General features: G+C 38.3%; 4 long non-coding RNA genes across 5 annotated transcripts; all 4 read left to right on the forward strand.

Moving 5' to 3' along the window:
* The first annotated feature begins 26,696 nt into the window (after positions 1-26,696).
* Positions 26,697-31,855, forward strand: LOC147825909 (uncharacterized). The gene is made up of 2 exons (XR_015440068.1): positions 26,697-28,384; positions 29,150-31,855. It is a non-coding gene; the product is annotated as an uncharacterized LOC147825909 (long non-coding RNA).
* A 13,130-nt stretch (positions 31,856-44,985) lies between these two features.
* LOC110347755 (uncharacterized) lies at positions 44,986-77,834 on the forward strand. 2 transcript variants are annotated; one of them, XR_015440069.1, is made up of 3 exons: positions 44,986-45,113; positions 70,675-70,796; positions 73,633-77,834. It is a non-coding gene; the product is annotated as an uncharacterized LOC110347755 (long non-coding RNA). The 2 variants fall into 2 exon arrangements; XR_002392548.2 differs by lacking the exon at positions 44,986-45,113 and adding an exon at positions 60,795-60,901.
* A 4,836-nt stretch (positions 77,835-82,670) lies between these two features.
* On the forward strand, positions 82,671-86,707 carry LOC147825910 (uncharacterized). The gene is made up of 2 exons (XR_015439958.1): positions 82,671-83,052; positions 86,339-86,707. It is a non-coding gene; the product is annotated as an uncharacterized LOC147825910 (long non-coding RNA).
* An 8,058-nt stretch (positions 86,708-94,765) lies between these two features.
* On the forward strand, positions 94,766-105,279 carry LOC147825911 (uncharacterized). The gene is made up of 3 exons (XR_015440070.1): positions 94,766-95,870; positions 96,042-96,247; positions 96,486-105,279. It is a non-coding gene; the product is annotated as an uncharacterized LOC147825911 (long non-coding RNA).
* The last annotated feature ends 38,900 nt before the right edge of the window (positions 105,280-144,179 follow it).

Consider the following 144,179-nt stretch of genomic DNA (forward strand, 5'->3'; position numbering starts at 1 on the left):
TTACCTAAAAGAGAGCAATACAAAGTAATTGTCAAGTCATTTACTTGCAGCAAGCCAATTGGTTGGTACAAGTATACCTCCTCAAGTACTCAGATGCTGATCAATTTTCACCTAAAAGATGACCAGATGCTGGTTCAGAAGGAAAGGTTATATGCTGTAAAAATACTTCATGGCCAGATATGAGAATAGTGTTGAAATTGGAGCCTATATAAATACTTTGGTGCTGTTCCATTTGGATACATGCCACAAAAAATAACCTAGAGTAGTTCTGAGAAAGTGTCAATAAATCAACTGTTTAGCTTGACACTACAATGTATCAATTTATTTCTTTTATAAGCCTAAGTGCTCTTCAAAGCTGGACAATATTAAAGACCTAGTTTGAAATTTGTCCTCAGATAGGCATAAAGAATGACCAAAAAACTAATTCAGAAGAAAAATTAGGTGAGAAGACTCAACTTCTGCTGGATAAAAATAACTGAAATTTCAGTAGTTTCAATTCAATGTCCCTAGATCTACTAGAATTTTCAACTAAAAGACTGAAGTAATTCTTTCCGATATACTGTTTCTTCCTGAACACACTGGAGTCATTCCACTGTCTTTTACTTCATCTCTTCTTTCTCCCCTTCTTATAAACTTGCCTTTGACCATCCCCTGTTATTCTAGCTGGGTAGTTAGTCGCTTCTTGGTGTATTATTAAACCCTAATATTCCAGTATTTGAGAAGGATCCTAAAATAAAGACGCTAGTAATTCATTTATGGAAGCAAGGAGTGAGAAAATGCAGTGATGTGGAAGAAATCTCAAGTACACTAGCAGAAATAAAGGGTTTTTTTTCATCAAAGCCTTCAATATATTAATCTTTGCTGACATTCCTTAACGTATGGTACACATATAAGATATAATATTAAATGAATGGACTTTTTTTGACTTAGAGCTTCTTTTAGTTTAAAGGAGAATGTTCTGGAATGCCCCACATTCAGAGCTAGGACAAAAGAAACCTGCCATACAGTGTGTCCGGGACAAAATTTGAGTCTGAGGTAGAACTGGCACAGGCTGCTTATTCATCAACTTGTATCAGAAGAACTAAGCTGAGATCACTCGCATTATAGCAGGCATACAAACGGGTTAGAAGGGTGCATGTTGTGGATAAATAAAATGAAACACTGAGACTGGTAAGCCCTTGAGGAGGGTGGGATTTGGGGAGAGCAGACAATTTCTAATTCGTGTTTGAGTGTATTTAGCTCTCTTCTGTTGGCTACATGGGACCGGTGAGCAGTGTGAGGATACTTCGGAACAGGAAGGAGAGTGGGGTTCGGGTACGCTGCTGTCACACTGTCCTGACACCCCTGACAGAAGGCAGCTGCCTGTAAGCAGCTTCTCACAGTGACAGTGGGTCAGAGTATTTAACACTGGGTCAGAGTGAAGCAAAAGATTCCCTGTGCTGGGCATGCCACTTAGTTCCTACGTTATCTTTCCGCGTGGCATTTTCTTTATTAAAGTTTGCCAGACTTTAAGGGTGTAATCCTCCCATTTTATACATGAAGAGAAATTAAATAGCTGTAAAGTTTATGGCAGTTAAATCTCTTGTCTTGAGTCTTCTCTCCAATATAGCAATCTTTTTTTCTTATTGAGTCCTGGTAAATTCAGAAGTGCAAGGATTTGACATTATTAGATCTCCCACAAGTAACAAAAGTGAAAATTCCAAAAAAAGACTTTTTTTTAGACAGAGCCTGGCTATATAGTTGCATCTGTACTTGAACTCACCGTGTAGCCCAGGCTGGCCTGGAACTCAGGATTGTCCTTCTGCCTCAGCCTCCTGAGTGCTGGAATTATGTGCCCCATGCTGGATCTAGAAAAACCAGATGTTGATTATACTAAAATATTGTTGAATCAAGAATTACTTGCAGCAAATGGAATATTAATCTGGTTTTGCCTCTGTCAGTTCCCTTTTAGGGAAAAGGTATGCGTGTTTGTTTTGTTCTAATGATATTTGCTACTATGGAAATTGATCTAAGGTATTGGCCTAAGACTTTGGCAGTTCACAACAAATACTTCAATGATGGATTAAAGTGGAAATTAGATTATGAACACAAAAGATGTATTTTTCTTTACTTTACTTTCAAAGATCTTAATAATTAAAATTAACCAAACATTCCAAACTTTGCGTCTGCCATTCTCTTCCTTAATTCATATCCTCTTCTTCAAAAGGTCATTTACCTCTGCTTTATGGCAATCTGTACCCATTTATATTTAGTTGCTCTTTCTTCCTTTTCTTTGTGTCTATGTAAACTTTTTTCATTATTCAAAATGTAATTAATGCCTTAAAGAAGGCAATACAGAGGAGTGGACCAACTAGAAAACTGAGCCTTTCATAGAGTAGATTTTTTCCAGTTTTATGTGTACATGTAAGAAGAGTGCACAAGTGAATGGTCATCAAAGACCGTCACCCAGCTTTAACATTTATGAAAGTTCTGCAGATTTGGGTCTGTTGTTCTATTGCCACTCTCCCCTTTATTCTGTCACTGGTGTATTAAAATGCAATCTGAAGACATAATATTTTTCCACTTATATTCTTAAAATAAATATTTTGTATTGAAATTCTAATTGGCTGTGTCATTTAGACTGAGGAGACGTTTTAAAATATCTTTCTGGATCCTTATTTCTTCTGCCAAATGGTGGTAATCATGATGATGATAACAAAAAAATAATAATATTAAAAAACAAACACAAGCATTCATTGCTTATAGTTGCTCACTGAGGCAAAAGTGAGACAATATATATGATTACTAGCATATGGTAAGAACTCAATCTAATTTAATTTTCTTACCTTCTTATAGTATTTGCTCAACACATATTATTTAGTGCTTTCCTCATATCCAATTACTCCAACTTTCATAGCCCTACTCCCTTAAATTCTTTAACAATTAAACATTATAAACCATTTCATTCTAAGTAGGAAGGGAGCTTGAGAAATAACCCAAGAAGTATGGGCCAAGGGGAAAATAAGAATTAAAAATATGCTGGAGAGTTTATTGCAGAGAAATGTCCAGTATGCTCTATGAACCAATATATGTTTTAGAGGCTGACTGTAATTTGATATTTAAGTGCACATAAATGCAAGGGCATAGATTCACAAACCGGGTGTCAGTTCAGCATCTGTACCGAGGTTGTACTTGGAGCACAGGAATCTTTCTCTTCACTGTTTCTTTCTCCTGCAGGATGCCCCACACAGAGGTCAGCAGCAGGTTCTCAGTGAGGACAGCTTGTTAGAGACATTGTTGAAAATGATAATGTGTAAGATGTTACAGTTGATAATTTCCCCTGATTTCAACAAAATATATTGCAGTTTATTGAAGTAAAAGCTCGATGGGAATGCTGACTCTTCATTACCTTTGTGGAAAGTAAGGGTCACACTGAAGTATTAACAGTTTAATTTTTTTCTATCCAAATGTTGTCTTTTAATTCTTTTCCTTGCCTTATTCTGGTAGGTAGCGCATGCAGTAAAATGTGTAATAGAAGCCTTTTTCTCAATCTAAAAGGGAGATTGTTCAAAATTTTCTTCTTGTTAGTTATAAATTATACTACCTGTGGGGTTTTGTAGATGACCTTCTCTTATTAAGAAAGTTCTTTTCCCTTCCCACTTTTCTGAGAATTATTATTTTGAATGGCAATTAAATTCTGTCAAATGCTTTTGATCTATTGAATGATCACATAAGTTTTTCCTCTTTAGTTTGTTAATATTGTGCATTATATGATTGATATTTGAATGTTAAATAACCATAAACTCCTGGAATGAACACCACCTGGGCATGTGTCATGGTTTTTTATATATAACTGGGATTGGTGTCAAGGAACGTCGTGTGTCCCTTAGGTCTTTAATATTATCTTTTTGGAGTGTTTTAGTCTTGTTTGACAGCAGAATAACATATTAATAAGATGAGTCAGAAATTGCTCCAAATAATTCCATTTCCCAAAAAGTTTGTGCAGGAGTGGTATTATTTCTTCTTCAAATGGTTGATACAATTCACTGGCAAAGCAATAAGTTTTCTTTGTTGGGTTAAAATATATATTACTAATTACTATATTTCCCTATTTTTCCTCATCCCAGTTTTGGAACTCTAAATGAAAAAAACTAAATTTCATGTAAATTGCCAAATGTATTGGCTTACAGTTATTTTCTTCTATTCATAACTTACTAGTGACAAAGAGTAAGGCAACCCAAGTCTTCTGACACCATGTCCAGTGCTTAATTTGCTATCCTAACATGATACGAGTCATGACTTAAAGAATTTGGCAAATATTTTTTGTTCTCTGGTAATGTACCAGAATTTTTGCTATGCTATGTAAATAAAAATGATTAAGATGATATTGTTGGCTTGAAGAATCCCACTGTCTCATAATGGAGATAAACTTATAGATAATAGGGTTCTTTTTTAATGCATAAATTTACTACCGTGAATTGAATACCACATAAGGAGAAATAATTAAATTCCTCTAGAAATAGAACCATTTTAGAAAGGTTTATAGAGAAGGCAGTGTTTGCCATGGCCTTGAAGGAGCTGTAGGAATTTCCCAGGTAGAAAATAATTCAAAGTAGTGATAATTTAATATGTTAAGGAACCAAGAAAAGGCAAGTTATGCTCAAAGAAGGACAGATCTGTGCTGATGAAGGTATGTTCAGAAATAGAGTTTAAGATGTAGGTGGGGTCTGACTTTGAAAGATTCTAGTTATACACACCTGATAGTATATGGAAAGTTAATGGGGTAACTTAAGTGGAGACATGACATACTTAAGATATACAGATTAGATAGAATTGGCAAGATTTCTCAAAAATGGATTTGGAACCAGATGTATCAGAATCACCTGGTGAAATGTGTTAAAAATGCAGATTCCTGAATCCAAGCCCAGCCCCATTTATTGGCAGCAGGCCAGAAAATATGTGTATTATTATCACTCAGGTGATTCTTGACATATACTCAGATTTTAAAACAATTCAAACTATCCAGTCCAGGTTCTCCTGAACTTGCAAACAAAATATCCTCTTTTTTGTTTTCATTTTGTACACCCACAAAAAATTTTAGTTTAACAAGTAGTTTCTACAGTTAGAAATAGTTTTAAAACCACAGGACTAGAAGTTGGAGAAATTAGTGTTGTATAAACCATTTGAGAGTTAAAGCAGTGATTTCTAAGTGTCTTAGGAAGTGCTAGGAGGGGTGAGGGAAGGTAGGGCTGGAATCAAGCATCATTTCTAGAGTAAAATCAACAGAATGTACAGAAGGGCTTTAGAGAACGGAGAAGCAGAGGAAATCTAGGCTTACTCCAGGTAAGATCATCCAATTTGGGCCCCATGATCTATATTTCTGTATCCTTCCCACTCTTTGATTCCTGTCAATGCAACAGTGGTAGGAGAACATCACCAAGTATAAACCATAAGGTTCTTATGGATCTGAATTGGTGGTTGACTCACCATAAACCACTTGCTGAGAAGGGTAATCCTTAAATTGATTATTTACCATGCAGTGTTACCACCTCTCAATAACAGGAATTTAAATTACTTTAAAAATAAGTGACTCTCTAGGCATGAGCTGGAAGGTTATGCTTTTACAATGATTCAGTTTCAGAAATTCTCCTCTTTTCTGGGATAGCAAGCTAAATTTGCTACTCTGTTCTTGAGCAGAAAGAATTCAAAAACCAAAATAAAATAACAACAAGCCCTTAGTGTTAAAAATACATAAATTTTAAAAGCATGGAGAGACTATTTTCATCTCTTAAAATTTTTTTGTTTTGTTTCCCTTTTATTTTAAAAAAATTATACTTAGCTTAAATTTGAACCCCTGACCAAAGTAAAGCAAATCAGACCATTGGTATTTTGGTTTACTTGCTGCTGAGTGGTTTTCTAACAGCACCAGTTAGATAAAAAGATCACTGGAACTTGCCTAGAATGAATAAGTAACTCCTTCAGAAAACTGGTAAGCTAAAAATCTGCTAGCCTGTTTGAACTGGTGGAGAAACACTGTAGTGGATTGACTAATGGTCAACTGGTAACGCCCAGCTGAACTGAATCAGCGTCCTCTGGGCACGGAGGATCCACCTGAGGATTGTTACCAATAGCCATGAAAAGAGATCCGGAGGAGAAGATCTTGCCCTGATGATTTTCTAGGAGACGCTTGCTGCGGATGGTTTTCCTGATGTGAACTTGGCTGTACTCATCGAACGAGCTCAGGGCCTCCCTGTTCCTGGAAATGGTTGCTGTTTACCATCAGGGGAGCTCTGATCTTCACCGTGAGCATCGCTTCCTGGCTCCGATGTGGATCCCTCAGCTTGGTGGTGCAAATCCTTCATCTCACCGGGATGGGTTTTCTTGATTCCACCACTGGCCCGGGTGCAGATCCTCAATACAGATAAGTATGAGACATTGCGTCGGCTCTAGGCCACCGGCTGGACTAGTGGAGGACACTGCCTTGGACTCTAGGCCTTTAGCTGGGCTTGTGAGGGTCATTGCTGGGATCCAGGCTCTCAGCTGAATCCTTTGGGCTTCTGGTGTGTGGTTAATCTCTTGCACTCCTTTGCATTTGACTTTTTTGGTAATTATCATAAAATAATCGTGGAAAAAAATGTGTTCTGCATTTAATGTATTCCCTTGCCAAATCCTGCTGACTACAACAAACACAAAACACACTGAGTTTTGCTAATCCTGAATCAAGTGCATGGGTTTCTTTCTTGGGCTCCACTGCAATCAGCTCTCAGGAAGAGGGGCAAACATTTCCTGATCTTAGAAAAAGCTCTTGATCACCCTCATCTTTAGTTTTCCAATCTGTAAAATGAAGCTACCATGCTCTTAAGATAAGATCAAAGATATTAAATATCATATGATATAATATATAGTCATTACATCTCTCGACAACATTTTGTGTGTTTTTTTCTTCTTTCTTTCCTTTTTTTTGTTTTTTGAGACAGTGTCTCACTATGTAGTTCAGGCTGGCCTTGAACTCACTATGTAACCTAGGCTGGCCTCAAACTTGGAGAGATCCTCTTCCCTCAGCCTCCTGAGTGCAGGATTATAGGCATGCCCACTGTGCATGGCTCCACGAGTTTATTAATGTTTGTTATTATCTGGATGGCCAAACTGGTGAGACAGCAGTGGAACAAATGCAAAGGTTTTGTTTATGATTTCACTCTGAAAACAGACTCAGTTCTCTTTTATGAAATTATATTTGCCTGATTTGCAGTTTTTGTGGCTTCTTGGTTATTTTTTCTGTAAAATTCATGAAAAGCTGAGTTAGAATAATAATTGCCAACTGTCTTGACAGCTTTACAGTCCTCTTAAGCACTTTCTTAGACTATATCCCTGTAACTTCACACAACACTTTAAAGGAGAATTATATTTCCAGTTTATGATGTGGACATTGAATAATTCATATTAGACCACATAACAGTGAGTCTGAAGATTCATATTTTCTGCTGAAATATAAGGTTTGTTTTCCTATGTTTATGTTTCAATGTAAGTTCCAGGTAAGCATGGGATTTATGGCCCAAATTAGAACATGTTGGGAGTGATGGTACTAATAATCATGCCAGGACCACAGAGGTAAACTCTGCCTCCCTTGGGTGAACAGAAACGTCTTGTTAAAATCCAAGTTTCATGAGACTGAGTGGTCAATGTGAAGTTTCCCAACCAGTGTTGTTTTTAGACTATCCCCAACAGATAAAAATAATACTTTTACACTGAACCTCAGAGAAAGGGTTTCTAGGTGGAGAATGTAATTAGAAAGATAATTGGCTTTTTGACATAAGAGGGTGAATTTTTTAAATTTTCAAATTACAGTCTCCCTCCTTGTATGGATGTTTTGTCATTTATCCCCCCTCAGTCAGATTCCCTGCAATATAATTTGGATAAATTCTGAAAATGCCCACAAAAGAGCCATTGTATGTGACAAGGTGACTAAAATCATTTTGAAAGATTTTATAAAAATTAACTGGACAGTATTTTCAAGGCAGGCTGAGGTAATTTAATGAATGCGCAAGGTTCTAGAGAACCTAAATTATCTTTAAAAAGAAAGATTAACTACATCTTTTGTCATCTATTTCCTGTCTGTTCTCATTGACCACTAGCTGCACAAATGTGCATCCTTGTCTCTTTCTATTCCTCCCTACTTTCCTTACTTATTTCTTTTCTTTTTTACTTCCTTCTTTTCTCTCTCCCCCCTTTTCTCTTCCTGTTTGTTGATGTTTCTCTTTCTTTTCTAAAACTCAACACAGTACAAAGGATGATCAAAATTCACAGAGAATAAAGACACATTGCCATTAATCCTCAAGATACTTCTCCCTCTTGCTTCAAACACGCTTATCCCATGATTCTTGCCACTTTCTGAAGCAGTTCTGGAAGTTCTTCTGTGTGTGTCTTCATGAGATGTGATTAAAATATAAATAAAGGATAGAATAAAAGATAGATAATAAGAATTAAGGAGATAGATCTTTTGTGAATGAGAAGGGAACCAAGAGATATAGGGTGAGAGGAGAGAAGGGTATTCAAAAAAGAATTCAGATGTGTTATGCACTTGTATCAACTCCTCCCATGAGGAATGTGATCATTATGTACTGAAAACATGAACTAATAAAAAATAAAAATTGAAAAAAATACAGTGAATGCTGCTGCCCAGTGCTATCCAACAGAAATGCAGGCTGCTAAAAATATTACGCTGAGTCCCTGTGTACTTTATTCACTGATACTGTGCAACTTCTAGATCTTCCCTAAAGTCAGAGGGAAAAGTTTTAAATCAATTCAGGACATTGAGACAGACATGAGAGCACAACTAAATTTCTAGAATTCTCACAATACTCGCTTATTGCTTGATTCTTTGGTTCTGAAAACAAGTTGAAGATTTTCTCATCCTCCCTAGCAAGATGAGCAACACAATGGCATTCAGCACTTCTGTTTTCATACCAATGTTATGAAGAACCATTAAAAGTTTTCTGACAACTACTTCGCACCTCATCAAGGGAAATCCTAGGCAAATATGATCATTATTTCTTGGCTATTGGACAATTTCTAGTTGTCACAAAAACAAAACTTAAATCACCTCAATAAAAGTTATATAAGACATACTACTAGGGAAGAGGGAAAATCTGTCTCTAAATTTTAAAAAAAGAAGCAAAGAAAAATGGGAACTGAATAACTGAGATAGCTTCATTTTATACATCATATATTTTCTTCCTCCTTTCATGAGTCGGTTTATGAGGGAATTAAAGGGATCAAACAGAACATACTCCTAACATTCCATTCCCTTCACACTTGGTTTTGAATCCTAGTGCCACTGCTGACTACATGTGCAACCTTGGAAGATTACTCAAGCCATTTGCAAAATCAGAATAAATAGAGTCCTCCACTCAAGGTGTTGTTACTGGAGTTAAAGAAATGTTAATGCAAGTCACTGGGCATGTTAGTGGATGCCACTCACACCAGCACTGTGAGAGGCTGAGCCAGGAGAATTGCAAGTTCAAGCTCAGCCTGAGAAACTTAATGACTTGGTGAGAACTTGTCTCCAAAAAAGTTTATATGGATGTATATATGGACATGGACATGGACATAGATATAGATATAGTTGGGGATGTAGCTCTGTGTAAAATACCTAGCTGCAATTCCCAGTACTACAAAAAATTAAAATAAATGTAATACAAGTAAGTTTCCTGGAACAGGGCCCAATACTCAACATGTAGTGGATACTTGAAAGTTGTTATTATTCACTTTATCTTGAGATATTTTCCCAAGATGGTGTTCGTGTTGTGCTTGACAATCTTGTCTGACACTCGGAAGACTGTGCTGCTACTTGCCTATTGTTCTTTTCAAGGTTCTGCCAAGAAAGCCTACCCCTAAAACGCTTCTCATGCTCAGTAACACCCCGCAGGCCTTTAATAGGAAACAAAAATTCCCACTTCTCCAGTCCCTGAGAGGAAACCCTTCTGAATCTGGTATTAGTCCACCAAAGGATTTTTTTTTTTTAAAAGCAACTTTTTTTGGACACTGGAAGGGGCAGAGGGTTTAAGTGTTTCCAGGAATGAAAGCAGAAACAGGAAGAACGGGGAGAGGAAGGAGGCATTGAGAACCACAGCCTGCTGCATAGAAACAGTCTGCACCTCCTCAGGATTTTGCCAGCATCCCTGTACCACAAACATCTTGTTCATCCAAAACTTTGGTAAAGAGAAGGGAAGTAATGGTGGCCAAAATGATATTTTTCGAGACAAAGAAGATTTCCAGAGATGCACCTCTCCTAAGTGACACCTGGAAATATGTTGGTACATATGAGTGAATATCTCGTTGTTTGAGGATTCCTTCCTATGTGTCTTGCTTTAAGAATGAAGGGTGATGTCAATTATGGAAAAAAATTAAAACAAAACAAAAGCCACCCAGTGAATCCTAGGACTTACTGCTCCAATTAAGTAAGAAGACACGTTACAGCATGAAAGATTGGGTAATAATTCATACCTGTTATGTTTCAGTGTTAACAGTGAGCCTAAGTGTACACTACCCTCATTTAAGCATGAACTCTCTCTGCACAATAGCTTAAGGCTTTGACTGTTCAATTGCATTTTTTTTGTTGAAGAAAATTACAAGGAAACATTGAAAAAAAATCTCCCTGGTTAAAAAAAGAGAAGGGACCTCATAAAATATAAATCTGGGTAAATTGAGTAATAAACGATCCATTCCACTAAAAACAGAAGCTTTGAAGTTCTTCTCCTGTTCAAAAACAAAAACTCAGCTTCCCAGAGGACACATTTCTAGTGCAATCAGTTCTTGGGTACCACAGTAGCCTGGTGTCTCCCTGGGGTTCCAGGTCATGCTGGGGGAGCCTGACTCATGGCCACTCTCCCTCCCATAGTCTTGCAACTTCTGGTGAAGGGAGCATGGAGAGAGTTCAGAATTGGTTTCTTTTTTGAAGAAATTCTCTGGGTTCTTTAGCTCAGAGCAGCTGGATGGCTTGTGTATGAGCTGGGCCTGGGTTCTTTCTCAGAAAAAATTCCTGGACTAAGGATCTAGAAGGCCTTACTCTGGGTAACCAGGAAGTAGGGTTATAAAAAGACCATGAATATGGAATTTGGAATCAAATGGCGTAGGTTCAAATCCAGTTCTCTAGCAGCAAGAGTTTGGGCAAATTACTTCCTTCTTTCTTGTTGTTGTTGTTGGTGGTGGTGGTGGTGGGGATGGTGGTACTGTGGATTAAACCCAAGGCCTTCTCACTGAGTGACATCCCCAGCTCATTCTTAATTTTTTTAAATTTTGAGACAGGATCCAGGCAGGCTTTGAACTTGTGATCTTTGTGCCTCAGCCTGCTAGAAAGCTGAGATTACAGTCCTGTGTTACCAGGCCTGGCTACTTCACCCTTTAAGCCTCACCATCCTCAATCAGAGTTTAACACTGCCTTAGAGAGATCAAGTGAAGTTTAAAATGAGAAAATGTCAACAAAGTGCTTAGTAAATTGCAGGGGATAAAAACGCACAGTCAAGGAGAGTAGCTACTATAGTTAATTCAGGATGTGATACACTGGTGGTGGGGTGGTGAGTGTGATTCTTCTGACCAATGGTTTCATTGAACTGCAATCCATTCACTCACTGAAATATAAATAAGCAAAAATTATGAGGGCCTGGAATGGGCAAGGAATAAACCACCACAAAGCATTTGGGGGAACATTGTCTTCACACGGCTTCACTGTTTGAGGATATGGCCCTTGGTAGCAGCAACACCAAGTAGAAGGTGGCATGGCAATAAGACAATGTCGGTGAAATGCTCTTGGAGCTAGGAAGAGGGAGAGATTATAATCTACTTGAGAGGAGCTAGAGAAGACTTTGCAGATGAAGGTCCCAAGTTACACATCTCTAGAATCTTAATATTTTGACAAAAGGACTCATTATAATTATATGGATTTGGAAATTTCAAGTTGGAACAATCCATGTCCTACAGTGTAAAACTTTGAACATGTTTGAGAGAATTCAAGTTCCATGTGTATTCTCAGATTACAAGTAACCTCAGGCCAGAAAATCGGTATCCATTTAAAATGAAAATCAGGTTTGGCTTTTCCTAGAGGACCGCTGGCCATTTGCCCAGTGGACTCTGCAGTAACAAACTTTGCAAATTTGAAAAGAAGTGGAGGGAAGTAGCAGAAGAAAAGAGAGGAAAGCCACTCTCATCTTTGTCTGCAAAAGCTTTGCCTCATGGCCAGGTGTCAAGAAAATTTGCTCATGTTCTCAGAGAAAGTTGGCTTGTTCTTGATAGGAGCACTGGAAATTTCTGTCTTCCCTTTCTTTTCCTTTTCCTTTCTAACTCTTCATCTTCTTTCATGTAATTTGCCATTTTCTTCACTCATTGGTCCATTCATTCACAAAATATTTATTAAGTTTTAGACTTGGAACATATGCAACACCGGAGGTAAAAAAGTTGAATAAAGCAAGTTTCCTTGTTCCAATCACCCTGGCCAGGAGTCCCCTGATATGAGGAGAGCCCTGATATCAGACATTGGCTTTTCTGTAGTTCTTCTATTTCTGCATGTGTTTCTAAATACCATTCGGAGCTGTTGGTCTGTCTCTCTGATTTTATATACTGCCATTTTATGCTTCTACCTCTTTATAAGCAGGTTAGCCTTATAGCTAAAAGCATTATGAAATTTCAATACCAAGAAATGATTCCTCTCCTAGATTGAGTTAGAGCTGTGAAAGACAGTCATTAAAGCCTGTCTTACTAGGAAAGCATGGTCTCTTGATTCATTTCACCTCTTTTTTTTGGAACTTTGCACTGTATCCACTATAAACGGTAATTAGAAAAAGGAACATTTAACTAAAAATAGAAAGCCTGGACATGACGAGGAGTATCTAAATTATTGAGGGATCAGTTTATTTTCTAACCTCTGATTTTGGGGATAACTGCTTCATTTTTCCCTTCACTGTACCTGTAAGAAGACGGCGCTGGACTATAACAAAAAATGTTCTGGTCTTCTCTAAGAAAGAATTGGTCCAGTCCTGCAAGTTGGATTAGCTGACACAAGGCAGGAAGCTAGAATACATTTGCATTTATTGGTCCAGTGGAGTTTCTTGCTGAAGTGTTGTGCTACATTATCTCATCACTGTTTTATACCTGACATCTGCCCAATTGTCTTATATACTTTAGAAGCAACTGTCATTTTATCTTGAAGAACAATTAAATCTTCTGAAGGCTAAATGTTTCCAAGGAAGAAGGAAAAAAAAAGCCAGACAACAGTTTAATTTATTGAAAGTTATTTATAATTTAGTACTTACTGTCCTGAAAATGCTTGTCCCCTTGGAAATATGATTCAGATGCCCTGAAGTGAAGAAACATTTTCCTTTTTCCTGTGTAAAATACGAAACAAAAGACAACCGAAAATCACTTCATTAAAACAGTTCCTTTGTCCTTTTGACAATGAAGATTGAAGAGTAGTGCCAGTTTGGCTAGGTGGGTGGTCCTCTTTCTGCCCTAACCTTAGCATGACCTTACAAAAATCACTGAAAGTTATTCCATGGTTCTAGAGAATTAAAAAATATGTCTTGAAAAGCAATAATCTTGTACACTAGGGGATTTCAGAAATGCCATGGATTAAAAATAAGTTTCTAAGAGCTGAAGGATCTGCCCAAGAACTTCAGCTCAGCCTAAGTCTCTGCTTTCTATGGACCATGCAAGTGCTCTCACCTGGGGAAACCTCTCACTACTCGGGTCACATGCGTGGTCCTTGGGATTGGCTCTGTCAAGATCTTCTGCAGGTCGATTTTACCATCGACTGCATGGGTCTAAGTCAAGGTAGGTATGAAATGTATCAAATGAATTTAAAGTATGTTGCCCATGGGAATATCTCTGACATTTCTGTTTTGGTTCAGTAATTCTAGAATATTCTTCATCTCACAATGTCCTGAACTTCTTCAGAGTACAGCAAACAGGGGAGTTCGATTATCTGATGAAAAATGAAAATAAGATCCTGTGTTCTTGGTTTTTTTTTTTTTCCTCAAGAAATGTCTTCTACTCTTTTTTGAATTAGTTTTTAATTTCCTAGGATTGTCTGAGAAAAGTTGTTCTAGTTACCAGAATAAACTGCTCTTTGATTAATCTGTTTTGCCAGACAGAAAATTCAGTTAGTAGTTTTGAGAAATGAAAAATGAACCATGTATTTTTGCCTTCGGTTGATGTTTTTTCTGTTAAATGAAATTTGATATTTACCTCTAACTCTATTAAAATGATGCTGTCCAAAACTCTATTATGGTAAAAACCATTCTCCTTTGGGGGTATTGTAAAGTAGCTTTATCTAGTTTTGATGTTGAAAAATAAAAAACAATAAGCAAAAAGACTCTGGTTGTAGTGATATATCCCTGCTAAGTAGCAAATAGTAAATCTTCAGGGATATTGTCATAAAGTCTTAGGAAGTGTATCTCATTTCTTTGAAATATCATAAGATCCAAAAATAAAAAATAGCTACTTTGCAACTTTCCTGTAAAATGGAATCACTGCAATATGTATTTTCTTATAACACATTGCACACCTTTTGTTATTCAATTTGCCATGAATCATGCTTACAGAATGTTTGGCAGGATTTTGAACCTATGTTCCCAAAAGGGTATTCAATGTAGATTAATTGAGATTGTTATTTCATGGAATATAAATACAACTGCTTTTTAAAACAAATTTATTGAAGATAAACAATTTTGTAATAGAAACCAGCTACAGAATATAATAATAAAACTAATGAAAAAGGCAATTGATTACAAATGACATAATTACCAAAGGTTAAAAACTATACAATTAATATTACTTGTGATTCCTTGTGTAGGCTTTAATAAGCATTTTGATTATTATTTAACATGCAATAACTCACTTATTATATCCAAAGAAAGAGTTGCTTTCCAACTTGGTACACATGGCTTTAACAGTTCTTAGGGGAGGTGAGCAGCATATAACTTTACCCTTAGGATTGAGGAAAGACATTGACAAAGAATGTTAATAAAGTGTTACTGATTGTATTTTATTTTAGGAAATGGAAAGAAGGAACTAAGGTCTTTAATTAGAACCTTCTGTCAACTCTGACAGACAAGAAGCCCTGAATGTATAGAGGTCCCTCAGTTTCCACTGGGAGGATTTACGACTATCATTTGAATTTTTGTGTCTTGTTTTTTCCTAAGAAATTTTCTAAGAAATAATTTCATTCTCATTATCAATTCTAAGGGGGTTTACAAGGGAGTAGTAGCTTTGTTTTGATTCTCCCATTAAAGTGAATATTTTGCCCCAACTTCTCTGTCATCCCTTACTTTCCATAGTAATGTGATATGCTCAGTGGTACTGAGAAGGGGGAGAGAATTAATAAGAACAATCATTAATTGATGACCTCAGTTTTAGGCTATGGAAATAGGGAGTATATTATGAAGTCAGAATAGCACATATAGAATTAACCCCTCTCTCAAGGGCATGAAGGGGCCCAGAGGTGTGAATTGGAGGAAGGAAGGAGAAGCTATGGTGAAGATGGTTTGAGCTTTTTGGTACATCAGGGCATGCCAGCAGTAAGTACTTTTCAAAGCCTACAACAACCTGTGTCCTGAAGCAGAATGCTTCCTTTGTTCTCTCAAATCTAGTTGAGATCACTAGAAAAATATCCCAGGGTTTCTGGATCATTGTTGAACAGGGGACTCCACTACCTTTCTTAAATATTATTTACTGCAGCAGGAAGGCTTGGCTTCTGATTCTGTGTATCTGATGGCAGCCACAGGATGTCCATAAGATTTAAGAACTAAAGTTATTCATTACAGTACCACTTGTTTAATAACAGCTACATAAAATTGTCAATATCAGACAGTCTCAGTGTATGTGCTTAACATGTATTTGTACAGCTAGATGGACAGAATGATGAAATCTTATAGGAAACAAGCAAAACAACAATTACAAGCATTTATACCATCTATATTTTGTAGAAGGTAACTTTTAACAATTTTACAGTTCTGGCCGGGGATTCAGTGGTTTCACCGCCTGCTGTGCAAGCACAAGGACCTGAGTTTGAGACCCGGTACCCCCCCAAAAAATTTTACAGTTGAACATCTTAATCTAGAATTGGTTTCATTTAAGTGCATAAAAGAGGCATTTCTAGTATTATACATTTAAAATTTTTTTGATGAAATCAGTAAGTTTCATACATTAAAAATGTACATTTGAACACTTTTGTGCTCAAGATTTAATAATACTATCAGCACATCCATCTGTGGTGCTCACAAAATGTCTAACTTTATTAATTATATCATATCTAAAGTATGATATTAATTGGAATCTTTTTAAGATCTGTTGTCTTAGCGTTTCACATGGTAACAATATATAAAAGGTAGAATTTATTTAAACTAAAACTAATCATAGTAAATGTAAAACAGACAATCAGTCAAGAAAATGTTTATTTCATTATAAAAATAAGAGTTTTGTGCCATCTTTGTCACTGCACTAGACAATGGTTTCCATATCATTGACGAGAGGGTCATCAGCTGTGAACAGTGCTGTAGCAAATAGGAGTAGTTTGGATTATGACATAATGTAGACTTTTCATGTTAATTACTCTGATGGAAATTTCTGGAAATAATTCTATTAAATGAGTTTTAATATTAAAAAAATTGTAGACAAAATTTCTTAATATCTTGATGTCTCTGCTATGTACTTGGTTTTATGGCTAACCAAAAACTTCAGGACATTCCATAATGACCTTTCTTATAAACATTATGATGGCTCCAGCTTTCAGCCATTGTGAGGGGCAGCATAGGCATGACTGCGAGGCTAACAAGGAGTGTGTGTGTGGGGGGGCATGCACACACGCATGGGTGTGGGTGGGTGTGATATTCCTGTGTCCATTTTCTCACTTCTCTGTGGCTCTGCTCCACTTTATAGTACTAGTCCATAATTTTTTTTTTTTTGGTACTGGGGATAGAATTCAGGACCTTGTGCTTTTGAGGCAGGTGGCGGAATCACTGAGCTAAATCCCCAGCCCCTAACCTTTATAGTACTAGAGTTCAGATCACCACGATCTTCCTCTGCTCAATTCCTGCTTATGCATGTGTGAAAAAGCATACACACACACACACACACACAGACACACACACACACACATATGCACCATGTAGGCGACCCTTATAAGTCTAGACTTTCTTCCTCCATGTTTAATTCCTAATTTTAAAAAGTCCATTTGAAGTTGAATTCTCTCTGGGTTCTGCTAGAGGCAGAAAATTGCTGTAGTGGAGTAGTTGAGAGCCTTGGTTTTGGGAAAGACTGGTTTGGGATTGAGGTTCTCTTTTAATACTTGTATCTTTACTACCTTGGCAAACCTGTTTAAATTAAATTTTTAAAAGTCACGTCAAATACTCAGTATTGTTCTAAATAATAAATTAGTTGTTTCACACAGAGCATGTACTTAGCACAATGCCATCCATATGGTAAGTGTCCCCTAAATTTTATGACAGCTGTTGGTGCTGTCATTGAAGAAGATTAAGTGACCCCCATATAATCAGATGTAAATATGGTGTGATAAGGGAGATTAATTGCTTCTTGCTTATCAATGCAGCCAGTTTTATAGGAGCCATTATCTTCTCAGAGTTCCATAGGTCCGGCTCTTTCCATTTTTTTGCTTTCTTCATGGCATCTTAGTAGATATAATGGGCTTGGGGAAACGAATAAGAACTTTTCATTGTCTTTAATCTTATATGAGTTTTTTTAAACTTCAAGATTTCCCTTGTTTCATTTGACATGAATTTGACAAATACCTTTCTTTGAAAGTTGTAGAATAGAGAAACAAGACTGGGCAAAATGGTGGAGGTTTTGTACAGGTGCGATCGCTTCCATTTTTGAATTCTCTCTCAATTTTTGGATTCTCATTGATGCACATGGAGAATAATAAGTGTTTCTTGATCTGTGGAATAAGTCAGTGAACAAATATTCCTCCAGCCATGTCAAGTAACTTCCTAACAGGCAGACACCACTGCACTCTGAGCTGGTGTGTAAGGCTTCCACCATAGAAGTTTCACATTCAGGTCCTCATGTGCCTGTGGTGATAGCTGGTGGGAGAGTTGTCCTTATAAAATTATCATTTGGAGGTTAAAGAAGTAAAACTCCCTGACTTAATGTCAGCATAAGAAGGAAAATGGAGACAAATTGTCTTTTCATTTCTCTTAAAGCAAGAGAACTTAACCTCTGAATCCCATGAAAGTACTATCCAAAATTTGCATGTGTGTGCTTTTATTTTGAGAGGGGATGAATCATCATTTTTACCAGATTCTTAAGGAGCCCAACAACATGTGAAGTGCTACCTCTGAATTTACAAATTATTCCTTTGAGGGCATGTGGAAATCGATTCCCCTGATTCCACTGCCATCCAAAAATACCCTGTCAAGGAAAGTGTCACTCAAGGGCTCAGATTTAAATTCCACACTTGGTAAATGAATTATTCTGTCATATATATACATACATACATATATATCCTATGAACAAATATGAAAAGTCTAGAATACTTTAGTGTTTGGTGTAAAGTACATGTAAAATGCAATAGAGTAGCTGGACATAATGTTACATGCCCATAATCCCAGCACTGTGGGAGGCTGAGGCAGGAGGATCACAAGTTTGAGCCCAGCCTTGGCAGCTTAGTGACTTGGTGAGACCCCCTATCTCAAAATTTAAGAAGAAAGTAGCTGAGAATGAAAGGGCAAAGGCCATGGGTTCTATGCCTAGTACTGATAAAAAAAAAAAAAAAAAAAAGAAAGGAAACAAACTTTTAAAAAGACGGGTAGAATGTCATCCAAAGCTTTTAGGGGGAAAAACTAAATTTTGGTGAGAAAGAAATGAGGACATGTTGAAATTAGAAGAAACCAAATGTGTCTTATGGATCAATAAGACAAACAATCACATGTGTAAATACCGAATAGTTTCTCTGGTGTGAGAAACTGAAAGTGTAAATAAGGACTAAATGTATAATAGGTAATGTGAAATAGGAACAAAAGGGGCAAAGGGGAAGGAAGTGGGAGGGCTAGGGGAAAGGATAGAAGGGAATGGGATTAATATGAGAAAATGGAAAAATAAGAAGAAAATCTTTGTAAATAGGGAGGAATGGAGGGGTTGAAGGGAGGGCTGGGCAAGGGTGAAAAATAAGAACCAAGAGAGACTATGTAAAGGTGCAAATTTCCAATGATGAATGTCATTATATTGTATACCTAAAATGTACCAATGATTAGAATGAATAATCGATAATGCAAAATAGGAAGAAAAGGTCCAAAGGGGTAGGTGTAGTGGGAGGGGCTGGGGAAAGGAAAGAAGGGAAAGGAAAAATGATGAGAAATGGAAAAAATGGAAATAAAGTCTTTGTAAATAGGGAAGGGTGGAGAGTGTGAAGGGAGGGCTAGGAATGGGGATAAAATAAGAATCAAGATGCATTATGTAAAGGTACAATTCCCAATGAGAAATGTAATTGTGTTGTATACCTACAATGTACCAATAAAAGAATTTAATACAAAAAAAAAAAGAAAAAATACCTCTAAAGGGTTAAAAAAAAAAAAGACAACCAGTATCAACTTGAGAAGGACATTCGTGGGTTGGTGTCTGTGCAGCCCCTTCTGGCAACCTCACCATGAGAAATATAATAGAAATATAATTCTAGACATTAAAGGCTATTCGAGGTTGGGTGGGGAGACTTATGGCAATAAAACATTTGCAAATGGTGATAGGGATAACATTACATGTTTCAGTTTTCATATTTGGGCTTCTGGTCATCACTCTGAAATTGACAGATTATAGAGGTGAGACTGTATTTCACTCAGACGATTTTCACAGATATGGTATAGGTCTACACCAGGCTTACAAAAAAATAGTACTATGTGTTTTGAGACTGAGATGTGTGAGCACTCATAAAACTTATTTATTTATCCTTGAGTGGAAATTTTGGTTTGAAGATACATAATCTTTTGAATAAAGAAAAGCTGGATTTGAATAACCAACTCCCTGATTGGCTGATGCTGGGAAAAAGAAATTCTCACTGAGCCTCGTTTCTTTCCCCTGTAAGTCGTGGGATATTGATGCATCCTTCTGGGGCTGTTTTAAGGGTTGGAATTTAGTGTCCAATTTCATGAACAGTAGGCAACTAATTAATCAGTAACAATTATTATTGTTAATATGAAAGAAAATATAATTCATTTATGTCGTTAAGCAGTAATGGGCTTTACAAGCTTTCCTACTGAAAATTTTTTTTAACATTTTAAACTACGTAATGGGATGAGGTAAGTATATGACTAAAGGTTTGATCTGCATTTTCATAATAATTAATGATGCAGAGCATCTTTTTACACGCTAATGACCATTTGTACATCTTCTTTGAAGAAATGTGTATTCAGGTCTTTTGTATATTTTTTAACTGTGTTTTTTGCTTTTGTTGTTGCTACATTTTGAGAGTTCTCTATGTAATCTTGATATTGAACTTTCTTGCAGGTTTATGATTTGCAGATATTTTCTCACATTCTGAGGGTTGTCATTTTATATTGATAATGTCTTTTGCTGTATGTTTAGAAAATTTTTATGAAGTCAAATTTATTTGCTTTTTCTTTGGCTGAGTGTCTTTTTAATGTCATATCCAAGAAATCATTACCAAACATGAAGCTTTGTCCTATTTTTTCTTCTAAGAGTTTTACTGTTTTCAATGTTACATTTAGGTCTTTGATAGATTTTGAATTAGTTCTTAAATGTGGTTTAATTAGTTAATGTGGTTAATTAGTTCTTAAATGTGGTTTTAGTATGGGTCTAACTTCTTTCCTGTGCATGTGGATATCCAGTTTGCCCAGGGAGATTTGTTGAAAAGATTATCCTTTCCCCATTGAATGGTCTTAATATTTTTGGCAAATATCATTTGTCCATATTTTCTATTCCATTGGGCTATACATCTATTTTTCTGCCAATAGCACACTGTTTTGATTACTGTAGCTTTGTAATAAGTTTTGAAATCAGAAAGTATAAATTCCACCTTTGCTCTTTTTCAAGGTTGCTTTGGCTATTTGGGGTCCCTATTGACGATATATGCATTTTAGTATAGGTTTTCAGATTTCCACCAAAAAGTCATTGGGATTTTGATAGGGTTTGCACTGAATCTATAGGTCACATTGGGTAATACTGACATCTTAACAATGTTAAATCTTTCAATATAAGAACATAGCTTGTGTTTTATTTCTTTCAACAAATTATTTTTTGCAGTACTGAGAATTGAACCCAGAGACTTGACACTGAGCTACATCTCTAGACTTTCTCAATTTTTAAATTTTGAGGCAGGGTCTCACTAAGCCACCCAGGCTGGGTTTGAACTTGCAGTCCTTTTGCCTCAGCTTCACAGAGTGGTGGTATCAGTTGTGTGCTCCCACACCTGGCATCAATGATATTTTGTAATTTTTACTATACAAATATTTCACCTCTTGGTAAATACATGCCTAAGTATTTTGTTCTTTTTGATGCTATGTAGCATCCATAATCTCCTTTTCATATTGTTCATTATTAGTGCATAGAAATGCAACTTATTTCTTGTGTACTACTACTTTGCTGGAATTATTCATCAATTCTAAGAGATCCCTCTCTCTCTCCCTCTACTTCTCCCTTCTTTTTTCCATCATCCCTTTTTTCCTTCCCTCCTTTACTTTTTTTCCATCTTTCCTTCCATTTCTATTTTCTTTCTTTTATGGAATCATAGGATTTCCTACATATACAATCATATCACTTGGAAGAAGAGATAATTTTACTTCTTCCTTTCCAATTTGGATGATTTTCGTTTATTTTATTTTCTAATTACTCTGTCTGGAACTTCTAGCACTATGTTGAACAGAGTGGGGAAAGGTATATTCTTGCTTTGGTCCTGCTTGTGGAGGAAATGTTTTCAATTTTTCACCCTTGAATATGATATTCTCCCTGAATTTTCTATATATGGCTTTTATTATTTTCAGATAGTTTTCTTTGTATTTAGTTTAATGAGTATTTCTTTTCATTAGAAAAATGTTTTGAGTCTTGTCAAATGCTTTTTATGCATCAATTATCATATTTTTCCCTTCTTTCAGTTAAATGGTATATTAGATGGATTTTCATATGTTGAGCCATCCTCCCATTCTAGAGATAGATGCTACTTTGCAATGGATGCATAATCTTTTTAATAGACTGCTGAATTCAGTTTGGTAGATTTTTTGAGGATGTTGCTTACACAAATATGATCTGGAATTTTGTTTCTTGAAGTGTCTCTGTTTGGCTTTAGTATTAGGGTAATGCTGGTCTTGTATAATGAATTAGGAAGTGCTACTTTCTCTCTGATTTTGGGGGAAAGTTTTGAGGATGGCTAGTGTTAGTTCTTTAAATATTTTGTAGAATTTACAAGAGAAATTTTGGGTTTAGTTAGTTCTTTGCTAGTTCTATAACTTTTAAAGCTAGGTTGCTGATTTGAGATATACCTTGTTTTTAAACCTTTATAGCTATAAATTTTCCCTGTAGACTATTGAATCCCATAAACTTTAGTATTTTGCATTTTTTATTTTGTTTGTCTATAATTTCCTTCCTTGTGATTTCTTTGATCTATTTTTTCAGACTGAGTTGCTGATTTGAAATTTCATCCTGCTGTGCTTGGAGAAAATACTTTGTACAATGTCTATCTTTTTAAACCCACTGAAGCATTAATTATTTGTGGCCTAAAATATGGTCTATACTGGAAAATGTCCCAGAAATGCTTGAGAAAATGTTTATGATGTTGGAGTGTTTTGAATAGGTTTGTTGGATCTAGTTGATTTATTGTGTTGCTGAAATCCTGTGTGCCAGTTAATCTTAATTGTCACCTTGACTGGATTAAGAGGATCCTGGAGAGGTGATTGGATTATGGGGCCAACACTCATTAGCAGATTAATCAGCTAGATGGGTCTCATTTGGAGAAGTTGAATCATTAGGTGTGTGCCTTTGTAGGGTATGTCTCTTAGTGGGGCTCTTTCTCTATGCCATACTCCCTGACTGCCATGAAGTGAGCAATTATGCTCCACCATGCCTTTTGCCATGACATTTCATTCTTAGAGCCAGCCAAGTGTGGGCTGAAACCTCTGAAACCATGAGCCAAATTAAACCTTTTTTCCTTTAATTTGTGGGCACCAAGTAATTTGTCCCAGCAAAAAAGAGGACCAATACAATGTCTTAGCTTCTTTCTAGTGGTTCTATTCACTATCAAGAGTGGGGTACATTATTATTGTAGAACTATCTTTTTCTCTCCAGCTCTGTTCATTTTTGCTGCATTCATTTTGATTGTCTGTTAGATACATAAATATTTATAATTATTATATTTTCTTGCTATATTAATACCATATATATTGCTATATTAATACCATATATATATAATACCATATATATATATTTTTTTCCGTGTTTTCACTTTTATTTGGGGTATGTATTTGGGTCTAAAATGAGTCCTTCAGAGTGAACATATAGTTGAATCATGTGTTGTTATTTATTTGCCAGTCTAAAGCTTTTGATTGTGGAATTTAATCCATTTACATTTGAAATGATTTTTGATCAGGTTAGATTTCTGATATTTTGCTATATTTTTTATATGCCCTATAATTTTCCCCCATTTCTTATTGCTGTCTTCTTTTGTATTTAGTTGATTTTGTTGTAGTGGAATGTTTAAATTTTTTTCTTATTTCCTTTTGCATATATATAGTCATATGTTAGGACTCCATTACTTTGAAACTCACCAAGTTTGGTATTTGATGCATTTTGATATGAATGTTTTGTCTCACTACTCCTTGTCTGTTTGGTATCTGATGTATAAGCTAGAATTTGTTGATGTTGATTGACTTGTGACTCATTACCCTATCCAGCCAAAAAAACTTGTCTGGTACTCACTGTTTTTGATACATGTTGTGCCTTCCAGAACCAATTAACAATCAGTATCAAGGTACCATTGTATTCCACAGGTTCTCCTTGAGGTGGTATTGGAGGGTATATTTTATATCTTAAAGATATAACACTTTAACTTGAATTTATACCAGCTTGACTGCAAATTAGTATATAAGAACTATTACACTTTAACAGCTCTATCCCATTTATTTCAGTGGCTAATGTCACATAATGACATTTTTCTGTGTTAACTGCACCAAAATATAACCTAAGAATTTTTAAAAAAATGTGTCTGATTTATTTCATTTAACTTTATGGTCTCAAGTTGTATCCATTTTCCTACAAATGCCTCAAAATCTTTCTTTATAGCAGAGTAACACTCCATTGTGTGAAAATACCATATTTTCTTCATCTATTCATCTGTTGATGGACATACAGACTGCTTCTAAGATTTATCTATCATGAATTGTGCTGCTATAAACATGGTGTTATGGCTTGTGTTTAGATGTCCCCCCAAAGCCTCATGCTTGTGCAGAGGTGGCTAAATCTAGAGTACATGATTGATTTATGGTTGGGCTAGGCCCAAGAGCACTAGGATTAAGGGCATGAGTGCTACCTACCCTAATAGTCTGAATAAGATAAAAAGGAAAGGAAGATGCTGTTAAGGTCTCTTGTTGCTTTTGCTGTCTTCACTGCCATGAATTGTTGCCCCTCTGCCACCCTTCCTTGAAGCCAGCTGATTATGGACTGAAATCTCTAAGAACTATAAGTCAAATAAACTTTTTCCTCTTTAACTTTGGGTGTTGGGTATTTTGTCTCAGCAACAAGAGAAAAGTAACTAAGATACATGAGTATGCATGTATCACTATAATATGATGTTTTGAACTCTTTTGGGAAGATACTTAGAAGGAGAATAGCTGGGTCAAATGGAATTTTTAGCTTTAGTTTTTCAAAGAATCTCCATAGCCTCTTAAATTATGTAGAAAACAAAATATGGATTAATGAACCAAAGTTTCAATAATACTAGCTCACACTTAATAATTTAATGTTCTTATAGAGTGGGTCTATTGGTCATGTACCTCCCTCAGCTTTTGTTTATATAGAAATGTCTCAATATTTTGTTCACTTTTGAAGGGCAGTTTTGCTGGAAATAGGATCCATGATTGACAATTTTGTTCTTTTAGAATTTTGACTGTATCAGCCCATTGTCTCTGGCCTCCAAAATTTCAGATGAGAAACCCATTAATAATCTTATTGAGGACTCTTTGTATGTAACAAACGTAATAAGTTGTTACTCTATTGTTGATTCCAAGATTCTCTTATTTTGTCTTTTAAAACTTTGGTGTGTCTTTGTGTGAGTCTCTTTGAGTTCATCTTACTTGGAATTTGTCTAGCCTCTTAGGTATTTATATTCCACACTTAATTAATTTTAAAACATTTTCAGCCATTGTTTCTTCAAATATTCTCTGTGCCTTTCTCGCTCATCCTTCTAAAGCTGTCACAATGCCTATGACGGTTCTTTTGATGATGTTTCACAAGTCCCTTAGGCTCTGTTAACAATTTTTCATTCCTTTTTCTTTCTCAAAAAGAAAATTTTCATTCTCTTATCTTCAAGTTCGCTAATTCTTCTGTTCAAATCTACCTTTAAATCTCTCTAAAGTATTTTTCATTTCAGTTACTATGCTTTTTAGCTTCAGAATTTCTTTTTGGTTTCACTTTACATTTTCTCTTTATTAATTTTCTATTTTGTCATCAATACATTATTCTCTTGACTTTCTTCATTTCTTCTTTCTAGGTGGATAAGCATTTGTAATCTAGTAAATTTGCCATTAGATCTTTTCAAGGACAGATTCTTTTTTCTTTTCTTGGATAGGGTATACTTGGTGGTTTGTATGTTTGTACCTTTTGTTATAAACTGTACACATGAATCTAATAATGTAGGAATGCTGCAAATCAGAGTTATACCATGTTCAGTCTTTTTTATTTTTACAAATGCAAATCAGAAAATCAAACTACACCCTGCCTTGACTGCTGACACATTCTATTTTTATTTTGTCATAGCTAATTTTTCTTATTATTCAGCTGGAGTGGTAAACACAAGCCTACTAAATATCCATTTATGTGTAGTAAGTGATGGAAAGTACATAAAACGATGTTTTTTCCACATTGAGAAATATGAAATTCTTAATGGGACTTTAGGGAGTGGCAAGGGAGAACACTGAAGCAAGATATAATCTTTCTGATTCTATCTCCTTCTGATAATGATTCCCTTTACTCTCATAGAAAGAAATGTTTTGTTTTGGGCTCTATCCTGCCATGAAGATATGGAAATGGTATCATAAGTCATAACACTGTACTCTATAGTGAGTGGGGATTACTTGAGCAATGTTGAAAGTAGTTTGGATGACTAGGGTTCTCTAATCCCTGAGAGAAAAGTAAAGGAGGCTCTCAACCTCTCTTTCTTCTTGTCCTGTCAATGCACAAATGTGCACATAAACATACATTCAAGGTCACTGTGTTTAAGAGTCTGATCAAAGATAGCTTTGATTCAGATACAGTTCTGGCATTTACTAGCTGTGTGTCTCTAACCTATTCATTCAACTTTCCTAAGCTTCAGTGTCCTCGTGTGTGAAGTATGGTACCATTTTCGCTTATGTCATAGAGCTATCTTAGGTTTTATAATGAATATAAATTATTTAATACATTTAATTGTATTATTTTATCTATTAAGTCCAAAATGTTTAAAATCTTTTCCAACCTAAACAATTTCAGACTAGTGAAAAGCTGAGGGGTTTGTTTGTTTGGTTTTTTTCTTGTGGTACTGGGGATTGAACTCAGGTCCTTTAAATTGAGTTACATACAGACATGCTCCTTTTTTTTCTTTAATTTTTTTTTTTTTTTTGTGGCAAGGACTCATGAAGTCACTAAGTTGTCCAGGCTAGGTTCAAATTCGCAAACTTCTTGCCTCAGCCTCCCAAAGTGCTGAGGTTACAGGTGAATGCTGTCACACCCAGCTCTGAATAGTTTCTTTTGTTGTTTTTAATGTCCACTGATACAAGTGGAAAAAAAGGAGGTACATAACTACAAGATTTTTTCCCCTGCTTGTTTACTTTTACATTATAATGTCAAGGTTACCATATTTCATGATTTAAGCCATATTTAGCCCAAATCCATCAGAATATAACTGTAATAATTTCTTTCTATTGTTAACTGCAGTTAGTCAGTTAGACACTATTGCATATATAGCTGTCTGGTAATGCAGTGGTTTTGCTAAATTCCATAACATTGGAATAATATTGCAGTGTTTTGATTTTGGCTGGAATAAGAGGAGGGGCCCAGTGGCTTCTTATGGAAGGGATCTTTATTGGATCCCAGATACCAACATTACTTAGGCAGCAAATCGGAAAAAAAAATAATCCTAGAAATTTCTCATTTGTAAGTTCCTGTGTCTGTTGGAAATAATAAAAATGTATTCTGTTTGAGATCAGGTTTCCCCTAAAGCAATATTGTGCACTGTTGCACAAGATTGTAGGCTTTACAATTCATAACAGTATTCTTTTTTCTAGAAATCTGAAGAGCTGTTGACAATATAAAGCTTTTTAGGGTGACTCATTGCTCTCTGTGAATAAAATAGATCCTTAAGTCCTCTGAAGGGTGGAAATCTTAACCAAAACTTCTTTTAGGAAAACTGATCCAAGTTTTTCTTCAGATCCACCTGGAAATTTAGTTTTTAAAGTCATATCTGAGATCCAAATTCACCTAAAATATATTGTCAGCCTTCCACATTTAGAGTCCTTTCCTAGAAGCTTTCAAATCTCTCATGTCACTGAATCATTGCTGATTTTATCCTCTAATCATATGGTTATGGCATTGATGCATTATTTACTTGTGACTTGAGGAATATCACTGTCTCCTTTGGTTGTCACTTTTTGTGTACCTTTGAAAAACCACACCTTATTTTTCGGACTTGGGTGGCATCAGGAGAAGATGGACTCATCAGTGTTGGAACCTACTAGCAAAGCCACTGCAGAACTCGCTGTGCAGGGCTTTCCAGGGTCTGGCTTCCCAGGTTGGTGACTGCAGGAGTAGCAGCATTTGTGTGGCACAGTGAGAGTTAACAATGAAGAAACTTGGCTTATTTACCCCTTTACATAATTTGAAATATCCCTTTAGCTACGTAAAAGTGGAAAAAATGAAAGCAAGCCTGGCTCCAAGCTCTGTTACTATTTCAGTGGAGAGGAAAGTATGGAGAGTTTACCGCTCTACCGGTTTAGCAGAAATACTGGAAGTCTGTCGATCAAGTAGAGGATACTTTCTTGTCCTGGCTTGTTTTGGAGCTGGTAGAGGGCTGATAGTCTTAACCCTGTTTAATTTATGCAGCTCCAGAAAGAAAGGTTGTCAGGACCTATAAAATGAAGAAAAAGAAAAGCAAACGAGACTGGGGACATGTCTAAACCTCCTCCAGTGGCATTGTCCCCCTGCTCATCAGGTAAGAAGAAAAACAGATTAAAGTAAGGTCTTTGTTCTCAAATTCCAGGCTTGCAAAGGATGTATTATAATACTCGTTTCAAAATATGGTTACATCTTGAAAGCATTTTTTGGTAGAAAGGCATATTATCTTTAACAATGAAGCAAGGGAAAAAAGCTTGTTTCTTTACAGTAGACTCTTAAAATACCTTAGTTGATCAGACTTTATATACATCTTTTTGCATTAGAAAATCCTTGTGTTCAAAAATCCTTGGCAGGAACAATAGGAATGGTTCAAAGTTCAACTCATAATCATAAGCAGATTCCCCCACCCTTGCTAGTGTAGTTTGTGTTTGGAGGAGGAGGAACAAAGAGAAAGGGGTCGCATTTGAGGATCTTTCCCTCCTCTCCTCTCCAGGATGAGCTCCAATTTCATAACAGGATAGTTTTATTCCGAGCTAACTACTTTGGTTTTAGTTCAGGATGATAATCGTAGAAAATATAAAGTTACATTTTAAGAGCTCAGACGGTGAGGAAAGGAATCGTGCAGCTTAGTGAAAGCATATGTCGCGAGTGGGACCTCACAACCACATTCGAGTCGTGCTCTCGCCAAATCATGTTATGTTTCTAAAGCTCCTTATTTATATTTCCCAAGTGGGGTTCATATGGTATGTTCTGTGTTTTTGCTCCGTAGAACTGAAGGAGGTCCTTAGAATTCTTTCCCCTTAAGAACCTACTTTTTCTTTTCTAAATGAAGGTTCAAATTAAGCCTTGTTTTCATTTATAGGGTATAGGACTCCACGCCACCACCAACAACAAAGAAACACGTCTGCTCTTGGCCTGCTCTGCAGGATAACGTTCGCGGGGGCTGCAGTCGGCGCTGCCCAGGGGAGGCTGGAGGCGGTCAGCGTTTGGTGCCCTGTAACACCATCCGATCACGTCCACGTCTTAAAGATAGACTTTGTTCAAATCGCCCTGGGCCTGTGTGTTCTTTTCTTTAAAGAATCACAATACAGTTACTGTTTTATAGAACAGGGAGCCCGGAATTTATCCTGAGGTGGAATGTCACTGGTTTATGTATGTGCTTGCTCTCACTTTTCTCTGTACCCTTATATTCTGTTTAGAAAGGCTAGTTCTTTTTTATTTTATTTTATTTTATTTTCTGCTCCTTTTCAAGCTCTGTTTAATCATTGTTTATGATTTTGATAGTTCTCTTCTGGCACCTCTGAGTTCTTTACAACTTAATTATCATGTCTATCACTGTAATGAATAAAATGATTACTTATTTCTCCAAGTCTTTCATACTATTTACTGATCCAAATTGAAAAGCCAACCGTGGTGAATGTAGGCTTGCATTTAGCATTAAGTTTGGAGCTATTATGACTAGAGATCTTGCAGAGAGAGAGAGAGAGAGAGAGAGAGAGAGAGAGAGAGAGAGAGAGAGAGAGAGAGAGAGAGAGAGAGAAATAATCCCTGTCCACACTCTCTAATGGCTGTTCACTTATACTCTCAAATTTTACTGCCAATAGCCATAGGGCTCTGCCAGGTCTAAAGATCTATCTCTGGAAATAATGGAACTGTAACTCAGCTTTTTATTTACAAAAGAATTTATTAAAAGTAACAGAATTCATGTTATGTATGGAACAAAATGTGGTTACTTAAAACATTAACCTACATATGTGTGTAAATTTGATTCTGTGAAGTTCTGATATTTATTTCCAATTCATGACTCCCACATCTGCTTTATGCCTTATCATCCATGAACTGGGATTAAAACAAACAAACAACAACCACCAAAACAAAAAACAAAACAAGCAAAAAAACAGACAACTTTCACATAAGGGAAGAGGATGGCTTTGTTCTTTCTCATCCAGATCTTCTTTGTTTATTTAGGATCTGTTCATCTTCTAAATTCTTTACTTGGTTTTTGTTCTTTGCTCATGTCTACTGAGTTCTGTATTTTGTTTAAGTTTCACTTAAAATAGATAAATATTTTTCTGATAAGAAGTATAATGTGGTTATAAGCATAGACTATTTGCAGTCAAATGCTGGCTCTGTGATTTTGGTAAATTTACTTCACTTTTCCACATTTCAGCTTCTTAATCTATAAAATGGGATAGAAATCATCCCTAACATTCAGGGTTGGTGAAAGGATTAATTGGGCTCTTGTATTTCTAGCACTTAGAATTGCACATGGCCATAGATACCTCTATTTTGATAACAGCTGTTATTATTCAACTATATTACTCTGCAAAATATCTGGTTTCTTCTTCTATCCCCAGAGCCTGAAGTTATTTGTCTCTTTCTTACGCAAGTACGACACTCTGCTTTTTTGTTCTGGCCTAAAGAAAAGCCTGCCCCATTTATAGCAATGAAAGGAGATGTGTACTTATTTCTTTTTGTAGGGAAGATGCAGGTTCAAATTTTGGTTCGAGGTGAACTCCCTCTTCCTAAGGATGAAAGACATTGTGTTTCTTCCTATAAATTACTCATAAATGTTTTCCCAGTTGTTGTAGGCTTGCCCTGTTCCTTTGAGGAAGGTTATGCTAAAATAAAACAATTTGTATTTGTGCAAATATCTTTTTTAAAATATTCAATTCTCTGAGAACTTTCCTTCTTTGTCTTTTAAGACACAAATATGATTCTTGTATCAGATTTAGTGTCACAGAAAATATGAAGAGAATGTTCTTTCACTTAAATTGCTATTTTAGAAAAACAGTTTTAAAAATATCAGGCTGAGAACTCAACTATGCCGAACTTCCACAATAGTAATCACTCCTACCAATCACCTCTCAGAAATAGTATACATTGTGTAATGTGCATAATCTAAGGAAGTGTCATTCGTATACTGGTAGTGTCAAGCATCTCAAGATTGATGTTACCACTGACAAGACATCTAACAACCTTTGATTTCATTGTGCCCACAAAACTTAAAAGAAGAGAAATAGATTTATCAGAAGGAAATCAATTCACCAGAAAATATGAATTAATTTTTTACAAATAATATATATTTTTAATTATGTCCTGTGACCTTTTAGTTGGTTATAATTAAAGGCCATTTCCACCTGTTATATTCTAATAAACATTAACAGGCTCTGGAGTCAGATTGGCTTAGTATGTATCAGGGCTCTTCAATTTATCACCATTGGCTTTTAACCTTCAGTTTTCTTATCTGTAAAATGGGTATGATAACAGAACTTACATCATAGGATTGTTGTAAGGATTAGCTGACACACTGTGTGTACTTGTACTAGCTATTATTAAACATGAACAGGGCCAAGGATGTAGCACAGTGGGACCGCGCCTGCCTTGCAAGTGAAAGGTCCTGAGTTTGATCCCCGGTAAGAAAAAAACAAAAGAAAACAAAAACCATGAACAATGCTGTCCTTCATATCTGTGAATATTTATTTTTCCTTTTAGTCTTGAAACTAGTGACTTTTGGTTTGTGGTTTTTCATGGTATTGAAGATTTGAATGTGGCAAAAAAAAAAGTTCATCTGACTTTCTTCCCTTGTACCTGTTTCTTCTGTTACCAGATATCAGAATGTAAACAAGATTATGGTCTGTGACCTTATCTGAACCAGCAGTTGAAGTTTTCTCTTAAATAGATGATCATCCTTTGGCATTTTTAGGAGACTGGTTCTAGGAGCCTCCTGTGGATATTGAATTGTGAATACTCAAGTGTTTTATATAAATTGGCATAGTATTTGTCCATAACTTATACATCCTTCTGTATATTTTAAATCACCTCTAGATTATTTATAATTAAAATATAATATAAATTCTATACAAATAGTTGTTGTTATATTTTATTGTTTAGGGAACAATAACAAGAAAATAATCATACATGTTTAGTGTGAATACAATTTTTTGAATGTTTTTGATCCATGGTTGGTTGAATCTATGGATGAGGAATGAGCCAATATGGAGGACTAATTGTGCCTTCTAAATAGATCTCTTCTTTGAGACTTACTTGAAGAATTCTGAATTCTTGAGAGTAATATGTGTGCTGAGTCACAACCAGTTAATGTTCAGAAGCAGGCCATATTCAGCTCTCTATTATGGAGAGTTTAAGGTAATATAAGACAGGACAATTTGGTAAGACCATAATTCAAATACAGAACATGGCATATTATGAGGGTGAACAGATAATTGTCATATAAACTGGGATGACAGGCTGAAACCACCAGTATTCATAATTTTGTTGTGACAACAGGTGTACTTAGGCTGTTCTAGGTAAACCTGGGCAAAGGATCACCCTATGAATCCGTATTTCTTGTATCTATCATATCAAATCATCCCAAAATTTAATGCCCCAAAGCAACAATTGTTTTAGTATGGCTAAATTTTGTGGGTCAGTAATTTAGGAGTGTAGACTTGGTCACTGGGCTCTGCTCCATAATGACTGGATCTTGGCTGGGTTGAATGGAACACCTGGAAATGCAGGGCAACCTGACTTGGGCTATGTGTTTGTGGATTTGGTTCTGGTGGTTGGTTGGGTTCCTCACTTATTACCCATGTGCCATGTGCTGTGGCTCGAGTGATACAGATGTAAAGATCAAGCATACAGAGAGCTAAAGAAAATAAAGGAGGCACAGAGATCCTTGCAAAAGGACATCCAGGCCTACACACAGCAGGAAGTAGTGCAATGTCTCCCACACTACATAACACATGTCACTGGTGATTTCAATATGGACTCGACATTGACTAATACTGCAATTGAGTCACATGTTTGAAAAAAACCTTTTATTTTCAATCTTTTTGCTGGTTCATGAGAAAGAGGAAACTTTCATTTACTTCAGTGTTAACAAAGCTCTGACAAGTTCTTCCCTTAACAAAGAGAGCCAATCTCAAGCCCAAAGATAGCATTGGACAACACTATTTAGCAGCAACTGAATGGCACAGTTTTGCTTTCATTGTAATATTTTCCTGCTATTATCTTGTAATTTTGAAAGGTGGTACATTTAAAAAAAATATTATTGTGACATGAAGCCTTCTTTTAAAACATTTGGTAATCATGATTATACAATAGAGTGAATATGCTAAAAACCACTGAAGTATTTAAAAAAAGTCATGTGGTGTTTTGATGAGGACCAGAATCAGGGGGATTCAGAAGAGCTTGAGCTACAGCTGCTTTGTTGTCCACACATAGAGATTCACAACTACGAGTGAATAGAGACAGCCAGTGCCAGGAGAATGTCCACTAAAGGAGGCTTTGAAAGTGGAGTGTGGAAGCAGTCATGGAGCAGATCATGCACCCGCTCTGCTCCTGGGCCAAGGATATGGATGGGTGACAAGAGCAGATGAGCCCACTTTACCTTCTTTCCCCAAGCCCTTGAAGCTACTCTTCAGGGCCATAGTGGGAAAATCAATGGACTTCAGCAGGGGAGAGAAAGATGTTTTATACTGGCTCGCAACTAAGAGCTGAAAATGGAAAATTACAACTTTAATAACTGCAAGTGCCTGAGAAATTTTGAAATCTGCCCAAGTTGTGATTCAGTAATCAGCACAGGGAGATTTGACATAGCACAAGGGGAGTTATTTGAGAAAAATTAAGCTGCTCCATGTTTTTACCCCACCAAGCTGAGACAATTCAAACTCCTCATCTACCCTCTAAGAAACAAATAAAAACAAATGTACAAACTCAACTCTCTCCATGATTGTGGTCTCACACCCAGCTTGATGAGAACCAAATCAAATTTCTGCACACGGTCAACATTGAACCTAATCATTGAACTTGATTCAGTTCTCACCCAACTTGGTTTGTGACCAGAATCATGGAAAAAAATCAGTAAAAGATGAGGGTCAGGGCAAAAAAGAATTAAATAAAAGCGCTTTACCTGTAACAGAATTTGGCAAGATCCTACTGGTAGTATAAGGATAATTAAAGTTTGGAAAATATGTAAAATGCAAATGAGTAAAAAATTTCCAGTGTGGTGTCCAAAATGAGTCCCAGGTGAGTTATTTTTCTTGACTTAAAGCATTTAAGATTCTGTTAAAAGCTAAAGAAATCATCTGAGAGTGAGTCAGAGAAAGTGTTAACCTTTAACTCCTTACTGATTATGATCATTAATACATTCAGTGATCAGATATTTGGAGAATTGGTTGTTGTAGAGTATATTATGAGTTTAAAGATTCTGAAGCTTTATGTTCTGGTTGACAAGAGGTTAATGGTGCCCAAGATGCCACAAAACCCTGAAGAATGGGATGGATTCTCAGAAAACTTTCCCTTAGTATAAAATTTCCTTGGTTTTGGTCCCGGGCTCTTCCCGAGCAGAGTGTGTTGTTACTGTCCTTTCCTTTCCTACTTCATTGCCTCTCAAACCCCAAAATATTGTATTTAATTTTAAAAGCTTGGAGATATAGCCAGCTACGTGTCTAGCTATCATCAGGTATAAAAATGTCTCAAACAAAAAAACAAGTATAAAAATGTCTCGTGACAAAAGAATTCTGTAGACATTCAGAGACTTTCCTCAGGAGAAAAGCTGGTAGCCACAATAAGGACTGAAGAGGAGAATTTCACTTTTAAGGACCACTTCTGCATACATATGTGTGCTGTTCAAAGTGTTTTTCTAAGAAGCATGTTTTAGGAGAAAGAGCCTGGGTTTTCTTTCAGACAGATTTGTTTTCAAGGCCCATTTCTACTACATACTGCAGTTTAACTCAGTCAAGTTATATATGCTCTATGGGCTTCAGTATCCTCGTGTGTCACCTAGGGATAACTATTCTATCTTATTTGATTGTAACAAAGCCAGTGCCTGCCTAATGGTTTATGTTCAAGAGACACTGGCGAGTGTCCCTATTTTCTCTTACCCTGATAAAAGCCATTTTACTCAGGAAAAAATAAACACAGGGCATTGTATGTATGCATGTATTTGTAAACGTATTTATGTCTGTACAGCTATATCTCCAAATGTAAATAATCGGAGATTACCAATGTAAACTGCAAGTAGTTGAAGTAATGAGAAAAAAATTCTGCCTAAATTCATATCGTATTAGAAATTGAAATATAGGAACACGCCGAATCAGCCTGCTGCATACAGGAAGGTCTGTGCACGCCCTACCGAGGTCCTGAGTCATGCAGAAGACACCGAATCACCCTGCTGCAGACAAGCAGCCACCTGGTTCCACACTACAAAGACGCAGAGGACACCAGACCACCAGACCAAGGTACTGAGTCCCGCTGTTCCTGGCCCAGAGGTAGGGGCTTCTGAGCCATCATCCCACTGCTCCTGGTCCAGAGGAAGGGGCTTCCTGGTCACCATCCCTCCCACTGCTCCCAGCCCAGAGGAAAGGGCTTTTGGGCCACCTTCTGTCCCGCTGCTCCTGTCCTAGAGGAAGGGGCTTCCAGGCCACCATCCCTCTCACCGCTCCTGGCCCAGAGGGAGGGTCTTCTGAGCCACCATCCCACTGCTCCTGGCCCAGAGGAAGGGGCTTCCAGGCCAACATCTCTCCCACTGCTCCCAGCCCACAGGAAAGGGCTTTTGGGTCGCCATCCCTACTACTGCTCCCGGGCCCTGTCCCATCTCACACAGCTCAGAGGAGGTAATCAGTGCAGGTGCTAACAGCCCCCCGCCCTAGTCGAAATGAGAAAACACGTAAATAAGTCTCAAAACCAGACTTCCAGATCACCTACAGCAACCTCAAAGGGAAATGAGATGGAACACTCTGATACTCAACCACCTAGACCCACTGAACTGGCAACAAAAGGGGATCTGGAAAAAATGGAATCAGAAATAATTTCTCAGATAACAGGAGAAATTGTGCCCCTAGTGCAAGACATGATTAATAAATCTAGAGAGGAGCTCAGGAACATGATGGAATCCCAACATAAGAAAAAAATGGAATTCATAAAACACATGCAAATAGATTTCCAGGACATGAAAAACTCCACTGAAAGTCTACACAGCAGAATGAGCCAATGTGAGGACAGAATTTCAGATATAGAAGATAAGATTGCAATTAGTGACCAGGAAAAGAAAAATTGCTTCAAAATTAGAAGGGAATATGAGAAATCAATCCAGCAGCTTCTAGGTGATGCAAAGAAGAATAACATAAGACTGATTGGGCTCAATGAAGAAATAGGAGAGAGTGGAGATGACATAAAAAAATCTCTTCACAGAAATAATGGTAGAAAACTTCCCAAACAGGGGAAAAGAGCTTGACATACAGATAAGTGAGGCATATAGGACTCCAAATAGCCTTGATCAAAAAAAATCTACACATAGGCATATAATTGTTAAGATTCCAGAAACACAACAGAAGAACAAAGTTCTACAAGCAGTCTGAGAAAAGAAACAAATCACATACAAAGGAAAGCCCATCAGAATCACAGCAGACTTCTCAACACAAACCATCAAGGCAAGAAGAGCTTGGAGTGACATATTCCAAGCCCTAAAAGAAAACAGCCTCCAACCCAGATTGATGTACCCTGCAAAACTATCTTTCAAAATGGATGGAGAAATAAGATACTTTCATGACAAAGAGCACCTTAGGAACTTTGTGAATACAAAACCAGCACTCCAAAGAATTTTACACAATATCCTAGGAACAGACATTTAGGATCACAACCCCAGGAAGCAAAGCAGAATGAACCCATCTGGCATAACAAGAACTTAAATGTAAAAGGGGAGAACCCAACAAAAAGAAAAAGTCATGGCAATGACAAGTCAGTATGTTTCAGTTATAACCATCAATGTTAATGGTCTCAATTCACCAATCAAAAGAAACGGACTGGCAGAATGGGTCAAGAAGCAAAATCCAACAATATGCTGCATACAAGAAACACACTTAATTCAAAAGGAAACTCACAGACTGAAAGTTAAAGGGTGGAAAACAATACTGCATGCAACAGGAACCCGAAAAAAAGCAGGAGTAGCTATCCTCTTTGCAGATCAAGTAGAATTCAAACCAACACTGATGAAGAGAGACGAAGAAGGACACTACATCCTGGTAAAGGGAAGAATCCAAGAGGAAGAGATGACAATCATAAATATCTATGCACCAAACACTATTGCACCCAACTATATAAAACAAATACTAACGGACATGAAAAGTCATATATGCACTAATACAATTGTAGTTGGGGACCTCAACACCCCACTGTCACTAACAGATAGATCAACTAGACTAAAAATAAGTAATGAAATACTAGAACTCAATCAAACTCTTGAACAAATGAACTTAACAGATGTTCACAGAGTCTTCCACCCCACAAAATCAGAATACACATTCTTCTCAGCTGCACATGGGTCATTCTCAAAAATAGACCACATACTCACTCATAGAACATGTTTAAGTAAGTGCAAAGGAATTGAAGTTATCACCTGTATATTATCAGACCATAGTGCAATAAAACTGGAGATCAATAGCAAAAGAAACTAAAAAAATTTCATAAACACGTGGAAATTGAACAACATACTTCTGAATAACCAATGAGTCACAGAGGAAATTAAAGAAGAAATCAGACAGTTCCTTCAATTAAATGACAATGACAATACAACATATCAGAATCTATGGGACACAATGAAAGCTGTCTTACGAGGGAAATTCATAGCAGTGAATGCGCATATTAGGAAAACAGAAAGAGGCCAATTAAACAACCTGATGCTGAACCTCAAGCTTCTAGAAAAAGAAGAGCAGAACAACCCCAAAGCTCATGCAAGGGAGGAAATTATAAAGATCAGAGGAGAAATCAATGCAATGGAGACTAAGAGAACAATACAAAAAAATCAATGAAGCCAAGAGTTGGTTCTTCAAAAGAATCAACAAAATTGACAAACCTTTAGCCAACCTTGTCAGAAAAAGGAAAGAAAAGGCCCAAATCCATGCAATTAGGAATGAAAAGGGTGAAACTACAACAGACCCAGCAGAAATCCAGAGGATCATCAATACCTACTTCCAGAACCTATACGCCAATAAGGTGGACAACACAGAAGAAATGGACAGATTCCTAGATACATATGAATTACCAAAGTTGAACGAAGAAGACCTAAAAATTCTGAACAACCCAATATCAACCAATGAAATTGAAAATGAAATTAAAAACTTATCAACTAAGAAAAGCCCTGGCCCTGATGGCTTCACTGCTGAATTCTACAAGACATTTAGAGAGGAACTGCTGCCACTACTGTTTAAACTCTTCAATGAAATTGAAAGGGAAGCAATACTCCCAAATTCATTCCTGGAAGCAAGCATCACCTTGATCCCCAAAGCAGAGAAAGACCTGACTGAAAAAGAGAACTATAGGCCAATCTTGCTAATGAACATAGATGCAAAAATCCTTAATAAGATAATGGCAAACAGAATGCAGAAGATCATCAAGAAGATCATACACCCTGATCAAGTGGGATTCATCCCAGGGATGCAGGGATGGTTCAATATATGAAAATCAATCAATGTAATACACTATATCAATAGAGCCAAGAACAAAAACCATATGATTATCTCCATGGACGCAGAAATAGCATTTGACAAAATCCAACATGCATTTATGATAAAAACCCTCCAAAAAATTGGAATAGATGGTCTCTACCTCAAACTGATAGAAGCCATCTGTGAAAAACCAACAGCCAATATCATACTAAATGGTCAAAAACCGAAATCCTTCACACTAAAATCAGGAACAAGACAAGGATGTCCACTATCACCACTCTTGTTCAATATAGTTCTGGAAACATTAGTCATGGCAATTAGACAAGAGAAAGAAATAAAAGGAATAAAGATAGGAAATGAAGAAGTCAAACTGTCATTATTTGCAGATGACATGATACTCTATATAGAAGACCCCAAGAACTCCACCAAAAGTCTTCTAGACTTAACCAAATTCAGTCAAATAGCTGGTTACAAGGTCAACACACAAAAGCCAATAGCTTTCCTCTACACCAATGACAGACTCACTGAGAGAGAAATAGGGCAAACAATTCCTTTCACAATAGCATCCAAAAAACTGAAATACCTAGGAATCATCCTAACAAAAGTAATCAAAGACCTCTTCTCTGAAAACTATGGCATTCTGAAAAGAGAGATTGAAGATGATATCAGAAAATGGACAGACATCCCCTGCTCCTGGGTAGGAAGGATTAATAGAGTGAAAATGGCCATAGTTCCAAAACTTCTATATAGATTTAATGCAATTCCAATTGAGATCCCAGCAGCATACTTCATAGACCTTGAGAAAACAATCCAAAAATTCATTTGGAACAAGAAGAGACCCAGAATAGCAAAAGCAATTCTAGGTAACAGAGACATGGCTGGAGGTATCACAATCCCCAACCTGCAACTATACTACAAAGCTACTGTGAGAAAAACAGCATGATACTGGCAAAGAAACAGACTTGAGGACTTGAGAAACAGACTTGAGGATCAGAAGATGCAGAAACAACGCCAGACACACTCAGCCATCTCATCTTCAACAAAGGAGCCAAACATCCTCACTGGAGGAAAGATAGCCTCTTTAATAAATGGTGCTGGAAAAATTGGGCTTCAACTTGCCAAAGATTAAAACTAGACCTATATCTCTCACCATCCACTAAACTAAAATCGAAATGGATTAAAGATCTAAATATTAAAATAGAAACTCTGAACCAGTTGGAACAGAGGTTAGTAGAACCCTTGAAGACATCGGTGTAGGAAAAGATTTTATGAACAAAACCTCAGTTGCCCGTGAACTAGCACAAACAATCAACAAATGGGATCTCTTCTTATTAAAAGGCTTCTGCACAGCAAGAGAAACCACCAGCAGTGTGAAGAGACAACTCACAATGTGGAAAAATATCTTCACCTGCTCTTCCTCAGACAAAGGTCTACTATCTCGAATCTATAAAGAACTTAAAAAGATCAGACCTCCCAAATTTAAAGACCCAATCCAAAAATGGGCATCTGAAATGAACAGACATTTTTCAGACAAAGAAGTAGAAATAGCAAATAAATACATGAAAAAATGTTCAACATCACTGGTCATTCGAGAGATGCAAATGAAAACAATGGTGAGATTCCACTTCACTCCAGAAAGAATGGCTGCTATCATGAAATCAACCAATAACAAATGCTGGCAGGGCTGTGAGGAAAGAGGAACCCTGCTCCAGTGCTGGTGGGAGTGTAGACTTGTGCAAGCCCTGTGGAAATCAGTATGGAGATACCTCAAAGAACTAGGACTAGAAGTCCCATTTGACCCCGCTATTCTGCTGCTGGCGATCTTCCCCAAAGAATTAAAAGAATTATACCACAGTGATATATGTGTGCCCATGTTCATAGCAGTGCAGTTTGTAATAGCTAAAACTTGGAAACAGCCCAAATGCCCATCAACTGAAGACTGGATAAAGAAAATGTGGGGTTTTTTTTTTTATAAAATGGAGTACTACTCAGCCATAAAAAATGAGAAATTAGAGACATTTATAGCTAAGTGGATGCATATTGAGGCAATACTCTTAAGTGAAACAAATAGGACACACATGTGTAAATACCGAATAGTTTCTCTGGTATGAGAAACTGAAAGTGTAAATAAGGTCTAAATGTATAATAGGTAGTATGAAATAGGAAGAAAAGGGATAAAGGGGAAGGAAGTGGGAGGGCTAGGGGAAAGGATAGAAAGGAATGGGATTAATATGGGAAAATGGAAAAATAGGAACAAAATCTTTGTAAATAGTGAGGACTGGAGGGGTTGAAGGGAGGGCTGGGCAAGGGTGAAAAATAAGAACCAAGAGAAACTATGTAAAGATCCAAATTTCCAATGATGAATGTCAGTATATTGTATACCTAAAATGTACCAATGATTAGAATGAATAATTGAAAATGTAAAATAGGAAGAAAAGGTCCAAAGGGGTAGGTGTAGTGAGAGGGGCAGGGGAAAGGAAAGAAGGGAAAGGAAAAATGCTGAGAAATGGAAAAAATGGAAATAAAGTCTTTGTAAATAGGGAAGGGTGGAGGGCGTGAAGGGAGGGCTAGGAATGGGGAAAAAAGAAGAACCAAGATGCATTATGTAAAGGTACAATTCCCAATGAGGAATGTAATTGTGTTGTATACCTACAATGTACCAATAAAAGAATTTAATACAAAAAAAAAGAAATTGAAATATAGTCAGCTCTGGGAATTCAGAAATAAAACCAATTCAGAACAACAATATATGTAGAAATTTTCTAACAAATGAATCTAAATCATTATCCCCTTGTTGTATATACTTTTATGACTTTTTGTTCCCTTTTAGTGTGTTTAATTCTATTTGCAATTTCAGAGGATTTTTGCCTGACTGAAATTTTGTCAGAAGATCTTAGTCTCTTTCCTTTTAAAGTCTGTCCTGCAAATCTGTTCTTTTCTTCCTCTACTTCCTCCCAAATCCTCCGTGACTCTGACAGCTGCAGTCCCTTCCTCCTACTCCACCATTTGCATGGAGTTTCGTGGCCACTGGAGACCTTCCAGGTCCCAGAAGCTGGCTTCATCCAAGAACTTAGGTGTTGGACTTAAAGTAGCAGAAAGTAGTCAAGAATTAGAAAAACACATTTTTTTCCAGCCAAAATGAGTAGCTAGAATTTAGAATTTCATATCTAAGATATTGGTTTTGCTAATTAATTAACACAAAAATAATGGCCTGTGGGGGAACTTAGCTTTATAAACTTTTGGCTGGAAGTATTACAAATGAACAATATGCATAGGAAAATGTTAACAGTTGAGGAGAAAGGCATTTTAACAGAGTTTTACAGTATGTGGTGTAGGGTCCTCAGGGCAAACATATGCATTACACATCTAACCTCACACTGAGAATATAATCCCTAATGTTAGTTCCTCTGCTAGTCCTATTAAAAATTCTCCAAAATGTTAAGCTTGCCAATTTCAGACTAAGAATAAATGGCTCATGGTTCCTTCTGAAACAGTGTCCAAGATACATGCTCTCAGAACTGCACAGAAAATCTCTGAAGGAGAAGATTCTCTGATTTCTGGGGCACCAGAGAAAACCAATGTGTCGATCCAATCCATTTAATTCAGCGAGGGCACCCAAAGGCCATGTTCTGTTAGAGACAGTTTGAGTGGGAATTTCACATTAGAGGAGGTCAGTCTCCATGTTTGTTTGGTTGTTTTGTTTGATTTGGTTTTTGTATAATACAGTCAGAGGGTGAGACTTGGGAGTCCTAATGGAGAGCCTTTGAAATGCATTCTATGTTCTGTAGCATGTGATCTCTTACAGAGTTGAACACCAATATTAATAAGAGGGGAGGACTCCGCCAATGTGTGACACTAGCCACATTTGCAGATGACTTTACTGCACAGTTGGTGGTGCTGATATTTGGGTTAGTGGATGGATGGTCTCTTCTAGCCTTGAGTACTTAAATTATTAAATAGTTAAATGAATATTATCTTGTGAAAGGTAGTGTGGTGGAGATGAAAGGGAGGAGAGGCATGGAAAAACTTACAATAGTTCTAAACCAAATTTTTCTTCAAAGATTTAAAATAAACTAATTTTTTAGAATCTTAGAGAATCTTAGTTCTCAGTGGTGAGATAGGTCTCTCCTTTACCTCTTCAGCCTCAGTCTTTCTCATCTACAATATGGAACTCCACAGACTACATGGAAGTGAAAGGGTCAATTGCAGGAGTGCTATAAAATGTTATAAAATCTACATTTTTATATCTATTATAGATGCTATAAAATATAACATGATATTAAAATATGAGCATGTGTAAGCTATTTGATTTATTAATTTGGGAGTCTGTGTATGCAGATGCTTAATATTGATTGGATCCCATTTAACCTTGTCGAGGTCCTGAATACTGGCTCTCACTTAAGTGCCCAGGTGATCTCTAGGGCTTGGCTGGTGAAATCCTGTATTGCTAGGAACTCACACTGGCCTCGTGTTGAGCTAAGAAGTGGCCATGTTTGAGTTGAGAATGGTGAAACCAGATGGACAACCAAGTCCGGTGCTCACTTCCTCATAGTTCTTCACCTTTTCTCTCAAGCTTGTGGCCCAAAAGTTCACTTGTTTCTTAGTACTTCTGTGTTTTACAAATTAACCCCATATTATTGGGAATCTTGGTCCTCCAGCTCTCCTGCAGTCTCTGCTCCTCCTGCACGCTCCTGGGAGATTTCTGCATGTGGCCCCCAGGTTATATGACCATGTCCTCCTAAGGCCTCTGTCTCAGGAGTGAAAGCATTTGTCTATGTTCCTAAAGCTTGTTTGCCTTGGAATTTGACCTACAAAGAGAATTGTGTGCTTTGTTTTGGGCTGCTCCCTGGCCTGTGTGTTATGGTATGGTGTGATATCTGAGTACCTTCACAGAGAGGTCTGACTTGATTTTTGGGGAATATGCAACATGCACACATATGCTCTAGTCAATGACTTCAGAATGCTCTTTGAGAGGCCATGACTTTGAAAATCCTACCTAGTATTTTCATTGACTCTGAACTGGTCATTGAAAGTGTCATTTCATGATGATCCTACTCTAATTCAAGCTTCCTACGATATGACAGTTACTTTTTATATTACTAAGCCCATCCTATTTTCCACCTTTGCCGCCTTTTATGTACAGTGAAGGAAAGCGTAATTCGGTTGTGTATCATGCAATGACAACTTTGACTTCATGTCCTTGGAATTTTGCCTGGCAAGTGGATGAAGGGCTGACACTAGGTTACATGTACACTGGACTCTGATTACAAGGAGAAGAGATATAGGACAGATATGCTTTCTTTAAACGTGCATAGTTTTCCTTACTTGTTCTAAGTAACTAAGGATCTGATTCTCAGCACTTAAGTCTGCTGTCACATTTTATTTATAATGAAAATTCATGATCAGACTAAAAACTACATGTCTTAATTTTCCCAACCATTGCAAGGTTGAGGGAATAAAATAAATATTCTGCAGTTGTATCAGTTTTATTTTCCCTTAAAATGTTTTGAGTATGTTTTGCCTTAAGGACTATGACTCCCAGTGACTCTGATAGGAATAAAAGAGGAAGAGCCATTCTTGCCGAGTGTCACATTAGAACTTCATGGAAATAGCTGGAGAGCTGTTCATAAGGTTGGGGAGGTATAACAAGTAGCAAATCTGGTCCGTGTCACATTGAAACTCATTCTGATCTAGCCCACAAAGCACTCAAAGATGTATCACAAGCATACCCTTGATTGTTGCAATATGTGTGGAAGGACAGAGAGGTACAAAGATATGAGTCATGGTGGGATAAAGACAAGAAGACCACTGTGGTTGGAGCACAGGATATGTGTTCTTCATTTGTGTTAGGATACGTCTATAGACGGAAAAGAAAATAATGGTCTCAGATGAGGCTGGGAAAGGAAAAATAAAACATAATCATACTAGATAAAGACCTTTATTCTTAATCTGTGATAAATAGGATGTAAGGCAAAGGAGACTAGTGCAGTTTTAATGGCTGCAACCAATAACACAATGATGCAATAGACCTTTGACATAGCTGCAATCCTTCCCTTCTGTTCCAAATTGCAGACAAGTTAGTCTGGAGGGAATATTACTGTGAGAAACAGATAAAAAAGGTTTAGTCACCATCACCTGAGAAGGGTAAAGGGCACAGCAATAGACTCATGAAGGAGTTTGCCAACTTGGCCTTGTAGTCATCTGGGAAACTTAAAAAAAAATAAGAGAAAGAAAATTGAAAAACAGCATATTTCTGACTCTCACCTTTGGAAGGATTCCTGATTCAATGGATCTGAGAAGAGACCTAAGGATTACTTTAAATTTTCTAACAGAATAGATTAATGAAGAATCTTTAAAAATCATATATGTATAATTAAGGTAAGGTCTCTTAAACTGGGATTCAAGGGACAGAGTGTCTACATCAGAGCCAGTGAATTAGAATCTCTTTAACTTTCCATGGTAATAATAAAGCAGGATTCTCTTTTCTTCCTAGGGCATTTTGTATGGCTCTATGTGATCTTAGGTGTAGAAAACAAAAGATAAAGATATGTGAAAATGTGACTTATTTTAAAATTCTTTTTTGTACCTATACAATTAAAAGACACTGGCTTCAAAATTTTGAAGATGTAACTCCTTCTCTTAAAAGCTCTCAACACAAGAAAAATATAAAAATAAATATGTAGCCTGTCTTTGAGAAAACCAGGGGATATATGGAATCTGGACCAGTATCTTTTCAAAAAAGATATTTTAAGCAAGAAATGGAACTCATGGGAAATAAAAACAGAATAGCTTAAAACATTTTTAAAAGTCAGTAAAAGTATTTGGATAATAACGTTATCCAGAAATAAATAGGTGGACAAAAGAAGAAAAATAATAAAAAATTGGAGTATAAATTTAATAGATATCATGAAAAAAAGCACTGGTAACATGAAAAAAAGAAACAAAAGAGAGCCAAAGGATAAATATCTTTGATTTGCATGAGCCCACAAAACACTCATACCAAGACAGATTAGGAATGAAAATAAGCTTTAAAAATTTCCAAGGAATATAAAATAAAAACAGATTTATGCATAAAATAGAACAGTTATAAGAATGATATAAGAATTACAGTCTACTTCCTGACAGCTTTACCGGAAGAGAGAGAACCATGGTAAGGTTAGAATTTTGAAGTAATCATCAATCTACTATTTTCTGGTTATAAAAATTACAAACCAAATACAATGATAGATTAAAGGCATTTTTCAGATATGTAAATATTTCATTGCTTAAAAAATATTTATATATGCTCATTAGTTTCCTTTATACTTCTAGTTTATCTTAGTTCATTGAAGGAAAGTTCTGTGTTATCTGTTTCCTTTTATAAGAATATTTTTGTTTATGTCTTGTACTCTGAGTACTTTGAAGATAATGATACACAGTGTATTAATTATTGTTATGAAATTTTATTTTATTTTTTCATAAATTAAAAATTTAAGAAAATATTTTCAGCCTCCTATAATCTTTCTCAGGCACTGGAGGATATTTTCCACTAAAACATGAATAAATCAAGAAAGACAAACATATCAGAACTAGGACCCACTATAGATCAGAAGGAAAAGAAATATGCAAAAGGAACTTCCAAGATAAAAAAGAAAGTTGTGTACAGCAATGCATGTAGATTGGAACAGATATATGGAAAACCCAAGTAGTACTATAGATAGTTAAATAAAGGAAGTGATAAATGATCTAATGGACTTGATCATGTTCAAAGCTGATTAATGGTTGTATTTCAAAAATATTGATAAATAAAGGGAATTTTAACTAGAGCTTTGAATAAAAGATAGAATTAAAATGATGGCATTATTAGTTGCAGGAAAAACACAAAGCTATGTAATAAAAAATGTAATGATAATATATTATCTGTCTGACCATTGAATGATATTCATAAAATGTAATAATGAAAATACTCTGTTGTAGGGAAGTGGAAGGGGAGGTAAAAATTAAAAGTGGTTTTCTTTAGAAGGAAGGATATACATAGATAGATAGATAGATAGATAGATATAGATATATGAAAAGAAGTAAAGAGGACTGAGTATTTTTTTTCCTAAACATGTTAGCAAAATTTGATGTTTTAAACATACATATTTCTTTCATAAATTCAATCAGTTTAAAGATCAAATAAATCAATTAGGATTGAAAAAAATTTAAAAAGAAATCAAGGCAATCCGCCAATTTCAGCCTTCCAGCTGCTGCTCAGCACAGGCACAGGTTGGATGTTGACGTGGACATTGTCCCTGCTGCTCCCCTTACCCTTTATCAATGTCTTCCCAGGACTGCAAGCTCCAGGCTCACTCTTGGCTTACATTTATCAAGAGAAATATGTTTGCTAAGCTGCTTTTCTCCACAGTGTAGATCACAAACTTTATATGCTTTGGAATTACCACCTTCTTAAAATGAAGCCCCCTGATACTCAGCTCAGAGATTTGGATTTGAGGGGTGTGGGAAGTGCCAATAAACTTGATTCCAACAAGTATGTGAGAGATGAATTTGATACAGGCAATCAAAGGACCCACTTAATAAAAGCTTCCATAGAGGTATTGAGATTGAAAAGCGTTAGGGAATGAAACCCTAATTTCCCAGAAATATGTGTGCACTCATTCATCTAAAATTTATGTGAGCACATTTTAGATATTATACTTGGAGTTGTTCAGGAGATGATATGTACTTTCATGAAATCCACAATTTAGTTGTTGTAATATGTATAAGAAAATCCTATCTCCTATGACTAAATCATAGCACAAAATCAGAGGTTAGTGTGGGAGAGATATGGGGTCAGAGAGAGCCTTTTACCTCATCATCTATCTGAGCCTAAAGTCAGCTTTGAGGTCTGTCACAGCATTCTTCATCCTAAGTGCAAACTCCCGATCTGCCCCTACAGATGTGTTACACTCTATGTGCATCGGCCTTGGGGACACAGTTAACGGCTGCTCTCCCAAGTTGATATAGCTTGAAGCACATAAAATGTTGATAACAGGGTCAGGTGCACCATAGGTCCTCCACAAAGGCCAATTCCCTTGTGTTTTTTCCACCACATTTTGGACTTGGAGCCAGCAATTCTGTTTGCAGTCTGGCTGGCAGAATGCTGTGGTGGTCAAAAGCACAGGTTTCTATTTAAATCTGCAGTCTCACCTCTTGTTTTGGTTACAATGAGTTTGTTACAGTGGTGGGTTATTTGTTCTTGTTGAGGTACAGATTTTTTATCCTTTAAATGAGTTAATTATGTCATTCTTGACATAGTTGCTGTTATTGACATAATGTATTTAAAAGCGCCCAACGTACTTATATATACTGGAGAAATGTCAGAACTAATTATTATGTATCCTCTTGGAATACTTGTATTCTGAAGAAGTTTGTGTGTGTGTGTGTGTGTGTGTGTGTGTGTGTGCATGGAAACACACAAACTCACGAAATCAAGTCATACACCAATTTATCTCTGAAATTCAGAGTCCTGCAAAAGAAGCCTCAAGTCATAGTGAAAAGTAGAATTCAGTGTTCAGGATTCAAGTTCAAAATAGGTTAAAAAGGGTCACTGACTACTCTGGGCAGCAAGTGGCTGCCCTCTTTTCCTTCCTTTTATAGAGATAGTCTTCCATTTGGTTATCCTGGGCTAGACTCTGAAGCTTTCATCTTTATTATTAGGTTAAATGCTATAAAGAATGTGACTAGTAAAAAATGCTATAAAGAATGTGACTAGCCAGATATGGCAATGCATATAATCTCAGCACCCTGGGAGGCTGAGACAGGGGGATTGCGAGTTCAAGGTCTGCCTGTGCAATTTAGTGACTTAGTGAGAGCCTGACTTAAAACAAACAAACAAAAAACAAAAATCTATAAACCTCTCCTTTAATTTGAGGTTATCAAGTATTGTGTCCCAGCCCAGGAGTGTGGTGGACTGGCCCCACGCCATTTTCTTTAGTCCCACAGGCAAATCCTGTGAGAGGGGACAGTTGGGGAGATATCCTAGGCTGCTGAGCTCCAGAAGAGCTGAGAGGGTGAAGGACCATATCTTGGGTTGATGTGATAACATTGTCACATAGTTGTTCCTCCTTTCTTAGAACATAGACATTCTTGTGGTCTGAATATTTGTGTCCCCCCAAATTAGTATGTTGAAATCCTAACCCCCAAGATGATGCTGTCAGGAAGTGGGGTCTTTCAGGAAGCGATTAGGTCATGAGTTTGGAGCTGTTCTGAATGGGATCAGTGTCCTTATGAAAGAGGCCCATGAGAATTCGTTCATTCTTCCTCTCTGAGAGAACACAGTGAGAAGACATCACATATCAACCAGAAAATGAGCTCACTGGAGACATTAACTTTCCAGGGCCTTGATCTTAAACTTCCCAACTTTCTAGTGTGAGAAATGCATTTTTATTGTTTAAAAGCCACTCATACTTTGCTATAGCAGCCTGAATGGATTAAGATGGAGACACCTGCTCTTCACACAGACTCGGGGTTCTGCTGAGGCTCCCCGATGTTTGGGCAGTGGGTTTGGCTCTGGAAGTCTCCAGACAGGCCAGGCTGGGCCTCAGATGAGAGAAGAAAGGGTCTGGCTGCTTCAGGCTCACTCCAGCCTTAACAAGAAGACAGGTAGAAGAAATATTCTGGTTTCCTTTTTGGTCAATTGAGTCCAATGTTATATATATCATATCACAGGCATCTGGTCAACCTGTCTGCCAAGGAAGGAAAGGAAGGTGTTCCAAGTCAAACCATAATCAGGGAAAAAAAGACTCGATACATTATGATTATATAAAGTAGAGGCACCACTGCCTAATGGAAAAAAAATTGGATTTTATAGTCAGATAACTAGTGGCTCTGCTCCTTGTTAACCTGGAAAAGCCACATACATTACCAGAGTTTCACTAAAGTTCCTGGTTTGAAAACTGGTGGCTAATGATGACCTCTATGTAACTTGATGTGACAAGAACACTCACTTTGAATCAAACTCCAGTGAATGAGCCATGGAAGAAAGGATTAGATGAGATTTTGCATGGTGTTGAAAGTAGAAAGTGATTGGGTTTTTAAAAAAATTTCAGTTATGTTTTGCCAGCATTGCTAAGAATATTAAAAGACCCAGTGAAATGGAATCATGTTAAAGTCAGAGGGGCAGAGAATGGAGGAGGCCGGTAGAGACAGAAGAAGGCACGAAAAATGCAGCATTGGTTAAAAACTTCAGACTTCTTAGCAATCTACCACTGGGCTGACTTCCATTAACCCAGAACTTTGTTGTACTCATTTTTATCTCTTGAATACCAAGCACACAGCTACCCACCCTTAGTAGAGAGTAGATAAAAGTTGGCTCACTTAAAAATGAATCAGTAAACTTTATAAAATTTGTATTTCTTGTTAATATATCATTAGGGGTTTTTTTGCAGAGGCAAAATTAATTATAGTTTAAAGATGGAGGATTTAAAATATGAAACCTTGAGTCATGCAACTTTAAAAATAAAAGATCTGGGGTCGGGGAATTAGCTCAGTGGTGCTGCACCTGCCTGGCAAGCACAAGGTCCTAAGTTCGATCCCCAGTACTGGAGAAAAAAAAAGAATAAAAGATTTGAGACCTGACTGCTCGGTGTAGAGGCACAGTTGTGTGTACAGATATTTCCTTGTACAATGTGTTTGACCACTGTGTACTCAGATCCTAAAGTTGCAACAGGATCATTATAGTATTGACCTCAAAGGAATAAATGAATTAATCTTCTTGAAGTATATAAAATAGTATCTGGACTATAGTTAGTGCTAACTAAATGTTATCTGTTGTTAGTTTAAAGTTTTGAGAATGGCATTTACCTAATATTCACTCATAATATCACAGTTGTGCATTTTCCCCAGATATTATTCTTAATAATGTTAAAGGCTATAAAGCAATAGGTCAAAATAATGAATTTCCTAGTAAAACTTTATATAGATTAATGAGCAAGCATGCATATAAGTTAATGAGGAGACCTAAAGCTGCCACATTTCTAAGTTTGACATACATGTAAAAAGTTTAAAAATGATACCCAGTCCCTGGTTAACAGAGAAAATCCAATTCTAAAATTTAATCATCTTATCCCCCGCATAGAGTATAATAATAGATAAATTCATTTTCTGCATTTTTCATTCAATTTGATTACAGTTTTCTGAGTGATATCTGACTCTCCCCTTGGGTAGACCCCAAGGTCTAGGTTTGGGTCACTGGCGAAGCCAAGTTCTGTAATGCAACATTTGCTGTACTAAGAGATATGTTTTATAGCTCAAAAAAGAAAGTGAATGTGTTTGTAACATAAACAGCATTTGGCCATGCAATGGAAAGAAACGGCATACACAAAGGCTAAGGAATGGAAAGCTGGGAGATATTTAAGGAATTGGTTTCAAATTTGGTGTGACCTGAACAATTGGAAAATAAGGCCAAGTTCTTCCCTGAAAGCACTCTGAGTTTCTTCTGTGACACCAGGAAGACAAAAAGGAAGCAGATAAGTGCTCCGGAAGAGAATCATTTTGGAATAAGTTTGGAATGCAGCCATGCAGAATAGGAAAGTAGGGTGGGGACCACATTGTCCGTAACCTGAGCACATAGCCATGCACTGCATTGACTGCTGAGAGGAAACAGTGGGAGAAGAACAGCTCCCAGCACCCGGGTGGATCAAGGTCTCTCAAATGAGTCCTTGCTACCCTGCTCAAAGGGAGGGATGTTGTCAGTTTCCTAATCAGTATGGAGGACTTAGTCTTTGGTAGGAAAAGATAGATTTTGTTCTCTGTACAAGCACTTGGCCCATAGGTCTTCACCATCTGAGTGCAACTAATGCATTCTAAATGCAGCCCCAGGGTTGGCTACCCTCATACTCAGAGCTCTGCAGAACATTTTTTGCTAATTTTGTAACTATGCTCTGATCTGACCACTAATGTTTGAAAATGCATAATTACAGATGCATCAAGTAATTTCTTTGACTTAGGGATCATTTTAATGGAAAATTTAAAGATAATCCAGCCCTCTGCCTTCCCTTCCCTCTCTCCACCTCAATAAACTCAAGAGGCTTCCTTATCTGGAGCTTTGTCCAGTTCTTGATCTCTTTGAGCCTTGGTCTCTGTATAATACGATGGGAATGCCAATACTCACTTGAGGCTTTTTGGTGAAGATTAGATACTTTTATGTAACACAAGAAGCACCTAGCAGGGTACCCAACACTTAGTAATCATTCAATAAATGTAATCGACCAGAGCCTTGAGACCAGGTGACGCATTTCCTGGTATGTACATTTCACAATCCCCTCACTGATGTTTTGAGAACATTAAACTCCAGGGATCTATAATTTTTCTGTGGACCCAACGGAGAAAATGTTCTGACCTGCTTTCCGGACTGGCGTGGAGCCTGGGCCCGGAATGGTTGCTTTTCCTTAACAACCCTTGGCCTCTGCTCAGCCCGTGAAAGGCAGATATCCTGGGGGTGGCGGGCAGTCTTCTGCTAAATCTGAAGTTGCACAGTGGGGAAGAGAGGAAATATCGTCATGCGTCTCTGGCATCTCCCCCTGCTAGCCACACGCCTTGCTTTCGCCTTCCCTGAAAACCTTTATTTAGAAACTGTGCCCGTTGTCTTCTTGTTCCCATCACGTCTGGTTTTCACCACTTTGCTGCTGACAAGACCATCTGAACAATTATTTGCATGCTAACGATCCTCAGAAACCCTGGTAGATAGTAATTAAATATTATTAACTGCGGGGTTTTGTGACACCCTCAATGCCCAGTGAAAAGACCTGGGAACAATACTGCCCCAGACACTCTCCTACCTCTCTCTGTCTCTAGATTTTTCTGACTTTTCTCTCTCATGGGTTAGAAATTTTAGGTTATCTGCCAAGTTCTTGGAGTTCTTTTAATAAGGATTGGTTTGCTTGGGGAAAAGGTGGGTATGATCAGGAATGTTCTGTTGAGAGGATTCACTGTGGAGCCTGAGTGCTCTTCTCTGTAAAGAAGCAGGGATAGCTGCAGATCGGTCAGAAACCATTTTATCCCTTAAGTCAGTTCCAAAGCTCTCTGCTATTTCCTGGAAAACTCTCCAAAGATATATCATGAGAGTCCACCATCCATGAGATATTTTATATCTCTGGTTTACAACATGCATTCACGCAGCTGTGGAAATAGCATGAGGTTTGTATTCAGACTTTGGTTTAAACTCTGAGTTTTCCCTGAGCAAATTCATTTTATCATATTAACTAATATTTCCAAGACTTTTAAATTTTGTTTTATTTTTCAAATTGGTCTGCTAATTGCAAATTGGACTATTAAATCAACCAATATAGATAAAGTACTCCAAGAGGTATTAAATATCACTTCCTTGTCTTTATTAAAATAATTTTATTCATTCAACCATTGTAAGCATGCACACACACACACACACACACACATACACACACACACGTACATATCCATACAAATCAATGTGAAGCAATGAAATAAAATAGAGAATCAAAAAGAGCTCTTTGTGAAAGTCGTTTGCTTCTTGGGTCTGTAAAGTACTTTCTATTGTAAGAAGGGATGTTAGTTTCCCATCATTTCTCATTTTCACCTTTTTGCAAATAATACCTCTGTGCGGACTATGTATAACTTGTTCCCTGAAGAACATGATGGAAGGATTCAGGTCACCTCTACTGATTACTGTGATTTTTGGCTGTCTTAGGGATGCAATCCCCTTATACTTCAGCCTGGGAAGTGATAGCATGGAACCTTGCTATTTCAGTCTCCAAAAGTCTCACCCATCAGCATTCACAGGCACATGCAAAGTTCTTTACTGCCTGGTCAGAACCCCTTCAGAGAGTATTATAATGTAGGAGAAACAATAACTATAGGGTCAGACAACTCAATTTTCTCTTTGTCTTAAAGAAAGACTTCTTAAACCTTTAGCCTTTACTGGGAGATGGCCTTCTGTGGGGATTTCTTGCATTTCTAGCCAGGTTTTTCTGCGTTAAGACTTATACTCAAACTCCATATGGTCTCTTTTCCAGTCTCTTATTTTGACAATCCTAAAGAATCCCTAGGGAGATTGCCATTTCCTCCACAGTACAAAGTCTTGCTTCTGTCTGAACCTGGTTCTCCTGAGTAGCACCGGTGCTTTAACTGGGAGGCTACGACTGCTTGCTGCCCCTAGAGCAGGGCAGGACAGAGAACAAAGCTGGCTCTCTGTTGCCCAGAGTCACAGGGATGGACACAACTCAAGCTCCCTTCCAATCTTTCCAAAAGTCACATGCTTGTTCCTTTACTGGTTAGGCTTCTAAATAAGCATTTTTTCCACGTAAACATCATTATTTTATTCTGAGTTCTCTTTTCAAAGGTGATTGTATTGTGAACAGAATTGAAAGGCACAGAGTGTCCCTCTTCCAAGTGAAGGACATGTTTCCTTCCGATCCAGTAGAGTAAAGATGATTTTACCCCAGAGCAAAGGGCAACAGGCTAGTGGCCCCTTAAAAAAGATGTGGTTTCTCTAAGTGCAAGGTTCCTCTTCTATCACAGACCTGGCTGGACCCAACTGTGTCACTTCTTCTGTGATATTTGGGAGTAAGGAGAACTATTGTAAATATTTTACCCTTTCTGTTTACAAAGAATAATATTCTTTGCCTCTTACTCAGGGATCCTGTGCCTTCTGCCACATGAAATTTTGTCAAGCTAATTTGTTAGCTTGCAAATATAGTAAAATTTCAGCCCATTCACATTTTTTAATAAATAGTAATGAAGCACTTCTTTTCCAAGGTGAACATTATGTAATTTATCATTTATACAAAGAGCTTTAAGTAGATTATTGGTTTTTTCCCAATATAAAAATGTCATTTCCTATTAGTCTCAGAAATGGAACTAATGCATAAGAAGAATAAAAGTAATGGGTGACTTAGTGGGCAGGATTCCTCCATTTTCCACACAGCCTCTGTGGTTGTTATTTTCCCAGGAAAGCAGTTCAAGTTTGCATTCACTTTTATAGACTAGTGCACTTTGGCAATGTACATCAGAGCATTAGGATTTCAAGTGTGACCTAAATGACTCGAAAGTATTTATAGAACTTCCAAATATACATTTCTTATAAACAAAACATAGATAATACACTGGAAGAATATGGCAAAACATGGGTTATCCCAAGCCCAAGCAAGTCTTCTGCTAATGAGGAGGAAGAAAAACCTATGGCTTGATCTCAAGATCAACACTGAAATATGGGAGCTGGTAATAACATTGCAGAGAAGAAAAAACATTCCTGAGAAAACGAATGGGAGCAGAGGACAGCAATGGAATTATGAGATTTAATTTAAAAGCAATCCCTGGCTTGTGCCTTGCAATGCACATAACTTTTGGCAGTAGTTTTTGTGCCATGCTTGCAGAACAATTAGTCCTGTATTTTTCTGAGCACATAAATATCTTTCCATCATTAGCAGTCATACTACAGTATATTCTATGTATAGAGGCCAGCACTTGTAAATATTCTATCAACAATATTTCCATTTCATTGAATATGTTTTTGGTTTTTTCAGATTGTGTAGACAGTTTGAAGCTTCTAAAACTTCTCAAAGAAATTGCTTAGGTACAAATATAAAAGGCTATACAGTTTTATAAAGAAAAATGAAGATTAGCAAGAAGGTGAATTAATAAAGAGCTTCAAATTGAAGACAATTTCTCTTGAAAATGGAAAGATACTTGTTTGGGGGTTAGTTCAGGTATACTTGGCTTTGCAGTATAGCAGTGCTTTACGATATTGTCAATTAGAATCACTTGGAAGGATTTTTCTCAAGTCAAAATAATCTGAAGCTTCTCTCTGTGTCCTTCAAAGATCTTCACCTCAGAGAAAAGCTTGCCTCAGTTGAAGACAAATAAAGGATCCTAATTAGGACTCTTGGGAGACCGCAAAGCAATTGTCTGTGACTTGCTCAACTCCATGAGGTCATTAATAGACATCTTTCTGTTTGCATAGTTGGAGAAAGTGCAGCAAGTTCATTTTGGCCAAGCAAGTATGGACCTGAGAGAATTCAGATTTTATAACAGTACCTTATTATTTCAGTGAGGAATAATTGAGTTCAAGCAACATACAGACTCTGGGTAACTTTAGGAGAAAGAAAAAAGAAAGAAGTTATGGAAATGTAAGAATAAAGAAATGGCACAAAATGCAGGACAATCCTTAGAAGGAAGAAGAGGCCAAAAAGCTCCTGGAATTTAGTGACAGATTTATAGACACTCTCTTCAAGGTTAGAATGGCAACACCTCAGGAAAAATGTGCTCTAGCCATTTTTTTTTCTTTGACACTTTGTTCAAGATTCAAATTTCACAGAGAGAGAAACCGGTAGGTTTAGTTGTAGACAAACATACAGTTTAATTAAAGTCAAAGTGTCACCAGGTTATGTCCAATGAAAGGTTCATTTTCCCAAAAGAATATCAGGGAGTCATTACCAGTAGTGTGAGAAAGAGATATTGGGTTGGCAACAAGAACAGGTGTTCATTACGTCTAAAGAGGTATTAACAGCTGCATCATCCACTTTGCATCATCTGTTGCATCTGATGCTGTCTTTCCAGGAAATTTTGGGAAAGTGTCAGGGACCATATGACCTAAGCTATAGAGCAATTGCAAGAACTACACTCCAGGATTACAAAATGAGCTACTATTCTGCCCCCCGGACTACAGAATCTTCTATTGTTTTCTGCTTCTCAGACTTCTACATCCTCAAGGAATGAAAGATCAAGATGGTTTTTAGTTGTTTTAACAGCATACTTTCTTGAATGCAGGTCATGAATTCATGGGTTTCACAGTTTCAGACTAACAGATGTAGCATTATAAAAACTCTTTGCAAAATTCCAAAGGAGGTCAGTTCAAAAATGGTAGTTATAGATTTCTTAAATTGGCTCATGTTTATGTATTTTTTATTTATGTATTTTTTTATTTACAATGTGATATTTTGATGTCTGTACACATTGTAGGATAGTTGTATTGAGCTAATATATCTCCTTATATACTGATTTAGTTAGTACCTTTAAAATCTATTATTTTAGCAATTTTTAAGTATGCTGTGTTCTTATTAACTATGGTCACCATACTGTCAGATTGAACTTCCTGTAGAACTGAAATTTCTACAGTTCCCCATTTGCCACCTCAACCCCTAACCTCTGGTAAGGGCAGACTTTAAATCTGACTTCATTGCTTCTGTAGATTCAGAATTTTAACTTTTAGAGATTATATAGAGATTATGTCTTTCTGTGCCTGCCTTAATTAATTTAGCATAATGACCTCCAGGTCATCCGTGTTTCACAAAAGGTTTGCCTTCTTTTTAAGAGCAAATAGTATTATGTTGTAAGTTTAAGCTGCTTCCATTTCTTGGTTATTGTGAACAGCGCTGCAAGGAGCATGGCAGTGTCTATGTGTCTTTGACATAACTCATTTGGGTATCTACCCAGAAATGGGATGGTGGGGTCATAGTGAGTTTTATTTTTACTTTTGTGAGAAACACTATTGTGTTTTTCATAACAACTATACTAATTTACAGTCCTGCCAGCAATCTTGAGCAAGGGTTTTCTTTCCTCCATATCCTCATGAAGACTTCTTATCATTTGCCTTTGTGATAGTAGTGGTCCCAACAAAAGTGATGTAACATCTCCTTGGGGTTCTAATTTGCATTTCCCCAGTGATCAGTAATTGAAACATTTTTTCATATATCTGTTGGCCATTTGTGTATGTATTCTTTTGAGTAATGTTGACTCAGGTTCTTTGCCCATTTTAAAAATGGGTTTTATTTTCTTACTATTAAATTGAGTTTCTTATATATTTTATATAGTACTGCCTCATCAGATATTTGGCTTGCAAATATTTTCATCCAGTCTGTGTGCTGTGACTTCACTCTTTTGACTATCTGAAGCCTTTTAATTCAATGTAGCACTATTGGTCTATGTTTGCTTTTGTCACCTCTGCTTGTAGTGTCACATTTTTAAATCATTGCCCATATCAACATTGTGAAATTTTTCCCCTACCTTTTTGTCCACTGGTTTTATAGTTTCAGATCTTATGTTTAAGTCTTTAACTTATTTTAAGTTGATTTTTATATGTAACGTGAGATGAAGATTTCCAATTTCATTCTTTGTGTATATATTTGAGTTTTCCAACACCACTTATTCAAGAGACTACCCTTATTTCCGTTATGTGTTCTTCACATCTTCACCAAAAATTGGTGGCCTGTGAATGTGAGGGGTTTCTTTTTGAGCCCTTTGTCCTGTTATATTGGTCACTGTATCTGTTTTTATGTGAGTATGCTGTTTGGATTACAATAGTTTCATAATATATTTTAGTCAGACCATGTGATGTTAATATCTTTGTTCTTCTTTTGCTCAAGATTTCTTTGGTTATTTAAAGCTTTTTTGGTTCCATATAAATTTTAGGATTGTTTTTCTATTTCTGTAAAAAATGTCATTGGAATTTTAATAAGAATTAGGCTGAATCTGTAAATCACTTTGGGAGGCATGGACATTTCAATCATAGCGAATCTTCTAATTCATGAACTTGGGTATCTTTCCATTTATTTTTGTCTTCTTCAATTTCTTTCACCAATGTCATTTTCAGGGTACATACCTTTTACCTTTTTGGTTAAATTTACTCCTAAATATTTTATTGTCTTTAATGTTATTGTAAATGGGATTATTTATACAATTTCTTTTTCAGATAGTTTACAGTTAGTATATAGAAATGATTTTTGTATGTTGACTGTGTCCTGCAAGTTTACTACACTCATGTATCAGTTCTTGAGGTTGTTTTGGTACAGTTCTTGAGGTTGTTTTGTTACAGTTCTTGAGGTTCTGTATATACAAGATCATATCCTCATCAGAGATAATTTCAATTCTTCCTTACATATTTTGCTGCCTTTTACTTACTTATTTAGATTAATTGCTCTGCTAGAGGCACTTGTACATTTTGTTTAGCCTGAGTTCATCAATTCCCAAAGCAGTAGTATTTGATTGGTCAAGCTGATCTTCTTTCTTATGTGTTCATGTTTTATGTACAATAAAAACACTGGTATTGGGCCGGGGATTTAGCTCAGTGGTTTCACCGCCTGCCATGCAAGTGCCAGGACCCGAGTTCGATCCCCGGTACCAAAAAACCCAACACTGTTATTATTATTTGTCAATGGAAATAGGAAAAGCCAGGAGGATATAGTGTGAGCTGTGTGGCAAACTGAAATGTATTACAGAAGTGGAGTAGTGTGACCATGACCCCTGAGGTTTAGAGGACCATTTGGGGTAATAAGGCCACCTCAACACTTGGTTTTCAGCCTGGGCCAAGTTTGTCATAGATGCCACTCACATAGCTCTCAAAGCTGAAACTTCAAATTTGAATTAGTTACTATTGAGAAGAAGAAAATATTTCCTTCACTGAGAGTCTTCTGAGAACCAAACGCTGCCTCAAAGTCCACAGTAGCTACAAGCTACATGTGGCTCTCAAGTGCTTAAAAGTGGACAGTGTGATTGAGGAATTGACTTTTAAGTTATAGTTCATGTGAATCTATTTTTAACTGTGCATTTTAACAAATTTAAATATAGGTCAACTATTTCCTGTGAAAATTTCATGTCCTGATTAAAGTGAGTTATATATGTAAAATACTCACTGGCTTTCTACTGAGTAGAAAAAATGAATGTAAAATATTTCATTGATTTAAGCTTTTCTGATTAGGTCTTAAAATGATAGTATTTTAGATATATTAAAATGTGTCTACTGGAAAGTTTAAAATGATAAATGTGGCTTGCATTATAGCTCTGTTGAACACTGAATCTGATAGCTTTTACATATGTCATTTTACTGAATTGTTAAAATAACCCAGTATGGTAGGTACTACTCTTCCCATTTTCCTTACAGAGAAGGCAATGGAATGTGGCCCCCAAAACTCATTTAAATCTCTCAGGTTATAGGATTCAAACTAGGTCTGGTTGGTTCCATCTCAGATTCCTTGCTTTGGCTCTGTCATGTTGTTTTCTTTCAAGGAACCAGGAGAGAGCTTGCAGTCTGTCTGTCTTGCTTCTTCATAATAAATAGTTTTGATAACCCCATTTATGAATAATGTTAGATTGGAGGAAAAACATACTTTGTCTTGAAATGGCAGCAGGGAGAATATTTGAACTCCTGAAAAGTGAATAATAAGGTTCATTTACATAAACAAGTGGAGTTTCAGAAATTAACTCTAAATACTGTGATCTGACTGCAGAATTTTAAACATAGGTTAATGTTTTGGGTTAGATTTTGTTATTGTTATTGTGCTTTTTTAGAGGATTTGAAATTCTAGGATCATGTCGAGACTTTATAACATCTCTGATACATTTTTAAAAATTTTATGTAATGAGTACCGGGTTGATTCAACATTAGAAATTCTCAACATTGCACTGAATAGTATTTAAAGGATCCAATACACGAGCATTGCAAAGGACCCTGAAAGTCAATCCCAGGCAATACTTTTTGATGTGATTAATGAAAAATCAGCTCTTTCCCTTTCTATTTGATCACTTTCTTCAGATAGGAAGAACTAAGGAGGACCAAACCTTCCTATATGACTTACCCAGTTGATGGGACAAACACTGCAGAGCTGATGTGAGAAGGACTAGGCCTTATGAATTGTGTATGAATTGTCCTCTGGGGCTGCACGAGCTCACCCCCACAGTGAGGGGAAAATGTATTCACAGAGAGTGAGGCAACCACTTAACAAATCACTTCTTCCATGGCTGTAGGAGCCAGCTACACACCTTGAAACGCAGGCTCATCTGCTCTGCACCTGTGTGAGTCCTTGCCTCTCAGAGGCGAGTTCATTTGCCTTGATCAGAGCAAAATGAGGCAGGCTTAGAATTTCACTTTGAGGAAATGTCAAAGGGTGGATGACAAAAAATAAAAATGGGTGACTCGAGGGCAGCAAGTCCTGCTTCCCCAGAAGGTTTCCTTGTCAGGCCCTGTAGGCCCCTCTCTTGGCTGTATGCCCGGTGGAATCACACAGGAGATAGGAGGAGGCGTTCCTGCCAGACCACATGGCTGGCATTTTCTGCCCGGTCCTCCCCATTATTCTGCCTCAGCTCCCACACTGGGCAGAGAGCAGACCTGCTGCAGAGCTTTGCTATTTTTACTTTTCTGTGAGGGGATCTCAGGTTACAAATTATATACCGATGAGGTAAGTTACAGGTACGCAGACTCATGTTTCTAATTTAGCTTGGCACTGGTTTCAAATGTTAAATAGTTCTCGCCCAGCTCTCCCTGTTTCCACTCTCCTCCCATCTTTGGCATCTCATTTCATCCTGATTCTGAGGGTCCCCTTCCTTTCCTGCTGGATCCCCCCAACTTTCATGCCGCTTAGAGGGAGCAGTGTGGGAGAGTTACATTTCACATGGGATCAGTTTCTACACATACACCTCGTTACTCAGCTGTGGCGGTACTGCACGTACATTCTCCTAAGAGGTGAATATTTGTCAGAGACTTTAGAGGTTTCAGTTGCTTTCACACATATTGTACAGTTAAGCTTTGCAACAGCCTGGAAAGGTCGGGATTATTCTAATTATCTGTAATTTGCCGATGAGAAAATGAGGACTCAAAAGGGTTAATGATTTGACTAAGAATTCTGCAGCCAAGATGAAGAACAGACCGATAGATGAATACGTAACAAACTTCTGGCTAGAAGGCCTTCCCTCCAAGCCTGCTTCTGGAGAAGCAGAATTCTCCCTCCTTCCTTCTCTTCCTCTTTCCCTCTCTCCCATCTTTTCTTCTTCCCTTCCTTCTATTCCTCTTTTCCTGTGTTTCGGGCCAAGAATTAAGTCTCCAAGAAGCACCTGAATGTCAAACACACTGTTTTCTGGATTTTGCTTTATGAATTTGAAACTTTAGTGTGAATTTAAGTAGAATGGAAGGGTCAAGGAATAGGGAACACCAAAGTTAGGTTAAAATAAACAGAGGCTATTAAGAATCAGGATCTAAGTTCCTGCTTATTTCTCTTTCTTAAGAGATTAAAATGCAGTTTGCTCAATTCACATTCAGACAGTATGCCCATCTTAGCTTTTATGGATGGTTCAAAGTACTTATATGGCACTATACCTATCTTTAGAGTTTATAATAGAAGAATTAATACGTAAAAATGTGAAAATAAGACACTATGACAGATCTGTTCTGTATACTTGGCAACTAGTGTTTCTCCCTAGGGAAGAAATAGCTCTAATTTCAATATATAGTTCTGAATTGTGCATGCTGTGTTGTAAATGGGCCACTACCTGTTGCTTTAGACACATTTGTCACTATACCTGCTCGTTACACAAACAGACACAGAGTCATACACTGCCCCAGTGTGATGCTCAGTTATTCTCCAACCTACTTCCTGGTTGCTGATTTTTGACTGCAAGATTGTGAACTGCTTAATCTTAGGAAGAGTACCTCTTATTTAATTTTATTTACTTACTTACTCCTTTATATATCTTTAGTATTATCTTACTAGTTGCACAGACAACAATGTTAGTTCAAGTTTGGGGTTTTTTTTGTTATTGTTGCTGTCTTTTAAAAAATTCTTAGGGTTGTATTCTTAATAAATTATAAGGATTCTCTGTCTATTTTAGGTACTTTTTGGCCAATATTTCTTGTAAACATTTTCTCCTACTTTGTGTCTTTTTTGCTTTTTTTGCCTTGTTTTTTAGATAGCATACATTTCTTATTCTTAATCATTTTTATTTCTTATACTTTGTGTTCTTTGTGACCTGTTAAGAAATATTTATCTCACTCAACATCATAAAGATTTGTTCCTATTTTTCATTTAGAAACTTTATGGTTTTAGCTCTTATTTTTAGTTCATCATTTTTTTCTATGATTCATTTCATGCTATTATTTGTATATGTTGCTGAAAATAAAGGCTTGCTTTTATATTGTTTCTTAAGAAAAATTTTAGTTGTCCCAGCATCATTTTTGGGAGTTTATCTGTTCCCTGTTGAATTATTTTGATACCTTTGTTAAACATTAATTGACCATGTAAGTCTGAGCCCACTTCTGTGTTCTGTTCCTTTGATCTGTAGATCTATTTTTAGACTTTTGTTGGTAGAACTTTATAAGTCCAGAAATCAAATAGTGTAAGAATTCCAACTTTGTTCCTCTTTTTTAAAAAAATACTCTTCCTATTCTAGAACTTTGAGTTTTCCATGGAGAGTTTAGAACCAGCTTATCAATTTCTTCCCCAAAATTTTTAGGATAATCAGAATAATTCATTGAATTGTAAATATGATTTTTTGATATGCTTAGGTTTATGTCTGCCTTTATTATTTTCTGTTAGTTCTCTTTCTGTTTTGTTCCTATAGTCCTTCCTTCCAGCTTTTTGTAGATTATTTGAATTTTTAAAATTTCATTTATTTTTAACTGGCTTTTCTGAATGTACAAATGTCAATATCCTGATTACGATATATTTAGTTTAGATAGTTAATATGTTACTATTGAGGAAAATAATTATCTCAATGTAAAAAGTTTAACTTTAAAAAGACATCACTAAAACTTTAATGGTAGGTCATAGATTGAATGAAAATATTTATAAAATGTGTAGCTGGGAAATTACTTGTATCCAAAATTTATATTAAAGAACCAAAATTCTTACAACCTTATAATAAAATGACAAATATCCAAATAAATTTCTGGCAAATTATTTGACTTCACAATCTCAAAAGAACTTACAGGTCCAGGGATTTAGCTCAGTGATTCTGCTGCCTGCCTTCAAGGGCCCAAGTTTGATCTCTGGTACCAAAAAAAAACCAAAAAAAAAAACCCAAAAACAAATCAGAAGAAGTTACATGAATGGCTACAAAACATAAGAAAAAATGTTTGATAACATTAGCAAAAAGGAAAGGAAAAATCAATACTACAATGAAAACAACTACGTATCTGCCAGAAAGGCCAAAGTTAAAGAGATACAAAATGAATGTATAAAAATCAATAGTATTCCTGTATACCAATAATGAACTCACCAAGAAAAAAATTAGGAAAACAAAACTGTTCACCACAAAATGGAGAAAAATTAAACATGAATTAACCTAACCAAGAAGTGGGAAAAAGTGGTGATAGAAGAGTATAGTTCATCAGAGAATGAAAGATGACCCTTGTTCCTGGGTAAGCAGAACCAGTATAGTCAAAAGTCTCAAAACTGATTTGCAGATGTAATGAAATCCCAATCAAAATACCAACAGCATTCATCACAGAAATGGAGGACACAATCCTAAAATTTACATGGAACCAGAAGAGACCCAGATAGCAAAAGCAATCCTGGGCAACAAAAGCAAAGCAGGAGGCCTCACAATTGTGGATCTCAAGTTATATTACAAAGTTACAATGATGAAAACAGTGTGGTACAGACACATGGATCAGTGGAACAGAATAAAGGATGAAGAAACAATCCCAGGCAGTCAGTTGTCTGATCTTTAACAGAGGTACCAAAAGCACTTGACAGAGGAAAGATAACATCTTTAGCAAATTAGCTATACACATGCAGAAGATTGAATCTAGACTCAGATCTCTTACTGTGTTCTAAACTGAAATAAAAATGGATCAAAGATCAAAATATTAAAACAGAAACAATGTGATAGAAGATAAAAATAGGTAAAACTCCTGAAGATATAGGCATAGGCAAGGACATCCTATACATAACCCCAATTGCACAAGAAATAATAATATTAAGAATCAACAAATGGGATTATATCAAATCAAAAAGCTTCTGCACTAACAAACTGAGGAGACAGCCCACATAATGGGAAAAGAATTTTGTCAGTTTTTCCTTGCACAGAGGAGTAGAGTCTAGAATTCATAAAGAACTCAAAAATTCAGACCCCCTAAGAAGATCCAATCAAGAAAGTGGGTAATGGAAATGAATACTTCTCAGAAGAAGAAGTACAAATGGCCAATAAATACGTGTAAAAAATGTTCAACATCTCTGGCCATTAGAGATATGCAAGTTAAAAAGCATCGAGATTCCATTTTATTCTACAAAGGGTGGCTGTCATCAGGAAATTAAATAATAACAAATGCTGCCAAGGCTGTGGGGAAGAAAGGATCCCTCCTACATTGATGATGGGAATCTAAGCTAGTACAACCAATATGAAAATCAGTATGGTGATTTCTCATAAAGCTAAAAATAGAAATTCCATTTGACTCAGCTATTCTCTTTCAAGGTATCTTCTTGAAAGAGTTAAAGATATTACAGTACATTACAGTGATACATGCACACCCATGATTATAGCAGCACAATTCACAATAGCTTAAACTTGGAAACAGTGATATGTCCATTAACACATGACTGGATAAAGAAAACATGATATTTATACACAATGAAGTATTACTATGTTATAAAGGATAATCTTGAGTCATTTATAGGGAAAAGTATGGACCTTGAGACCATAATATTAAGTGAAATAATAAGACACACAAGCTTAAATACTGCATGTTTTCTCTTATATGAGAAACCCAAAGTATAAATAAATTAAAGAATAAAATTAAAGATAGGTAATAGGAAGGAGGGACATAGATCCTTTGCAAAAGGGAAGAGGACCAAGAGATTGAGGAGAGTAGCATTAGGGGAGGGGGTGGAGAAAGAGAAGAATTAAGGTGTGTTGTGCGCATGTAGCAACTCCCCATGGTAAATGCAATCATTATGGATTGCAAACGTGTACTAATAAAAAATGAAAAAGAAAACTGAAGGATTGGCAATATTGAAGGTTGACAAGTGTATGGCAATTTTATATATTGTTGGTGGGAATTTAAAATGGTACAACCACTTTAGAAAAAGGAAGGACAATTTACTATTGACACCTAAACTGGGATGTAAAAATTCCACAACTGAGTATTTTCACAAGAAAAGTCAGAGCATCATCATTCATAGAAGTCAAAGTGCACATGGCTGAGGTGTCCATCAATAGCGTGGCTTCACAGACCACAGCATTTCCACACAGTGCATAACTCCTAATCAATAAAAAGGAACAAACTGATACAACCGCATCGGTGACCCTGAAAAGTACTATGCTGTGTTGGAAGACGTGTGACATAAGATTCTATGTATGTGAAGTTCTAGACTAGACAAAACTAATTTATAGTTGAAAAATCAGACTAGTCATTTGGCAAGGAGGTGCGCAGTGCGAGTGAATAGACTTGGCAGGCCAGAGGGAACGTTTTGTGGGGAGCGAGCGTGTTCTCTGTCTGGCAGAGTTTGGAATTATGCAGCTGTCTCTTATTTGTCAAATCTCATCAAATAATATACCTAAGATTTATGTATTCTATGATATGCAAATTTTACCTCTAATAATATAAAGACCCTTAAACAAAAATCATTTGATAATATTAGGAAATTACTATTTATTTCTAATTACTGTCATTTACTGACAATATTAGATTTTTCTGCATTACATGTAACTACAAAATATTAGTAGCTTGTAACAATGGGCGCTTTTTTCTTCCTCATGTGTCTGTATGTTGCCTGTGGTGACTCAGCTTCAGGCTATAGGTTTATGAGTTTGTAGCCTTTGCTCCAAGCTTCAGGTGGGGCCCAGGATTTCTCCACCTGTTTCTTATCCTTGGTGAACCAATGCTTATTGGAGGTGTGCTTTTCTTATGGAAAAGCAGGAGTATGTGAGCACAATGCCAACCATATGAAACTACTCTCCAGCTTTGCTTGAGTCAGGTCTCATGTTTTAAATAGAGCAAGTCACATGGCCAAACCTAAGTTGAAGGAGTAGGCAAATACTGGATGCTAAGCCAGGGTATGGAGAAATAATTCTAACAAGGCAGTGCACATGAAGAATTATGACCATTAAGTCAATCAACTAGGATGTGATTATGGTATTGTGTTAAAGATTTTCAATGTGACTTTATTTTTGGACATACATACTGAATTACTTATAGAGAAAAAGATATCTGAAATTTGTATCAAAATAATCTGAAAAGGCAGAAGTGGGTAGAGGCATAGAGAAGAAAAGATTGGCTAGGCATTTATAATGACTGAAGCTGGGTGTGGATACCAGGAGATGAAGTATGCCATTCTTTCTACTTTCCTATATATTTGAACTTTTCTGTGATAAAATATTAAATATAAGCTGAACGAAATTATTTGTTAAATTTGTCCTTTTTATATACAAGGAAACTGAAGTCCTGAGAAGATGTGTTGTTTGTTCTGTGATGAGACAGCTAGTTACTGGCAGAAGGAAGCCAGGATCCAGGCCAATATTTTCCACTTGATGTGGCTTTCAGTCATTTATTTGGTAATTCATCAAAAATACTTTTTTAAACACTAAGATCTATGTAAAGTGTTATGGACAAAGACAAGTTCTCATTCCCTTAAATCTCACTTAGCATGTCAATGTATGTATCTAAACAGATTGCAGGGCTGAGGGCACACTGACATGTTATGAGGGAGGTACACAAAAATCCATGGGGCACAGGAGAAGGTAGCCCTAAATTTAACTGGGCAAATCTAGAAGGCTGCATGGATGAGGTAGGACATAGCCAGAAAATTACAGTACTTGTTGGATAAGCCCAAGACTGTAAGGCAGGCAGGGGAAGCAGCACATGGAAAGGTCCTAATGTGAAAGAGGATAAGGGATTAGGATACTTTGGGGGAGGTGTGTGTATGTGTGTGTATTTAGGGGTCCTGGGGAAGGAAGGCAGAAGGAGTAAGGCTGAGCTCACATGCTCTGCACACGAGTGAGATTTAGTTACTTGGTCAGTGTTGCCTCACCTAATTATAAGACTCACATGAGGCTCTCATTTCAGGACCTTAAGTCCTGGCTCCAATCGAATGCATCAAAGCCTTTAGAGGTGAGACAAGTGTTTTAAAGAACAAGACCAGGGGAGCTACTGAAGAATTTTAAGCAGAGGAGTGATGCTATCAGATTTGTGTGTTAGCAAGACCACCCTGTCAGCGGCACAGAGGTGCATCTGGTGAAAGCCAGAGTCAGGGAAGAGGAATCAGATGGCTGCTTCAAGAGGCATAATGAGTTTCTGAGCCATGACAGCAGCAACAGTGATGGAGAGGAAAAGATGCTCCAGAGCGGGAACTGAGAGGTTGCAGGGGCTAATTGCCTCTGGAGAGGATGAGGAGAATTCTACTTTCAATGTGGGCTCGATGGGTGGTTGGATAGTGCTACTGTTCACTTATAGGCAGGGAGCTCAAAGTTTCAGCATAAGGAGTACCGCACAGGAGCAAGCTCACTTTGGGTTTTATGTAGCGTGAGGTACTTTTCGTACATACAGAGAAAAGTGTCCAATGGGCAGGTCTGGAGCTTAGGAGGAAAGTCTCAGCTCGAGAGATTTAGAAAGAGCTAAACAAAAGGAAAAGCTAGTCAAAACTCCAGGTTGATTTTGGATTTCTCATGTAGATCATATGGTTTGAAAACAAAGTCAGGTCCCAGGAAAGCAGTAATATCACGTAAGGGAGAGTTAGAAGGGAAGCCCAAGGGAAGGAGAAAGAGAAGGGGAGTAGGACTTCAGAATGAGGGGGAGAAGATGTGCACACAGTTACAAGTGAGGGCAGGAACCTGGTCACTGGATTCGGCAAAAACCACGGGTGGTTGTTGGCCTTGGTCAGGATGGAACAGGTGAAATACTGAAGTCAGAGCTGTGAATTGAGGCATGAGTAGACTGAAGGAAGAAGAGAACAAAATGGGCAACTCTTTCTAGAAGCTTTGTCCAGGAAGAAAATACTCCCTTTCTCTCCCTTAAGTAGGGCGCCGGATTTTTTTTTTTAAGAAGAGGAGTGATATAATTATCTTCTTTTCTCTTGGCAACACCCGTGCTTCTTGACAAGTATGAAAGTTTACTTGTTCACATGTTTGAAATAACTGATTCAAATGCTTTTTAGTTCTCTTGTTCAAAATTTATTAGCTAGTCATTCATCGTTAATTTATGGCATAGATTTAATAATTTGGAGTAAATTCGTATGACACAGTTCAGATGGAACTACATTATGTGAGAAAGAATACATACTAATCTTATTCACTGAGCAACCAAGTACCTGTGATTCGCAGCTGTTCTTATATTAGTGACATTCATACACCTTTGTGTATATCAGGAGGGATCTTTTTATACCTGCTTGTGTAAATTCTAAAACTAATTTACATTGAAAATTTATCAGATTTTCCCCAAGTTTTCAAAATCAAGATTTCGAGAGGCTATTGATAGATTTCTAAATGTGAATTTTGAGAAAAGCTGTCAGGAAAATCATACATTGGTATTAATTTTTTCTCTGTGATTAATTTTTTCCTTTGAAAATCACCTGGGATTCTGTGATAAGGTTTTAGAATGCATATCTGTTTGTTTTAAAGTCCTACTTTATATTTTATCTGTTTATATAATAATTCAAGCACTTCTCTTTGAAATTTATGTTTGATTACATACTGCATTCTATTTCAGTCAAACTGAGAACATTTATTACATTCTTCAACACTGAGTAACTTAGCTGATATGAAGTAGGATTTTAGAAAGTAACTTGTTCTTAAATTCTATTCTGAAACCTGTTAACCCTGCTGCCTCCTTCCTTTCCCTCCCATTTTCATCTGTAAATCTGAGAACATTTTTAGGATGAAAAGAATCACAGGAAATAAATGAAATGCAGATGAGCTCTGTAGCTGTGCTATCATGAAAACTGTAATTTTTCTGGGAAGGGTCCTATAAAAGGGACTGGCCGTTTCTCAGCAGGAAGATGAGACATTGCCTGTGCTGTGCAGCTCCACTGCTCCTCCTGGGTGTGCAGGCTTTGCCCACCCTAGTGCTATGCTTTGAACCTTTGTGTCACTGTCCACCCCATTCCTATGTTGACATCCTAGCTTCCAAGGTGACAGGAGTAGGAGGTGAGGCCTCCAGGGAAGTGCTGAGGCTCTGCCCTCATGAATGGGATGAGGGCTCTTACAAAAGAGATCCCAGAGAGCCACCTTGACCATTTCCCATGTGAGGATGTAGCAGGAAGTTACCATCTGTAGAACAGGAAGTTGTATTGCACCCGACACCTAATCTTTTCTTACCTTGATTTTGGACTTTGCAGACTCTGGAACTACGAGAAATTTCCATTCTTTATAAGTTATGCAGTTTACGGTATTTTGTTACAGCAGCTCAAATGGACTAAGATAATTAGACTTTGGCAAGAGAGTTTTCTGCCTTGGGCATACATTTAATGTCCAGCCCTGGCTCCTCTCTGGCCTTATCTGAGAGGTTAAAGCCATGTCCCTGTGCCTAGCTGAAGGCTAGGTCACCTCTACCTCAGACCATGTGCTGGAATCTCATGACCTCAGAATTTCCAGCCCAGCTAGTTCCAAGCTATTTCATGGGGCCTGGTGCCTCCCTACTGTAGCTGCACTCATTTGAGGACTATCCCACTCCTGGTAGCGGGGTGGCCAGCAGCACTGTGAATGGCACTTGGATATTTCGGACTAGATAGCAACATGTGATCACAGGAGGCCCTTTGCTATGTCAGATGGGGCTGAAGTGAGAAAAGCAGGAGGTGGGTTTGGGATGGGGCAGCAGAAATGCTCGCATGTCCTAGTGTGGAATTCTGTGGGGTCCTTATTCAAGTCTGAGCTTAGAGGTCATTCTGAATGTACATTTTCATTGTACATTCAATGGAGAGGCTGTATTTTATGAAATGATTAGCTGCTAGCTTGATTTTCTTTAAGTTTGAATTCTATGTGTAGGGGCCTCAGTTTGTACTTTTGCCCAGGGTTCCTCATATTACAGGTAGGCTGTGTGTGAGGTGAGACTCTAGGCAGCTCTGTGTCAGTGGAGATGAGTCTTTCATCTGACATGTAATCAACTTATGTAATTATGCATGTGGGTCAGGATTTGGGCTCCATTTCCCTGTTGAAGAGCAACCTGCTTTGAATACCAGGGTAGAAGCCTTGGCAACCCAACTGACTGATTATCCCATCCCCTGGTTGCTTGGTCTCTGTATCCTAGGTTTGGCTGGCTTTGACTTAAGTGGATACAGTTGGAATCCAGATGCTACCCTCTACTTGGTACCAAACAACATAGCCACACGAACTATTTCTGCAGTGTAAACTGTGAGCCAAGTCCTTCAGGTAAACGCTTTCTATTCTTGCATTACAGAGGAAGGAAGATGTTGTTTTCAGGTAGGTAGGGAAATTGAGGCTCAAAGAGGTGACCTAATATGGTTGAAGGCACACAGTAACTACTAAAGTAAGGTTTGGAATCCCAGTATTTCTGACTTCAATTTTTTACTCCACCACTTAGGAATTCTCACTCCCAGGTTGTATCCATCAGCTCACTCGGAGCACATGGCAGCCACACTTTACACTGAGGCCAGGTTCTACTAACGGGCTGTGCACTTTCAAACTTGGACCATTCTCTGAGAGAAACAACCTATGCCCGAATTAGACTGCCTCCTCTACGTTTTCCTTTCTTGGTGTGTCTTTCTTTCCATTTGCCCTAGAGCTGAGACTTTGTCCTGCTTGTAGCAGATGCACACTATTCATGTGTTAACTGCTATTGGAAGTTATCTTCCATTTGGGTCTGAATTTCACCAAAAAGTGCAACAATCCCTAGTCTGGCTCTTCTACTGTCAAACTGAGAAGGCTAGTAAGATGCATTTAGTGTGCTAGAACACAAAATTCAGAAAGATCCTTAACATCTGCTAAAGTGAGCCTCATTCCAAAAACCTTTACAATGAAAACTGTATATTAATTTCCTTTAAAATATTAATATTTTATAAACTTATTAAAGCCAGTCCAGGATATGAAATTCAGTCCGTCTGAAAGCAATTGTGCTCAGTGTCAGAGGCAAATGATCTTGATTTACCACTCATAGCCATTTATACTTCAGTGAAAATTTCAGTCTACACTAACCTAGCTGATTAGAAAATTATGCTAATGAAGGGAAAAATCAACAATTGGTAACTATGTGGGTCAGTTAATTATCTTACTTCCAGTCTTACCTATGACTCTGGGCTGGCCAGCTCACTGAGTTTTGTACAATTATACCTTAGTGTGGCAGGTGGAAAGTTGGAGACAGGTCAGGGCCAGTACAGGAAATTCATGCCTAGCTGATGTAAATCAAAGGTCTTATTCATTGCTTTCTTTAGTCATTCTTTGACTTATTCAGTAAACATATACTGAACAGCTTTCGTGATATTATTTAGTAGGGTTTTATGCCATAGTAATATGTAATTCTCACAACAATCTTATCGTCTCTTTACTTAGGCTCCGAATGATTAAGAAAACTCCAAGTCCATGTTTTGTGGGGAAAGATCAAATCAGAATCCAAAGCCAGGTTTTCTGACTCTGTCTTCAGGATTGTTTCCCATATACTGTGGCAATCATCTAAGAGAGCATCACTAAAATAGTTTAAGTATTTTATAGGTGATTTTAATTCAGAAAACATAGAAAAGTTACTAATTACTATATTTATATATTTTTGTTATACTTACAAAAATTAAGATTTTCAGAAATTCTTTGTTAAGCCACAAGGGAAATCAACATTCTAAATAATTTACAAAAGATAGTGTCCTAATTTAGTCTTTAAACTTCCACCAAAACATATTTCTCAACCTAGTGGGAGAGATTATCATTTTGACATAGTAAAACATTCCCCCAACATTTTTACTTCAAGGATAGTTTTATTTTCATTTATAAAAACCATGTTAATAATAAACTTTTGGTATTATAATGTTTGTCTAGACCAGGCCCCCATTTAGCTAATCAAATATCAATTTCCCTTAAAGTGACATTAAGCCATTTTCAGATTTTATCTTTTATATTTCTTTTAATAAAATTATTTCTATTGCATAATGCTCTAGCAAATTTTACAAGAATGGGGCATGTGTCAAATTTTACCAGGCATAGCTTCTGTCATCATGAATTTTATTTTTCTTTATTGCAGTTACTGTTTTTACCTAATTAAGAAAATTACAGGTCTGCAATTCATCAATAATTTTCTTCCTCAAAAAATATGAAAAAGATACATGAATATGGATGTATAGATAAATGTAGTTTTTATAAAGCTGACAACCTAATTCTAAATTTCCTGAAACAATAATACCCAGGAAAATGCTGAAAATTACAATAATGAAAGGCTATTAGCACTGGCAAATGTTAAAGCCTATTATAAATCTATAACCATTAAAACAGCACAGTACTGAATGTGAATATAGATCAATCAATAAGGAAAGATAAAAAGCTATAAGCCCAAATATATAGTATAATTTAGCATATAATAAATGTGGCACTGAAAATTCTGGGGTAATTGATGAATGGTGCTGAGGTGACCAGGTAGCCAGTTCACATAAAAGGAAATTTAAGGAGTTCTTAAACACATGAAAAAAATGAACAACCTCACTTATAATAAGAAAACTGTACATTCAAACCCTAATTAAATATTTCTTCATCTGTGAATTTGGCAAAGATGAAAACACAAAAAAGGGTTTTGAGGAAACACTCTCATATCCTGCTGTTGAGAATCCAAGTAGGCCCAACCTCTTTGGGTAATTTATCCAGGTTTAAGATGAACACACCATTTACCCAGAAATTCTGTTCCTGGGTTTGTATTCTAATCATGCCTTTGGAAGGTATACAGGAACTTGATTAATGTTTTTATTCTGTAAATATACGTTTTGTGTCTCCTCAGTTTTATACATTGGCATATGTCTATGCTATCAATATAAAGATAATAATGGAAACAAAACTCATTATTCATTTAATTTTCAGTCAAGTACAAATTTAGCATATACAGTTTCAATTTTATGTTTTTGTCCTTTTCTTTCCATAAATCTAATTTTTTCCAGGTCAGATTATCAAAGTTCCAACAAATTTGTCCAAATCCATTTTTTGTTGTTGTCATTTTCATTTCATTTTGGTCATTATGAATTGTATTAAAAGGCTGACATTTTTATTTACTTTTTAGCTGCGACCTGAGAAAATTGTGAGGAATTCTCCATTGGTATGTGCTGTCATCATTAGTGGCAAAACAAGAGCCAAAAAACAAAGAATATCTTCAGCTTCAAAGTGGGAAGTCAAAATGTCCCATTAAAGTGACAACCTTTCCTTTTAAGATAACCCTAAATGTTATTATGAAGTTACCTAAATAGTAACACTTTCTTTGCAGCCACTATTGAATAACAATTTTCCTTTATTGATGTTTTGACATAAAGAGGACAGATTAGGGGCTAATATACTGGACAAATGACTACTTTCCCAATTAAAATATGCTGGTATGTACAATTTTTCAGATATCTGGTTGCCTGTAGTGTCTTTCAGCAAACCACATCCTGAGTGGGGATCTAGCTAGGTGATGAATATTAAGTCCCCATCTACAGCCGCGCAAATGAAAGAAGCTTTTATTTTGCATGTTAAAAATCCATGATTAGAAAGATTGCTATAAATAATATTAGGAGCATTGACAAAGTTTGATTGAACTCTGCATTTTCTCCAGTTTTCATAAGGCTGAAATAATTCTTTACATCCCTGGAGAATCAGGGAAGGGTGTGCCTAAAGAACTGCTTCACTCAGCAAGCATTTATTGAGTGCCTACTTTACACCAGGCTTTAGGCTACATGGGCCCTGAATTTAAAAAGATAAGTCAGACGTGTCTCTGCAGATCACAGGACACTGGCATGTATTTAATCCTTGCCTTTTCCTACTGCATTGCCAGGTAGCTGGATGGAACTGAATGTGATTATTTGTTAGATCTTTCACATACATCCCAGAAACAGAAGACTTCAGCTTTGCAGAGCAGCTAAGAAAACTTTTTTTTTTTTAAAGGGAAACAGTAAAGTTTCACTCTTACAGTTTCCTCTGTATCCTGTGCCATTAAGATGCCAATTGATTGCTAATTGCGCTGCATTATCCATAAGCCAGCTACAAACATGGTTAATGGCATGCTCTTTGTTGTAATTTAGGGGCAGTGACTACAGTCTGTCTCTTTGTACTTGGAAATGTTTCTTTCTGAGCCTACAATGTGTCTGGCATGCAAGGGCCTGAGGAAGCTTAAGCAGAAACCTGGCCCCATGAAACATAATCCTACCACACCCTGAAATGGAGATGGCTGTTTGGTGCCAGCGTGCACACAGATGGGGAGTGGAAGACTTGTCAGCCAGAATTGTGAAAGGTGCTACCACACAGCCAGTCGGTTCTGCCAAAGGAGAAAGCCACCTGCCAAGGGCAAATGTGAATGGCTATGAAAATCGTGTTTTCCTTCTGTCAGAGTGTGTTCAGAGCACTGAGAGTAGACTGAAGCAAAGTAGCGAGCAGCAAGCAACCCTTCCCTGCTAGAGGGAGTGTCTGTTTTGAGTTCAAGATTTGTCACTATCAGAAATAAGTAATGGATTCCTAAAACACTGCAAAGCAAAAGTTTGAACATGGTTAAAAAATAAAAATAACTCCTGTTGCATTGACCTGACAGCTGGAACTCAGCTGGAGAGAGAGAGGAAATTATCAGGGATTAAAGTAATGTGACACCTGGCTTCAGGATCTGTATGAACCCTCATGGAAGGCTGGGGGTAGCTGGAATATTATTATTAAAAACAAGGAAAAAAGTAGGTCTCTTATACATCCGGAGTAGTTTTAGTTGTCCTAGCATTGACCACATCTTCTATTAGCTTCCCTAATTTTCACACTTTCCTTTTTTGCTGAAAAACAAAATAGATTTCTCCAAGGCTTGTTTCATCTGCACTTTTACAACTGTTTTTTAAACAGATTACTTACTGTTTAGGAGGATTAGTTCCCTAGCAATCTGTGACCTTTCTAACTATATCTCTTTGGCCATTTAGAGCAGTCCCTATCTTCTACTCAAACCAGACCTTTGCTGTTTCTGGTTAAAGATTGTTCTCAGTTCTTTTCCAGATTTACTGACTGCAACATATTCTTTATAAAAATAGATTTGTGTTGTGGACACTTTCAGAACCCCATTGAGACCGTCTTTCCATGCCAGTGCTGAATGCTCTATCCTGAGAGTGAACACTCTTAGCTTGGAGCTTCCCCTTCTCTGGAGAATCAATCAAGGCTGGGTGGGAGCCTTTTTATTCTGCAGCATATATCCCTAGCCTACAGTCAATGACTTGGAAGCATAAACATCAGCCCTGTTTCAAGACAGGACCAATTCTGAAGAGAAATCCATGATCCAGAGACCATGTAGGACTGGGCTGGAATGAGACTCCAACTCTGACCACATCCGGTGAGCTTTCATCTTCCTGGTCCTGCTGCCTTCATTCCCCTTGCAAGAACACCAACACACCAGTCCCTGTCTCAGGCTCTGTGTGGAGGGAACCTGGCTGTCATCCTCATTATAAATGTTTATGGCGGGTGGGTCAGAGTCTGGGAGTGGTAGTACATTTGGAGAGAGCTTAACACACAATTTACCTTAATAAGTGTTTGCTAAATGAATGGATTTTCCAGGCTTGATGTTTGGATTAAAAGCAACATAGCTATTATCAAAAGATCTATTTCCCAAGAAGGGCCAAGCTCCCTGATTCACTTCTGGACTAGAAAAGGAATGACTAGGAAAATTTCATAAGGCTTACTGCTGAATAGAAAGAAATCGATGATTGTTAATGATGTTAATTAATCAACAGGGATTACGCAGTGCCAACTTTTCCCAGCATGCCACTGAATACCTCGGTCTGTGGTAGGTTTGATGAAACAAAACAAAACAACCTTTTATCTTATGAGTGAAGTCATCTTATCTCAATGTAGAGACAAAACCTACTCCAATGAAACAATTAGAGAAATTGTAAGCCACAGTGTAATCATGTGCTAAAATGTATGGTATAGGTAATGAATTCCAAGGGATTTCAGAGAAGAAATCACTATGGGCGTTTACCAGTTAGGCAAGTCTTAGAGGAATAGGTGTGTGTGGGAGGGGCAGGAGAAAGAAGCCTCTCCAACTGGGCGAAGCGGTGAGAACAAAGGTGTGGAGATGATCACTAACTGGCCAGTGTTTGCCAGCATAGAGAAAATTAGAAGCTCATTTTCCCCTGAGTTCACACCTTTTCATATCCCTATCCCACTTTGGTAATTCCATTCATGATTCACTCATTGATTTACTTACCTAATCACCGAATATTTTTGAGTATCTCTTGTGTTCCAGGAACTGCATTGTATTTCAGGAACATGGGAATGAAGATCATAGCCATCTTTGCACTCAAGGAACTGACAGTCTCTAGAGGAGAAAGATCAGCATCAGACACTCGGAATACACAGTGATCCTGGTGCTTCAGAGTCAACACAGTGCTTAGACAGAAAAGGAGAGGCACAAAACCCAGACCTGGAGAAAGGTCCAAAAAAGGTCCCTCCAGAAATGACATCTAATTTAATACCAAAAGGATGGGCAGAATTTAACCTGCTGAGGTAGGGTGCGAGGAAAAATTTCTAGAAGTGCATGGGACTTTGAAACAAGGACATAGATCAGTAGGACTGATATGTAAGGAACACAGAGATGAAAAAGAAAGGAGTACCAGGGCCCAGACCAGCGACCACCGTGTGACCGCGCCAAGGAGTACGGATTTCCTGTCAAGGACTAGGAGAGCACTGATTAAATGTTAAAATTATACGGTCAGGTTGTTATTTCTGAAACATTGCTTTAGCTGGAGTAGTGCGAATAATCTGGAACAGAGTAGGTGGGAAGCAGATAGATGCACAGATAAGCTTCGCTGTGCTCCTGATAAATGGAGGTGGGAATGGTTAGCCAGGGAGTGAAGAGCCACAGAAACATGTGCTTGCTTCACTGGTGTCCAGACGGAGAAGGGGCACGTATAACACTGGAGAACTTAGCTCAAGCAATTAGGGTGGGAAGCGATGCCATTTTCAAGATAGGGGACATGAAATGAACAAGTTTGGGGAAAAGATGATTATCCAGTTTTGGGTGTGTTGAGTCTGAGAGTCCTGGGGGTATTTAAGTGAAGTTTTGAATAGGTGGGTCTGAAAATGAGAAAAGTTTTGAGACGGTGAGACAGATTTGGGGTTTCTACTAACAAACCGTTAATCTATTTTGTATAACAGTATCACCACCCTATCATGCTTCTTTCCCTAAGGGACTTATGGCATTTATGAACCTCTCTGAAGCTATATGCAAATGTTTAAGTATGAGTAAATATGTATATTTTCCTGGTACTGGCTGCCATAAATTTTTATGAGATTTTCAGACCCTCCCCAGACTAAAAATGAATTAGGGTCTCTTTTGTCTGCTTTCCTCTTTTCATTTTGTTCATGAACTAAGTTCTCTGGTTTTATCTATAAAGTAATATTTATATCCTCCTCCTTCCCTCATTGTTCATTTTGTAGTTCAGATACTTAGAGAATTTTTATACTTTATTTTCATTGGAACAGCTCAATGCATGTATTTATACATACATTTCTCCATATTGCTATCAATTTATATTAAGCTATGCATCCACTCAATAAGTAGCAGAAAGCCTTACCTTTGTCGGCCATTCAGTTTATTGATTTTTGTAATCCCATTATTAAAATTTTAGACCCAGTTTAAAGCCTCTGTAATCAAATTAGACATTGTGAGGCTTCTGGAAACTGGATGCTGAGGGCTAGGGTATGGATTTTACTTTATCTCTTTCCTTCTCATCTCAGAGCTGTTCTGTAGACAGGGCAGTGATGAAGGTGAGGGAAAAAGGAATTCATGCCTGTGGTGGCCAGCATTGCGGAGGTGGCAGCTGGCAGACCTTGTTCCTCCGCCAGTGGATACTCCCCTGGTCTAATCTCTGGATGTTGGTTATCAGCCTACGGTTAGGCAGTGCTGTCTGTGTCCTAGGTGGTTTTGATGTCTGACCAGTAGGCTCAAGGAAGCAGTGCAGTTTCTTCCCTTTGTGGTAGTGGGTGGCTCTCTGTGCTATTCGTCAGTAGTTATTCATCAGTATGGCCAGCCTGCTGCTGTCCACCTCTCAGTTGGTGACCTGGCCTAAGTCTACAGGGAATGTGGAACCCTTGTTCAATTTATGTGAAATTAGAAGGTAGGAGTAACCTTAACATGGTAGGATTCACCTTACTCTGTCTTAGGATTCACAATTCAAATGTTAGAGGTTTATACCAGGCTCCCCTTTCTAATTATGTTCTCAGATTTCATGATTCTCTAGGGAACAAGTGGAATGGTAGGGTAGGGAAAAATAAGTCAGATTTCTCCCCCCATGACATGGAGAGGAGACAAAGAGAGTAAATAATGACTCATAGATCAGTTCTCTCTCCTCAAATGCCTCCTCTCCCTTCTTTGTTTACTTCACAGGATGCTCTCCTGATTCTTCTGAAGTGTCCCCCATTAGCAAATCCTAAGCCAGGGATGTTTAGCATCACTGGTTTTCAGCCCTGAGTAGCCTCTACTTGGTTATTTTAGCAGCGGGGTGGTGTCACAGTATTTATTACAACTCCATGTTGCTATCTCTTGACTGGTACTATGATAACATTTCTTTTCTTTCCCATATCTCCTCCCTAATTGCTTTAACTCCAGTGATTCCCCAAGGTCAAGACAAATCTCCCCAGACCAGCCTCCAAGGTCATATAAAACATGACCTCCATGTAGTTTTGTAGCCCCAGGTCTTACTATGAGCTCGTTGTGTAAGATGGGCATTCATCAAACAAGACTTTTCTTAGCTTCATGGTGTTGCCTGTGCCATTCTGTCTGCAGGCAACATCCTTTCTTTAATCTTGATAGAATAAATAAACTTCTATTCATTCTCTGGTTAAACTCATATATCATTTTCTTCATAAAATCCTGCCATTCTTTCCATAGAAATGAATCTCTTGTATCCCTTTCAGAAAGATTTTATTTACTTGGTTCTGAAAGATTGTAAAAATATCTTATTAATTACATTATAACACAAGCCTAGCAAGATGCCTTGAATATAGCAAATGTTCAACAATTCAGTTGGACTGAAATGATGGGTAGGGAGGGGTGATATAAATGACCCTCCCTTTGTTTTTTTTAGGCAGGGTCTCACTATGTAGTTCAGCCTGGCCTCAAACTCAATGCCACCCTTCTGCCTCAGCCTCAAGAGTGCTGGGATTGCAGGTGTGTGCCAAGCATGCCTGGTTTAAATGACCTTAAATACCAGTTAAGTTAGTATCTATTAAAAACTTAGGGGACAAAGCGTATAAGTTTTTCAAGATCATCTATTTTTATGACTTACAAAATGTTCTCCATTGCAGCAGCATTTGAGCATATTCACTAAAGTGAACCATACAACCGTAACAAGAAATCCTGCTCACAGACTGTGGCCTGCCTAATAGGGCACGCTGTGCTTGTCATGTCTGGAGGACACATTAAAACTGTGTGCTTTGCTTCTAAAACACAACCAACAAGTGGGGACGTAAAGTCTAAATGAAGAGTAAGTGTGGTTGTCCCCCAGAAGTTAGATCCGAGTCTGATGCCAGGACTCCCGCTCCGCAGAAGCCCGGGAGAGCGGTGAGTCAGATGGAGGAGGCTGCAGTTTTAGCTGTGTGGTAGCAAAGGAGGAGAAAGTGAGGTATTGTGGACCACATCCATATGGATGCTAGCTGGCAGCCCGAACATCTGCACTGCATTGCCATGCAGCCAGGGTCATCAAGCAGCCTGAACATCTGGGCCCCAGCAAAGCTGTGGCTGGAGAAACCCATCTCAAAGAGCAGCTTTAGGTGGAAGGTTCCAATCTCTGAGCACCATTCCGAATCTTTGGCTACACTGAGATTTATATGAATAAAGGCTTAGCTATTCTTTAAACAACTCATTTGACATGTCCAGGCCTAGTAAACAAGGAGACACAGTAAATACATGGTTTTCCACATGTACTTGGGAGATTTTCTTGACACATCTAAATTTAATCTGCCTTGCCAATTGTGAAGAGCCATGGATCACCCATTCCATGGGTACCGACCGCATATACTTTCCGCCATGGCTCACACTCATGTGCTTTCTCGTCCCCAGGCACACAACTGCCTGGGATGCCTGCACACCCAAGTGATCCATCCAAACCTACAGAGGCCTTTGCGTGTGTAAAGACACGCGTCTTTACAAGGCCTGGGGACGCTCTCAGTTTGTGCAGCTGTTCTAGGTCACCTTCTGATGATCCTGGCCCAGCCTGGCAGCCATACTTTGGGTGGAACAGCTGCTGATGGAGGGAAATGAGGTGAAGGAGCTGGGCCTCAGCAGCTGGAAGCTGGGGCACCACTCCAGGGCCCGGGGAAGTGGGCAAGAACGGACTCCCCAGCACAGCAGCACTGGCTGGGGTGGGCACAGGCTGTGGTTCCTTCATTTGAAGGCCAATGTGAGGGAAACAGGGCTGCACATTTATGTGCATCCTGTGCGCAGTTGGGCTTGGGGAGAAGGATTACGCTCTCCAAGCAGTAGAAAGAGCTGCATGCTCCGAGGCTTCAGCTGAGTGCCCCTGATGCCCTTGCATGTCTCCTTTTGCCTGCAGAGCTGATGCTGTCACTGTCGCTGAGGTGCAAGATCCCTGGGTTGCAATTTTACTCCAAGCTCAGGTTTGCTCCCTTGTTCCAGCTCTTTCTATCAGACCAAAGGATATCAGAAGAGTCACAAATCCTCAGGATTTGGGTCCCCATTTGAGGATTTGGTTGGCCACTGCAGGACCCAGACTCAGTGCCAAGGCCCAAGGTCCCTTGTCTTTTAACATGAAGGTTCATGTTTAGTGAGACTATTAGGGAAAGACCCAGCTGGTAGTTGGGTTTTGCCTCTTGGAAGCAGCTGGCTAGCTGATCCTAGCCTTTGGTGCTGTTACTCTCCCATACGTGCTTGGTGTCCTTCAGTAGATCCTCTGATGGTCAGGGCCACCTTTGTGAAGTTGCTATATCCAGAACAACCTCCTCCCTGGTGTCCCAGGTGGCTGGTGTCCCCAGCAGTGCTACTGTGACTGTAGAATGACCCCTGGCTACAGAAAGACCAGGCTTACTAATTTAAAAAAACCTGTGCAGCGAATCCTTCTGTCTTTTGCATGCATCCCCAACTTTGGAAACTTTAGCATGGTTTGCTTCACCGGGAAGACATACACTTTACCTTTGGTGGTGTTGGCTGTGCCTTTGATTTCCTTACCTCTTGGCCACCTCCTCAGCAGCAGCTGCCTCCTCAGCTTGACTTCAATCTCTGTGTTTGCTATGGACAAGTCCATAAGCTGACTGCATCTGTCTCTGGCAGCTGGAAATGATAATCTCCCACTTCATGTTTCACCTCATGGCAAGGGTGGATAACAGAGCTTAAAAATTAATATTTGGATTGAAAAGTTATTCTTTCAATAGTTCCCATCAAAAGTATTCTTCTTTCAGTGTGGCATTTAGAGAGCACCAGTGGAATGTAAGATTTCATACTAAGGAATGAATGACTACTACGAGGTTAAATTTATGATGGTGAAAGAATGACTTCCATGAAGACGGCTGCTTTCTGATGTCTGAGGAATGAGAAGAGCCTTTGTCAGGTTCTCAATCTCTAACATTTAGAGAATCTGCCCTGACAAATCTCTGGTTTTCTGATCTCAGTATCTTTGCTCCTTTTATTCCTCCATGACCCAGCTCTTCTATGGAATCTGTGTAACTGCACTCCTTTGCCTGCTCCAGGGTAAGACTTACCTCCGTCCCTGGGCCTCAAATTTAGGAATTTGGCCTCTGCACTGGCCCCACCTTTGCCGCTGAGAACTTATCAGTGCGCTGATCAGATATGGGAAGTGTGAGAAAGCAGACTCTTCCGCTCCAACAGATGACTGATTTGTACTGTCCATGTGTGTTCAGAAAAACCACATCATTTTCTCATAACCATCAAACTTCATAGGAAACATTTTTTGTAGGCCACTTTTCCTTTTTGCATAAACCTCTAAATAAAGAATATTAAGAACATTTGTTTATATTCTTTTATTAGTGATTCATTGTAATTATGATAATTATGTCTTGTATGTATCTCATTTAATTGTCATCTTAATCTCTTGAGATAATAATTACTTGCCCTATATTATGGGTAAAGAAACTGAAGTTTAGACACATTAAATAATTTGCCTGAAGTGGTTGTTTTGGAGTTCATATCAAAGTTTATCTAATTCTAAATTGTCTTCCTTCCATAAAACCAGTTGGCTGGGGATGAGCTGGTGACACGTGAGTAGTGATGTTTTTCTTCCCTGGAAGGGGAAGGCTCTCTTAATAATTAATGTGACCTTGCCCCACTTCCCAGCATTCCTCTGAGTTTATAAAGAGAAACCTTGAGACTGACATGGCCCCATAGAGCCAACCAGTGGATTTGCATCTGCTCTCACCTTTTCCCATTGGTTACTGGAAGTGAGACAAACCTGCCTCGTCAACTGCAATTGCAAACGTGTCTAGTGTCTACACTTCTGGATCCTGCACATGGGTGGGTGTTGTGTATGTTTTCTTTATATTATGTTTTGATGTCTTAAAACTCCTTTCTAGCTGGAGAGACCCTGTTGCTGGGAGGTGAGAGTGGGGGGCTGACCAGTCCAACTCTTCAAGATAACCAGGGCTTGGCTGAGTCCTGACTTTGATGTACAGATCACACTGGAGCCGGAGCCACACCTGCTCTGTGGAGCTTGCAGACTCTGAGAGCAATGATCCTTTGCCTTTGTCATCCCAGGGTTGGGCACAAGACAGCAAGGGACCATCCCTAGAGCTTAGAGGCTACCACAGCTTCTCAAAGGAGCTCATCCCAAACTATTGACACCGCAAGCCCGGGCAAGGGCTCTGGCCTAGACCTTTCCCTCCGTCCTGTCTTCTGCCTCTTAGCCACTGTGTCTGGGTCTTCCTCACATGGCCCTAGCAGGTACACTGTGCTCCCTGCTTCCAGGACCTGTGAGGATAACCCACCATGCTTCCTCCTGAGCAACACCTGTTTGGGTATCACATAAGACAGCACAGGACAATTCTCCACCTAATTGAAGATGTAGCTTGTACTTCTCTTTGTTGCAGGAACACTAACACTTAATTAATAAGCAGAGATTGAGTTGACCCTGAGAAGTTAAAACTAAATGTACAGTTTGTTCCTGACCTGTGGGCAGAACACAGGCATGGGATGTGCAGCTGAGAAAAATCCTAAGCTACAGACTCCCAGTTTGTGAATTTGGGGGCTTTATAATAGACACTGTGATAGCTGTTACTTAGTGGCAGCTGACATCATCTGCCAGTTTCTCAATTATTCCTCTTCATTTTCTAAGGCAAACCACAGATGCTTTATCCCTTGCGATCACACCTGCAGACCTAAACCAGTTTTAAAAAAATGGGATAGCAGATGTTTTGAAATTGAAACAGTTATGCAATTGGACACGAAAAAGAAGCCACCAAAACAATTCCACGGTTCCTTTATATGTGTAAATGCCAGAAAGTAACTCCTCTTTTTTCACCAGGAGGATTAATCCTGGCCTTTTGTTTCTCCTAACCTAGAGGGCAGTTTTGACATTTTATTTATGTATCAGTTGATGGTTTTTATTCCAATCCCGAGGTTCAACTCACCTTCATTAAATTGTCCCACAGTATTCCTGACCCACTGGGATGAAATAAAGGGACACTTTTAAGTCACACAAGGACACCACATTTGCTGATGCAAAATTATGTTACTCTGAAAGTTAATTAAGCAATAAGACATGACAAGACATGAGTTACTGTGTAACAATTCATGCCTTCAACGTAGTGAGGCACAACCTGAAGGCTGGAACCCCTACATCATCCCGGCCTGAGTTCTTCTCCAGAGCTCGGGACCTGGAGTCCCGTGGAGTCCAGTGGAGCAGGAGAGGGGCTAGGAGAAAGCGCAAGGACAAAAATGGGTCTCCTGCAAATAAGACAGAATGAAAAGGAATCATGGTTTAAAACTGCCAATGATTTCCTTAAAATAATACATTTGTGACAAAATTTGAAGATGAGGCCACTGGAATTATTTCTATCATTTTTTGTAGCTTTGAGAAAACACTACAAACTCCTAGTTTAAGACAATGCTTTGCCAGGAGCCTGGGTAGTTGGAAGTTCAGTAGGTTCTTTTTGACACAAAGGAGTAAATAACTTCTCTCTTTAAGCATTATAAATTTCATGTTCTGCCCTCTGATTCTGGGAAAATACATGTGCTAAGAATAAGAAACCATGGGTCTTACAAGATGGAGGTCTAGTAGCCCAAGGCTTCTGATCCATGAAAACACTAGATCCTTACTTCCCCTTATCCCACAACAAATTTGGGTCAGAATTTGACCTCAGAATTAAGGTACTGAAGAAGCCTGGATCCCTCAATCTTCAGTCTGACCAGAAGAACTAAAGACAATGTGAACCGTGTAGGCGCCACAGCTTAAAGAGTTCATTAGAATGAGCCCATTTGGAATCATATACAAAAAGAAGGAGCAAAATTAGACCTATAGAAATTTTCTCACTTGCTGCTCTTCCCTTTCATGGGCATATTGATTTAATGAATGATAATGTACCTAACAAGTTCCAATTAGTGGATATGGTCCCATTAATCTCACAGCTGGATAGCTTGACAGCCAATCAGATCACTCTTTGTTAAAATCCAATTTAATAAAAAAGAAATCTATAAAGGAAGCAGCAACATTTTCCTCTCTTAAATGTGGACATGTGGGACTGATTGAGATTGACAAGAATGTGCCCTGTCCAACCCCGCTCAGCGCATGCTGCACACAGAACAGCTTTCCTGCCTCCCTCCTGCCTCCTCCTCTATCCTCCAGCCACAGCCTGTACGGAGATGAGCAGTTCGGCAAATCTGCGACTTCAGATCTTACAAGTTTGCTGGTAAAATTCCAAAATTCATCGTCAGACCATGCCTCCCTCCATACGACTAACATATGGTATTAACAAATTTTATCAACACTGTATAAAGGGAACAGCTCCAGAATGTGCTTCTGTTATTCTTACAGTTACTCTGTTGCCTTTCAGTGTGGCATTGATATTGCCTCTCTTTGGTCCTGTTTGAAATGCTTGTTTTAACATTTATTTTGCCTCCTAAATGGCTCCTTTGTGGAATTCTTACTTTCTTTGATAAGCTACAATTCAGTCTCTTCATTGACCAGGTAGAGACCTTATAACTGCCTATTCATGTTATAGAGAATTACAGTGAATTTGGTTAATGAATTCCCAACAGAGGAGAAGGCATTGGGCTGCACAAAGACAGTCTATAGTAGAAGCCATCAAACTTTCTGTAAAGGGTCGAATGGTAAATATTTTTGACTTTACAGTCCTATTGTAGCTACAGTTCTGCTATCTTGACAACATGTAAAATAATGGGCCAGAGTGTGTTCTAATACAACTTCATTTATAAAAATAGGCTCCAGGCTGAATTTGGCTGGAAGGCTCTACTTTGCCAACCCATAGTGTAGAAACCTGATGGAAGAGCAGTGTGATTTTGTTTTCTCACTTTGGCTCTTGTGTCTTGGGAGCTGCAAGGAGGATATGAAGGCAGGCATGGTTGGACATGGGAAGTTAACAGAATGAATTTGGAGTTGGATGGGTGAGTGATTAGATTGGGTTCAGCCACTTTCTCCTGTATGACTTCAGGAAAGTTGTTTAACTTCTCTGTATTCCCTCTATGTTTAAAAGGCACTCATATTATCTAGGCCATAGGTATAAATCTCTGTCCTCTCTTATTCCAGGGCTCTGTGCTAGACTACATTTCCCTTCTTCCTTTGCAGAGAGATGCTTCCATGAATTAAGATCTCATCAACAGACTGTAGAGAAGCTGTGTGCTAGTCCTGGTCTAGCGTCTTTGAGTCAACAGGCCCATATTGAACACATGCTCCGTGTTGCTGGTTGGAAACTGGATGGGGTAATACAGGTTCCAGTACAGCACAGAGCAATGCAATGCAGAATGTGGAAAAACCAGAGGGAAGCAGACTCATTCCTGAACTGTTCCATGGAGCTGCACTGCCTGATTCTTTTGTGGGAGACATGAACATTGTTCTTGAAGCTGCTCATGTTAATAATTTCTTGCTTCAGCAGTGTAGCCTCAAATAAATAAAACAGTATTTATTTTGCATGATTATCATGAAGATATAAAATAATTCATGTTAAATTCTTGGTACTTAATGGACATTTCATAAAAGATAGCTTTTTTGTTTCGTTTTCCAGGAGGGTGATAGCAAAATTGGCCTTCTTGTATCCATTTGCTCAATTGTAGTAAGAATAATTTTTGCAAAATGCAAAGCTGATTATGTCACTGTCTAGTTTAAGACTCTTAATAAGCTACTTCCTAGCTCTTCAGATACAAATTGGAATTCTTACCATAAGCTTAAAGGTCTTTGCTGATCTGGTCCTTGCCAATATGTCCATCTGCATCCCTTGCTACTGTGTTCCTGGGTCTTGCCCCTGTTCTGGGGATGTTATCTAGAGTGGCTATAATCTCCAGGCAGAGCTTCATTCATGCTTTTCCTGTGGAAGACACACTGCTCCATGCAACCAAACCTTGTTAATCATTCTTTATGTCTTCTGCTCAAATGCTTTGGGAAGCCTTCTTTGAGTCCAAGTTAATGTATTTTCACCTGACACTACTAGCATAGAAATGAAAAAGTATCAATTTTGATAGAGGTTTAAGTTGGTTCATGGTTTAGTCCATGGTTTCTTGGACTTGATGCTTTGGGTCTGTGGCAGCACAGTCCATTGTACTGGGAGTGGAAATGGAGGCCTATTAACCTCAGGTAGCTGAAGGCAAAGAGGGAGGTCAAGGGCCCAGAGTTCCAACATCCCCTTCAAGGGATGTCCTCAGTGACCTAACTCCTTCCCAGTAGGCCCTAGTCTTAAAGGTTCTATCACCTCCCTATAGCACTGTGCAGTGGGGACCAAACTTGTAACACATTGGCCTTTAGGAATATTCAAGATCCAAGCTATAGCAGACGTTGAATCTCTACATAACACTTTATCTAAAAATAATTTCAGAATAGATTAAAGAGTGATTTATAAAATGAAATGATGAACATAACAGACTAAATCAGGGGTAATTTGTTATCCATAATTTCCAAATGGAGAAGCCCCTTAGAACAATCATAGTTTATTATCTAAAAATAAGACTTAAATATGAGAATAACACCCACTATAATAAAGGCAAAAATACATTTAAAATACACATTGCATAAAAGGCTAATTTTCTTGATGAAGAGAGAAAATTATAAGTTAATTAAAACAATTTAGAGAAAATTGGGAATATGAATAAGTAATTCATGAAAAAAATTAATACATTTATGGAAAGATAGTCAAGCTAAATTTTTTAAAAATGAAAATTAATACAGCATTTGTTTACTGACCATATTGGCAATGGCAAAATATATTGATGATTTCCTGTGATAAAAATTAATTTTCATACGTTGATTATAGGATAATAAATTGGTATAAAGCTTCTCTGATACCATTTGGCACTAGCAGTGAAAATTTTAAATGGACTTATCATTTGACTCAGTAATTTCACAGCTAAGACTATATCTGAAATGTCGCTATATAATTGTTCTTTTAAAAATATGTATATGTATAAGCATGTTGGTCACAGCATAGATGCTAGTACCAATGCTCTGGATACTGCCTAAATATTTATCAAAATAAGTAAATGGTAACATGCAGTTGAAAACTACATTACTATGAAAAGGAATGTGGTATGTGTTTATATCAGTGTGGAAAAATGTCCACTATTTATTAGTAAATAAAAATAACAAATTCCCGTATATGAAGTATATAATATGCTATACATATATTACATATACACATAATGCGTGGAATGGGTAGAGAACACCTGATTTAGACATTTGTCAGTGGCTACCTCTGGGGAATGAGTATGTGTGATATGTGTACCAGTGGCAGGGAGATGAGGTACCAGTGGGAAATCTTCCCTTTCTGCTTCCTAAACTTCTGCCTGCTTTACTTTTTCTTCCAACAGGTATTAATTTCACTATATAAACTTAATTCTTCACTAATTCAGTAAGCAGATAATGGTAACTTCCCATTATAATTCATATTTGATTTCACACTTGGCTCATTGTTCCACAATTTTTATACTACTTAAATTATAAGTTTTCAGTACACTTTAAATGTATTAGGGTAATTCTTTAACTATTTCTCTCATTAATATGTATGTTAAAACTTCACTTGGTTGACATTAACATGAGGATCTTTCTTTTTCTTTTTTGGTACCAGGGATCGAACTCAGGACCTTGAGCTTGCAAGGGAGGCGGGATGCCCCTGGGCTAAACCGCTGGCCAACAGTCTTTCTTGTTGAATCAGATAGGTTTTCTAGTTGTGGAAGCATGTCTCCTCAAAATTTTGGTGCTTTTTATTACATAATGACTACTCTTACAATACATTTAATTTGGATTATTAACATTCTCTTGATCACTTTTAAAAGTCTAGTTTGAGAGTCAATAGATTATGGTCACTAGGCAAGATCTGGCCAAGGCTTGTCGTCTTTGAATAAAGTCTTAACTGGACTGTGGTCCCACCTATTGCTTTATACACAGCTGCGGTGGCTTTCACCTTGTAATGGCAGGCATGGCATGGAGATATGGCTCCCAAAGCCTAATTATCATTTGGCCCTTAATAAAAAAATTTTGCCAGCCCTTGATGTAGACAGTTATTACAACACCAATTCCGATCCTGTGTTTAGGGTTAGTTTAGGATTTGCCAACTTCAGTGCAGACATAGTGGGCAATTTCAAGCTTCTGGGAAATCACTGAAGGCAGAGTTGGGAAGATATGCATAGCACACCATTAGATAGTACTTCAACAGAACTAATGCATTAGCTGCAAATAGTCTCAAAAGCAGCAATAACATTTAGCAAAATAATTTTACTTTGAGTATTTGTCTTTGATTTTAATATACTTTAAATCTATGTATTTAATTTTAATAATGACTGTATTTAATAATGCTATAATGGGTCATGAAATTACTGATATTTTAACAAATGACTTTTCTTGGCAGTTTGAAGGTGCCAGTTCTAGCGTATCACTATCTGAAAGGGTTTTCAAAACACAGATTGAAGATCCTCACCCCAAGTTTTTGGTTCACTAGGACAGGACAGAGTTCTGAGAATCTGTAGTCCTACCTGGCTTCTGGGTCATGAGACTTACTACAGTATTATCTTAAACAACAGCAGGATCTGCCTTTGTTTGAAATGTATACCCTTCATCATGTTAAAATATTGTCATATTTCTAATTTGCCGGGAATTTTTTATTGTTACTGCTATTAATTCTATCATTGCCTGCTACTTATCTTTTGAGTTGATGGTTTATTTTTCCTCTTTTGATCTATTTATGTGATGTTTCTATTAATGCATTTCCCAACAAGCCACTATCTTTTCATTCCTGGCATTGCCTGTGATCATAATAAATTACGTTACTTTATTATTGTACTGTTTATTCATTTAGGATTTTCCTTCAATAATCATAATCAGAAAGAACAATCATAATGTCCTTTCTACTTTTTTTGTGTTCCTTCTTATAAGGTTCTATTTTCAAGATCATACTAGCTTTCCAAAACTAATTTTAAAACTTCCCATCTATGAGCTGAAGTAGAGTTTATTTTGTATGGAAATTACCCGTTTCTTGAAAATGCAAGAAATCTCATTGGAAGATACATCTGGCTTGGAAATATTTTAGAGGAATTTAGGGGAATTTTTGCTTTCACACTAGAGCTATTTGGATTTAGTTTGGATAAATCTTGCTTTCCCATACATTTCATCATGATTTTTAATACTTCTAAACTCTCTGAATCTGTTCTTAATTTCTATTTCTTCATCTTTATATTGTAAATTTATCTTCATTCCTTTTTTGCTTTGACTAGATTTGCTAGTTTTCAGACTTAGCATTTTGTTATTTTTAAAAATCTGATCTTAAATTTATTAATCTGTACTATTTTTCAAACTATTTGGTTATTTCTACTTTTCTTTTTACAGTTTCTTATTATTTTCTTACGATTTAAAAAACTTTAACATTCTTGAATTGAGGGCTTAATTTAATTTTGGCAGTTTTACCCTTTAAAAATTAAATTGTATAAACTTACAGTATTGAAAAGTTATATTAAAAACAAGGTAATAAATACTCAAAAGTTACCATTTCCTAATTACTTTATTATTGTCTATGATCTCAGTAATCGATTTGAATTTATTGGATGGAAATACCGTGCTACACATAATCTACAGTGTGAATAACACAGAAAAACTGAAGAAATCTTTCTCTATTATTCAAAGTTATTATTCAGTCCAGCAAAAACAGTTTATAATTGGCAACTATAGAAAGTTCTGACTTCATTGTTTAACTTCTGTTTTTAATCATTAACATAAATGTAAGTGAAAATATTAACCAATATTCACATTGGTCCTATCATCATTTATCAGTGATAACTATAAATTGGCTATAGATATAAAAGTAAGGCAATTTCAGCTATAGTTTTTTTGAGAATCAAATGGTTCTGTGTGACATAATAAAAGCATTGTATATTTTATTATATATAAATCGTATACTAGTTTATCAATAAATTTTTATCAATAATTTTTATCATTAAAATTTATAATAAACTTATGTATGCAGTACTGATATCGAAGTCAAGTGAAACAGAAAATTTAGCATCATCTAAAGACTGCTGTACATGTATATGTGAATTATTTAAGATAATTTAAGTTAAATAAAATTATATAACAGTGAATGTTTGAAAAGTTGAAATAGCAAAAATAATGAACATAACAAATGTCATTATGCCTTGTGTACAAACTACTTCTAAATTTTTATTATGTATTTGCTTTCATTCTTCAAGAAGATATTCTCTCTATGAAGTTTTGTATATCTTGTGTTGGGTGAGATTTATCACATCTTTTGTAAATTGTGATATTCATACAACAGTCAAGATGTGGAAATAACCTAAATGTTCATTGGTGGATAGGTAGATAAAAAATCTGATACTATATAAATATATATTATTTACAATTATGCACGTAATATTGTTATTATTCATCATTAATAAAGAAGTAAACCATACCCAGGCGAGGTGGTGCATGCCTGTAATCCCAACACTTGGGAAGCTGAGGCAGGCAGACTGTCATGAGTTCAAGGCCAGCCTGTGCTACATAGCAAGACCCTGTCTCAAAAAGAAAAAAAGAAAAGAAAGAAATCATGCTATATTCAACAACATAGATGAACTTTGAGAACATTATGCTCAATGAAATAAACCAGTCTCAGAAGGACAAATTCTGCATGATTCCTCTTTTAGCATACGTTTCTCCACTGAAATTAGTAAATTTTCCCTTTCAGTTAATGCCTTTCCATTTAGAGATAGGGGTTATATGAGAGTATACATGTCAGTAGTGAGGAATAAGTGTATATTAAAAGAACAAACTAGCTTTCTGCCCTGCTCTGTGCGAGTATTGGGAGGAGGCTTGAGGTGTAGACTCCGTTTCTCACCACTTTCTCTGGTTGAAGGGTAAGTATTGGCCACCAAGGGGCAAGAGCTGTGCCTGGTGCAGCCTTGTTCACAGCAATCTCGATGACCCAACAGGACAAGGATCTTCTGTCTGATAGGCAGTCCCTGCATTTGCACAGGTTGAATTCTGCTGTGTGAGGGAACATCTCTTTCATCCTGGGAATCCCGTAGGATTCACGGCTTGCCTCCTACCCAAATATTTAGTAAGGCCATCCAGTGATTAGGGCTCTGTGCCAGGCTCTATGGGGGGCACTGCTGACTGAAATATGTGGCTTTTCTTCCTCTGAGAAGTTCATCCACTCCATTCAGAGCTCAGACAATTTCACGAGACCCAACAATAGAATAAAGCGGGCTAGGCACAAAATTGCAGTAATATCATAAACTCACTCATAGGGTTCTACTATGCATGACCATTCCTGTTACTAAGGCCAGTTAGGATTTTTTCAGGGAGGATTTAGTAGAATTTATTAAACATGGTGCTGGGTATTGGAAGGGCAAAGAGGCATAGTGTACAGACTCTGTACTCACTACGTGACAGGAAGTTGAGAAGTCAGAATGGCAGGTAGCTAATAGAAATGTCTACTCTTGATTAAGATAAGATCCACACAATGCAAAATTCATCATTGTAACCAGGTAAAATGAACATCTGAGGTGCATTCAGCGTATTTGTAATCGCTACCACACAAGTGGAACATTTTTATCATTCCAAAACTAAGCCATGTGCCCTTCTGCCCTCTTTCCATCCCCCAGAAACTGCTAATCTCCTTTCTGTCTCTATGGATTTAAGGCTGGTTGGATTTCCATTCCATACAAAGAATTGTACCAGGAGCAAAAGACAAGAGGTCAGATCCCCTGAACTAGCTGGGTGAAATTGAGCAAGACAGTTTGTCTTTTTGAAGTTCAGGTGCTTTATCTACTAAGTATAAATAATGATGCCTGATTTCTCTTGTCATGGGACAAAACCAGATGATTCATGAAGGTTGCTTTGAGCTACAAACTTTATGATTATGTAATTTTATGCCATTTGTGAGAACTATGAATTGGTGCTTTGCAGTATACTAACTAAAGTTTTGTTTATAACTTCAGTAATTAAACTCTAGCAGGCCATCACAGGCTTATGTTTAAAAAAATGTATTACAGGTCCTGCGTGCACTCCAGAGAATAATAATAAAAAAGAAGCAAAGCTCTAAAGTGACCAGAAATGTTTCTCACAGCATTATTCTATTGTATGGTTATACTTTGCATTATCATACCATGATATAAGGGCAAAAGGAGGTTTATCATCTTTTCCATATATATTCACTAAATTGAAAGTAATTGTAGGAATTCCAAACTGCTGGTCTGTGCTTTGATTTATTTTTTAGTTACTAAAAGACAATTTCTGTTAATATAACCAAAGAGAAATATCTGGAAACACAAATGACCCATGATATGCCAAAGTAAGAGTCACCAGATTTCAAATAAATATGGAGACATCTAAATAATGAAGGGAATAGCAACACAGATAGGAAACCCACTCACCTCATTTCTGCTATTTCAGTTGGATTCCGACTTCGTGGCCAGTTTGAGTGCAGCTATAGTGTATACTGCACCAGCTGTTCCTCCAGAAGCACTCAATTCTCTGTTTGTTATCACTTTTCTTATTTTCAAAGTATTGTAGCTCCAGAAAATGGCAAAAGGAAACATTCATGGATTGACAGCATCTTACAAACATGCATTTAGCAACAGGATTCAATTTTGGGCTAAAGGATAACCTATAGCTGAGCCTTTCAATTACAAAATTTCAAAGACATCTTAAATGTGCTAAATGTTAGCTAAATAGGGAGGCTCTGATACAGAAGTCTTTCTGTTGACTGTTTTTGCTGTCCTCATTGTTGTTCATCTGTAAAATTTTATTAATGTATTTTTATCAGTACATGTTTGCAGTACATAACACTACATTTATCATGGGAAGTTTCTACATGTATGTAACATTCTTTTTTTTTGTCCCCTCCTGCCTGATCCCTTCAACTTTTAATCCTTTTCCCATTTGAAAAAGCTCTATTTCCATCCTTCTTTGACTGTTTTAAGGGAAAATAATTGTTCATAAATAGAAGAGAATGTGTAGGTCCCGTGTACTGCATCCTTCTTAAGCCTTCCACACATCCTTCCCCCCACCATTTTTTTATTCCTTCCCTCTTCTGTCTTTTTTCCTACAATCTTCAGATTGTCTAAAATGGTCATTCTGCAGTAGGGCAGCTTATCCTGGCCTTGAAACAGAAGCCTCTGTCCCGCTAACACCCTGCATGGTCAGCTTGGGGGACTTTGGGCTTGTGTTCTGTATCACCTGAGATGTTTGGGATCTCATGGAGTTGGAAACTGAGGTGCTCTGCATGAAAATACACTAGCGTGGAACCCTGGGTCAGCAGTTCAAACTTGAGCATTGCCAAGTTCATAACTCTCCTTTTTTGAAAGGAGAAAACTGTTGTAAATTTCTGGGTATTCATTAAGATACATGTAAAAAGGCAAAGAGACCCTCAATTTAAACTAAGCTGCGTAATTTAAGAAAATGTGCCCGTAGCATAAAGCTCCATGTATGACTTCCTCTTACTCACTAACAGCTGTGGAGGATTTACCATTTCTTCCATGTTTTATGTGATGATAGTGGATGCCGGCTCTTAGCCTGCAACACTGATTGCTATTTAGGGACTGGGATTCTGGATCTGCTCCAATCATGTGGAATCTATTTTGGACCCGTCATGTCACACTTGAACTCTAAAATATGCCTATCGGTGAAAGGTTCTGTTTATCTTTCTCTTTACTCAGACTTACACAGAAAATGGAGTTTAGTCCTCACACCACCAGACTTTTGTTTTACTCTAAAACTGTCTTTGAATCTTCACGGACAGCTGCAGAAACTGCACTTTGCAGACCCTCCTGAGCTGGTGAATGCTTTCCCTCCATGCTGTGGTCTCAGCCTTCTGCTCACAAGTGGCCCTACTTTTCCAGGTTACTCCCTTCTTTGCCCGGTTCCCACATGGGCAATCAGGACCAGAGTTTCGACGGTTTTCCTACTTCATGCATAGGAGTCAGCTTGGTCCTTGCAGAGGACACTGCTGTGGCTGCCTGTCCAGGGGAGAGACCTGATACTGAGCATCGGTAGTGACACTTGGTAGCCAGAGAAGTGTGGCTGGGGGCTGCAGAGAGGGAAGAAAGCAAGAAGAAAGAGAGGCAGGCTTTGCCTTGCTGAACATAAAGAAATAATCAAATCTGTTATGAATAAACAGCCAAGACAGGCCTGGGAGGCCAACCCTTTGGACCAGAGGCAAAGTTCTGCATCTCGCCTGGAAAGATAGAAATACACAGGATGATTTTTGTGCCTTCCTTAGGTTCTTGACTATGATGTAGTTTTTCTTTCTAACTCTTTATTACAATGAGACTGAATAATGGGCTGTAATTGCGATTTCTGGTAATTTGTTTTGAATTCAGAAGATTGTTTGAGAATTCTTTTTGATGTTCTCTCTCTCCTGAGTTCATTTTTCACTCCCCTGAAATGTGAGCCAAGAATGTAGTTTAGATTTTCTAGCTGCTCCGTTTTCATGTTTAAGTCTGATAAAACTGTCTCACATTCATAATCTAGAAATCTTTTTGCTTGGTGAAGGGAGGAAAAGGAGGAGGAGAGAAAGAAGAAATGTCCTTAAAGTTCTTTAAGAATGAATAATTTTGGAGGAAAACATCGCTTTGCTTCCGAAGCCTGCGGGTCCCCAAACTCCGTGCCTTTGGAGGAAGACCCCGTATGTGATGAGGCATAGTCGTTAGCAGTGACCCAGAGGCCCTCATTAGGCTGGGACTCCTCACCCTGGGCTTGGGTTTTGATAATGGGATGAGGCTCTTTTGGGGTTTGTGCATTGAATAGCTGAGCATAATTTGTTAGTGATTGTGGCTAAAACGCAAACATTTTTTAGTCACATTCACAGGAATCTGAAACTAACCACAGTCATGCGGCAGAGCAGTGAGAAAACGTTTTCCAGCTGCACTACCGAACTTGACGACCGGTGAGAGGCCTCTCCCCGAGCTGCCGGCCAGAGCTGGACCTGCGCCACTGGAAACAGAAGTGCAACTTTATCACTTGACTTCAAGAAGAGCTTTTCCAGCAGCACATGGAGACAATGTAAGATCCCGGAGTGATAGAAGCTCCCCTACATGCTGGGGCGGCTGGAAGGGTGCTCCCCAGCATGCTGGAGATGGGGGAGGGGGAAAGGGAGAGGAGGGAGGGGAGAAGGGGAAAGGAAAGAGGGAGGGGGAGGCAGGGGAGGGGGAGGGGGACAACAACAGGGCCTGACTGGTGTGTATGTGGTTTTTTTGTCCAAAACTTTCCGGTGATTTCTCCCTGAACTATTGTACAACAGATAGAAACTTGAGGCTTCGTTTTTGCCCATGAGAAACAGATTAAGGCCAAATAACCGACTCCACAAACCAACACCATCAAGACCTTGCTCAGCACGGAACAATAATCACTCTCAGACCATCCCCCGAGGGCTTAGTATCCGTTGGTTCCACCAGTCCCTTCAAAGCAGAGGTGTACTTTGGATTGGGACTTTGAAAGGGAGCAGCTTTGGGTGGGCATTTCGGTAGCACAGACCTGAGCCCAGCCCACGGAGGGCCTGGCTGCCTGGGCTCTGTGGTCCCAGCAGGAGCCCAGCTCCAGGAAGTCAATTATTAATTTATTAATAACTAAAAAAGAAAATAGAAGGACGGTTAGACTCTATGTGAAAACTAATCAGAGTTCTGGATGGGCTCGTGCTTTTCCAAACCTCACCGAGGTCAAAGAGCGGTCATTTACCTGTGGCATGTGACCAGAGGGGAGCACTCTTCATAGACCAGAGCTGCAACTCATGATAGCATACAGATTTACTCTTGAACATGTCGGTAAATACGTAAGAAACTGTGTGATCAAAAGAAAGAACTTAAACACAATGAGGTCATACACACATATTTTCTTCATGTAAGAGGAATTTTAAAAAGCAATGCTATAGGGCACAATCAAAGTTCTTGGTGTAGGACACAAAAACACTGACTTAGTTGGGGCCTTCCCTTGTTTCAGAACTATACATCTCTTAATACCTTAAAAATTGTAAGGAGGTTATTAAAAGGAAATAATTAAAATTTTTAAAGTTTTGGTTACAAAGATGTTCATTGTAATACTGTGTAACAGTGAATACTGTAAAATGTTATAAAAGCCCAAGTTAAAAACCATTAATTACATTTTGTTATATAAATGCAATAAAATAAAATACATAAGAAATAATCAACAGATATACAATATACTATCAAAAGAACATAGACAACTCGTTTTGTATACTGAGGTGCTGAAAAAAACAATCTACCAAAGAGTGCTACTCTGGGATTATGGATATCTGCTATTTTCTCCTTTTTGATGCTCTTAGATAATCTCTATTATCTATATCTCCTTAATGATCATGTTTTGCTTTTGTAAAATGATAAACAAAATACACACAGATTTAAAGTTAAACATTATTGAATACCTTATCTTTATGAGTTATTTTTATCTTATTCCAAAAGATCTGACTAAGATAAAAATGCACAACATAGTGTAACAATTTTTAAAGATGAAGTTATTAGGCTAAAGGATTAATGAAAGCAAAATGATATAAAAATGTATGCCATAACTTTGGAAATTATTAAAGGTGGGCATAGATCTTTCTCTGAAATTTCAGAATACTGCACTCCCCCCCCCCCCAAAAGCCAAATGTCTCACTGTGAATCAGAGGGATATCACTTAGCCTGGAAAAGCACATTGCTCACTAAAGCCTGAGGGAATTTTCATCTGTGAATTCCTTTAAGAGAGCCACAGAGAAAGTGAGTAAGAGGCAGCTTCCTAATCTTTCCAGCAGATTCTAGGCCAGCCATTCTGTGCACAGGGTTCCCTATGGGGCATGCTCGAGGGGCTCTCTTCCCAACACTGTCTGTGTGAAGGTGTCCTTGGGGTCACACTGTGTTATCACACTCGGCGGCCCTGCTGATTGGGTTCACTAATCAAACTGAAGCCATTGAATGAAATTTAGGAAAATATTTCTAAAGGGGCCGAACATCATTATAATCTCAGTGAGCTGGATTAGTCTAGGATTGCAACGATGGATCGTGGGTCAGTTGGAAAATTTTTCCTTCATATTCTTTCTCTGGACTGAACTTTGGACACACGTTGGGCAGTTGGAGGGCTGAGGAGACCTGTTTATAACTCACCAGCAGGATCACAGGAGGGGGTCTACTCTGTGCTCTACTCTGTGTTGAAGATCAGGACAATATTCTGTTACTTTTAGATTGTGTTCCTTTAGATATGATTCATTTTATGGAAAATAAGATGATAACATACTGTGTCAGGAATCTTTATTTTTTTCACCTAAAAGTACAAAAGTTTGTTGAGAGAAGTAACAGAAGACATAAATAAATGGAAATACATACCATGGTTATGTATTGAAATGATAAATATTTCATACAGCAGACTATGGTTAATAACAGTGTATTGTTTACTTGAAATTTGGTAAGAGCGATTTTTAAATTTTTATTTTTATTAGTACACGTTTGCAGTATATAATGACTACATTCATTGGGGGAAGTCGGTACATGTACATCAGGAATCTCAATTTAGGAAAATTTCCCCCTATTGACTACATTAAAAATGTGAAGAATGGCAAGAATGCCATTTCTAACTTCTGAAAATTTAAAGACAGAAATCAGAAGTAGGAAACTATGTAGCGTACCATTTGTGATTATGAGTTATGGAGCCTGGGAGATTGGAACATGAGTTCTTTTTTATTTTTTATTTTAATTTTTAATTCTTTTATTGGTACATTTTAGGTATACAATTTGTTTACATTTATCATTGGGTGCTTGTACCTGTACATGATGTATCTTGGTTCTTATTTTTCCCCCTTTACCTGTGAGCCCTTCACCCCTCCACGCTTCCCTATTTACATAGACATCATTTCCATGTTTTTTTCTTTTCTCATAATTTTTTCATTCCCTTCTTTCCTTTCCCCTTCCCCTCCCTTCACCCCTACATCTTTGGACCTTTTTTCCTATTTCTAGTTATCAATTATTCATTTTAATCATTTTAACCCTTATTTACACTATCAGTTTCTCACCCTAGAGAAACTATTCAGTATTTACACATGTGTGTCCTATTTATTTCACTTAAGGGTATGGCCTCAATATGCATCCATTTAGCTAAAAGTGACTCTAGTTTTTTGTTCTTTATGGCTGAGTAGTACTCCATTTTGTAAAAAAACCACATCTTCTTTATCCAGTTTCCAGTTGATGGGCACTTGGGCTGGTTTCAAGCTTTAGCTATTACAAACAGTGCCACTATAAACATGGGTGCACATATATCGCTGTGGTATGATTCTTTTATTTCTTTTGAGAAGATACCCAAGCAGGAGAATAGCTGGGTCAAATGGGACTTCCAGTCCTAGTTCTTTGAGGTATCTCCATACTGATTTCCACAGTGGTTGCACCAGCCTGCACTCCCACCAGCAATGGAGAAGGGTTCCTTTCTCCCCACAGCCCCGCCAGCATTTGTTATTGGTTGATTTCTTGATAGCAGCCATTCTTTTTGGGGTGAAATCTTAGTGTTGTTTTCATCTGCATCTCTTGAATGACCAGTGATGTTGAACATTTTTTCATATATTTATTTGCTGCTTTCACTTCTTGTTCTGAGAAATATCTGTTGATTTTAGCTGCCCATTTTTGAACTGGGGCTTTGAATTGGGGGCGGGGGTTGACTTTTTTCAGTTCTTTATATAGTCTGATAGTAGTGCTTTGTCTGAGGTACAGCTACTAAAAATTTTTTCCCACATTGTAGGTTGTCTGTTAGCTATGTTGGTGGTTTCTTTTCCAGTGCAGAAGCTTTTTAATAAGATGAGATCCCAGTTGTTGATTCTTTGTGCTAGTTCCCCTGCTACTGATGTTTTGTTCATAAAGTCTTTTCCTATGGCAGTGTCTTCAAGAGTTCTACCTAACTTATCTTCCAGCAAGTTTAGTGTTTCTGTTTTAATATTTAGATCTTTAATCCACTTTGATCTTAGTTTAGTGCATGGTGATAGGTATGGGTCTAGTTTTAATCTTTGGCAGATTGAAATCCAGTTTTTCCAACACCATTTATTAAATAGGCTATCTTTCCTCCAATGAGGGTGGTTGGCTCCTTTGTCAAAGATGAGGTGGCTGAGTATGTCCAGAGTTGCTTCTGCATCTTCTAATCTATTCCACTGATCCTTGTGTCTGTTTCTTTGCCAATACCATCACAATACCTTTGTAGTATAGTTTCAAGTTGGGGATTGTGATACCCCCAGCCATATCTCTGTTGCCTAGAATTGCTTTTGCTATTCTAGGTCTCTTCTGGTTCCAAATGAATTTTTGGATTATTTTCTCTAGTTCTGTAAAGTATTTTGTTGGAATTTCAATCAGCATTGCATTGAATCTATATAGTAGTTTTGGAAGTGTGGCCATTTTCATTATATTGGTTCTTCCTACCCAGGAGCAAGGGATGTCTCTCCATTTTCTTGTATCCTCTTTGATCTCTTGTTTCAGAGTGTTGTAGTTTGCAGTGTAGAAGTCTTTTGCTTCCTTTGTTAGATTGATTCCTAGATATTTCATTTTTTTGGATGCTATTGTAAAAGGAATTATTTCCCCAATTTCTCTCTCAGTGAGTCTGTTATTTGTGTACAAGAAGGCTATTGTTTTTTGAGTGTTGACCTTGTATCCAGCTACTGGACTGAATCTGTCAATTAGGTCTAGAAGTCTTTTGGCTGAGTTTTTTGGGTCTTCTATGTAAAGTATCATATCATCAGCAAATAATGACAGTTTAACTTCTTCCTTTCCTATCTTTATTCCTTTTATTTCTTTCTCTTTTCTAATTGCTGTGGCTAATGTTTCCAGAACTATACTGAACAGGAGTGGTGATAGTGGGCATCCTTGTCTTGTTCCTGATTTTAGCCTGAAAGTGTTCAGTTTTTGACCACTTAGCATGATGTTGGCTGTTGGTTTTTTCATAGATAGCCTTAATCAGGTTGAGATAAAGATCTTCTATTCCAATTTTCTGTAGGGGTTTTAATCATGAATGGGTGTTGGATTTTGTCAAATGCCTTTTCTGCATCTGTTGAGATGATCATATGGTTTTTGTCCTTGACTCTGTTAATATAGTGTATTGCACTTATTGATTTATGAATGTTGAGCCATCCTTGCATCCCTGGGATAAATCTGACTTGGTCAGGGTGTATGATCTTCTTGATGACCCTCTGTATTCTGTTTTCCAGTATCTTGTTGAGGATTTTTGCATATATGTTCATTAGGGAGATTGGTCTGTAGTTCTCTTTTTGGGTTGGGTCTTTCCCTGGTTTTGGAATCAAAGTAACACTTGCTTCCAGGAATGAATTTTGTAGCCTTGCTTCCCTTTCAATTTCCTTGATGAGTTTAAAGAGTAATGTCAATAGTTCTTCTTTAAATGTCTTGTAGAATTCAGCAGTGAAGCCATTAGGATCTGGGCTTTACTTTGTTGGTAAATTTTTATTACATTTTCAATTTCACTCATTGTAATTGGGGTGTTTAGAATTTCTATGTCTTCTTCATTTAACTTTGGCAGTTTGTATGTATCTAGGAATCTGCCCATTTCTTCTGTGTTTTCCATTTTATTAGAGTACAGGTTTGCAAAGTAGGTATTGATGATCCTCTGGATTTCTGTTGGATCTGTTGTGACTTCACCTTTTTCATTCTTAGTTGCATCGATTTGAGCCTTTTCTTTCCTTTTTTTGATAAGGTTGGCTAAAGGTTTATTGACTTTATTTATGCTTTCAAAAAACCAACTCTTTGATCCCTTCATTTTTTTGCATTGTTCTCTTAATCTCCATTGCATTGATTTCTGCTCTGATCTTTATAATTTCCTTTCTTGTACAAGCTTTGGGTTTGTTATGCTCTTCTTTTTCTAGCAGCTTAAGACTTTGCCCTAGATTATTTATCTGAGTTTTCTCTATTTTCCTAACATGGGCATTCACTGCTATAAATTTCCCACATAGAACTGCTTTCATTGTGTCCCATAGATTCCTGTATGTTGTACTGGCATTATCATTTACTTGTAGAAACTGTTTAATTTCTTCTTTAATTTCTTCTGTGACCCATTGGTTGTTCAGGAGTGTGTTATTCAGTTTCCATGTATTTGTGGGAGTTTTGTGGTTTCTTATGTTATTGATCTCCAATTGTATTGCAGTATGGTCTGATAATATACATGGGGTAACTTCAATTCTTTTACATTTACTTAGACATGTCCTTTGAGCTAGTATGTGGTCTATTCTGGAGAATGACCCATGTTCAGCTGAAGAGAATGTGTATTCTGATTTTGGCGGGGGGGGGGGACACTCTGTAAACATGTATTAAGTCCATTTGTTACATAACTTGGTCCAGTTCTAGAATTTCCTTGTTAACTTTTTTGTCTAGATGATCTGTCTATTTGTGATATTGAGGTATTGAGGTCCCCCACTACAATTGTATTAGTGCTTATTTGGTTTTATATGTCCATTAAAATTTGTTTTGTATAGTTGGGGGCATCATATTTGGTGCATATATATTGTCATCTCTTCCTCTTGGATTGTTCCCTTCAAAGGATGTAGTGACCATCTTTGTCTCTCTTAATTAGTTTTGGTTTGAAATCTACTTTGTCTGAAAATAAGATTGCTACCCCTGCTTTTTTCTGGGTTCCTATGGCATGGAGAACTGTTTTTCATCCTTTTACTTTCAGTCTATGTATTTCTTTTTGAGTTAGGTGTGTTTCTTGTATACAGCATATTGTTGGATTTTGCTTCTTAATCCAATCTGCCAGTCTATTTCTTTTGATTGGTGAATTGAGGCCATTAACATTGATTGTTATAATTGATAGATATTGATTCAGCCTTGTCATGATGTTTTACTTTTGTTGGCTCTTTTATTTCTTATTTTTTCCCCCTTTCCCTTTAGTGTCTTACCTTGCCCGGTGGCTTCCCTCTGTTGGACCTCATGGAGTTGTGACCTTCATTGTTTTTTTCTAGGATATTGTTTAGAATTGCTTATAGTGCTGGTTTGGTGTTCATGAAATTTCTCAGGTGTTCTTTGTCATGGACGTATTTAATTTCCCCATCAATTTTGAAAGATAATTTTGCAGGATAAAACAGTCTAGGTTGGAAGTTATTTTCTTCTAGGGCTTGAAATACTTCACTCCAGGCTCTCCTTGACTTGAGGGTTTGTGTTGAGAAGTCTGCTGTGATTCTGATGGGCTTTCCTTTGTATGTTATTTGTTTCTTTTTTCTAACTGCTTGTAGGATTTTGTTCTTCTGGTGGATTTCTGGGATCTTGACTATTATATGTCTAGATGTAGATTTTTTTTGATCATGGCTTGTTGGAGTCCTATATGCTTCACTTATCTGTATGTCCAATTCTCTGTCTCTGTCTGGGAAGTTTTCCACTATTACTTCTGTGAACATTTTTTCATGTCAATTGTATTTTCTCCTGTTTTTTCATGGACTCTTATCAGTCTTATGTTATTCTTCTTTGCATCGTCTAGCAGCTCCTGGATTGATTTCTCATGGTCCCTTACTACTTTTAAGAAATCTCTTTTTTCATGGTCTGTGATCCTCTCTTCTATATCTGATATTCTATCTTCAGATTCTCTTAATCTGCTGTGGATACTTTCAATGGAGTTTTTAACCTCCTGAATATCTGTTTGAATCTGTTTCATGGATTCCATTTCTTTCTTATGTTGGGCGATCATTGTTTCCATTTCTTTCTTATTCTGGGTATTCATGGCTTCCAGCATGTTTCTGAGCTCATCTATTTTTTTATCTGTTTCCATTCTAGAGCCTCTAATCATGTCTTTCATTCTGCTCACCATCTCTGTAGATATCTGGGAGATTATTTCTGCTTTGAATTTTTCTAGAGCCTCATTCATCTGTTCTGTTATTTCCTGTGCTATCAGTTCAGGGTGTCCAGGTCGTTGGTTATTGGACTTCTCCACCTCGCTTCCCTTGGGGTTTACCCTTGGTAGGGTGGAAGTCTGAGTTTGTGCCTTGCTTAAATGTTTTCTCATTTTTGTTTTTGGTACTGTCCTTGGTTTAACTCCTGGGTTGATACTTCAAAATTGCTTATTGTAAGTATCTTTGTTGCTCATAATTAGAACCCTTAAGGAATGATTGCTTCTCAGTGGTGTCTTCCAGATATAGCTGGGTTTTAAGTTTTGAGTCTCTAATGACTCTGAGGCTATCTCATTTTCATTATACCAGGAAGGATCACTGAGTAGATCAATAACAACACCTAAGCCCAAGTGATACAATCAGTAACACCATAGCATCAAATACGTCTTAGAAAATGACATTTCGTGGTAGTTATTAACCTATCAACTTTAACTGTGTGAATTAAATCAAAATCAAGGACCAACCCAACATGTTTATAGTGAATAAACTCTTCAATATAACAACTCCACCCTTCAGTATGGGGAGTTAGAAGGAGTTGGGGAGGGAGGGATAGATAGGTAGAAAGATAGGGGTAGGTTAGCAGTGAGGCCAGAGGACACAGGTGAGAGAAGGAACAAGTGAATAATAGAAAAATAAAGAAGAAATCCGAATGAGGGCCAGAACAGGGACAAAAAGGGAGATGAACAATGTTGGACAGCAAGAGAGTGAGTGTAAGAGAGAGAGAAAGGAAAGAGAAAAGAAAGAAGAAAATAAAAGGAGAGAAAAACAATTTGCAAAGAGTAGGATAAGAAAAAAAATTAAATATAAGAGGAGAAAAAAGAAAAAAAAAGCAAATCAATAATACTAATTTTGGGAATAAAAAATAAAAATGAAAATAAAGGCCCTCCTTCAGGGTATGTCTCTGCTATCACAACAGACAACATGGGTAGCAGTGTGCAGATAAAAGTCAATGAGTCTCAGTAAGCCAGTTGCAGACCCATGAGATTCAGGCAGATTCCTGGCTGCAAGTCCCAAGTTGAGCTCCCTGTAGGGTTGAACTCTGCAGGGTTGTACTGCAGGTTCCAGCTGCCCTTCTCCTGAAGAAAGTCCCATTTCTGATGGGAGGTGATGATCGCTCCAACTTACCCAGTACAGTGGTCTGCTGGTCCCATGTCCTCTGTGCCTTTGTAGTGTGGAACCAGTTGGCAGTACAGCCAAGAGGCCAGAGGAGTGGGGGTGGGGGTGGGGTTGGGGGTGGTGTCCAGTGGATTGGTGCCGTTGCGCAGGCTGGATCTGCAGGTTTGTGACCGGGGACTGTGCTGGGGCGTCCATAGATGTGCCTGTCTGGCACTGGAACATGAGTTCTTTAAAGCACGGATAGGCTGCATAAGTGGCCAAATCACTTACCCCTTAAGCCTCAGTTACCACAACTGTGAAATGGGTGTGATGCCCAGGTGAGAAGACTAGTGTACATACTTTCAACACATACAAATTTAAGCAATGGTAGCTTAAGGTGGTATGTGGGAAAGTGAACAAGAAACAAGCAATTCTGTGCCCAGTATCGTTTGCCCCATGTAGCCCCATCCCTTACTTGTTCATTACTGCGATAGTTACTGGTATATGTGTTGTGACTGTCATGACTCTTAGAAAGGTCTTCAAAGGTCCTGACAAAATGGGCTGGACAGCAGTTATCATGGCCTGAGCTCAGAGAGTGAAACACCAGCTAACTCGGTATGTTGTTAAAATGCTTGCTGTCTCTGTAGCCTTGGGGCTTCTTCCTTGTCAGCCCTCCTGGGTTGCGAGACTAATTAAATCTGCTCTGTCAAAAATAAAACCGTTTCTTGATAACCTAATTGTATACATGGAGCCATCCCTTTGTAAAATGCATCTTTAGATAAAAAGCATCAAAGCCCTCTAAATTATTTTTAAAATGCAAAGCTTGTAGGAAAATTTGGATTTCAGATGAGACTGAACTTGCTCATTGTTGGAGGAGGGCATGATTTCCCAGGGTTCCTTGGGGGGCTCCTCAGAGATGATTGACAAGGGCAGGTGGTGCTCGCTCAGAAACCCTGCTGAGGGAGCGCACTTAGGATTCCAATTCGCAGTCAGCCACAGCCCTGTGCTGGCCTTGCCCACCCAGTGCAGATGAGGAGTCAATGCCGTGCTAAGTACCTACAATGTACAGATTAGGAAATGCAAAGGTGGATGCTCTCAGAGTGTCCTCTGTGTTTGTGAAATAAGCAGGTGTAGCGCAATACGCTCACTCCTGCATGAATGAGGAAATTAACCTGGAGCTGACACAAAGCTTTAGAAAGCATATCCAGAGCATATGTTTATGTTTCCATGTGGTTGTTACCAAGTTCCTTGCATTATATGATTTCATTCAAAATGAATTTATTATCCCTCTATTCCTTTTTAAAGCCTTGAATAAAGTGTTCTCATCTAGAAGAAAAACTGATGTTCATTAGGTGATGATTTTGTTTTTCTATATACCTTAAATTAAATCCTCTAAATTTTATATTAAATATTGCTGCATTAGTTTCATATAACTAAAGTCTTTAAAATGTGAACTTATCAAAGCCAAAAGAGCAAGTGATAGATGCATAATTTGAGCAAAAGATGTGTGTACAGAAAGTCTTAACTACTAGCAGTTTGATACATTATTAAAGATAGCAATCCAAACTAAGATTAATTTTTCAATGAGGGCCTAGTTTAGAGCTTTGTGCACAGTAAGCACTGTAGAAATATTCAAATTTATTAGTGAATTTGTATATGATGAAACATGGATGATAAATACAAAATCCTCTCTTGAGCGTGAACTCTGAAAAAAGTGCTCCTGTGACAACAAATACTTATATTCACCCAAGGAATAAGACAGTCTAAGAAATGAATGACATTAGGATTGGGTAAATTTATTCTGCTATCTCCAGAAGAACTTTTTTCGTAATAATGTGCAGGTATTGATTGGCTCAGCCTCTGCTTTCCATCATGACCCTAACATGCCTCTTTCATGGGTGAATTAGATTGTGTGTTATAAAGGATGAGATTGTTGAGGTCACATTTTCGGAACTCCTTTCTTTGCATACCCATCCTGGACATAACAGGCCTCTCTTTGCAGATGCATTCTGATGTATTTGGAACCCTCGTAGAGCCAGAGCTGAGAGTTAGTATTCTTTCTGATAAACAGAATTGGGGGCCACTTTCCTCAGCCCCATCACACATCCCCACGCATCTACTTCCATCCCCAAAACATGGAAGTCAAAGATGAGACTAAAAGAAATAACATGCAGGTGGTACCTGACTTACCGTGGTCTGACGTCACAATGTTTTAATTTTGCGATGGAGCAGCAGTGGCACACATTAGAAATCATACTTCAGAGTCGGGGTCTCCATCTTTCTCTAGGCCAGTGACAGGCAATCACTGCTGCCCTGTAGCCAGGCAATCACTGGGGAACAACCAGCACTGTGCAGCACGGCTAAGTCATGGTTTGGTAGGTTAGGAGCATTACATGTATTTTTGGTTTAGGACATTTTCAAAGTATGGGGTTTCTTGGTTTGTAACCCTATCATAAGCCAGGAGCATCTGTGCGTGAAACGCCATCTTTAGAAAGGACGAGAATAGAGAGTTGCTGGAGGGCTGGCGGAGAACGGGGAACTACGTAAAAAGGCCAGAAGCTGGGGTAGGAACCAGTGTCCTCAGGAAATGAGTCACCTTTGGCATGGGGAATGAAGGGCAGGAACCCTATGGAACCTGGGAGAGCTCATACAAATAGGTCTCCCTCTGAAGGAAACACCCGGGTATGGGCCTGTTAGCAGCTGGTGGGGGTCTTTTCTCATTTTCCCAGAAACTACAGATTTGTTGAGGGCCTACAATTCTCAAAGACATGGATGCCAGATGTGGTGAGGGCACCAGGACCCAGGAGGCCTGGTGCTACCTGGCGGTGTCAGGGGACCCTTGAGTCAGGAGCAGCAGAGGAGGAGGAGGCCAGGCTGTGCTGCTAAAGCATCAGTACAGCTGTGCTGGCCACAGGAGAGATCTGGGGATGTTGTGAGTGTCTTCCTCCTGCTCCCAGGGACAGTCACAAAATGCCATATGACTTCTCAAGATTTCTTCTGTGAGCTGGATGTTTTCACTGTCTGAAATAATGTTTAACTTTCTCTCTGCATCAACATGTATAATTCTCAAAAAACAAAATGTTGAGTGAAAAAAAGCAGATTGTAAAAGGATAAGTACAATATGCCGCCACTTATATATATGTTTTAAAACACATGAAACATTGGAATACAGTTTTTGGATGCATAGAGATGTATGTGGAGACATTTTTTAAAAGCCATGGGAGGGGAGTAAGACAAATGGGAAGCCAGTTACCTCTGAGATCATCTCTGAGTGAGAAGCACTGTGCTTCAACTGTGTATGTTCCATTTTCTCAAAAAAACATTTCTGAAGCAAATATGGCACAGTTTTAATACTTCTTAGAAGTATTCTTAGAGGCACTCTTAGAAAAGAGAAAATGAGTTCTCTTTTTTTGTAAACCAGGCTCTCTTTCTTATCAGTGTTAAAACATTTGTATTACATAGACTGATGAGGCTGGGACCTTTGGATTCAGCCATAACCTGGTCTCTTTTGAGGAGAAGGGTTACAGTTATCCTGGGACTGTACTTTCCTTCAAGATTAGGCTCAAGGAAAGTGTCAGCTTTATGGTTCATCTGAGTTTGAATGTTTCATGTATAAAAAGTTGTCTTTAGTTGTTGTAAAGGTAGAAATATGATGCTAACTCATTATCCATACTTAGCCAGAAAGTAACTGAACATTATATTCAATTACTTAAAGCTTTATCCTTGGGATAAGATCAAGCATAAAAGTGTTCAGATTCCAAAAATGAAAATGCATAGAAATATTCTGATTGAGAGAAAACCTAACTTGGGCTGGAACTCCCTATGAAGTTTTAAGTATAATCTGCTTAAACAAGAGTGCAGTGAACTATTACTCCATCATTTCAGACCAAGCTGTTTGTCTTTATGCATGCGAACCATCTCTTGGACACAAGTTCTTGGTTTCTTTTGTATCAAATAAATAAATCAGAAAATAAAATCCTAAATATATGATTGCCTCATGTCACAGAAGTCCAAATGTTTTCAATTTTTATTTGTAGTATTCTTCTTGTCCTTCCCATCAACATTTTTGAGGCTGGAAAACAGATAGGCTAGCTATATTTTTACTTAAAGCTGGGATTTAAAAATTTGTGAGATAGGAAAGAGAAGGAAATAATTTTTATATTCCAACAAATGGGACTGGAAGTCATGTGAAAAGTGACTGCAGATATTTTGGGGAAAATTGTAGTTTATTTTCATGCGTGTGCATATGTGTACCTTGTGTGGAGGGGTGGTGGGTATTCCAAGACCAAATATTTGGTCTATGCTAACAGGACTATAAAATGGATTCTTGTGGTCCTGAAAAAGGCAGGCACTGCCTAGACCCTGGCTGTTCCTTCACTCACAGACTGATTGTCCACAGCCCTTGTTCTTATAAACCTGATCCTTGCTTTCCCCTTCACCTTCTAAAATGCTGATAGCACTGGAAACTGCTTCTGTTCTATCTATATCACTCACACTCACACACACACACACACACACATACACACACACCAAGAATCACTGCATCCTAGCTGATGTTACTAATAATTTAATGAGTACTCTTCTTTGAGTATATGGAACTTGTAAGAATTGTATGCTGTATCTTTATAGCAGTGTGGTAAATGAATCCCAGGTGTGTACAGGAAGTAAAAGCAGCAAAGGTGGAAGGTTTTACCAAGGACTTGCGGAGAAACTGCTAGAGTAGTTCCAGTCCCTAAAACACTTGCCTTCTGCGCCTCCTCAGAATGTGCCTCTGCATAACTTAGCTTGATATGGTGGGAAATCTTCAAATTGGGAGTCACCCTGACTCCCTTCCGTTGAGGGGGTTACATAATCCCACTGAACCCCCACTTATCCATCTCTAAAACACAGCTGATAGTATCTCCAAATCAAGTTTTTCTGGGGATACATTTAGTCTGAGTAATAGTGTGTTCATGGCCCAGCACATATCAGATGCTCAATAAACGTCAGCTTCATTCTTCTCTTTGGCAGGCCCTTCTGTCAGGCAGATGGCATCAGCTTCATCTATTCCAAACTTTAGGGCTTATTTTTTTCCCAAACCAAATCAAATGAACTAGTTATATAGTTCTGCAACTACTATGTCAACAGTGTTTGGAGATGAATAGCAACTGAGTTTGACCTCCAAATTTTCATGATCTTTGAGCCTTATGACTGGAGCTTCTGCATGTCACCTGTGAGCATCAGCAAGATTAGTACGTATTCTTTCCCTGTGGCCCAATGTCCGGCCTGCCCTAGGATCTTCTTAATGAAATTGGAGCTGTGATAAGATCAGAGTTGAGCTCCTCACCCCCCCTCAGCCCCTTCTCCCATGCTGCCTGTCCACGCTTGACCCCAGTAAATAGATGCTGAGACACAGGACAATGAATTAAACCAAAGCCAGTGACTTTGTGACAGATGGGGACTGAACAGGGCTGTACCAGAGAGAAGAAGGAAAGTGTCAGTACATGGGCCTAGAAATAAAGGGATAAACTGGGAGATACTGAGTTGACATTGTTATAGACATTTTGCAGGTAGTGAGCAATACAACATGTTTAAAAAGCTAACAAACAAACTCCAAGTGAAGACATTTATCAAGTTAACCTACCGTGAGCATTGGATTATTCATTCTTTCCTTATTCATCTGACAAACACTGACTGAGCATCAAATTAAATCTGGTTTAAGCACCACCTCTAAATTCCTTGGCTTTCTTCACCAGTCTCCTGGCCACTTGACCATGAAGATCTCTGGCTGTCACGGGGCTTGCCATGATGCAGCTGCAGCTCCTCACCTCTCGGGCACACCTATTGTTTGCCATCTTTCTTGGTGAGGTCTACGCTCTGGCAGTAACTCTGTCACACCTTTTGTTGTAGAGGCCACTTAGACCTAAAATATAACCTTGGCCTAACTAGACCCATATGGTTCTTCTTCATCTTATCACTTTTCAATGTAAATGCAGCACTATGACCCAAGTGTATTGCTCTGCTTTCCCATTGCTGGGACCCAACACCTGATGCTCATAAAAAGGAGAAGCATTACTTGGCTCACTGTTTCAGCCCATGGTCTTCTGCCTCCCAGGCAGGAGCAGCATGGCAGAGGGTCTGGACAGAGGGATGCTCACAGTGGTCAGGAAGCAGAGCAGGAAATAGCACCAGGCTAAAGGGTCTGGGGCCACATCTAGTACCCAAGATCAAGCCTTTAGAACATACCTGGGCACATCCAAAAGTGTGTCTTACTAATCCCCAGGAAGCCCACAAAACCATTAACTTGACAAATGACAATATATATGTGTCATATAAGATAAACAATCTTGTTTTTCTAATGGCTGCCCCAAAGTAAAGAAGTTAAGGGCACAATGGGTTGGGTAGGTAATTTCCTATTGGGGAACTTTGGTCACTGAATGTCTCAGTTTGTTTTCTGTTACTACAACAAAATACCTGAGGCTGTTTACCTTATAAGTAAAGAGGTTTAATGGACTCATGATTCTGGTGCCTGGGAGATCTAAACGGCATGGCACTGGTACACTAGTGAAGACCCCTTTGGCTGTGTTACAACATAGCAAAGAAACAGAAAATGAAAAGGCTACATACAAAAGAGACCTAGCACAAGTGCTCTCATTTTATAACAACTTGTTCTGGAGAGGTTGAATTCGTTCCTGTCGGACTCAACCCATTCCTCAAGACCTACATGAATCCATTTCTGAGGGTAGAACTCCCAGGATCTAATCACCTTCCCCTTGGTCCCACCTCTTAAAGTTTCCACCCCATCAGCACTGCCACAGTAGAAAGCAAGCTTCCAATATGAACTTTTGGGGAACAAACCATTTCCCAAATACCTGGAGCAGAGATGTTATCATGGAATCCACTAAAATATTAACTTCAATTCAGGATCCTTCTTAATTTACTTGAACAATACCTTTTACTTATAAAATTAATTATAAAAGAACAATAGAATGGTGGAAATAAACACATGAAAATAAATTGTGTAATGTGAGTTCATACATGCTTAAATGTAACACACATATACCTGTGTGCAACCATAACTCTCTCCTCTTTAAGAAATTATGCTCTATTATTATATTAATTTTTCTGTCCAGCTGGTCTAGGAGTGTTTGCTAATTTCATTCTTTTTTTTTTCTTTTACTTTGGTCCATGTTCATTCATGATCATTTTATTATTTTCTTGTATTAATTTCAGAAATTTCACAGTATTTGTTGGTGCAATTTCTTCAAGTCCAGAACCTCTTCTGCATCAGTTAAATTTTTTATTAACTGTAGTTCTATGGCTATGGCTGTCATTAGTGAAGTCTGCTAATTCACAAGTTCGCAGAAGTACAGAAATATATTTTGATAATGTGCCCTGCAAAATATCCTCTAAGAAATGCCTTCTATGTAGTACCATTTACAAAATTTCTGCTGCAGCTTCCAGGTGTGGGACTATAAGGTTCTGAATCTCACTGCCCCCAACCCTAGTGCATTTAAAATCTAATGGCCTAAAAGTACCTGTTAGCTCTAAACTGTCAAGATCAGTCATAATGCCTAAAGTATGTTGCTTAGCTCATTGTTCAGAACTGATATTCCGAACATCGCTATCTTTTAGAACAATCTGCAAACATCTGCCAACCACCAGTACGTGACAGTCATGACCATTAGTCAGGATGTCTGCTGGCCATCAGCATGTGTCAGGTGACCACTAACCTTTGTTTCCCTTTCGTAAATCTGCATGTTAACCCCCTTCAGCCTCTTATAAAATGGCCTTGGATTCTGAGCTAGATGCCTCTCTAAGCTATTTTGCTTTGGGAGTGCCGTCTGGCCAGACTAATAAAGGTCTGTTTTATTTTCCAACTTGTCCTGTGTGTTCCTTCCCGGGTGTTCGTCGCTGCAGTCAGCTCCTCAGAGCATTCAGTAAGGCCCTCGGTCTTACACAGAGAAGGGTTTTTATAGACCAACCTGGATTCTGGTGAAAGTAGTACATCTTCTAGGCAGAGAAAGTTCTCTATAACTCTATAAAGCTTTTTCATGATGGTTGCTACCTGTCTGTCAGATGTTCCCAGATTGCCTTTCTGGAGTTAGGTTTTTAGCTAACATGCCTAGTTCGATGTGTTATACTAATAAAGGATTTTTTTTTAGAGTAGCTGCACAAAGTAACAGTTCTTATGAAAATTTAAACGAAATATTGCTCTCATCCTAGTCCAAGTCATAACCAGGCAGTAACCATGTGACAAGTTTTGAGGTGGCAAGAAAATTGTTCAATTACCATATGTATTATTTTTCTGTCCAGAAATTGGACTGTGGGATTCATCCCTTTTTCTTGGTTGGGAAGCTTTTTCAATTCAGAGGATATGTTAGCAGCATTTTAGCTGGAACTGGTTCCCAGTGATGCTTTTCAGAAGACACTTTCCTGTGTGGAAGGGCCCTCAGAGGAGGATGGACTTTGTCTGCAAAAGTGGTGACCAGAGAGGTTTGTAATAAGGAGCTGGGGTTGCTGGGGGCACCAGGGAGCAATTGTATCAAGGGCTGAAAGCAAAGATTTGGTTGTTCACCAAATCCTAACTTCAGCCTTTTGCCTCAGGCAGCAGTGTTAGCACTTCAGGTCCCATTAAAGGACCCTGGCTTTCAAGCAGATGGTGGCTTCACTGATAACAAAGAAACAGTGGTGGGAGAAAAGAGGTCCAGAACAAGCTTCAAAGAGGCAAAACAGCCCAAGGGAAAAGTTATTAATGTTTCTTAGGAATGATTTACTGAAGGGGGGGGGACCTCTTCAAATGGAAATGATACAATGGAAATGATTTATTTAAGAGAGGCAATATTACCAAGTTATGATCACTCTGGCTCTTTTCTTTCTTTCTGCCTGTGTGTAGATTAATGAAGAAATAAAGTGTATCTAATTTGAAATAAAATATGTTACATACTAGAACATGTTTTTATAAGGGGTGTATTCTGTGTCCAGGTGGAATAATTTAATCAGAGGTTTGAGAAGATCTCTGTGAGGAGAGAATATGTAAGTTGAGCAGTAAAAGTTTGAGGATCAAAATAATATTATGCTTCTTAATGAACCACTCTTATTTTGTTAGAAAAAAAAGAAATGTGTTTGGCTTAGCTAATTTCTAGAAATAATCTAATTTTTATATTGTATATTTAAGAAAACCTAAATTCTATAGAAATTAAATCAAAGGGTACAATAAAAATTATTTGTTACTTATTGTTATGGTTTGGATTTTAAATGTACCCCAAAGGCTTATGTATTGAAAGGCTTGGTCCCTAGCTGAGGGTGCTACTGAGAGGTGGTGACTGTGAGGGGGTTCTTAGTGGCAGGAAGTTAGGTCACTGGGGACCTAAGAAGGGGATTCTGGTAACCCAATTCCTTCCTCTCTTCCTTTGCTTCCCAGCCACCATCAGGTGGGCAGCTCCACCTGCTCTCCACCGTCATATTCTGCCCTGCCACAGGCTCAAAAGCAATGGAGCCAATGGACCATGGACTGAAACCTCTGAGACCATGAGCCAAAGTAAACCTTTCCTTCCTTTAAGTTTTTCTCAGGTACTGTATTTTGTCAAAGTGACACAAAGTTGACTAAAAACTTGTATATAGTACGTGACTTCATACATACACAGGTGTGTACACTAAAATTTGCACACTTGTTTATATCTATATGTATGAACCTTATTAAAGTATGAACATATAGATATAAATTATATATAATTAATTAGTGCTAAATAATTCTACTTGTTCCAGATGTTGTCTTATCACCCATATCTCAAGTGCCACCCCAAATTCTGGCCAATTTTTTTTTTTTTTGGTACTGAGGATTGAACTCAGGACCTTGCACTTGCGAGACAGGCACTGGAATCACTGAGCTGAATCCCTGGCCCTCTGGCCAATTTTAAATCAGACCAAGTTTTATGAATTTTTGTCATTAGTGCCTCATGTTGGCTGTTTTGACTCCTTCTGAGTTTTGGCCTTCTTTTTAGCCTTAACTTTGGCTTCATACAGGGAACTCCTCAACTCTAGTTTCATCTGCATCTGGCTTCCATTTCATCTGTGGTTTTGGGGCACTACCATCCCTTTATGTTGTTTGTCAAACATGTCTACACCTTCCTGATGCTGGCTGCTCACACTGTCTCCAAAGTCTGATTCCAAGAATTAGCCTGAGGTGAGCATGTGGAAATTCTTAACCTTCAGGCTGGTTTAGCAGGGATGTAACTTTTACCAAAACGTATGGCTTTGGCAGACTAGCTGTACTTCTTGGTTCCTTCACTTGTGTAATCCTGTTATAGACTTTCAAACATACACTGATAACCTGATGGAATTTGATGCATTAATTGTCATGAATCTAAAGATGAATAAAGCATAGTCCCTAGTTCCTAACTATAGTAGTTGAGAGAGACCTATGAATAAATACATATTGGGGCAGTAGCGGTCACAGGTAAAAGAAGGACGCCCCCCCCACATAAAAGGAATAATTCACTCTCCCTGTAGGTAAGTGATGGTACATTTCAGTTTGCCTGGGAAAGTCCTAATTTACGATCTTGCCCCAGCACCTCTCACAGTTTAGCATTCATTTCATCTTCTTTCATTTTCCAAAGTGTCCCAGTTTTCACAGAAAATTATATGGTGACCCCCTTTGCATTAGTTAGGGTTCCCCAGAAAGACAGAACCAGTAGGATATTTATATAGTAGCTACAAATGTATAACAGGGGATTATCAGAGGAACTGGCACATGCAGTTACGAAAGCTGAGAGACCCGGTGACAGGCTATCTGTAAACCAGAGAGCTTGGAGTTGGTGGCATTGCTCAGTCCAACTCTGCAGGCCTGGGAACCTGGGAGCAGATGGTCTTATTCTCAGTCTGAGGCTGAAGATCTGAGAAATTGGGGAGAGGAAAGGGATCTGTCATTCAAGCCTCAGAGACTGGAGACCAGAGAACTTAGAACTCTAATGTCAAAGGCAGCAGGAGATGGTTGTCTCCATGTCAGAAGAGAGAAACTGAGCAATCTGTGTCTCCAGTTCTTTTTTATCTTTTTCAAGGTCCTCTGCCAATTAGATAGTGCTGCCCACCCTGGGCAAAGGCAGATTTCTTAGCCCACTGATTCCAGAGCCATTCCAAGAGTGTTCTCACAGGCACATCTAGAACAAATGCTTTACTAGCTATCTGGATAGCTCTAATGCAATTAAATTGTCTTCTAAAATTTATTGTCACCCTCTTTATAGTGGGATGGCCAAACTTTATAAGAAAATATAAAAAATGAGATTAAATTGAGAAGGGATTTGATAATCTGATGAGACAGAAATGGAAATTACTATCAAAATAAATAGGCCAAGTAGCCAGAGCCATGTGCGAATCTGTAGAATGATGTGGAATCCACATACCTGAGCTAGGTAAGAGAGGGAGGAAAAGCTATGTGTTGGAGAAGAAACCAGGGGCCAGTAATGGTGAGCCTGCTTTGCCACACCACGGACCTTCCCTGTTTGTACAGACGCTGGAGTCATGTGAAAGTTATTAGACTTGACTATCTTTCTCAGTCTATCAGGATGGCTTGAGAAGAAGGGTAACAAGTGGGAAAAGCTTTAGAGAAAGAAGTATAAAAGGTTCAGGTGAGAAATTAGTTTTGATGAAATAATTATGATGATATTGGTGCTAGAGATCAAACTGGCAGCACAATTTTGTTATTTATTGTATATTTTATTCTTTTTAATGTGGTATCACTGAACTACTATTATATAATTAAGATTTCTTATAGACAGAGCAAAAATATTCTCCTCTAGTGATCCATTTTGGAATGATTAAAGCTTTTGCTAGAGGTTCTAGTCATATTATATGAGTGAGCAGTTTTATACTTATGATAGAGTGTATAATTCTTATATTCATTGTATTTGGACAAAAGTAGAATGGCTAACTTAAAGAATGCTCTGTAGTTGTTTCAACCAAGCAAAAGAATAAAGTACTTCTCTAAATTATTTAATGTGGATATCTGGTAATAAAGTTTTAAATGATATTAAACAACGTCAGTCAGATTTCCATTAATGTAGCAAATACCTGAGATAATCAACTTATAAAGATAAAAGGTTTGTTTTGACTCAGAGTGTCAGAGGTTCCTGTCCGTGTTGTGGTGTATGTAGCTGTCCTCCACGAGCCTCATGCATGCGTAGGTGAGGTTTGGGAGGTGACTGGATTCTGGGGCTCACAGCTGACTGTTGTCAGGAGGTGGTGCTGGTCAGAAGAGGTGGTCTCTGGGGGTGTGGCCTAGAAGAGTCTGTCTCCCTTCCCTTCTCTTCCCTTCTCTCTCTGCTTCCAGGACACCACCAGGTAAGCAGCTCACCTCCACCCAGGCCTTGCATCTCCCTTTGACCATGAGTGATAGGCCCCATCTCTCACTGGTCTATTACGTGCAAGGCAGCACCTCATGGCAGGTAGCATGTGGCAGAGCAGAACACTTTACCTCCTGGCCAAGACACAAAATGAGAGAGAAGAAGAAGAAGGGATTCCCTTCAAGAGCACACCCCACTCACTGACCAGAAGACCTCCCATAGAATCTAGTTCTCAAAGTTTCCACTACCTATCAGTAGCGCCTTTGGCTAAGAATGCCATCTTTAACACATAGGCCTTGAGCGATGCCCACTCTGAGCTTGCACAAACCTTCTGGGAATGACCTAATTTGGTTCATTTTTATTTAAGACTGAAAAGTCCAAGAAAGAGAAATGATTGATAATGTACTTATGTTTCTACATTGCAATTGTGCACCTTTCTGTCTCTCCCACAATTCAAATTCAGTGAGAAAACTCGGAATAAATAGGTTTATGTAATGAAAGGTGTTTAAATTATGATACACAACTCATAAAATCTAAAGTATAAAATCATACTCTAGGCTTAAGCTTTTCTAAACATGTTAGCATTAATTACAGTACTTTCAGGTAGTCATATTCAACTAGGAGAAAGGTTTTGTAGCTCCTGAGAACAGTTTCTGAAGTGTTATTTGAAGATTCAAGACCTTTTAAGTTATTAAGGCAAAATTCTCTTTCATATCAATAATTTACACCAGATTAACATCTCACTTTTTTGGACTATACAAATTAGGAATATGCGCTAATCAATATTTATAAATAAATTCATACATAAGTAAAACTTTAAAATATTTGATTTACATTTTGCTGTTCAAGGTCACATTTACCAAGAAGATGAAACTGGGTGAACAGCAATAAAATTAAGAGTTGTCTTTGTTTTTTATCAAAGGATTAAGTAATAATCATAGGTTACGACTGTTTTCAGTTTCTCTTCCTAGAGATTAATAGCACGAATATCTTCATCACATAGAAAAGTCAACAGCATGCAGTCCTCCCCTCCCATTCTCCCTTTATGTCATTTCAGTAACAATCCTATGGTGGGTCATCCACGCCCAGAACCACACTGACCCAGTTCAGCTGGGCATACCCACTTAAACTGACCATTAATCAATCCACCACACACGACCTACAAAGATTTGGGGTCCAGTAATTGCGGTAAAGATTTAGACATTGGTGAGGTATGTCTTGAAGTAGAGAGCATATTACGTCTTGCATCTCTCCCCCCCAGTTGAGAAACATAACACGGGGTAGCCTTAAATGCATTTGGAAGCACTGAATGCCTTTAAGGAAAACTGTTCCAACTCATTTATCAAATGATTTAGGAGACTGCCTACCTTGGGTAGAACCCTAGCAGGAGAGCTGTGTAGCAGCTCCAGGTTACCACGCAGGCAGTCCTGCTGCTCGGATGGTAAGTGCTGGCAGACCCTGTGGTGTCACACAGAATAGATTATAACTGAGATAATTGTGGTAGAAAAAGATGCTCTACAGTGAACAAAGAACCACAAAAGAACCACAGTATGTACTCATAGGTTTCTGGTGCAAAGATATGCTGTCTGCATCAGAAAGCTATGTCCTAAGCCCTGCTTGCTGCTACCCTGTTAGGGTGATGATAGGACTCAAAGTGACATCAGGACCAGAATTCTCCATCATAGTTTGGATTCTGTCAAGTGAACCAAGACATAAGGAGAGACAAGCCCAACAGTAATCTCATGTAATATGGATCAGTTGTATCTAGAGTTGGCCTGGGTCACCAGTTCCTCCTGTGCTTGCACGATTTGTCTCATGACCAAGGTGGGTATGGTGGCGGGGAAAGAGCCTAAACATTAACTCAATACCATAGCCTCCTGATCATCAAAGCCAATTTAGCCACCACTATCTTGGAACCCACAAACTTCCAGTGACAGAAACCAACACTGAGCACCCAATGTGGCAACATCCTAAAGGTTAACCAACCACTTCATGGCATGTTGGTTATGCTGGGCTTTTTCTCCTTTAAAAGGAAGAGCAGTTTATCTTTCCTGGAATCAACACATTCTGGGCATGAGTATAACTGCTTTGCTCCCCAGGCCTCGATCAGTACAACTGTCAGAGTGCCATTTGATTCACCAATACAAGGTCAGGCAGCATCACACCTAAGAACAAAGAATTCATTCTACAGCCCGGAGGCACCACCATGAACATATGACTACAGGCCCACTAATCATAACACTGATTGCATTACAGAGCAGCTACTGGCATGGTGAACCTGAGGACAGGGAGTTTGCAAAGAGAAGCTGAGTCTCCATCTTTCAGAAAGATGCTGTAGCAAGGAGGGGCATCCATGCTCCACAATAGAATATCGATGATGGTTAACTGGCATTATGTTTCAGCAGGAAGAATATCGGAATCTGAGAAAGAAAAAGAATGTTACAATTAGCCCTGATTGTTTCCACTGATCCATTTGGATAATTTATGCTTTCTGCTTCTTCAACTCTGAGTACTGAAGATCTAGAAATCCTGATTCTCAGAGAGTGAATGATTCCAACAGAGGTCACAGTAAGAATAACATTAAACAAGATTCCTGGCTGGTATCTGGTGACTCTGCACTCCTCGGGTTTGGGCTGTCTGCTAGGTGCAGGGAGTCCTATGGTGAAGTAGCTGTCTTCCGCTGAGGGCAATCTGGGGGAAGGACTCAGCAATGAAGCCCTTTTAGACAACACTTCTGCATATCAAGTAATGTGCATCTCAATCCTGAAGACTGAAGACTGGGTGACAACCACAGCAGCCTCTACAGTCCATTCCTTGTACTATTTGGATGCTTTAACTTGACGGAAATTTCATGCAACCTAGGAAGAGCTCACTGAAGTTTCTGGTTGGTTCTTTCCTGAGAAAAATGACAGGAAACTAGTGACAAAAATGGCATTCCTAATATTGCAGCTAATATGTCAGCAACTGATAGTCATTATTTTATTCTCCCATTGTTTCTAAGCGCAAGCCCCAGTGTGCATGCAAATACCCATCTGAGACCCTCATTCCCAGAGTTTCGGCTCTTTAACATCTTGATTTCCTCTTTCCTCAGAAGGACATTAAAGAATTTGTGAAGAATGCAGTGCTCACCAATTACCTTACAGAAAGTATGTTGGCTTGAAAATAAAATATAATGTGATCTCTCCTTTTTTATTTTTGACATTCATTTTCAGTTTCTAGGTTAGGTCTCTATGTTCCAAACTTACTTGGAGAATTAATGAAGAGAATTAACCTGAGACTTTAAGTTTTGAGGGGGATGCATGTGCAAAAATAAAAAGCAGTTGCTTTATTAATTAGTTTATTAGGGCTGCCTAACAAGCATCGCAGACTGAATGGCTTAAACCACAGCAATGTATTTTCTCAGAGATGGATCTAGAGGTGAGGCAGCTGAGATCAGGATGTTGGAGGGTTTGTCCTTTCTGAGGGCTAAGAGGGAGAATCTGCTCCAGGTCACTTCTCTAGCTTTTGTTAGTTTGCTGGTAACTTTTGATGTCCCTTGGCTTCCAGGGTGCTACCCTCACCACTGCTTCATCCTTACACAGTGTTCTTCCTGTGTGTGTCTGTGGTTTAAATTCTCCCTGCATATGAAGATACCGATCATATTGGCTTAGAAGCCCATTCTGCTCTACTTTGACCTCATCTTAACTTGAATAATTGCACATATAATGACCCTGTTTCCAAATAAAATCCCATTCTGAAATACTAAAGATTAGGAATTTAGCAAATGCATTTTGTGGAACAGAGTTCAACTCATGACACTGGACTTTGCAGGTAGCAGTTGTATTTCTTAGGGAAGTTAAGTGGTAAAACACACAAACTTTGGAAGTAATAATCTTGGGACTTTTTAAAAAATGAGAAACTTATATCATAATCCCCAAGAAACAGGACTTTGTGTACGCTTGCCATGTGGGGATTTCCCCCAGTGGCTTCATTTCATGTGAAGCAGCAGCAAGTCCTGGACTTCATGTACCTGTATCTTTGCTCCACCTAAAAATTTTATGGCACCAAACTGAAGAAAAAGAATGTAGTGTCCTCTCTGCATGAGTCCACAGTGATGAGCTACAACTAATCTTCTAGAGAAAGGGAATTCAATCTAGCAATTAGAATTATGGGCACAAGTTCTGGAAGATGAAAACTCTTGTCATCCTGTTCGGTTCACTGCCTCTGGGAGCCCCACATGCCATGTTACACTGGCAAGGGGAGCATCTGTATTTGAGTTGGTGAATGCCTTAGGTTCTGGCATTGGCCCTATGACCACAGCTATTCTAGTGGCTTGGCTCTTTTGTATTCCCTTAGGTCTTATGGTGGAGCAAGAGGACACCCACAGTGGAAGCCAAGTGAGTCATTGTAATGAATGGCATATTACAGACCTTTTGAATGTGATTTGCATTGTTTCATAGCATTGCTGGCTAAATTCCTATTACTGAAGGATCCAGTTAAATCAAGCATAAAAGTGATGTGGAGTCTTTTCTCTTAGGAAATTGGTCACAAAAGTGCTCTCGTCCTGACCAAAGCTCCGTTTGTGTGAATTACTAAAGGAAAGTTGAATATTATATACGAATATGAACCCTGTTCAGTGGATCAGGACTCTAGAACTGGAATTGGTCTGAGATTTGGGAGGGAAAGAAGCTGATCCTGCCCTGCCTGTGCCATCCCCCTGTGGTATGTCCTTGTGCCAGACTCCTGAATGTGAAAAGCTTGTCAACATTTGCATTGAGGGCTCTCCCCTCCACCCATCTCATGAAACACAGGCTTCTGGGACCTGGTTGAAGCCTGACACAAACACAGAAAACACACTTCAGTCCCAAAGTGTCAGAGTGAGGATGAACCAAACACTAGAGCAAAGAAAAAACACTTTTGAAAATGTTCCCTGCCTACTTCCAAGTGTGGGAGCTGAGGAGAGCAACCCAGGAGACCTCTACATTGTGAGGCTGTCTGTGGAGAAGCCCGGCTGCTGGGTCAGGTGGTGCTGGTGATTCACACGGCACAGACTCAGGAGGTCACAGGTTGGCAGCTGGGTCTGGGAGCTGCCACCTGCCACAGTCACCCTGGGGTGCCATGTGCAGTTCACCAGGGGCATGGCACATGCGAGGCTCAGACTCTGCTGTGGAGTGTGGGGTTTCTTTTGTGGGTTTTAAGGCCCAGATTATCTCATGTTTCAATAGTGAGTTAATGAAGGACTATAAGGATGCTGAGTAACCGAACAGCTCCTACAGATTGTCACGGTGGCTCTGTAAGGAGGTCAGAGGGAGGGAACCTGCATGGGTTCCTCAGGTGTGGGCAGAGAGAGCTGGTGACTGTGGGCTGGGCTGGGAATAAGTTTGTGGAAACATTGGGATGATGGCTGAGGTTAAAGCCATCACATACTGGAGAATGCTAAAGGAGGACAGTGGGCAAGAGAAAATTAGGGGGTCAGCAGCTGCTCTGTAGGGGGAGAAGCACAGCAGGGTGTGGACTTGTGGGCTCCATTCCTGAAACTGGCACTGTCCAGTACTGAGGCCTTGGGCAGCTACTTAACCTTTTAAAAATAATTATTTATATATAGATATATGCAAAGTGAGGATTGTGATATCACATATGTGATGTTTTATTATGAATATATATCTCATATGCTTAGTTTTTATTAGGAATAAACTATACATACATACCCACACTTGTATTTATCTGTATATCTGTAATTTATTGATCACCTACAGTACATTAACCAAATATTTATTGAGTATCTCCTACGAGGAGGCAAATCTTAATATGTGACAAGTATCTGTTTGGAGCTTACATTCTAGTGAGTGAAAAATAACAGACTAATGAACACATAAATAAAGAAGCCATCTTTGTGCAGGGTGGAGACCCTGTGCCATGTCATATAGGTCGTGGGAGACCTATGATCAAAATTAAAAAGGATGGTCTGTTAGGGAACTAGAACTGCTGCTGTAGGGAGAAGGGTTCCTGAATACTAAAATACTGTGGTAGCAGGCACTACCGCTCCACTTGCCAATAGAGAGACTGTGGGTTGGTGGGTCAGCGTTTTAAAGCTGGGCAGGCAGAATTGGTGAGCTATCTGAACATATCCTTGAGGTCTGAAAGCAAGTGATACATTGAGCCTGCACTGATCTCTTCTTTAAGGAAGGTTGTTTGCTAGAAACTGCATATATCACAATATCTAGAATCAAGCCATCTAGCAATAAAACAGTAGCCTAAATTTGTGGTGTGTGTACTTCCCATCATGGCTGAACAGTGAAAGAAGACACAAATGTTTTAGGACAGTCACAGAGCTCAGTGAAGTATTCCACAGACCTCTGTAGCACTCTTGGGTGGGGCATGTGTATCACAGGGTACCAAGACTCGTGTCAAGAGTTAAGATATTGAATACAACTGCTTCAGACAAACATCTTTGAACAGGAAAGAAGATCGCACCTTCAGATTTATTCTTTCTCATGTTTCCTGTTAAAGATTTTATTACTTGTCATAGTGTATATGATTTAAGTAAAAGGCAAATATTAAACTTGTACTGGAAAGAAAACACATTTCAATGGAGAGAGAAAATTAAGCCACAAAAATCTTCTTGATTTGAGCTAGATTTGAAGCATCTCATTGTCTACTTTCATTGTAATATGTTTTTGAATTATGTGAAATGTATGTCTCCCTTGGGCCCTAGGGGAGAGCACAGCTAAAAAGTAACATGGTGCTAAAAAGCAGCCAGATTCCTGCACACATCTTCATGGTTATTTTGTTTCCCGTTTACCACCTTGCTTTCTGCAGGAGTGGTAGAGATGTACCCAGCATAGTGTCAGGTACAAGTTACGCAACAACAAATACTTCATGGAGGAACATGGGCAAGGAAAAGGGTAGGTGTTGGGGCAGCCAACACACACACACACACACGCACACACACTGGCTTTCTTTCTCCTGCTTCACCCTCTATTCTTATGTCTTCCAGTGAAACTCCTCTACTCCAGATGCTTTCTAAGGCTTTGTGCACCCTGTCTTATTTCTGCTGGATTTTAATGTCTTTCTTTTCTTATGCTGTTTCTTCTGTCTAGGGTTCCTTTATCATTAGGCTCTCTCACCCATTTCATGACTGAGTATCTGTCAGGTCTTCACAGCTTGAAAATTCTCCCAGGACACAGTACACACTGTCAGATTTAACCAAGATTTCTCTGACACCACTGAGTCCAAAGCAGTGTATTTTTGTCATAGTTTGTTTCACTTGACCTTCAAGACAGTCCTTGACTTATCCAATTGTTCCCGTTTCACACTGGAGGAAACCGAAGTGCAGAATGTTCGCAGACCTCCCTAGTTTCGCAGCTGGGAGGTGGTGGAGTGGCTCATGGGGATCTGCCGTCCAGGGCGCAGCGTCAGACTGTCACTGACTGTCCTCACTCTTCCAGCCTTTGTGACGATCAGTCAAAGGTGACACTATGTAGGACTAGGACAAAACTGGGAGTTATCTTCTCATCCTTCTTAATCAGCCTGTGTACAACCAGGTAGGTGATACTAGTACAGCTTGGGGTAGTAGTGTTTTGGTGAAACTTTAATGGAGAGCTTTGTCACACATTACTGTTCCAAGAGCCACTCTGTTGAGCAGCTAATTAATCCTCTTGAGGCAATTACACAGCCACCAGCAAAGTTCTTCTGCAGGCCCGTGCCCCTGGGCGCCATGTGCGTTAAATAAGCCCAGTGCCAGGTTTGCAGCCACTCCTTCCCCAGGTCAGCACTTTAGGCACTCACGTGTCCCCGGCCCGCAGCACAGCACCACGCACAGGTGGGTGTTCTGTAAGTGATTTTTAATGATGGTGGTGGCGATGATGTATGAAAGTCTGTTTATACTTGCAGAGAGGGCTGTGTATTTTAACAAGAAGGACTTTTGATTGGCATTTCAAAGAGGCCAGTGTTGTTGGAAAATGTCAGCACCCTGCATAGGAGGGCACTTCATAAGTGTTAAGGGATTGGGTCTGCTAAGGGGATTAGGATAATTGTTTTGGAGTGAATGGGCAGGCTCAGTGGAGGTGACCTGAAGTCATTTTAATGGGCTTCATGGAACTCATGGTGACAACTCAAGCTAGTGGATTAAGATGCTGTGATGGAGATTCCCCATCACTGCTCAGCACTGGTTCCATCGGGATGCTGGCTGCCTATTGTATTTCTCTGCCTGGTAGGGTGACTCAGTTTCTGGGCTTGAGCAAAGAAATACTGATCAAAGGAGCTGCCACCCCACCATGTGGCACAGGGCTCCTTTGCCTCTGAAGATGAAAGGTGCCTATTTCCATTGCACTTCTCAGTTCAGGAGAAACTTTTAATTCATGCCAGTTCAAGATCACTAAGTGATGAAGCCTAACACTGTCAAAATTGAAAGTTCCATGGATAAAAGTAAAGAAAGAAAACTTCTTTCTCTTGTAAGTATGAGATTGTGTTGCTGAAAGGTAATATTGCATCAAGTCTTCAAGCTCTAGGAATAAAAGATAAGCTTCTGAATGAATTTATGTGTAGATTCTAAAGCTAAAAAGAATAGTTGTTTATAGTATATAAATAGTTATATTTATCTGTAACATTTTTACATGACAGAGTTGTGGGAAGAAGAATTTAAAGTACAGGTTGACCCAGGCAACAATGACTGACTCCAGGTATTTTGTTGTTCAAAGGCGGGGGTACTACCATTGCCCTTCATCTCTGCATACTTTAGCTTTAAGCCAATTTGAATTTCTTTGTACACGAGACCATTCTATCACCACAAATGTCACTTTCGCCCAAGAGGGTACTCTGGGAACAAAAACTGGCTTTCGCCACAAGTTTATTTCATCACGAATATACAAGGATACTTAACCATTGTTTGATAATTTCAGACTTTACAGTGTTGTACACTGGCATGGGGCAGCAATGCTCTTTATAGCTATAGTTTATCAGAACCAGATGCTCTTTAAGACAATGGCTAGAGTGAAAGAAGAGGGAGGTATAGGGCAGGCAGAGTAACAGATCAGCTGAGTTACCATGGAGCATACCAGTTTTGCTACAATGTGAGACTTGCACCTGCAGCAAACAAACTTTGGGTTTCTGTAGAATGCAAATTGAGGAACCGTATACACAAATGGCTCTCAGCCTGGAAATTCCATCCCTTCCCACACTGGTTTTGTGGCGTCTTAACACCCACATTACATTTCTGGCCTGGGCTGCCTGTAATCATTTCAGCTCTCTCAGTGACTGGACAGTAATTGCTTGAGAGACTGGACGCTTTCCTTTTTTAGTTTAATGTTTAAGTGTGCTTTATTTATGGAGCATAACTAGTCCAAGATAGCTCTTCTTTAAATTAAAAAAAAATGCAATAAAATTTACTGTTTCTCTATGCAAGGTTCTTTTTCTGTAGACACCTTCATCTCTGAAACTCCTCAATCAGGATTCTCAGCAGGCCAAGGAGAGTAATGAACATTTTGGTGAAATAGGCCACAACTTTGAAATATTCTTTTCCTACAATGGTATCAGAAACAATGACTAGTTTTCATGTATTGAAGTTCCTGGAATTCAACCCAGGTGTCCTGAATCAAAATCCCTAATGCTGGTTCAGTAATCTTCCATAGAAACCTGATAAGTACTTTCGTAAGTGAATTTCTATCAGATGCTACCAGCTTGCTTTCAGGGACATTCGCTAGACCTATTACAGGGTCATGGGTGAGTAGGTCTCATGGTTATATAGAAATTCTCCATTTTCTTCCTACATTTTCTTCCAAAAAGATGGATTACTGTCAAAATGATTTATTTCAAACAGAAACAAGGAAAATCTCCTGTCTGAACCTTCTTCCCATCTCTCCTCTCTTCTGCTCTCTTCTTCTTTTCTCTTCTCTTAAAACTTTCCTGGCTTCAGTTACAAACATATGTGACATACTGAGGAAGATCGAAGGTAAAATGCCAGATAACAATAAAATGTCAAGGTGAGCCAACCTCATTGTGGGGATTTATGTAGAAAGTCTGAGAGGGAAAAATTAATTTACAGGTGGGTTCTCCAGGGGAAGAATGGCACACTGCAAAGCTCTGAGGGAGATAATAGAAGAGATGGGAAGCTGGATGTTGAAGAAGGCAATTCATATGATTTACGAAGGAGGGTAAGCGGCAGTGCACTACAGATGCAGAGGGATGCAAACTTGACGCAAAATACAGCCCAGTGTATCTGTGCTGGAGGATGTCATGTGAAGAAGAAAAGAGTTTAGAGACATGAGCCACCTTCTTATATCCAGCAAGATGGATCATAGCTTTTGACAAAATCCCTCCATCCAGATCCCCTCCAAATCCTAAAAGGAAAAAGAAACACATTACCTGGGTAATTCTCATTATTACAAAGATATTTGATGTAATACATTAAGTTCATTTTTGTGGTTTGCTTACCCACAATGTGTAAATATATCTATACAAATGTTTTACTCTTACCCTACCCTAAGCTGTGGCAAAGCATGGTGGAGTCGGGGGACATCGTAAGTCCTCTTGTTGTCCTGCTCTGGTCTACTCTCCAGCTACAATGCTTTTGTTAGGTTTTATGAAAAAAAGTTCATTTAGATTGAGACTTTATACTTAGAAAAATCAGAGGGCACAAAAAACTTTCATAACAAAGAACTTAATAGAAGTAAGTAGTTGTTCACTAGAAAACCTCAGCCCAGGGAGTATGAACTGGAGGGAGAGGAATGGCCAGGTGTGAAACATGAGTTTGCAGAGGGAAACCCTCATGTTAGGGCCACAGAATGGGCAAGGGTCCTGGGAGAGTCAAGGACATCTTGAGACAGAAAAGGAAACTTAAAGGCAGCACCCAGTGAAGAAATACCAAAAAAAAAAAAAAAAAAAAAAAAATATATATATATATATATATATGCTTTGTGATGTTTTTCAGCATGACTCTGATTATAGGGTTGGTTAGAGGAATGAGTAAAATAGATACAGAAGCCGGGGCAGGAAGAAATTGTCTATATGTCTGAGGCAATATATTACATAGAGAGAACCGATGATAGAGACAGACCACATGGCCGGGGCTATTTCGCCTTTGGGCAACTCTTGTTTCCTCTACATTAAATCAACAATGAGGGTTATTTTGGGGGGAAGCCTGGATCAAATCCTCTAATTTGTCTTACACTAAAGAAAAAAATAATTGACCTCATTCTTTTGTTTTTGTTCTGGGAGAACAAAGTTCACATACACTTTTCCTTGGGCAGGATTCATTCTAATGATTCATGTACAGGGGAACTGAATTTCCTAGAGAAAGGCAACAGGAAAGTAGAAGTTACACATTTGCAAACTCTGATCATAAAACTTTTCCCCAAGTGGGAAATAGGTTGAATCATATATATTTTTTTCCTGTCTCGGCTTCCTCCCTCCAGTTTCCAGTTCCTGGTTGTGCACCAAGGACATTAGGGGTGTGAGAGCAATATGGCCATAAAATATTTAGCTCCAGGAGAGGCAGATTTGGCTTCTGTGATCCTGCTAATTGGGTGGGTGCCTGCCATCTCCCTCTCTGATCCATCCTCCAGGGCTTCAGAACATGCACGGAGACAGGTTCAGGAATTGATTCTACAAGTAAATTCACAGACTTATGTAAAAACCAGCCTCATTATTTTAGATTTGGGATTGAATTTTGTCAATGTGCATGAGATGAGAGAATAAATGGGGCCTTTGTTGAACAGGAAAGAGCATATTGTGTTCATATGGATCAAAATTTATATTGAAAAACAAACCCTGTGTGGGCCAACAAACAAAAACAATAAAAATCTGAATATAAGACTGCAGGTCAGAATTAGCTTTTGAGACAATAATGTATGACTTTGCCTGCAAGTCATGTTTTATAATTATAAATGCCATTCCAAACTTAAACTGCAAGTCAAGTTTGGATTTAGGAATATTTGGGGTCATTTACCTTTATTGCAATGTTACATTATTAAACTACTGATTGAAAGGCAAGTCAAGAAGTATAGATAAAACCTAAATTTATCTAAGTATATATACTATTGTTTTCATTTGATTTATATGTAGCTCTGTACATCTACAGTAGTATATGTAATTCTTCTTGATACAATATTCTGGGGTGGTACCAGCAAAGTAAAATGATTTTCAAAAATATTCTAAAGCACACAGGAACAAAAAGCAACATGATACCATATGTTTGGAAGGCAGAGTCTGAGTGAGATCATTATTGTTATGGTCATTACTATTATTATTTTCTAATTTGTGGCAGCATACCTGGTATGTAGTAAGGATTCCATTCACAAATACTGAATTAAAAAATCAAGATTGCTCTGTTGTTTTCTACCTTCTTCAGCACCTTATATTTTAAACAAAATACTGGGTGATCAATAACCAGTCCGCTAGTAAAGCAGGGTGACAGATCTGTCTAAAGTAAGAGATAAAGAAAATAACTCTCCTTCTTTAGTATCATCAATAGAAAATGTCCTGGTGATTTTGTAATTTGTTCATGCCTTGTTGAAATAATGCTTTGTAGGAATGTATCATAACCTAAGAGACAAATACATAGTAAATCTGAACCAGATAAACCTTAATAGTGTAAATGAAACCTTTAAATTGTGTGAACCACGAACAGCATTGCAACTCTTTACATGTGCAAGGAATTGAATGAAGACATATGGTCACCATCAACTTGGTTATTTAATTCTGAGATGACACACATATTAATCTAACTGAAAGGGGAAGCTACTATATAGCTGGTTGTAATTAGCGAACCACAAATTTCTATAACCACTTCAGTCTAAACCAAAAGCCAAAATGGCATTTCATGATTACACCATCCCACCCAGATTTGCATTTCTTGATGAATTCCCAAGGTTAGGATATGAGCCATACTGTAAAACCAATCCTCAATTACACCTTTTTAGAGGGGAAGATTAGTGGCAGGTGGTGCCTGCTATAAAAGCCTCATTAAAACACCTTCTGGTGGAGTTTCATAAAAGGGAGCCAGCAGATGGAGACCCATCTCCACATGGTAGTCTTACCTCAAATGAGAGTTTCACCTGACACTTTGGGGACAGACCATTTTTTTCTCACCTAACAAGCCACTGAGGTTCAAAAGACGATCTATTAGGATTAATCGTACTTGATCACTAATCCATTGTAATGCCATATGCTGAGAGCCTTGTTCACTGTTAAGCCTGGAGCCAGGTAGAGCCCCTCTGGTAATGTAAACCGGCCCATTTTCCTGCAGCTAATCTAATTTCACCTCCTCCCAGACCCCACATGCCAGGAACGATGCTTAACTCTCCCTACACCGTCTCTGATGCATTTTTGAATGGTAGCAAATCTGATCTCAAAGGTAATGATGCTGAAACCTGCTGACTAATTGGAAAATGATTTTCCTGGTGTTGCTTGCTTAGTGAGGTGAATGGATAAAAGGTATTTATTCCATTGTGCACAAATTCAAAGACTTAGCCCTGGCCTTCTTCCCCTCACAGCTTGATATTACTCATCTGCTTCTTTTCCCTAAATGTGTTTTTGGATCTATGATTTACTGGATTGGAACAATTGGCCAGCTGGGCAGTGAGAGAAATTTATGTTGTATAGAGGAGATTCTGTCACCTTATGCAGTCCTTGAGGTGGCAACTTTTATAAATGCTTTGCCTTTGGTATGGGTTCAACACATTAAGTGCTGAACTTTATAATCGTGTAAAATGTGTTCACTCTCTGTCTCTCTCTGTCCATCTCTATCTCTCCCCCTCTATCTCTCACCATATATATATGTACATATATATATATATATATATATATATATATACACATACTGTGTGTGTGTGTGTTTCGTGTTAAGCTCCTTACAAAGCACCACTTACTAAGTCATTTTCTAAGAAAAAGATGGCCTTTCTTGCTCAAGGCCCCATGTTTATAAGTTGGTCACAAAATGATAATCATACACATATGACCACATGAGCCCAACACATTTTGCTCTACTACTGGGCCCCCATATGAGGAGTTCAGGGGAAGAGCTTCCAAATTTTCTGCAATATTATGGCCATTTGGTTCCAGCTATACAGACTGCTAGAGGGAAGAGAATAGATGATCCATTTGCAATGTATAGGAATAGTATCTTCAAGATATCAATAGTTGTCCTAGTGTGATACTACACATTTAGCACATGGAGCTTGGCCTCCTTTTGCGTGCTGTGTGCTGTGCTTCAAACCTCTCCTCCAAATACTATGCAGAGAGTTATCATGAGTGTAAAATCTAACCAGTGTTTTGAAAATGTGATCTTTGTATCATACAATCATTGGGCTGAGGTGGGGGGAAACTTATAAAAATGCAGAATTCTAGGCCTGAACTAGAATCTCCAGAGGAATCTGTGACAGAGTCTCCAGGGAGTCAGACAGATGCACCCTGCAGTCTGAAGTCCGGTGGAAAGGATGCCCGACCCCACTGCCTGCTCAGAGCGAGCCACGGTCCTCAGACCACTGTGCTCATCTTCCTTGTACTAAAGGCCATGTGATGCTGGTCAGGAAGAAAGGGAATGGAAAATTAAACCCTGTTTGCTCTCTGGATCAAATTTGTAGCTATTCAAGGTTGCTATGCATGTTTTGTATTAACCAAATGGTATATCTAATATGTCCCATACTGTACATGTTTACAAACCCTTAAAAAATCTTAAGTTTCTAATGAGACACATAAATCACTCTGGCCTTGTTCATATAGTTTATGTAGTCACCAGACACCAGAGATAAAAATATAGCCCCAGCATACTGCAGCTGGAAGAGTTTATTTTATCATACATGAGAACAGCTAGCTTTGGCCAAGCAAGACAGATCCTCCTAGGATATGTTTTACCAAAGGGAGGTGGGGTGGGGGGGGAGAACGAACTCAGTAGCAAATCAGTTATAATGAATCAGAGTTCAGGTTTTCCCCTGTAATTATGTGCAGAATTTATTCCTTCTTTTGGAAAAAGCAATTTCTAGTTTCATTAGTATCCTTTCTTGTTCATAAAGCTGATTTTTACTTTTATATATTAAGTCATATGAGATGTAAATATTTTCTTACAAGTTTTGGTAATCAAACTTCTAAGATTCTGGCTCAGTCCATTCTCAGACAACAGAAATCAGCCTCACATGCCAACACCCCGCCTTTAAATTTCCTCCACCCTGGACATCAATATGCTCAATGCTTTGCTGAAAGAGAACCGAACCCAGGAGAAAGAAAAAGAATGCACAAGAAACAGCACTCAGAAGAGCAAATCAAAGAGTGTGTCCTCAAATCTGGCCCAACCTCGCCCTGGGCCTCTATCTAACTCTTGGGGTCCTCTCTGCATGCAGGCAAGTAGACCGTGGTGAGGTGAGACATGCAGGGGAGCAGTGACTTTGGGAAGGCTAGAAAGCAGCTGCGTGGACAGGGTAGCAATGATCTTTCCCTGTTGGATTCACCATGTCCCTGGGAACACAGTGGCCCTCTCAAGGATAGAGGACTGTGACCTGCCCAGGTGCTGTTCTCCAAAGTGGCCAGGGCACCAATGCAGACTCCTCTCTCCTGAGCATTTGTGGGGTGGTACCTAGGAGAGCTGGATAAGGCTCCATGTTGACCAGGGGAGCGGGGGAAAAACCCTAAACACCGGGATTGATTTCCTAAATGTCCTTCCTATCTGGAAGCAGGTGAGGCCTAGAAAATCTGGTTAATCTTGAAAATCTAAAACATTTAAATGTGGCCTGTTTCTTTCGGAGTTGTTTATTTGATGATGGTATATTCTTCTTGTTCATCTCTTCTACTCCCTTATTGATCTGCCAATAACAGGAGAGAAAATTGTCCCTGCCATTGTGTTCTGCAAAAAAGATGGCTCCCAGAGACGCCACAGTAGTCCTGGGCACGTGGAGGTGGGGCAGAGCTGAGTGTGTGACTTGAGAAATACAAATGATCCTCAATTTTTTTCTTTTATTTTTTCATATGATTTCTCTGATGATCATATTTATTGCTACAGAATAGTACACTATCCACAATCATCATAGCATAGTTCAAAGCTTTCAGTATAAAGTATAGTGTTCTGCCTTGATAAGGAAAGAATTAAGGTAAATTCTTACAAGACAATGTTTATTGTTGTCTTTCCTTTATCTACTGTTTGTGTAAAATTGAGTCAAGTCTGAATTTGCCCCATGCTGCTTTTCCTTGGCTATTATTTCTTCACTTTACTTTCCCTGTTAGCTTCCCATGCCCTCTCTGGTTGTATCTGGAGGATGCTGTGTGTTCTTCTACTTGGCTGAACTTTGTTGTTATGGCTGACCATGGGTCACCATCATCCTCCAGAAGTGCAGTCCTCTTGAAATTCTCCTGTTTTCTCCCAATCTCTAGTAGTGCCCCACACTAACTGAAAGTTAAAGTGTCTATGTTTTCTAAGAATACAAAATACTCATTTTTTATTGTAGCTTTTTGCCATCCACATTTCTGTGTACTGAGAGAAAGTGAATTCGTTCCTTTCTTAGCATTCAGCATTGCACAGATTAATAGGCACTAAAAGCTCCTGGTTCCAGAGTGAGAAGAGATGGTCATGATACCTAAAGAGCAATCCTCCAGTTCTTTCTGCACTCCTTAGTCCATTTGGTTATGGAGACAAATAGATTTTTTTCTTCTATAGTGTATTTGCTTGTAGGGCTTTAATCTTCTCTGTTGAGCTAAGGTTTCCCTCAAAGAAGACATCTCAGCTCCAATTAGGAAGAGCAAAAGGAGGGAGGGGCAGAATTAGGTGCCAGAATCCCCAGCAACTGCTCTCACTGAAACAGACCACAGATTCCGGCAGCCCAATTTCTTCCCATTTAACTAATGGAAGGCTGGGGAGTGACCTTTGTGGGCTGGTGGGCAGGAGCCGAGAAACACTCCCCCAAATGAGTGAGGGTGTCTGTCTGTTTACTACACAGCATGCCAGCCAGAAGCTAATGACATTAATCCCCCTACTGTGTTTCATTAGGTGACAGACAGGGAGCCACACTTTGCAGGGCATAGACGGCTTCTCCCCCCAGCCAGCTGTGAAGAGGAGTCACTCCAGGACCAGTGTCGCCTCCCCTCATTTGCTTTGCTTCCTCTATTATCCTTGACATGTTCACTGAACTACAGGCTGCATATGTTTAAAAATAATTAAACATGCTCCAAACAAATAGGCAATGTTTCCACGATCCCTGCAATGAGTGTTCTGTATGTTTTGACAGATTGTTCGTTGGATTCATCAAGCAGCCTGGCTCTTTGCTGTCACTCCCAGCAACCCTAAGGATAAACCCCCAGGGCAGGCTTGCTGGCCCTGGTGCACCTCCACAGCTCTGACCTTGGACATAGAGAATGTCCAGCCTGAGGGCTCAAGTCCTTGGGAAAAATCTGTGTCTGGGGTTCCGGAGCAAACAGAGCCATGAGACAAAAGCCAGTAGGAGCAAAAGTAAATTTGGGATTTTATTATGAATGGCAAAGACACTCAAAAACAATTACATGAGAGAGTAGAAAGACAACAATGAGGCATTAGGAGCATCCTCACCTAAAAGATGAAGAAAAAGGAGAAAGAGAAAAATGTTACAGTTTTAAAGTGACATAAAATACAGCATTAAAAAACAAATTAAAATATGTCTATATATAGTATAATAAACTGTCTAAAGTCAGAGAGAAAAGAGATTTGGTGAGTTTATACACCAAAAAAGATGCAAAAAATGAGAGAAGTCTAATTGTTTCTTTAAGAGAGACAAAAATCTTTTTCACACAAAGAGTATATTGTGATGGGATTAACAATGTCATCATCAATATTCACTGGGTAAGAGATTGATACAGCCATGAGAGTTTCTTTATTGCTCACATAGGGTTACTGTGTCATGTGAAAGCACAGCTATGCCAGCCAAACTCTGTGGAGTAAGAAGTATATAAATATATGCATCTGGGCAGTCGGGGAGGCGGGGGTGAAAAGGAGGAGGAGCAATCAGTACATTTTGGTTTTGAAAACAGCTGTGATGATCTGACTTAATCCAGGGACAGCTTTAAGGGAACTCAGAAAAATGGATGTTCTTTAAGTCCTTTGGGCAATATGCTCAACTGTGACTTGAATCAATATTGACAGCACTTAATGTGCAAGGACATTCATTTACCATTGACTACTCTGACATCTATGGTGCCCAAGGTAGTCTTACTATCATGTGAATTTTAAAAAGCAGACAGAATCCTGCTGGGAAAGTTCAGTTTCTCCTCAAGGAGGAATTGCCTAATATACTACAATATGTGTTATCAAAGCCCAGCATTTTACACCCAGAATTGGCAAAGGACAGCCTGTGGGTTGAAATCCCGAGTGCCACCTATTTCAGTATGGCTTGTGAACTATGGCTTTGACATTTTGAAAAGACTGAAAAAAATCAAAAGAAGAATATTTCATGATGTGACAGTTATTTGCAATTTAATTTCAGTACTTGCCTGTAAGTCTTTTTCGGAACCCAGCTGTGCTCATTTCTTTACACATTATCTGGGCTGCTTTTCTACTGCATCTGCCTAGCGGCAGCAGAAACTTACTGCAGGGCCAGGTATTTACTCTCTGGCCCTTTACAGGAAAAGTTTGTTCAAATCTGTTCTATACCATAAACAATGAAGCATAACTACAAGCCATGAACACGTCTTCTAATGAAGAAATTAAAAGAAGACCCACAATCGTTCATGATTTCTGGAGAACTCTTTGATAATGTGTGTCAAACAACAAGGCATGCTTGCTCTTTGAGTCAAAAAGTTTCCTGCTAAGGAATTTATCAAATGGCAGAAAGTGAGAAACACAAGGCTATTCTATAATACAGGACATGATTAACTAAATCACAGTACAGCTATGCAATGCCTTGCAACTGTGAAAAGAATGATTAGATATGTGTAACCAGCACAAAATAAAGTAATGGAAATATTCCTAGCCTGCCCGTGTCATTTCTCCCTTTATAGGAGGGAGATTCCTTTGTTTCGTGGTAAACTACCAGCTTTAGCTTTCATGGTGATGAGTGGGAAAAGCTATGGAATCGTATGGAAACAGGAGAATGGAGATAGTGCTCTTGGAAGAAGGGAATGGGCCTGAGAAGAGAATGGTCTGGAAAACCAGGGAAAGGCAAAGAATAGGCTAGAGCACTGTATTAATTTTCTAAGACTGCTGTAAAAATGTACAAACTCGGTGGCTTAAAACAGTAGAAGTTTATAAAGTCTCTCAGCTCCAGGGGCCAGAGGTCCAAAATCAAGCTGTGGCAAGTCCGTGCTTCCTCTGAAGGTGTTAGGGTAGTGTTTGTTCCAGGGGTCTCTCTTTCTCTCTATGCTTTGGTAGCTTCAGGGGTTCCTTGGCTTGCAGATGGCTGTTCTTCTCTGTGTTCCTTCTCTGTGTCCATGTTTCCCTTTTATTAAGTCATACTAGATGAAATCTGTCCTCCAATTACTTTAATTTGATTACCTCTTTAAGGACCCTGTTTCCAAATTTCCTTTATTTTAATTTAATTGCCTCTGTAAGGACCCTGTTTCCAAATAAGGCATTCTGAGGTGCTAAGGGCTAGGAATTCCAAAATATCTCCTCACCCTCGTAGGGAGACACAGTTCAACACACAACAAGCAGAGGCAATAAAAAAATTAAAATAGGCTAGGGTTTCTGAAGATAGAGGTGAGGATCTCTAGACACCACAAAAAAACCTCAGTGAGATAATTCATTGGAAATGTTTAGGATGTTCTTCTGTGTCATGTAAAGAATTGCCTCTCTGTATTTATATTGAGCCTTTCCTGTCCCTTTCTTTCATTTTTTATTTCCTTTCTTTTCTTGACTCTTCTATTTTTAAAAGAGAAAATATATTATGGTATAAAATTTGTTATGACTTAGATCTAAAATGTCCCCCCGCCAAATCTCATGTTTGGAGGTTAGGGCAGGTCCCTGGCAGCATGACTTGGAAGCGTGCATTCTGGTTGCTGTCTACTTCTTTCTCTGCTTCCTGGTAATCATGTGCTGAACATCTCTCCTCTGCTATGCCATTTATGCCTTGGATCCCGTCCACCATGGACTGAACCCACTGAAACTGTGAGTTAAATTAACCTCTCCTCCTTTATGTTGTGTGTGTCTGGTGTTTTGTCCCAGCAATGGGAAAGCTAATACAAAATTCAATCATATAAAAAGTGATATAATAGAAAAAATTTTCCCTCCCACCAGTGAATGTCTCTAAACCAATGGTCTCCCCTTTCCAGAGACGCTACCCTCACTAGTTTCTTCTGTATCCTTCCAGAGACATTCTGTGTACATACAGGTATATATTGTATATATTCTGGTCCTAACACAATGATTGCCCAGTAAAGGCACTGTCCTATCTAGCATTTTTCCTTTTATATGATTGGGACCATTCCACATCTGTTTATATCGAGCTGCCTTCCTTTTTTTTTTGGTACCGGGAAGATTTTGTGATATATTTGTCCAGGTACTTATTGATTAACATATAGACTATTTACAATTACTTTCTATTATAAACAATGTCACAATACCTATTTTGTATGTATGAAATTACTGATTAATCATAAGATGCTAAACATATATCATGTGAATATTATATTTGATAATATTATAAATGCTCTCCATAAATTTTTGCACTAAATTACAGTCATATCTGTAAACAAATAATAGGTCTGATCCCATCTCCTTTATCACAATATATTAAAAAGCATATTGATTACCACAAATCTTATAAATAAAAAAGTATTTTATTTGAGTTTTAATTTAAAAATTATGAACAGGAAGACTGCAAGTTCAAGGTCAGCCTGGGCAACTTAGCAAGATCCTGTCTCAAAATAAAAAATTAAGTGCTGGGCTTGTAGCTCAGTATGAAGCCCAGTGTTCAATCCTCAGCGATAAGAACAAAGAAAAGAACTATTTGAATTTTCTTTTCTGTGAATTGTATGTTCGTGCTCTTTGTTTTTCTATGGCATTGTTGATCCTTTTCTTATGTATTTGTTTATAAGTTCTAAGAAAATTATAATTTTTTAGGATAACATTTGTAAATACTTTCCCTGAATGTCATTTGAATATTGTCTTTTTATGGGATAGTTTATCCATAGAGAAATACTTTAATTTTATGTAGCCAGACACCATTTACATCAGGCAACATTTCATTGCTGGGACCAGGGCTGTAAGAGCCAAACAACTCTGCACTGTCGTAGCAGCTCATGACAACCATGATTCACTTACGTCTCCAGTACCCTTGGTATGAAATCCCACCCATGGCCAGAGACCTGCAAAACTATTTGCCTCTTCCTCTGCCCATGGTGGAGGTCATGGACTGTAACTATTTTGTATTTCTATCACACTTACCTGGGAATGAATTCTGTGGGTGATGGAGAGGGATTAAATGTTCTTCCATTGCCCTCTTCTATAACACTCCATGGACAAATAGCCTAATAAATTTTTTTATCTACACTGGCAGGATGGGGTGAAAAAAATAAATACAACTAGCTCAGCAGATATTTTGCAAAAATTTTCATTGTTAAGCCGAGACAATATTCTTTTAAAATGTACAAATCAAAATTTGATTCTTGAAAGATTAGGGAAACAATTCCTTTTACAATAGCATCCAAATAAATGAAATATCTAGGAGTCAATCTAACAAAGGAAGCAAAAGACCTCTACATTGAAAGCTATAACATCCTGAAAAAGGAGACTGAGCAGGATATAAGAAAATGGAAAGACATCCCTTGTTCCTGGATAGGAAGAACCAATATAGTGAAAATGGTCATACTTCCAAAACTATTATATAGGTTTAATGCAATGCCAATTGAAATTCCAACAATATATTTCACAGAACTAGAGAAAACAATCCAAAAATTCATTTGAAACCCGAAGAGACCTAGAATAGCAAAAGAAATTTTAGGCAACAGAGATATGGCTGGGGGGTATTACAATCCTCAACTTGAAACTGTACTACAAAGCTACTGTGATAAAAACAGCATGGTACTGGCAAAGAAACAGACCTGATGATCAGTGGAAAAGATTAGAAGATGCAGAAACAACTACAGATATGCTCAGCCACCTCATCTTTGACAAAGGATCCAACCACCCTCATTGGAGGAAAGATAGCCTCTTTAATAATTGGTGTTGGAAAAACTACATTTCAGCCTGCCAAAGATTAAAACTAGACCCATACCCCCACTGCCATTCCACCACTCCTAGGGCAGAGGAGGTGAGCCAATCCTAGTGCCTAGGAGGAGGCTCCCTGCCACCATTCCACCATTCCTAGGACAGAGGATGTGAGCCAAGTGGATGCCAGCAGCACCCCCAACCCCCGTGGAAATGAGAAGACATGCAAACAAGCCTCAAAAACACACTTCCAGATCACCTACAGCAACCCCAAAGGGAAATGAGATGGAACAATCTGATACTCAACCACCTGGAATCTCTGAACTGGACAAAAGAGGATCTGGGAAAAATGAAATCAGAAATAATTTCTCACATAACAGCAAAGACTGTTTCCATAGTACAAGGCATGATTAATAAATTTAGAGAGGACAAAGATAGAAAAATAGAGGATCTGAGAAACATGATGGAATCCCAGCATAGGAAACAAATGGAATCCATAAAACAGATGCAAACAGATTTCCAGGAGGTTAAAAATTCCATTGAAAGTCTATGAAGCAGAATGAACCAATGTGAGGACAGAATTTCAGATATAGAAGATAAGATTGCAATTAGTGATCAGGAAAAGAAAAATTGCTTTAAATTGTAAGGGAACATGAGAAATCAATCCAGCAGCTGCTAAACAATGCAAAGAAGAATAACATAAGACTGATTGGAGTCAATGAAGAAACAGGAGAGAGTGCAGATGATATAAAAAAACTGTTCACAGAAGTGATGGCAGAAAACTTCCCAAACAGGGAAAAAGAACTTGACATACAGATAAGTGATGCATATAGGACTCCAACTAGCCTTGATAAAAAAAAAATCGACACATAGGCATATAATAGCTAGGATTCCAGAAACCCAACAGAAGAACAAAATTCTACAAGCAGTGAGACAAAAGAAACAAATCACATACAAAGGAAAGTTCATCAGAATCACAGCAGACTTCTCAATGCAAACACTCAAGGCAAGAAGAGCTTGGAGTGATGTATTTCAAGCCCTAAAGGAAAACAGCCTCCAACCCAGATTGATGTACCCTGCAAAATTATCTTTCAAAATTGATGGAGAAATAAGATAACTTTCATGACAAAGAGCACCTCAAGAACTTCATGAATACGAAACCAACACTGCAAAAAATTTTAGACAATATCCTAGGAAAAGACAATGAGGATAACAACCCCAGGAAGCCCAGCAGAATGAATCCACTGGGCATGACAAATTAAATGCAAAGGGGGAGAATCCAACAAAAAGAAAAAGTCATGACAAGGCTTTTATAACTTTTAACTTCATCTCCCTAATGAGGGTATAATTCAATCTTGTTATTGTACTGATCAATATTTTTCTGATTCTAGTGTTGCACACCTTTCCTTGTGCTGTACTGGCTATTTATCATCTTCTTGTGTCTACTTTTTAATTGGGTTGTCTATTAATGAGCTGGAAGAGTTCTTTATATATTCTGGTCATAGGTTATATGCATTGTAAATATGGTCTATTTAAGGACTACTTTTCATTTTCTTAATGATGTCATTTAAAGTTCTAAATTTTGATGGAATCTCATTTATCAGTTTTTTTCTTTTATACATCATGTCTTTTGTATCCTAGGAATTTCTTGCCTACCCTAAGTTCATAAAAATTTTCTCTTATAATTTCTTAAAGCTTTATAGTTTCAGGCTTTCATATTTAGATTCATAGATCTTTTCAAGTTATTTTTATGTATGGAAATAAAGGGTTGAGGTTAATTTTTTATATACGGATACCAGGTGTCCTAGTGTCATTTGCTGAAAGACTATCCTTTCCTCGGCTCTTGAATTGAGTTTATATTCTATAAAATGCTAATGTTAAATAATCTTTCAAAACTCAGTGGACCATATATGTGTGGTTCTATTTCTAGATTCTCTGTTTTATTCCAATGATCTATATGTCTTTCCTTACACCAACACTGGCTTGATTACTGTAGCTTTAGAGGAAGTCTTACAATTAGGTACTGAGCATCTTCCAACACTGTTTTTTGGGGTTTTTTTTTTTACTTTTCTAGGTCCTTTGTATTCCTACATAACTTTTAAATTTCAATATCCAACTCTTCATTTATAGCAAGTATACATAGGCCTGAATTTTTACATATACCTTGTGTTTTCTAATCCTACTAAATTCAAATACAAGTTGTAGAGGCTCCTAGAGATTTCTTGGTATTTTCTCTGTAGATGATCATTTCATCTACATGTAAAGATTTTACTTCTACCTTGCCAATCCTATCCTAATTTTATTGCCAGACTATTTTGGTTTAGGCCTATGTTTCAAAGTTTAATGGACAGATGAAGAATAGGCATATCTGCCCTTGTTCCCCAACTTAGAGAGAAACCATTGTATCTTCTCCATTCATATAAGCCATCTTTGCTCAAAGTATGGAGTACATGTCTTTAATCTGTTGAGAAGGTTCTGTTCTACTTCTAGTCTCTGGTTAGCTTTTACCATGAATAGCTGTAGAATTTAGTCCAACACTTTTTCTCCAACTAGTGACAGGATCATATGGCTTTTTCCTTTCTTCTGTCAAAATGATGACTTCTGGGGGTGGATCTTCCAATGCTGAACCAGCACTGCCATCCCTATAATAAAACCACTTTCTACATACTGCCAGATCTGACTTCTAATAGCTTGGTTTGTTAAACAAATTTCTATCTATGTGCATACTTTTTTCTTCTATTATCTTTATCCAGTTTTAGTATTATCACAATGTTGATTTCCTAAAATGAGGGGAGAAGTGTCCTTTTTTTTTGCTTTAAATGTTTGATATAATTTATCAGTTAAAATGTATATTAGCCTGTTGTTGTCATATAGGTAGGTTTTCAAGCTAGGAATATACTTTCTTTAATAGGTGCTCTTCAAATTTTGTATTTCCTCCAGAGTTAGTTTCATTACTTTGTCTTCCAAGGTACTTCTTAGAAGTTGTCAAATTTATTTCAAAAAAGATTTTTGAAATATGCTTTCTATATCCTTTTAAATTCTGTAAAATTTGTTTTAATGTCTCCTAGATTTTGATATTGTAATTTTAAAAATGTATAATTGATATTGTGTAATAGGAAGTAAAGGTCTAAAGGAGCAGGGGCAGTGGGAGGGGTAGGGGAAAGGAAAGAAGGGGAAAGAAAAAATATGAGAAAAGGAAAAAAATGGAAACAAAGTCATTGCAAAGAAGAAAGGATGGAGGGGGTGAAGGGAGGGCAGGGGAAGGGGAAAAATGAGAAACAAGATACTCATGTAATGGTACAAGATACCAATGATGTATGTAATTGTATTTTATACCTAAAGTATACCAATAAACTTAATGGCGGGGGTGGGGAACTAGACCCTAACCTATCACCATGCACTAAAGTAAGATCGAAGTGGGTTAAAGATTTAAATATCGAGATAGAAACACTAAACTTGCTGGAAGATAAGTTAGATAGAACTCTTGAAGATATTGGTATAGGAAAAGACTTTATGAACAAAACCCCAGTGGCACGGGAACTTGCACAAAGAATCAACAACTGGGATCTCATCTTATTAAAAAGCTTCTGTACTGCAAGAGAAACCACTAACAGAGCTAAGAGACAATCTACAATGTGGAAAAAAATTTGCAGCAACTGTACATTAGACAAAGGACTACTATCTAGAATATATAAAGAACTGAAAAAAATCAGACCCCCCAAATTCAAAGACCCAATTCAAAAATGAGCATCTGAAATGAACAGACATTTCTCAGACAAAGAAGTAAAAGCAGCAAATAAATATATGAAAAAATGTTCAACATCACTGGTTATTCAAAAGATGCAGATGAAAACAACCCTGAGATTCCACCTCACCCCAGAAAGAATGGCCGTTATAAAGAAATCATCCAATAACAAATGTTGTCAGGGGTGTGAGGAGAAAGGAACCCTTCTCCATTGTTGGTGGGAGTGCAGACTGGTACAGCCACCGTGAAAATCAGTATGGAGATACCTCAAAGAACTAGGACTAGAGGTCCCATTTGACCCAGCTCTCCCCCTGCTGGGTATCTTCCCCAAAGAATTAAAGGAATCTTACCACAGTGATATATGTACACCCATGTTCATAGGGTTACAGTTTGTTATAGCTAAAGCTTGGAAACAGCCCAAGTGCCCATCAACTGGAGACTGGATAAAGAAGATGTGGTTTTTTTAATAAAATAGAATACTACTCAGCCTTAAAGAACCCGAAACTAGAGACATTTATAGCTAAATGGAAGCATATTGAGGCCATCCTCTTAAGTGAAATAAATAGAACACACATGTGTAAATACCGAATAGTTTCTCTAGTGTGAGAAACTGAAAGTGTAATTAAGGATACACACGGATGAAATGGCGCAATAACATATTTCTTGGATTGTGTTTCCATCGCATGTCATATGACTGTATTGACATTTAAATTAGGGAGAAATTTGGCTTATGTGGAGTCTGCTAGCTAACTGGAGCTTGTTTTCCAGACCTCTATTTGTTCAATGTTGATTTTGGGTATCTTTCTGAAATAAATTACATCCTCTGGTGTCTTGTTGGTACTTGAGATTTTTTTTTAAGT

The sequence above is a fragment of the Heterocephalus glaber genome, unplaced genomic scaffold (genome assembly GCF_053883595.1).
Source record: "Heterocephalus glaber isolate CG9 unplaced genomic scaffold, H.glaber_assembly_v1.0 deba00001481, whole genome shotgun sequence".
NCBI lineage: Eukaryota > Metazoa > Chordata > Mammalia > Rodentia > Bathyergidae > Heterocephalus > Heterocephalus glaber.